Source organism: Coturnix japonica, chromosome 10 (genome assembly GCF_001577835.2).
Source record: "Coturnix japonica isolate 7356 chromosome 10, Coturnix japonica 2.1, whole genome shotgun sequence".
NCBI classification, from domain to species: domain Eukaryota; kingdom Metazoa; phylum Chordata; class Aves; order Galliformes; family Phasianidae; genus Coturnix; species Coturnix japonica.
This window is the reverse complement of record NC_029525.1, coordinates 11,257,300-11,399,141: the sequence shown is the minus strand read 5'-3', so window position 1 is coordinate 11,399,141 and position 141,842 is coordinate 11,257,300. Positions and strand designations below refer to the sequence as shown.

At 44.0% G+C, this 141,842-nt stretch overlaps 4 protein-coding genes and 3 long non-coding RNA genes across 12 annotated transcripts; 4 read left to right on the top strand and 3 right to left on the bottom strand.

The window, feature by feature from the left end:
* Positions 1–31,784: 31,784 nt before the first annotated feature.
* Positions 31,785–34,815, top strand: LOC107318791. Its single transcript, XR_001557496.2, has 3 exons — positions 31,785–31,954; positions 32,044–32,910; positions 33,742–34,815. It is a non-coding gene; the product is annotated as an uncharacterized LOC107318791 (long non-coding RNA).
* Positions 34,816–50,495: 15,680 nt separating this feature from the next.
* On the bottom strand, positions 50,496–71,550 carry LOC107318823 (methenyltetrahydrofolate synthetase). Its single transcript, XM_015873095.2, has 3 exons — positions 71,311–71,550; positions 68,329–68,593; positions 50,496–54,809 (listed from the first exon to the last, which is right to left on the bottom strand). Exons 1-3 carry the CDS (start codon positions 71,452–71,454, stop codon positions 54,586–54,588), a joined length of 633 nt encoding a protein of 210 aa, XP_015728581.1. The 5' UTR covers positions 71,455–71,550; the 3' UTR covers positions 50,496–54,585.
* LOC107318824 lies at positions 64,872–71,171 on the top strand. 4 transcript variants are annotated; one of them, XR_004308478.1, is made up of 3 exons: positions 64,872–64,938; positions 65,137–65,246; positions 65,631–71,171. It is a non-coding gene; the product is annotated as an uncharacterized LOC107318824 (long non-coding RNA). The 4 variants fall into 4 exon arrangements; XR_001557511.2 differs by having other exon boundaries at positions 65,137–65,760; positions 66,006–71,171; XR_001557512.2 differs by having other exon boundaries at positions 65,137–66,829; positions 68,283–71,171.
* Positions 71,551–72,992: 1,442 nt separating the features above from the next.
* On the bottom strand, positions 72,993–76,303 carry BCL2A1 (BCL2 related protein A1). Its single transcript, XM_015873101.2, has 2 exons — positions 74,984–76,303; positions 72,993–73,487 (listed from the first exon to the last, which is right to left on the bottom strand). The coding sequence occupies exons 1-2, from the start codon at positions 75,401–75,403 to the stop codon at positions 73,383–73,385; spliced, it is 525 nt and encodes a 174-aa protein (XP_015728587.1). The 5' UTR covers positions 75,404–76,303; the 3' UTR covers positions 72,993–73,382.
* A 14,461-nt stretch (positions 76,304–90,764) lies between these two features.
* On the bottom strand, positions 90,765–100,793 carry LOC107318815. Of its 2 annotated transcripts, none has more exons than XR_001557509.2 (4): positions 100,268–100,793; positions 97,958–99,787; positions 97,163–97,795; positions 90,765–92,962 (listed from the first exon to the last, which is right to left on the bottom strand). It is a non-coding gene; the product is annotated as an uncharacterized LOC107318815 (long non-coding RNA). The 2 variants fall into 2 exon arrangements; XR_004308479.1 differs by lacking the exon at positions 100,268–100,793 and having other exon boundaries at positions 97,163–97,307; positions 97,661–97,795; positions 97,958–98,146.
* On the top strand, positions 90,812–126,176 carry ZFAND6 (zinc finger AN1-type containing 6). 2 transcript variants are annotated; one of them, XM_015873071.2, is made up of 7 exons: positions 90,812–91,003; positions 98,146–98,240; positions 115,676–115,845; positions 117,043–117,154; positions 119,171–119,271; positions 124,433–124,546; positions 125,152–126,176. In XM_015873071.2, the coding sequence occupies exons 3-7, from the start codon at positions 115,695–115,697 to the stop codon at positions 125,298–125,300; spliced, it is 627 nt and encodes a 208-aa protein (XP_015728557.1). In that variant the 5' UTR covers positions 90,812–91,003; positions 98,146–98,240; positions 115,676–115,694; the 3' UTR covers positions 125,301–126,176. The 2 variants fall into 2 exon arrangements, with proteins under 2 accessions (XP_015728557.1, XP_015728558.1); XM_015873072.1 differs by lacking the exons at positions 90,812–91,003; positions 98,146–98,240 and adding an exon at positions 100,874–100,985.
* Positions 126,177–129,009: 2,833 nt separating this feature from the next.
* Positions 129,010–138,401, top strand: FAH (fumarylacetoacetate hydrolase). The gene is made up of 14 exons (XM_015873069.2): positions 129,010–129,173; positions 130,198–130,308; positions 130,638–130,759; positions 131,252–131,301; positions 131,916–132,006; positions 132,494–132,591; positions 132,827–132,879; positions 133,408–133,507; positions 134,203–134,333; positions 135,002–135,077; positions 135,658–135,704; positions 136,532–136,633; positions 137,291–137,408; positions 138,148–138,401. The coding sequence occupies exons 1-14, from the start codon at positions 129,093–129,095 to the stop codon at positions 138,225–138,227; spliced, it is 1,260 nt and encodes a 419-aa protein (XP_015728555.1). The 5' UTR covers positions 129,010–129,092; the 3' UTR covers positions 138,228–138,401.
* Positions 138,402–141,842: the final 3,441 nt, after the last annotated feature.

Sequence of the window (141,842 nt, the reverse complement as noted above, 5' to 3'; positions counted from 1 at the left end):
CAGATGAGATTCCTCTCCTTGCAGCTGGTCAGCACGTTATTGTGGGTGAAGATGTGATGGGCTCAGCTGGAACCACCTGCTGCCTCTTTGGTTCTTGTTAGCCCTGTGCTGCTCTTGGCATTGGGCTTGACAATGTTTCCTGGGTAAAAGAGAGGACAGAGAGACCTGGCTGCAGTGCGAGAGCATTGCTGTATTCAGGACAGCAGCCAGAGGCATGCTAGCACTGATGGGAGAGCTCAGTGTTGCACCTGTGTGGGTTATGGGCTGGCTGTGCTTTGTGATCTTAGCAAATGGAGTAAAGAGCTTTGGGCATTTGTGCTTTGATGCTGTGGATGAAGTTCCTGTCACCTGGTGATTCAGGCGTTAGGGAGTTTTGCTGCAGCCCTTGTGCTGGGGCAGGAATGACTGTGCCACCCCCGTCCCACAGCTCTGACTCTGGTTTCTGAGGGCTGGTAATGGCTTACAGTCATTTAGCTTGAGAGGGATGAAAGGAGAAGAGGGGAAAATAAAAGCAGAGCTATAATGGCTTGGAAAGATGTTGTACCCACACTTAATTTCTGTTTCTCTCTAGTAAAGGTTTTTTAGAAATAGCCTGACTGGTTCTGACTCAGTTTCAACTCCATTTTCACGCCTGATGCTCAAACAAAGTCTTTGCTTGCCTACATGCATATGCATCTGTTCCGATGGCACAAAGCCTACTTACATGTCAGCAACATGCCTGTTGCACCAGGGGGAAGTGCCACTTTACACTTAATTAATCTCAGTGAGGAAAAATGCCAAAATGGGCAGAAACAGAGCCAGGGTCTCAATTTTTCCCTCTCAGTTTCTGCCTTTCTGTGCTCCTGCTTAAATGGAAGGGCTCGTAAAGATTGCTGCAAAAGAAAAGAGAATCATCTTTTCCTCAGGATGAGGAGATGGCTTAAACTACAGCAAGGTGAAGTCAGATTAAAAGGGAGGTAAACCTTGTAATGGTGAGATTGAAGGATTCCTGGGGAGGCCTCAGGGATTCCACAGCTGGGGGTCTTCAAGAAAAGGCTGGATAAATATATATTAGGAGTATTATAGCCCTGGTTGAGTTGTTACAGAGGAAGGGAGCAGACAAAATAAACTGCCTTTCCACTCTTTTGATTCCATAAAATAGGTAAGCAAATTTAATTTAGAAAAGAATAAAACTCTTCCACTCCTCCTGCTCCTCTAGGGTGCAGAATCAGGAGATGAATTACCTATGCCAGCAAATGGAAGCTGGAGAGAACTGAGTGGGGCGCTTCTCCTCCACCATGCAGCAGCTGCAGCATTTCAAACTGGATCAGTTGCAGCTTTTGAGTTCCTTTACCAAACTTAGCAATAGGGGACTCAGTGGGAGCAGAAATCCAGATCTTTATGTTCGTGCATATCTTCACCTGCTGTTGCTGTAGCTTTCTGGGATAGCTGGTTATTTGGTGATTTGGTTACATTCTGAATTTGCCTTTTGCATCTCTATACATTTTCAGTCTCTTCATTTGGTTGCTATAAGCCCTACGTGCATCCTCATGGACTGCTTGCATCTTATTTCCTGCCACGTTTAGTGGCATGGCCAGCTGCTGTGTTTGAGTGAGTTGAAATGAGGACATTTACACCATGTTTCTGTGCTTTGCCTGGACGAGGAGCCTGAGACTTATGATGGCATTGATGCTACAACTTTCTCATTACTGTGCAGAATTGGTATTGGTTGGCTGGTAGGAGAGGGCAGCCTTTTGGGTATAAACCTGTTACCCACAGCACAGACAGCCCAAAGTCACTCCTTGCTGAGCACTCCTCCCCACAAATGCATCAGATGTTTTATTTTCAGGGAGTCAGGATGAAAGGAGCCTGTGGAAATTCACTTAGCAATCAGTGCTTGTTTTTTGGCCACGGCTGTTACCGCAGCAGATGAGGTTTATATGACCCCAAGACCATCCATCTTCTCAAACAGAGGAGATGCTGTGAGCACAGGGTGAAGTAGCTGTTTTTTTCCATTACTTTCCACAGTCCCAGCTGCTTGCCATTGGCTGTCTCTTCTGTCTCAGTTGCTTTGGTGCCAACTGCTTTGCATCCAGCTCTTGTTTCCCCAGGAGGATAACACTTTCTAGGTAAATCTGTGCTACTGAGGAGAAGAGATGTGCACCCTGAGGTCAGCAAAGCACTGGCAGCTGTAGTGGTTTACAGATTTTCCTTTAAGCTGACAAACCATTCATGCAGGTGTTGTCACTGCTGTAGGTCATGAATGTATCATGTGTCTGGTTAGGTAACAGCCAGCCAGGGCTACTGATCTGGGGATAAATATCCCTGTGGTTTGGGATATTTTTTTCACCAAACACCACCATACTGGATCTGGGCAGCAGCTGACAAGGAGTTGGACCCAAAGATCCTTATGGGTCCCTTCCAACTTGGGATATTCTGAGATTCTATGATAAAAGCAGTACAGATTGTACTGTGTGGACATGGAAACCCATAGCCTAAATCTCAGGGAGGGGAGCCTCCAGGCTGTGCTGTGCTCACATGGTCCCTCCCTGAACTGCTCTGTTGGATGTGTTAATTCCACATGCCTTTATCTGCTGCTTTGCTTTGCTCTCACAAAGCCAGCAAAGAATAAATAGCAGTGTAATGCAACTTGTGACAGTATAAATGCCCTCCAAAGAACGACTGCTGAGACTGTTGACACGAGCATTTGTAAGAGAAACAAAAGGAAATATGCTGATTCTGCTGGTTTGCAGCCTAGTGCATGCTGTGCTTGACTAAATGTTATGTCAGAGCTCTGAGGCTCGCAGTTTTCTGATGCTTTGCTGAGAAATGTGTCATTGTTTAAGCTGTTACTGTTACATCTCAAGTGCAGGGTATGAGGACTCACCTCTCTGCTATCTATCAGCTGCTGGTATAAACACCCTTTTATGAAACGCAGACATTAGATGAGAAATCTGATTTGTTTCTCTTCCTCTAAATAATTACAGAATATTGAGAGTGATACACAGATCACCTCTGCCTGCAGTGCAGAGTAACACCTCCCACCTGCCTGCAGTGCTGCTCAGCATCACCCTGTGGGTGCAAAACCGCTGCTGGAGGCAGATGCTGAGCTGCATTCTTGCCTGATGGGAACTATGCTGGGACCAATGGAGGTTGGTTAGAGACACAGAGAAGGGTTTAATCCATGTCCATACGGAGGGGATTGTACTGATATTAGGTGTGGAGCTCAGGCTTGAGCAGGTCTTGTTACTATAAAGTAAAAATGCTCCCAAGTTTCCTAAAAAACAGGGAGCCAGCAGTATTACAGCCACCTCTACTTGCACACCCTGCTCCAGAAGGTTTATGCATTCATGTAGCATTGCAGAGGAAAATGGTCAGTGCCCTGAGGGGATAAGTCCTAGAGGACCCTTGTTTAAAAGATAGAGCAGCTGTACAGCATGGGCTGTGGTAAGGATAACATTTTAATTCACTTTAGAAATGCTCTCTCATGCTGGCCATGAAACACGTTTTTTCTGGGCTCTGTAAACTCTTCAGATCTGGAATGCTGAAGGTAATGGATAATAATTACAATAAAGCAGAAGAAATTCCCTCACAGTTAATGCCAGGGGATGAATAGATTTGGCTGAAGCAAAGGAGTTCAAGGTGTGTAAAAGGATGGACCATATCTGCAGCTCTGGTGGCTGCCAGCTCCATCTCAGCCATCAATCACACCTGGGGGTCTCCACAAGGGATTGCAGGAGGCAGTTCCACTTTGCTCCTTTCTCCTTGGTGTTTGCTTAGGGCCCACGGTCATTCTTTTCTTTGACATAGTTTTGTCTTCCTAGCTAATTATCTAACATGTGAAGCAAGGCTTAACTCCAGAGATAGTGATAATAATAACTTAGCATTTATCTCGTAATGTCCTGTGGTGAGAAATGCTGTGCTGATCTTTAGTGCTTATTGATATTGTTTTCCCCCATGTATCAGTCTGAGGACTTATCAGGAAGAAAAAGCATTCAGTCAATAATCCCCACTTAAACCTCTGTTGTGGGGTAGCATGTTAATTGGATGCAGGCAACCAGACCAAGGGGCATGGCAGAGCTAAACAAAGGGTTTGGGCTCACAGTCTGTTCCCAAGGCAAAGTATTTATGAGGATGCATTGTCCCATCCCTTGAGGTGCTCAAGGCCAGGCTGAATGGGGCCCTAAGCAACCAGATCTAGTGCTTGATGTCATGGCTGGCTGACCTGCCCACAGCTGAGAGGCTGGAATTAGGGACCACCTTTGGATGGTGGGGGTTCTTGATCAGCCCCAAAGTAGACAGATAACATCTGACCCTGCAACAGGCTTCCAGAGTCTCTGTGGCAGCTGAATTAATTGCACAAAGCTACTGACAACAGCAGCACCTGCACACGTAAAACTGACTGGCAATTCTAGTTAACAGCATCTGGCAATTTCAATAGAAGTGTCAACAGCCCATGCAAAGGTTATTAGAATTAAAGTGAATTACAGAATTGGTTTTAAAAACTTAATAATGTTGTGAACACTGAAGGCTGCTTACTGGCTCTGGTTTTAAAGCTGTTCCCATCCTTCTGGCAAAGGTTATCTTTTATATCTGTGAACCACGACAGAGCCGTGGATATAAGGCTGTTGGCAATCTTTCCTTCCACTGTTTCTTTCCTAAAGCAATGCTGTGCACAAGCTCTGTACATAGAGAAGCAGTGTGAAAAAGGTAGGGATGAATGTGTGATAAGGCCTAACACCGCTGAACTCCTGGAGGCTCTTGCTTATGATACGAGCAGGATTTCAGCTGCTTGACCTCATGCTGGCTCTGAACCAGATTCTGCAAGCTTTCCATCAGCCAAGATGGTCTTAGTCACCAAATTATCCCATTTCATTCAGAAGGACACAAAAATGACTAAGGGCTACTCGGGGATGGAGAAACACTCTGATTCATCCCATGTGCTTCCAAGCCAGGCTTCATCACTCATAGTTCTGTCCATTAAATACTCATCACATCATTGCAATACCTGCAGAGGAAGTGCTGATGATTCTGGGTCAATGAAGACACTGGAGGTTTGCCAGCAGGGTGAATGTAAAATACCTTTTTTCTAACATGATGGTGATGATGTATCCTCATATCTGAGCATCTCACCTCTAAGCCAGCATCCCTGTTTCCTTCTGACTTCTGCAAACAGACTGAAATGCATACGTGATCTTTGTAATCTCAAAGCATGTGCAAACAAGGAACAACTTTGTACTTGAAATCTTCAACACAAAATGCAAATCCTGAAGAATACATTTATGGGTAAATAGGCAAAAATAAGTAAAAATAATTAAAATGAATTGCCATCCTCCATTAGGCCACTTCTCTGGTCCCTCAGGCAGACATGAAATGTGCTGGTGTATAATCTTTGTTGCTTTATGTGCTTGCTTCAGGACATCATCTGCAAGCATTGCCTTTAGTGTTTCCCTTTGTAAGCTGAATTGCTGAAACTTAAATTAGCATTTCTGACAGATGCTGCGTGCAATGAAATGCCAGACTGCCTGGTGAGGGAAGAAATGCCTCTTTCAGCCGGGCAGAAGTGCATTGGGTGTTGGAAGGGAGAGGAACACAGACTGCTGGCTTCTGCCTGTGCTTTGACCCTTGCATGCTGTGTAGCCTCAGTCACAGCACTGAACCTCCACGTGTATTTATTTGCAGGACCTCTCTGCCACATCTGGTGTTGGTAAAGTCAATTCCAGGACACAAAGGAATAGGGTTTTGTCCAAGTCTTTATTCTTTGGCAGTTCTTCTGGTTGCTGTTGCAGTTGGTCACTCTAGAGGGTCAGCAGGTAAAGGGCTCCAGAGGGATGTCTGTAGAGTAAATCGTGCCACCTTAGGAGTAAAAGCTTCAGAATTCAATCCAAAGCACTTTTGTATCACACATCATTTCTAATCATTTCTGCACAAGATTTGGAATAATCCCTGTAAGGATTGCTTGGATTAATAAGGTTTATGGTATAGTAGTAGTTACAGGTTTGTATTTCTCTTAGAGATATGTCTTACCTATTTAAATAAGAACATTTCAAGTGCCTTCCTGGAAATAGGTGGCAAAAATAGTAAGAATACCCCATCTGAACGTGTATTTCTCCCGGTATTGCCAGAAATAGGGCCCCCATGACATTCAGAATGCTGGAAGCAGGGAGATACTTCAAAGAGGTGAGGGTGGTCACTTTGGGTTTACCTCGTACTTCTGAGAGCAAAATTGATTGGCTCAGACACCTGATAACTGTACAGTTGGTAAAGTTTCTCAGTATTAGCAGATCCAGGGGAGGAAGGACAGAATGCTTGGCATGTCTGTGACCTGTGTATTGCTGCTTCCAGAGCAAACTCTTCCAGAAGAAAGTGAATTGCTTACTGGCCTTGGGTAATGTGCCCTTCCTCTCATCAATTGCTCGTAGCAGGCAGTTGATAGGAAGAGCAGTATGCAAAGAGTAAGCTATATCCATCCCTGGCAGCATTTTCAATGACTTTTTGAATGCTTAGAGTTGGAATAATGTCATCACCGTGTAATGTTGCCAGATTCTCTGATCTCCACAAAAATACAAACTGTATCCGTAACACGAGAGAACGTTTCCCATTTGCAAAACATTTGCATTCGTAAGATGTTCCTTAGGAAGGCAGAATGCTGATGTTCAGAGCCAGCTGAAGGCAGCCAGCAGGGCTGCGGGATACAAGCACGCGCTCACAAATGCTGCATCCCTAAAGAACCTAAAAACAAATAAGTAGAGAAAATTATTTCCAGAGCTCTTTTGGGTAAGTTTCAAGGACAATGCAAAACTAACAGATTTAGAGCATCTTTGGGCCACTGGAAGATGTCAGTGCTGGAGCTATGGTCAGCTATGGAGTTCTGCTGCCCAGCAGTGGCATGGGAATCATTAGGCATCATTGCTATCTTCTGCCCAGGAACCTCAGAAATGCTTTGACTCTTCTGTCCTCAGACTAGAGGGAGGAGGAGACTGTTGGGATCTTGGCCAGATGATGAATTAAGTATGTGGGAGCTGCAGGGTTGAAGAATGTCATGGAGTGCTTCTATTGGCTTGGTTCAGTGCATTCATTCCGTGCTCGTGTTTTGAGTCTGCTATGATATTGGGGCACTTATCTAGATTACTGTAGGCTGCTTAGTAAGCCTCCTGGCAAATAATAAGTTTTCAGCTGTGTTGCTGCAAAACATATGTTTGTTTTTCTATGTCAAGGCTAATAAATGCAAAACAGATGGGGAGGTGTCCTTCTAGCTTAGGAGAGGCAATTCTACACTGCTGGTGGGCACAGCAGGAGCAGCTTGGGCAGGAGTGCCAATGTAATCCCACAACTTCTGGACTCGGGGGACAAGAAGGGCAAACGTTATTTACTACATGAATAGAAATTTAGGGAGCAAGAAAATGGAAGGAAATACCTGAGATGAACTTTGGTTGTTTCATTCCCAAGGACAAACCAAACTAGTTTTGCTTTCAGGCTCAGATTGCCTTTTTTCCCCCCTTTTCCAGCACAGACAACATTTTCTTTTAAAGTTTCTTGAAGCAGAAGTTTTAATGAGTTCTCGCCACCTTACCACATCCTTGGATTTGCATCATTTGAACCATCCTTTTGGAGGCAGTTTTTCAAAGCAGCTCTCGGCACTTTATCTGCATGAACGCCTTTGCATGATTCATACTTCTAAACTTTGGATGTATGAAAGGGGTTCGTGTGTTTGAACAAAAAAGCACCGCATTGTTCTTCTGTTTCCTGTGGTTTATTTGGGAAAGGTCAGCATCGGTCCACTGGAAGAAAATTACGCTGCTTTCATCCTCTGGTGGGGCAAGGACCCCTTGAAGCATTCCCATCTTTAAGCTTCCATCTGTGCAGCACAAGGGATGCTCTGGGATGTGCAGGATGCAGGCAGTGCCTGAGGGGTGTGTGGCTTGAATCATAGAATCATTGAAGTTGGAAAAAGCCTCTCAGCTCATCTAGACCAATCATCCAACTAACACCGGTATTGCCCACTGCTGCAAGGTCCTCAGCTCACACCCCGTCCAAAGTGCTGCCTGGGAGGTTTCATTATGTTACAAGTCTACAGCAGTTGGATGGAGAGTATTGGATAGAGATCTGCTTTTCCCTATGCCTCCATGCCCCTTCTGGGCTATGCCCACAAACTTGAGTTTGCTCTGACATCTCCAAACAAAAGAGAAATCGAGGATAGCAGAGGGAGATTTCATTCACAATGTAATCATCTCCTTAAAGAAAATAGCTCTCTTGTCCTGGAAATGGATACATCAAATAACTCTGCAATGTTCTCAGTTCGGTGTTCAGCTGGAGCATTTAACACAACCTTTAACACAACCGGGGAAGCCATCTGATTTTACTGTGTCAGTAACGATGCCGCAGCTTTGAGAAATTAATTTCTCCCCCACTGCATGCTCTGTTTGAGAAATGATTTCGCATTGTGAGAGACTGCACCAAGCTTCACAGATCACATTGCATAACAGGATGCTGGCTAATGATCCAGGATAACAGAAGGCAAAAGCTGAATACAGTTTTAAAAATCACCACTTGCTACGAAATAATGCCACAACTGTGCAAGAGAAGAGATACTCTTCTAAATGTGCTGCCGAGATACTCTGTCGGGGAGAATAAACTAAATCGGAATGATCTATTTCAGTTTTTCAGAGAGGGAATCAATGGGAACACCTCGGGCTGGATGCTCAGCAGGTGTAGATCAGCAGAGCTCCATCGGAGTCAATGGATCATTATTTCCTACTGCTGGAGGAGGAAGCTCCAAACAGACCCCACCAGAAGTTAGTGAGTTCTGGAATCTCAAGTAAGCAGGACTTGCAATACTGGCGTCATTAACATCAAGCAGAAACCTGCCCTCATTGTAGATTAATAGCAATATTCCCATCAAAGCTCCCAGATACTGACTGCAATGACATCCAGCCGGCATCAGTTAGCATTAGTTAAATCAAACCGCCGGGGATGATTAAGAAGGTGAAGCTCTGCAACAAGGACGCTGCGGCTGTGTAAGCACTGACGCACCGCCCTGACCTTGCTTTGAGGCTGGTGTTGCTGGCTGACAACGCTGGCAAAATTCAGTGCAGATCCAAAGTTACATGGGAACCCTGTGACCACCTGCATCCCAGTGTCTGGTGATGATCTGTCTTTCACAGGACCTCATAGAATCATTTGAGTTGGAAGGGACCACTAAAGGCCATCTGATCCACCCCCCCTGCACTGAACAGGGACACCTACAGCTGATCAGGTGCTCAGAGCCCCATCCAGCCTGACCTGCAGTGTCTGCAGGGATGGGACACCCACCACCTTTCTGGGCAACCTGTGCCAGTGCCTCACCAAACTGTAAGTAGAGGACAAAGTGAGGAACTGCACTGCCCAATAATGCAGCCCAGTCTATTTTTTGCCCCCATGCAGTTTGTTATTCTCAGCTCCTTATCTGAATGGTTTTTTCCCCCTCATTCAGAATAAGCTTGTTCAGCTTTCCTCTGGAAAAAAATATCAGAGTCATTAGGAAGCGGAAAGAATACATATGGCCAGACATATAGCAGGCATAATAATCAGGAACAGCAGGGGAAGAAAGTCAGGCTCTGCAATGTGAGACACTCAGGCTTGTTTGGAAACCCTGTGTCCAAACAGCATCTGGTCAATTATAAGAAATGCATTAAATGAAATTCAAACTCATTCGGGAGTGAATTGAGACCGGAGGAAATGGGAAATATTTGCAAAGAATATCATTGCAGCAAATAATTCAGATAACCCTACTCTATATCTTCAAAATGCTGGGCCAATATTTGCTTTGATTTCAAGTGTATGGGGCTGCCATGGTACCCAGCCTCTGTAGCCACCATCTGGCTCAGTGGTAACTTAATCCAGGTGGGAAACATGGCCCAGACTGGGGGTGTCATCGTGTCACCTCGAGGTGTCTGAGCACACTCATGTGTGCAGGAGCTGTTAGGCAGCACACAGATATCAAAGGGGGTAACTGAAGGCAGCAAAAAGCCTGGACAGAGATAGTTCTTAATGAGGTTCTGAGTCAAAAACACAGCTGCTCCTGCCATTCACCTACCCCACCTGCAAAAACCAGAAGCCCATGCTTAAAATTGAACATGCAGCTGAGCACCTCTCTGCACCCATTCTGTTCTTCCTCAGTATGGAATAATGAGACATCCTGCACTGATGAGGAGAGAGAGATGCTCAGCAAATCAGCACTCAGTTATAATATTTCCTCCAGTGCCTCTTTCTCTGTCTCTCTGGGGTCAAGTGCAGAACCATGTCCCCTGCTCTGCCAGCTCATTAGCTTTATTTCATCTCTTCAAGGGGTGGGCATGAATCCTGACATTCTGCAAGGAGGAGCAGAACTCCAGCACCAACCTTGAGATTAATTGTTGACATTTCCCTTCCCTTACCCTTTTGATGTGCATGAAAAAAAAAATTATATATAGTATATATACATATACTTGCATCCATTCAGGGGAGGTGAGCAGAAGAGCAGCTCAGCTGGAGGACAGCCTGGAGATGCAGAGCACCACCCCCAGAGCATTAGGAGCCTGCTGATTGCTCCTAACGAGACTAAAAAGCAAGGTGAGATTCACAAAGCCCTTTGGAGTGCAGGAGACATCAAGAAAGTCCTTCATCTTGCATTTGCCTCTGACATATGATCAGGTCTGTCTCACCGGTGTGCGCATGCATGGAGCCAGCACAAGTAAGCAGCAACACACAGCCTTCTTTATTTCAATTTCTACATTGCCTCCTGCTAATTTGAGTGATGCAAAAGGGACTACTGGGGGTGCTGAGGTTATTTTTGATGTTTGCAGCAGTGTAAATGAGAATCTGCATGGTTTTGTAACAGTAGGCAAGAGCCAATTGCAGCTCAGAGACCTGAGAGCATCTACAATAGTTTCATTTCAGTCACCTGCACCGTACTTAGGCAAATTAATGAGCCAGCATAGCCCGAAAGCCTCACCCTGCTAAAGTCAGGATCAAGGCAGCCCATTTCCAACAGGTTCAGGGTTTCTCTAGCAATAAGGATCACCTGCCTGCTTAATAGCAACTCCAGTTCACAGCCCTGTGCTCAAACCCAGTAAACATTAAGGAGACCAGTGTGCAGCCCACATCAACCAACCCACCCAGACCCAGCAGGACTCTCAGACCTGGCTGTTTCCTGGTAAGCAGCACCTAATGCCTCTTGGCTGTAAGCAGGCTGAGCTCTATAAATCCTTCATCCCCGGGGATGGAGGAAATTCCATCTCCTGGGACATGAGCACATATCTAAGCAATGTTCTGCCAGGAGGACTTGGCAGGGATGCCCAGGGCTAGCTGAGGAGCAAGCCAGGTAGGAGACAGCACTCTGGTTTTTAAAGGGAAGCTTGAAATAGTACAGCATTCCTCCAAGGAGGCAGAAAGAGCAGGACATATTACTTTATGGCAAGTCTGTAATTAACATTTTTTCCTCGCTACGCATCCCGCTGGGTCCCATCTTGCCCACTGTGTCCTCCCAGCACATCCCCAAGCTGCCCATGGATTGTTGCCACGTGGCACTGACAGCTTGAAAGTCAAATGGTGCCTTTGACACAGCATTACTCCCAGGAAAAATTTGCCACGCTCAGTGCAGCAGAGCCAGGTGTGATCTTGCCCCGATAAAGCGTGATTTATAAGGATTTGATGTTCTCTAGAATGGAAAAATTCAAAATGTTGCTAGAGGAACTGAGTACCTAAATCTTATAATGAGCAAAAAATTTATCAGTGCTGCTACTATGGCAGGCAGGAGGACATCGTCAGACAGTAAATCTGTCGTGGTGGTTATTGCCATTTAATATTGAGTCAATATAAGTAATGTCTTGGAGTCTTTACACATAAACTGATAAAGCAGCCAGGACTTGGGCTGCTCTCCAACAGTGAGTAGCTCGAACTTGAGATTTCTGCAATAATTTTTCCTCGCTCAGTGCTGAGGAGGAAAGGGGATGTTTAGGGCTAAGAAATTAGCTGGAGGATTGGGTTGGAGTCTTGGCAATGGCTTTGGCTTCCTGGGTGTCCTTGGGCAAGTCTTTTAATGGAACTGAATTGCTATACAAGGCTTATGGCATTTCTGTCACCCCCAATGAGCTTGTTTTGGTTCTTTAGGGTGGAAATCTCTTACTATGGCTTATATGATTCCAGCCTGGTCTGGGATTGTGTGCATGGATTGGAGCATAAGAGACAATTTGGGCAATTAGACAGTAGGGCAAAATACCATCTTGTGAGAGGATGAGAGGTGATGGTGATGGTCTCAGAGCCCAGTCCAGCCTGATCTGATGGGACATCCACTACATCTCTGGGCAACCTGTTCCACAGAAGACCCTGCTAAAGAGGGTCCCCCTCTTTCTTACAGCCCCTTTAGATGCTGAGAGGCCTCTCTCAGGTCTCCCTGGAGCTTTCTCTCCTCCAGACTGCACAGCCCCATCTCTCAGCCTGTCCTCATAGGAGATTTGTTCCCTTAAAAGTCTTTGCACTTTCCTTTGCTCAAAATGTATTCTGACTCAATACAACAAAGAGCACTAATAGGGTAAACATGGCAAACCACCCAGATAAAACTGTCCCAAAGGGAAATCAGTCTGAATCTGTATGGTTTGAAAAAACCTCAGTCAGAGCTTTTTTGCTGAGATATTAAATTGATGTAGCAGTTTAAAAGTTATTTAATATTTATATATTCATGCCTTGTATTCAAATAGGTCAGGGCCCTATTGTGTAATGGGATACATCCACATGCACAATGTCTCTAGTGTACTCTGAAACCATCCATGTTACCTCTCTAGCTGCAAATGCAGGTGCTCAGGTTGTGTTCATGCACCAGGAGCTACACAGACTCCTGTGTTTGTGCACAGACCTGAATAATGCTGGGCTCTGAATATCTGGATGCTGATATATCTGAACTTCATGAGTTTGGACCTTATTGGCCTTTGGGTATCTGGAGACAGACTCGGCCTAAAGGAAGCTGGAAGCATGCAAAAAAAAAAGTCCTGGATGAGGGGAGAGGGAGGAGAATGAAGAGAAAATGCATCTGGTTGCAGCCCCTCTGCTTGCGGCACAGCAGGGAGTGGAAAGTTATGAGCCAGCAGCTCCATGAGGCATAGCATAAGCCCAGAAACAATGAAAGGAAGAGAGGAGGGAAAGAAAAGGGAATTTAAACATATTGTCGTGTCACTTTTCTATTCCTGCTGCTGCTGCTACCTGCAGCAGTAAATTAGTCACATAATGTCATGTAAAGCAAAGCTGACCGGACTCATCCAAAAATGGCTTTGCCTTGAGGGCACGGGTGAACCAAACCTCAGAGGAGCGATGGGGCTGCAGCAGAGCAGCTCATACAGACAGCAATAAGGCTCGGGTCCATCCCATCAATGCATCTGAGAAGGAGAAAAAAAGAAGTGCTGCAAAGCTAATACAAGGAGATGCGGCTTCCCTAAGGCTTGTTGGCTTTTGCTGGGGTAGGCTGTTGGACTGGTCCCCTTCCCTTACAGAGCTGTGAGTCAGTGGCACCTGTTTCACAGGGGAGCAAATGGACCGTTCTCTTAATTGCAGATTTACAGCCAAGATGGGTACAGAGGAGTCCATATTTCTTCATAGGAGTTGGATGACCGTGGAGAGAAGGCTCCCTGGAGAGACATCTAGGATGTGGATGGACGTTACACATAAATACAGTGAAATAAGTTTCCCATTAGACTGAAACCCAGCAAGGCAGCATGAATCACCTTTAACATGCATAACTCTCCTTATATATCACCACCAGTGAAGCATTAATTAGCCCATAACAACCATCCCCAGCCGCTCAGAGATTTCACTCTTCAGTCTATGCCTGTGTAACGGCTGGAGGAACAAAGTAAAGGTTTCTGGGTCAGACCACAGCCTGTGTGCTTGGCTCTGAGCAAAGCTGCAGTAAGAGTGAGAGTGGGAAACAACCAAGGGTGCTTGGGGCTACATGGCCCAGGTGATGGGATGGCTTAGGAGTTCTATTTGGCTCCTTGTACTATCCATGTGTGCTTTGCCTTGGTGATGCTACATCTGATGACAGAATCTGGTAAGACGAGAAGACCTTCTCAGAGTATGGACATCTTCCTTTTCTATTTACTGGCATTATATAGCTCTACCAAAGGGAAAAAAAGAAAAAGAAAAGAAAAATCACATTAGCTTGCACAGATTGGTTTGAACTGGGCTTGCAATCAGAGAGAGGCAGCAGAAGGAGCCGAGCAAAGCAAATAAAGAAAAGGTACAAAGCAAATAAAAGGGCTGTTTAAGATGGCTGCATCCCCAATTGGAGCTCCTGGTATTTGTGCCTGTGCCAGTAGAAACGGAAGCCAAAAACAGAGAAAGAAAGAGAGCTAAGTGGAGAAGAGATATTAATCCTGAAGTAACTGGGAACAGGTGCTTCATTTGGGCACTTGGATGTGAATGTGCTGCAGTTGGTTGCTCTATTGACTGGGGAATTCAATAACTGAGGCTGGTGCTGTGATGACAGAGCTCAAAGAATGAAAACCCATGTAAATTAACTGCCATCCACCAGCCCACGCTTTATTAAAAAGCACAAGTTGTCAAGGCACTGCCTTGAAGGTCACTGCTCCAGGAGCTTGGGTAGAAGAATTAAAGCCTGAACCTCCTAAATGCCTTATGCAGCTCGAGGGGTCTGAGTTGCAACCCTGCTCTTTCCTTCTGCTGACAGGAGGCTGATGCCTGACCCACTCACTTCTGCGATGGAAATGAGTTTGCTGGGCTGTGGCAAGGGATAGAGGCCATGTCCATTCCGCCTTCTGCATCAGAAGGAACGGCCTTGTCCAGGTGGGTTCTTTCTATTGAGTTGTGGCCTCTGCATGGTGTCCAGAGGGAGATGTGTCATTGTGTGGTTGATGTCTGCTGCTGCACAGCACAGCGCCTTGGCATCCTGACTCCATTTGACGTTTCAGTGAAGAGCTAAGAGCATCATGTCAAATATAATTATGAGACAATAACAGCCTATTAGTTCCAGTGCCTAATTTTAAACCTCAGACAGTCTAAAAACCCTCAGTCTGCTTTTAGAAGGGCTGTCAGCTCCCCAAGGTATATATAAGAAGCACAGAGAATGGATAATCTCTGCCTGTCTTAGGGCCAAACACCATCTTCCAGAAAAGGTAAAATTCCCGTTTCATCATTTACTCATTGAGACTTTTCTTTCTTGTTAAATGTGTGCAGTTCCCTTTGGGATGAGCAGGCTAACAAAAGGGATTTATCTGCTTTGCCTCTGATCCACTGTAGTTCCTTGGAAGAGAAGGCAGCACTGTGGATGTGGAACATCCTCCTAGCAGTGCAATGTACTCCTCAGTTATTCCCAGTCCAACCCGTTCCTCTCTCCTTAGAATCACCCTGTCTCACTGCTTGTTCCCTTCCATTCTCCTACCCTTACCTCAACTCTGGTTATCAGCATTCAGGCTCAGATCAGAGCATTTGTACTGAGACATCCTGGGTGATTTGCAGGTCAAATTATCAGCAGAGGAAAAGCCATCATCTGGCCGCGAGCTGAAACAAAGCTTTTATTGCTTGAAAATCTTTAATGTTATACATATGCAAATAATATCTTGTAATTTTAGGGCACTGTTTGAGTTACAGTTATAAACTGCTACACAAAGCATCCCCCCCCTCCCCACTCTGTGATGTAGTGTTGATTATCTTGTGTATGAATGATGCATCAAAAGTACCTCGTATACTGAGTCAGGGTATCTTCCACTAATGAAGTCCCTAAAGAAATGCAGCATAGACCTGAGCTGCGATATTCTGATGGCTTGGATATATCAGAGATAGCTAAAATAGCATTAGATATAAGATCTTCCTAGCAAAAATTTGCCAAGGAAGCACATAAACATCAAAGAGTCTTAACTCTTAACTCCTATAAAATATTCTTCTATTTTGATTGATAAGAAAGTAGGGTAATGCCCTAGATGCATAGCTATGAGGATGAGTGTGGCTCTAGCACTGTAGTGGCAAAATCATCAGCATTATAAACACTAATAATGCTCAAAGTTTGTGCATTAAATTGGACTGAAAAGCGACTGCTTTTAACTCCCTCAGTATATCCCTGTCTGCTTTCCGTAGTTAAATGTTGGTTTCATTTGCATGAGTGAAACAAGGTAATTCTTTATCAGATCAGACCTTATCTGTTGCAAATAGATACTGTCACAGACCATTCCACGTGACAAAATCATAAACTCTTATCTTCATTTCCCATCATGAAACAGAATATTTCAGTTCTGCACCCTGAGTCATAAACAATGATAAAAAGCCACTAATTCAATTAGAAAATGGATTCTTTTTCTAATGAGATGCTATATATTGTGATATACACGCTTAGTGCTAAGAAGGAAATATTTACTTGCCAGCAGCTCTATTGAGCTCTCTTAAAAATACTGACTGCCTGATGGCTTGATGCCTCGAGTGTTGCTGTTGGACAATGGGATCCTGCTTTTCAGGTGGCCGAAGTATGCAAGTGAAATGTGGGAAATGGGAATTGGGTACATGTGAAAAGATGCTTCAGTAGCAACTTCCTCTTGGATGGCACTTGAAAATGTGGTTATCAGAATAAGCCTTTTAGCTATAAATCGCACGTATTAAAGATCCATGTGATAATTGTCTTATCTGGCTCCTAATGTGCTTATGATGTTGGGAGAGAGCAGATTGGATTACGCCTGAAATGGGCTCTTCTGTTTTCATAAATCACTCAGGAACGTTGTGAGGGCTCAGAAATGCAAAAGCCTTGTTTTCAACTGGCTGTGATTTTATTGAAGGATCTCATGGAAGGGAACAAGCAAACAAACAAACAGAGAAAGGTCTTTTTAAGACAAAAGGGATGGAGAGTTCAAAAATAAAAACAAAACCATGAACCAGTCCTACAGAAAAGCAGCAATGCTACAACAGAGGAGTGTGGAGAATGTTAAGTGACACATCCAACTCCAACCCAGGATGAATGTTGTGATCTTTTCTCTATCAAGCCCCACAGTGTCACACTATTCTTGCTCATGTTTTCTGCATGGTTCTTTGGCAGGGCAGTAGCACTTCCTTTCTCTACTGTCTACAATGGGAAAGCCTCTTTGTGCCCCAGGTACAGCATCACAGAGAGCTAATGGTAAATCTCTTGTACACTGATGTTCACATGCTGGTCTTTGACTGCCTAGGACCTGCAGGGACTATTACTTTCACTCATCCTCTGAAAGACACTGGGAGCCAAAGCCTTCATGGCACAGAGCATACATTATTTTATATGTTTAATTCTAGCTGGTTAGAGACAAATGGGAACCAAAGCATCAGAAGATCTGAATGGTGTTTTAATCTGGGGAAGCTCTTCCAAAATACAGCAAAGTACAACATAGCTGCAATAAACATGAAAGCTTTCTGGGCTCTGGTGTACATTAAATCTTGAGTGTTTGCTTAGTGCTGTCTGTCATATTCCCAACGCAGATGGTTTTTTCATTTCCACATCTTTCTTTCACTCTCACTCCTCTGTTTGGGGGAAGAAAAGCTAAAATATTTATTTCGAAGCAAGTTGTTGAATTCATAAAATATGTTTTAAGATTTCTCTGCTCTCGTCAGCTCTTTGTAAAAACCCCTTGGTAAGTTCTTTGGAGATCCTAAGTGGATTTTCCTGCCATCAGGTTGCTCCCAGTGCTCATTGTTGAAAATTACTGGCATTGAGGGCTATACAGGAAAAGGTAAGAAGGCTCCAGCAGCAGCCAGTCTGGATCTGTAGTTGGAAAAGCAGCTCTGAGAGCTCACAGCAGCTCTGGGGAACTGCAGGTGTGATCCTGGGGCCAGAATTTACAAACCAGGATCAAGAGAAGCTGTTTGCAGTGGTCTTGGGAAGACTATGACTATGGCTGCACATTTCTGAGGAACAAGTATTGCACAAAATACTCTTGTCCAGTATTTACAGGCATCCCTTCCCTGGAGAGCCTTATCAGGTCAGGATGGTACCAAGCCACCAACAGCCAGAAGGTGTGGGGTGAGGCAGGGATGCACTGATGTCTCTTCAGCTCACACTCCTACTTGTGTGAAGGGAAGCCAGGCTAATGTGCAGCACTGAAATTTTACTGTCTTCAAGGCTGATCCTCCTAAAGCCAACTGCCTTCATTTTAGGGCAGTAAATTGCTGGTAGCGCAGAATAAAGAAACTGAACTTTCTTTAAGAGCCTAAATTTTCTTTACGGCTCTGCCAAAGAGCTGTTGTGTTTGTTTTTTTTTTCCATTTGGTTCTGTCTCTCTCAATACAACGTTAGGCAAAACCTCTTTGCCCACATCATTCAGGATTATCAGGATCTTAGCATATGCCCATCTTGTAGCAGTGGTGTCTGCCTTCATTTTGGAGAGAACTTGAGTGACCAATGGCTCCCAACCCAACCCAACTCAACCCAACCCAGTGGGAGAACAAGGCCAAAGGAAAGGGGCCACAGAGCTGCTAAAGGACACAAAACCAGCAACAAGAGGGCACAGCAGTTAAATCTTTGCACGTTTCCTTCATTCATTCCTCCTCAGGCAACATCTTTATTGTGGTCTTTGCTCCTACACAAGCCCACACATCATTATAGTTGTTTACATACCATCACTAGCAATAATAATAATAGCTAAGTAATAATTCTTCATTTGAATGTGATGAACGGCTGCATCTCTCAGTAAAAATAAATATGTGGTAAAGGGAAAATACATCATTGTTACGAGCAAATGAGGCATAGTGTAAGAAATTAAAATATTTGGCTCATGGAAAAGCAGAGGAAAACAACTTTTCAGGGAAGTCTTAAACCAATAGGGGTAAGGATCATTTATCGAATGTAAGAGAAATTAGTAAGGAAAAGGGATAATTGAGAGAGATATAAATGTTTGCTGAAGTTCTGTATAACTGAATACCAGCAGGCATAAAATTAGAGCTCAAATAAGAACATAGATTAGAGCTGCACACTTCAGACAACACAATCAATTTGTACAGTTTATAATTTTATTTTATTTTATGTTGACATTTTAAAGGCTAAAACACATCCAGGCAAGGCAAACCCCATAAGTTACCCCACACTTAAGTGCCTAGCTCAGTAATGGAGTGGATGAAGCTAAATCTCTCTTTCATGAAGCAAGACACCCCACAGCAGCCATCCAACCCTTGCAGCACCCCATCTGCCAGCCAGGCTCCCCCATTCCACACACAGTGCTCTTAGACAACGTGCTGAGCAGGTGTAGCCTGGGAAGTCAGGGATTAGTTCCTTGCTAAGGTTCAAGGGCAGCTCAGGGAAATACTCCCAGGTGAGATCTGATATGGCAAAGCTGTGCCTGCTTAAGCAGGAGGCTTTAAAAGGGAAGGAAAGCCAAGGGAGCAGTGTGAGAAGAGAGGATGTGAAGCTTAAGGTGGGTTATGTTGTGTGGGACTGGCTTTTATGGCGTTGAGCACTTTGATTCTGTGTTTCTAGGTGTGTTGTGACAGAAGTGGCACCTTTCTGCTTAGGCTGTGGGTTTGGGACTCTTCAGTGCTCTCAGTGATGTGGTTAGTGGGTGTGATGGAGGGTGGGTTGATGGTTGGATTGGGGGATCCTTGTGGTCTTTTGCAACCTTAAAGATTCTATGACTCTAGGCATGTAGGAAGTCAAATGCTTTCCTTGGTGGAATGAGGCTCTTGTTTTGTGCCCTTAAAGATTTGGATTTTATTTAGTAATATGCTGGAGTCTGCCTTGCTCTCTGAAGCTGGAACAATTGGATTCATGACTTTGATAGAGCTTTCTGCACCAGCAAGGGGGGGGGAGCAAATAGATTGGAATTATACATTTAATAGCACTTTAAAGCAGCTTGTCTACAGACTGCTGCACATCCTGAGCATGCAGCAGTGAGGGGGCCATAATGTTTCAACCTCTTTTAAAAATGACTTACAAGCTCATGCTGAAAAGCTCTCACGCTTATGCTCTCCAGTATAAAAATGCCAATATTAAAATCGTGTTGTTGTTATACTTCTAAGTGTTTTTCTATATAGAGGCAGCAGAATGACTCTACCAGCATCTGTCTTCAATTGCTGCAATTTAGCATGATGTGAAGCAGAGCCCTAAGACTGGTCTCATCAAGGGCAGCCTGCTGCTCTGCTTTTCTTCCTTTCCTGACCTGTATACAGATGGCTCCTTAGTCTCTGGTCTCTGTCAACATGTTCCAAACACAAAGCCTTCAGTGGTGGCCCAAAGTACTTCTTGCTTTTTGTCTGAAGTCCTTTTGCTGCTCTGCTAGAGATGAGCTGCACTACTTTGTAATGGTAGACTAGGAATGGAACAGGCATAAGAGCAGGTGATCACATTTAGGAGCTTCTGTTTATCTTTGAGATGTAGAGGGCCATGTAGCACTGGGAGTTTTAGAGGCTAATGAGGTGAATTCCATGTAAGCTTTACATGAAGCTCACCTCTACAGACCTACAAAGATGGGGAGTTAACTGCTTCTCCAAAGCCTGCATGATGAATTGCATTACCATTAACAGTTACTACATATTGACATATATCCATGCTGGAAAAAGGCTCAGGTTAGTGTTGTGGCCAAGCAAAGGAATCAGCATCTATATTTAACGGAGTTATGTGATATTCTTACTGCTTTCTTTCTGGGTTATTTTAGCATTAGTTTCCTTTTGTATCAGAAGGTGAGAAGTCTCCAAGTATGCCAGTAATTAATCAAGAGCCCAGAGTGTGTTATTTCAGTTTTGCGGAGATTCAGGCTGCGTGTGTTCATTAAAGCTTGGTTCACCCTTTTATTTCCTAATGATTAATGTTGCTGCTGTCACAGAGGGCTTTACCCCCACAGTGGTGGAAAGGCTGGGAGTCGACTACCATTGTAATTCTGTTCTTGTGGCATCTTCTATCATCATATGCTGATTTCTGACCAAAGCACTTTCATTAGGACAATACAGAAGTTGGCCATTGTGGCTTCCTAAAGGGAAGGCATCAGAGCAGAGAAATGAAGCCTTTTTAATTCCACAATGAGAGAAAATATGAAGCACAAGGAGGTTAAGATGTGCAATAAAAACAATGCAAAAAGTTCAGTAATTTTTTTTATTAAATAAAACAAAATGCAGAGTTTCTCTTTCAGAGACTAGAAAGGACTCATATTATGGGCAAATGGGCCACAAATGTTATAAAAGACAATGGGGACACTTCCAGGTGGGAAAGCAGCATGTTGTCTCCAGTCTCTCACACACTGAGATACCAGCTGTCCCACATAGCACGGGATTTCCTGCAGTACATTCACAAATCCCATGCCCCTCATTAGGTGGCATTACCTGGACTCCAGCAGGAATGATGTACACAGACAGACCCAGTCTGCTACATGCAGTTGACAATGGGCATTGCTACTCTATAGGCCTTGTTTATTGTGGAGCGTGTAGGGCTCTACAATGGGGACATTGTCATCTCTGGCCCTTTATGGCTTCTGTGCTCCTATTTGGGGTCTCTTACCTCCTTCTCATGGCTTCTATTGCATCTTCCTTTGCTCGCTGGATCTGCAAAATGTTGTGTCCTTTTGCTCCTTTTCTCTCCACTCCTACAAGGCAGAAGCTGACAAAGATGTGGAGATTCAGCTTTAAGAAATAAGAAGGTTAGGCCATCTTAATTTTCTCCAAGGGCTCTATAGCCTCAAATTGAAGTGTGGCTTATTAGCAAAGGTCACAGAAGAGAGAAAACCTAGGAGAGAAAAGGGTTTGCAATTAGGAGCAAGTAACTGGAATAATTCTTCAATTTCCATGGATGATGAAATGAATCTGCCCTGGCAGAGTTAGCGTGAAGAGAGGATGTGTTGTTGTATGAGTTTGTGAAATGTTTCTATTATCCACAAGGAGAGAGAAAGCTGTTTGTGTTGCAGCATTCAAAGCAGTGCTTCCATGCTGGATCTGTTCTCTAAAAGTGGCTGGGTATGGCTGTGTTGAGATCCAGATGGGGGATTCACGTCAAGTTTAGACCTCAATGAAGGGAAAACAGCCCAGAATGAACAGAACAAAGGTCCTCGGCTTCAGGAATAGAGTTGAGCTGTCCCATCTTGGAGATGGGTGAGAGCCTTGAGGATATTCCCTCCCTCTTCTGTGCTTAGCCTTGTGATCAGGACAATCATTTTGGAATTTCTCCTTATTCCAATGGATGGCACGGGGCCATTCTCATTTTGCTTTGAATATGAATGTTTTTGAGTTTAACATCTGAAGTATGAACTCTTTCTGCTCACAGAAATCCAAGCCATGCTTGTGTTTATCACTTCTGAAAGCTCATTTGTGCTCTTGTAAGGCGTTGCATCCCATTCCTTTTAGTTGAAATATTATCTCGGGGAACAGTTTACTCTTTTGCCAGTCATAGGCATAGGTTCAGCCATGAGCGAGGCATTGCACTAAACAGGGCATTTCTCCCACTGACCAGCTCCATCCTGTTGGTGTAGCACTAGCAGTTTGGTTAAGGTGCTCAGAGATCAATGGAGACAGAAGGAAAGGAAATGTGGGGCTTGTTGCTGAACCATCCATTTTTGGTGTAAAAAGTATGAGGCCACAGTAGTTAGGGTGACAACCTGGGATTTAGGAAAGCTGTGCTCAATTCCCTGCTGTGTGTGACACTGCACCTCTGTGCCACAGCTCCAAATCTATGTAATGGGACAACTGTATTTTCCTCTTTCATGGGGCTACTGGGAGAATAAATGCCTTTAAAACTATAAAGTGTTCTGTTAACCTGACAATGAGATCTTATGAGCGTATTACGCAGGTATGGCAGAATCCATTGAAGGCTGCTTTAAAATAATATTAACATCTATCATCTTGAGTTCGATTCTCCAAGAAGAGATCATTTTGTGTCTGTGTTTCAGGCTATTAATCATATTGCTGATCCATTGATTGTTCAGTACATTCCCTGGCCCTGAAAACCTAAAAGAGCTTTGACATGAAGTGTGTATCGGAATAAAGATTTCCTCCACTGGACAGAAAGTTGGGATCTGACATTTTCATAAGTGTCGCTTATTTTCTTCTAAACTAGCAGCAGTTAATAAAACACAGTGATAATTCTTACAGGGCATCCTGTAACTCCAAGGAATAGCTTAGAGATTTTAACTTTGCTCAGCTTTCCAGGTCTCTTGCCTGGGCTCTGGAGATAGGCCAGTTCAGTGATTAAGGAGTTCTGTTAGTATCAGCACTGCTCAGAGTTCAGGCTGCTTTATCTCTGTCTTGCTTCCAGTCCCAGCTGAAATCAAGAGGAGGTAGAAAGGCAAATTGAGTGAGAGTGATTATTATTAATTGCAAGACGAAGTTAAAAAGTTCTCCAAACTTTTTAGGTGGTCTCTAAATAAATAAATCAGGTACGTGGCATCTTCAGTTTCTCGTACATGTTGGTGTCCTTTCCATTTTTATCTGAGTCCATTCAAGCATACTACGCATTTGATATGGGCCTCGTGTAGCTTTATCTGAATCAGTTCTCCCAAAGTCTTAAACTATATCATTAAGCTCTTTTTAGTGACTGGAAAACTGCCACTAAATTTGAAATCTGTCATGGTAATTTCAAGGCTAAAGGAATTAAATTTAACAAGAGATATTATTCCTAATTATTACCCTATCTCCAGCCTTTCGTTCTTGCTTAAATTCTCTTAAAGTTTTGACCGTTCCATGGCTACGTGATCACCAGAATTTTAACTGATGTTAATCAGGATGTCTGAGCCATGACTGCCCATAGATTATTCTCTTTGACTTAATAATAGGTGTTCATCTCAAAGCCTCATTTTATTTGCTGCTTGGGGTGACATAGCTTTCATCATTTCCTGTTCTGATACAGTTCTGAAATTGTTTGAATTGAATGAACTGAATTTAATTTGTAATTTCAGAGTAAATTACCGCTCCTGTGTACTATGGCAGTCTTGCAACAGGTTAATCCTTTTTGGAACTGTTTGCTGTTGCCACTTGATACCGCATTTAGATGCAGAATCTGATTTTCTTATCCTGAAATGGTACAGATGAACTGCTTACATTGGCAACATTTTTGTTGGTAATTTAGATTACTTTCTATTCGCTGGATGAAACAGCTGAGAGAGGACTGGAGGCCCAAGGCAAGGACAGCAGCAAGTACTAGTATTTTCCCAACATGTTCTCCCAGCACTCAGTAATCAGAGGACCTGGGACTTTCTGAGCTTTCCCAGGCAATGGAATGGTGTGGTGAGTTTACAGGTTGCTGGGGTTGTTGCAAAAGCCCTTATTTAGCAAAGCAGTGATCCCCACCGAGTTCTGAAGGCAGTATAGGAAACATGAGGCCTTCATGAAGGAGGGCTATGCTTGCACAGGTCAAATGCACGACCCATTGCCAACACAGCAGGTGATTGGAGGCTAAACAAGAAAGCAATTATACCTGATTTCCATTAACAAGCAGGAAAGATACGAGTCCAAAGTTTCCTCTGCTCTCAACTTGTGACCATCAGATAAGATGCGCACACAATAACATTCAGTGATTAACTGTGAAGCACTGCAAGTAAAGCAGTTCCATTTCTTCTCAGATAGGCTTAAATACTTTCGTCCGGGCATTTCTTTTTAAAGAGTGTGTCCTTCTGCTATGAGGTGGATCATTTTTATTCTTTATACAGAGACTTAATTGAAACAGTCTTATTTATAGCGGTGAATATTCATTCTTGTTAAAGGTGGTTCTGAGGGAGGCTAATAAATGTTCTCGTTTTCCTTTGCGTCAGCTAGCGATCTGGAAAACAAATATACTGCCATTCCTAGGGCAACATATCTTGCAGTGCTGGGTTGTACTGGTTAAATGTTGTGTTTTACCTTCAATTTATTTACCCTTCACCTCCCTCCGGTGCTTAAAGCTCCTGCTGCCATGCATCAAGCAGAGCTGGTGGGCAGTGCACATCTCAGAGATGGCCACATAAGGCTGAGATGAGGGACAATAGATGGAGCCAGAGAGACAAAGAAGTAACTGAAGGTCATTAGACCAGATCCGTCATTGTAACTGTCCGTGGTCTGGGCACATTAACACCGTGGCAGTAGCGTTGGAAGGAGTGCACTATGATGTGTATGTGATACAGTGCTGAAATATCGATCCTGGAGAATAAGATCATTTATTCCAAGAATGTGAATTGCAGAGGGAGCTATTTCCAGCTTTCACAGGTTACGTTGAGCTCAGAGAGAAACAGCTTTGGCAGGTCATGAACAGACCAATAGTGAGATGAAATCCCTCTGAACTGCAAAAGCAGCTTCACTCACAACTTCACCAATTCTCATTTTGCAAAGTTAATCCCTCTGTGAGCTTTTGCAGTGTCATCTCACAAGCAATGGACAATAAAAGGAAGAGAAGGCATAAATTAGAAGCATGAATTGTATCCCAGTTTATCCTGTCTCTTCTGCTAATAAAAAGCATAGGCTTCCCGGATACTCCTGTGCAGTCAGGCTAGGGAGGAGGACAGCAGGAGGAACAAGAGGGGAAGATGATGGCTTTTAAAATGGACTGGTTTCTATTTTCCTTTAAATACCAGAATTATCAATTAGAGAATTTTATTGTCTAGGTTTTGTACCAAGAATATAGATAAACTGCTTCTCTATTTTTAAGTGGGAGGAGAGCTTGTCCATGTTGTCTCAGTGTACCCAGTGGCTCTGATGCAGATTGTGATAGAGAAAATGTTATGTAATAAACAGCATTTTACAGATATAAGAGTTCGTGGAATGGGCTGTACATAACCATTGCATCAGCAGGGGAACAGCCTGTAGGCCCTGCTAGTTCCTCCTAGCCCTAAGCTTCACATCTGATGGGCTTGACAAGTGTGTTAGTATTTGTGAGGGTTTCAGACACCATAATGATGCAAGAAGTAAGCAGAACAAAAGATGCCATTAGACATCCATTAAGAATCTAGGACTTGAAACAACAGCAGCTCCAGGCTTCTTTTCTCACAGCTGAGATAATGTGGATTAGGATTAGGTCACAGTGTTCAGTTGATAATAGAAAGCCAACACTTGTGAGAAGGCACAGATGTCTTTTAAGTAAATTACATTAAAAAGAAGTGATGGTATCTTAAGCAGAAATGAAATAACCCAGCTAGGATGTGAGCATGTAGAACATTTAGTTTTTCTAAAATAACTCTTGTGCTGCTACATTACCACTTCTTTTCATGGGAGAAAGAAAAGCGAGGCATAGTGTGTTTGCTGAACTGCTCCATTTGGGATGGTGAGGCACTGGCATGGGTTGCCCAGTGAGGTATTGGGTGCCCTATTCCATTCAGGTCAGTCTGGATGGGGCTCTGAGCAGCTGTAGGTGTCCCTGTAGGGTGTGGAGGACTTGGACCGTATTACTTTCAAGGGTCCTTTCCAGATGAAGCATTTCTATGGCTCTCTTGTGCTGCTGCTAACGTGTTAGCAGAAGAAACTCTCATCTGAGTTTGTGCTAAAAATAAGCTTCTGGAAAAATGCATCACGGTACAACTCATCGCATTACAGAATCCAATGACCCCAAATTCTGTCTGGGATGTTGGTCAGTGGTGTGCAGTGAGCTGGCTGGGGGTACAGCAGGAAGAAAAGCAATGGAAGTAGAATCATTTTCCTCTGTCTTTATCGCAAAGTTAGCTGAAGAGCCAGCAGTGTCCTGCCTGACGGGACTGCAACAAAGCAGCAGCCTTTGCCAGGAATAAGAAATGAAACTTGAGCAAGAGTTCTGAGTTATAAGTAGCAGCGTTTTGTGACAGTGTCTGCACACTTCCCCAAAGGCCAAAGCAGTTCCGCTGTTCCAAGACAGGCAAAAATTGGCAAACCAAGAAAAGTGGCATTTCAAACAATGTAATTTTGCCCTCTAATGCTTCTTCTGAACAGGAGACATACAGAAGTAACAAAGAAGGGACAGCTTCTGGCTAGCAAAAGGGCACCCTGCCCTGGTATTCCCTAGCTGTATAAGCATCAGCTGCAACCTCAGCTGCTGCTGTGAGGAGAGGACATGATGCTGTGGGAGCTGGGGGTTCCTCCAGCAGCTTTTCTTGTCCAGAACTGACCCTGTGTTTTTTGGAAGTGTTTCCTTTGACTCCATCTGCCCTTGGATTCAGCCTCCTGCATCTCCCAGAGCCTCAGGAGAGCAATAACACCAGGAATGAGCCTTTCTCACCACACCACTGGCAGAAGTGGAGTTTAATATCTGTGGGGTGGTAACAAGCAGAGCCATTCAGATTGTGTCCGCAAATCCACAGCTCGGGCCAGCAGCACAAGATAATGAGGGCTGTTATATAAAATACAGCCCTTATTTTAGAAGTTAATACTCATCTTCTTTGTTAAATTCTTTTTGTGAAGACAGTGAATGTTCTGTCCTTCCCAGTGCCATTTCAGGCCTGCTGCACGGAGCATATCATGCACTGGTATTTAAGATTTTGGTCCATTTTATATTCAAATGGCTGAGTCCTCACTTCTAATTTGCTAAAGCCTGACACTGCTGGAGGTGAGATGCCAGCAAAAGCCTTCTGGGCATTTGTGTAACAAAATACTGGCACTGATTGTGCAAGCAGGTTTTTAGGAAAGAGATAGAGAAGTGTCAGAGTAGTTTTGGTAGTACTGCCATGGGGCAGCTGCTCTCTAAAGATTTGTGCTCTTTTCTTTGTTCTCCTTTCAGTTCTTGTCTTGGTCATGGAGGCTCAGTGCATGCTGCTTCCCCTTTGTGCCCCTTACTAGAACAGAGCACTTGACTTTTTGGTGTCTTGGGACTCTGTAATGCTGCACAAGCAGCTCTGCAGACCAGGCAGACCTGGAGTTTGTCCTGCTTTGGGAAATCATGGAATGGCTTAGGTTGGAGGGGGCCTTAAAGAACACCCAGCTCCAACCCCCAGCTGTGGACTGGTTGCCCCCTACCAGATGAGGCTGCCCAGGGACCCATCCAACCTGGCCTAGAGCCCCTTCCAGGGATAGGGAGAACACCTGTGGTCTGCTGATGTGTGAAAAGATTTCCTTTCCTACCTACTTTTACGGGAAAGAAGGGCACAAAACCCAATTGTTTACATCAAAATAAGAAAGGATAAGTTTGTTATAAAATTAAGGGCGAAAAAAATGGCAACAGTGACGGTGCTGGGAATCATGAGCAAATACTGAGAGATGGATGTTCTGTCTGTGCATGCCCTGGGGGCTGTTCATCTGCTGAGAAATATTTTCTCCTGCATGATGGAAGTGGTTTGAAATGCCTTCAGGAAGGCAGCCAGCTCCCACCTCGTATTGTCCCTCTATAGGAAAGATGTGAAGGGAAGGAAAGCTGTTCCTGCTGCATTCCAAGACCCCAGACACAGTGTTAGTGCTGACTCTGGATTCATCAGTGAAACCTCTTGTTCTCTGCATCTGTTGGCAAGATGTTCATATTGCTGTTAGCACTTTTGGAGGAAAATGTGAATGTCTGCATGCTCTACCAGACTGATGAAGCATCTAACACTCAGCAGGTGGGCAGAGAAATAAGACACAAAAGATTGATTTGGATGTCCTCTAAGCCAGAGTTTCTTTGTGGCTGGACTGGCACAGAGACTTGAAATCAGACAGAGATCTTAACCATCTCCCCACTGGGGTGGAGTTGGCCTCATCTCCCAGGGTACAGCAATAGAATAAGAGGGGAATGGCTTCAGGTTGTGCCAGGGAGGTTCAGGCTGGATATTAGAAAAAGCTTGTTCTCCAAAAGAGAGTGGTCATGCAGTGGCATCTCCAGGGCTGCCTGGGGAGGTGGTGGAGTCACCATCCCTGGAGCTGTTCCAGAACTGTGGGGATGTGGCACTGAGGAACGTGGTTATTGGGCACTATTGGCAGTAGGTAGAAGGTTGGACTAGATGATCTTAGAGATCTTTTCCAGCCTTAGTCATTCTATGATCTCATACATTGCTGAGGTGGCAGCTCTGCTTGTGTTTTAAAGGCAATCACACAGTGCAGAGACTAAAAGGTCCAGTGAGTTTCCTTAGCAGGCTTCACAAACCAAAGGCATTTAAAGCAAACCGAGGGTTGCTCTGTTTTGTTCCAAAGGCCTGTGTCAGGATCAGGAAGAGAAGGAAAACATCTCTGGCTGGTCGTTGCCTTCCTACAATACCCATGCTGAACAGCTCTTTACTCTGTTAAATCCAATTTCCTCAGTACTATTTCTGGTATAAAAGTAAAGGGTCATTGAAGTTACCCTGATTACAAAACCAGAGTAAAAGAGAGGAAAATTAAGCCTCCTCATCTCTTAGCCAGCGTGTAATTTTTAGCTGGAGTGAACATATTGCCACAAACTTGTCAGCAAACAAAATGAATGGTGATCAGAACTACCTGGGGAGAATGCGTTTACTGGAGTGTGAAATGCCTCGGCTGTCACTCCAGCAATCCTTACAGCTCCAAGGACAAATGAACGGCATCTGTGCTCAGGCTTTTGTGTTTCGGGACTCTGGCTGTGGGGTGGGCCCTCAGCACTCTTCCCTTTCCATGGCACGTGTGAGAGATCCTCACCTATCTGAAGGTATCAGGATGGGTGTTTTTCTCCCTTTATCCAGCACAGCCTCAGGCCAAGTAAATCTCAAGTTTCAGCTGCTGTAAACCAAGGTTATATGCTTCATGCTGTAATCAGAACCGGCAGCTTCCAGTGAGTGTTTTTTATTACTTAAAAGCAGAATTGATTGTATGGTAGCAAAGCTGAAATCACGAAAGAGCAATTTGTCTTGTAATGACCCATCTGGGGTAGTTAGCTGACCTGATCCGTAAGCTCTGATTTTAAAATGGTAGGTCAGGCATTCAAGCCTGTAACTAAACCTTGAAGGAATTTCTAGGGTCCTCCTGAGCCCCCTCAGGCACAGATTAAAGAGCTCCATCACTCTGAGCTTCTGGATGTGCAATTCTGGCACTCAGAGCTCTGCCTGTTCTGTTAGCAGATGTTATGCGTTGTTTGCAGTCTGCATTCATCTGTCTCTACTTCTTTCTCTCATCTATAATCAAGTTCTTGAGCTACAAATGAGCTACTCAACAACACACAGCCTTATGTTCATAACGTAACCCACTAAGGCTGGCACACTTTGTAGGAAGTTTCTATTTCTAGAAGGGGGGATAGAGGGTTAATATATGTTGCCCAGGCACAGATGTCTTGTGTTAAGGCTGGTAGTAATCACTAAAGGTGTTATGAGTAGCAATCAGCCAGAGTCATGAACAGCATATTGACCTGTCAGACTGTATATCAATCCATAACATTTGATTATCCATTTCTTGAATTAACTATTAATCATTCATTAGTTCTTTATGAAGTATTTATATATTCATCTTTCATCTGAAGTATGACTGTAATAATAAAGTCTAGTATTTCACTGCTGCATTCGAATGACCCAACAATCAGTAAGAAACAAGTTTTGGGAGCATTCCCGTGTCTTTGGCTGAAAGAGCTGCACCTGGTCCCAGATTCAGCTGGATGAGGGCATTCATTTTCCTTGTCTATATACTGCATGTCTTGTTGAAGCTGTTTTCCCTCTCCTATTAAAGGAGAGATCGTGGCACTATTAGAGCAAAATAGATTGAATCCATCCATTTCAGACCTCACAGGTCAGCTGAGGGTATTTAGATGTCCACATGTGGAATGAGTAGCTTAAATGCCAGCATAGGACATTCATCTTTATCATATCAGGAGGCCAAAGGAGGGTTAAAATTTCAGCAGGACATTCGATTCATGGCACAGTCTTTTATCTTTGGCTGTAGCAACTTTTACACTCTTTCTGGCTCTTTAATAATACCAAAGCTAATTGATGCTCATGAAAGTATTTTGTACAGCTTCCAAGGTGGGCACTGCACTCTTTTTAGTGTATTTACACTCCATTTAACTTCCTCCATCATCTCCATGTCCTACATCATCAGGCAGCAATGTGTCACAAGATCACACATTGCAAACTAAACCTCACGACAAACAGTGCTGAGCTGGGAATGTACAAGAAGAGTACTTTGGCAAACTGTATGGGGAGCAGAGAAGAACAGCAGATGTTTTGAATAGGCAAAAGCTTCCAATTTGGCCTTGGTCTGTACTCTGGACCAATCTCTAGATAACATCCTCCATCACTGTGCCAAAGGGAACAATGAAATCATTCTGGTTCATCTTTTGATCCCAGTGTTGTTCCAGTATCTGTGGACTCTGGTAGAGCTGACTCAAATCCCTCCTAACCTCATCCAAAAATACCCAAAGATTTCATTATTCTCTGTCCCTGACACTCCACAGCAATCATCCAACACCTCCATTTGAGCCACTGAGGCAAAGATCCAAAACATTCTCAAGGGGAATGGAGTGGTGAGAAGGTGAGAGATGATCTGCTTTGATATAAGGAGGGCAATTCCCTGTCAGTGTCTGAGCAAACACAGGTAGTAAGTTGGATGTTGGTTAAGCAGATCGATGGGCTTGTAGTTGCTGAGGCACAGCCACCTTCATGATTTGTTCAAAGCAAAAGTTTTCAGTCTGGATTATAGTTCTCTGCTTGTCTGTTCAGTTGGGACCATGCTGATGAGATGGATGTTCACTGAGCATGTACCAAACCAGGCAGAGGTCCCACTGGTTCCTCCTTTACATCCCAAACTGCCAGCCCATCTCCCTGTCCTGCCCATCTGCAGCCTACTGGCTCGTTCCATGCTGGCACCTTGAGCCTGGTGCTCAGGCCAAAGGGCTGCTCTGGTGCCAAGGCCTCTGCTGCTGCTCTCAGCGTGGTACTGCTGCAAGGCTGCAGCTTGGCATATGCAGCAGGGATCCCGTGTCTCCTTTGGGGATGCCTTTGACACAGCCTCCAAGCAGGGAATGGACAGCCCCAGGGATGGGGGAAGAGGGCTGAACTTCTGCCCTTTGCTGGGTGCTATGGGGAGGCTCACGAGAGGCTGGAAGTGCAGCCACAGGGATGGAGAATGCTTTAACTGCTGCCTTTAATTTGTACGCTTCTTTGTTTCATCCAACAGCCTGCCTGTGTGTCGCCTTTCAAGTGATTTCCCTTGCTGTTTTCGCTAACACAACTTTATCCCTGCTGGAGAGGTGAGCTGGGGATATGTTGAATACAGAAAGAGAGAGGCAGGGTAATCAAACACCTGCTCCCACTAAAACAAAGCCTTTCCTCTTCACAGGCTGTTGAGCACTGATGGGGAGAGGTGAAGGCCTGCACCAGCCCTTGCCCAGCAATGGGCCCAGCCGTTGGAGCAGGGCTGTAAAAGCAGATAAATGAGCTTGCTGGGTAAATTGGGGAACATTCTGCAAAGATTTCAAGTCAAATACTACTGGTGCGGTCACTGTTGCCTCACAGTCACCAGGCTGGAGCAGCCATAGGTTGGTCTCAGTGACTCCAGCTGGGCAGCCTCCAGTTTGGACAAGCAAGACTACCAAAAGACTAAAAATTGGCCGTGTGAATATGCTCGTGGCCACTTACAGGAGTGGGGAGCTCTGCCTGACTGCCTCCTGGCTGCAGAAGCATTTGCTCCAAAGCAAATCTGTGCAAGTCTCTAAAGATGACTATAACTTGAATGGTAACTAAAAGGAAATAGGCTGACAAAATGCAACAGGACTCAGAGAAGGTTTGCATATAGTTATTTTATAGGCTTGCCTGCCTAGCAAGCGCTTTGCACTGCATATTGCACTGCTCTTCTATGTGTCCGTGTTTCATTATAGATTTGCCATTTCTAAACATGTAAAAATAGGATGTGCTGGTGTGGTTTAAATGGTGCTAAGAGCACCACAGAGAGGCACAGTGATAGCTGTGTGGGAAATGAGAGAAGAGAGGAATTCTCCTGAGCAAAGAGCAATATCAAGCAAATGCTGAACTGACAACCTCTGCTGCTGAGACTGAAATGCTCTGGCAAGAAGCCACCAGCACGTATATCCATACAGCAATGAACAGCCCCTCAGCGGAGAGCGCATCGGGAATGTATTCAGCACGTAAAGCATCAGCTGTATGAAACACTGCAGACAAGATAATCCTGCTGTTTTATCTATCTGAGGTAAGTTAGGTTTGGATTTGAAGGGCAAATTTCCAGGGCTTTCCAACTTGTAAATTCAAAGGCAAATGGGTGTACACTGGTGCACGCCTCCCTCAGGTCAAGGATGGTTCAAGACAACAGAGAGGGAAGTCTCCAGGGCTGGGTTTCTGAATATGCTGTTTTCTCTCCACTGCAGCGTGGTGAGATGTTCAGTGCTACCCAAGACACCAGCATTACAGCACTGCTGTGCCACATACCTGGTGTGTTCTGGTGTGTTCCATTTGGTCTTGGCATTGATTGTATGGACCTCGTGGTGCTGGTTGTGGGAAAATGAGAATATAACCTCTTTATCAGTTCCCTGATGGAATAAAGATGATGTGTAGCCTGAAGAAAAGAAAGCAAGGAAAGAATGGGTTAGAGGTGACATTGGAGATATGTTTGCCAGGATTTAATACATATTGGATAATTGGCAGCTGGCTTTCCATTGCCACGTTTTCCATCTCAAATCTTTTTATTTCCTTAGGCAACATTTACTTCTGCTTTTTAAACAAAGCACTCTCAGAGCCAGGAAATCACAGTGCAGACTGACTGACTGCTTTCAGACAGCTCTCCAAACCTCCTAAATGCATTAAACCACCCTTTTGAGTAGCTCTCGGTGATTTCAGTAGCAATAAGGACGCTGCTCTACCAGGAAGCATTAGTGAAAACATGATCATTCACAAGAGCTGCTCAGTATTTCTGGGCTGAAATTATCCACAACAGTATTTTTTTAATTCCATTTTTAATCTCTCATAGTGGGAGGAGGAGATGTTGTCCCAGCTCACCATCTAACATGGTAATTTATATTTCCAGTGTTGAGAAACAGTTAATGAAATACAGGAGGCCGAGGATCTCAGCATCACAGAAGGATGTTACTGGTGTGGGACTGGTATATGGTCAAACCAGTGCTGGCTGTAGAGACCCAGAGCCTGTTTTTAATGCTGCCAGAGACCTCAGCAGCAGCACATGTTGGATTTATCAGCCTTTATGAGATATGGCACTGCAGAAATTGGTCTGAGACTGCCGGACTATTTACTACCGCTATACCAGAATAATTCTTATGCTTATTCCCTGTTCTGAATACATCCAAAACTGAACTTCCCAGGTGAAGTTGCACTGATTTAAATCCAGCCATAAATCTGTTGCCCCTTACTGAGCCACTCATTTCTTTTTTACTGTTTTTGAAGGGCAGGGAAAAAAGAATCTATTTGGTGCAGGGAAAATGAAAGCAATTTTCCAAACTCCTCAGCGAGAGAGAAAAATATTTTCACACATTTGTCCATATGCATTAAGCAGATCTCCAGCCATTTTACACTGTGCCATCCCTTCATCTGGCTCTGTTTTCGGTTTGGTTTTATTTCTCAGAGGTTTTTATTTCTCCCCTGTCCTCTCTTTAATTTTCCCCCCAGCCTCTTGCATAAGGATGAGAAGGAGCCTGGTTTACTTGTCCCCTCCTAAGTGGGGAGAGCAAACAAAACAAAGCCAAGTCCCTGTGCATCTCACTTATCAGAATGTTCCATCACTGCACCTGGCTGCACTGCCTGCTTCTCTCTCTATCCTTGAGCTGCAGCAGTGAGAGCTGACATTGTTCTCCTCTGGGAAGTAGGGAGGAGAAATAATTCCCCAGCACGATGATTTTGGAAAGCCTTCCTGAATCATTTTAAGCTTGTTTTTGGCTTCCACTGTTTTCCCATTAAGCAATTTTTTTTGGGTAATTCCCTTCCATGAATAGGAGGTTGTATCATCCAGTGCTTCACTTCTTCACAGCTTCCATTCTCTCAGCCTTTGGACCAGGAAAAAGAATAGGCTTTTGGTAACCAGCGTGTAGAAATCTTTACGTTTGTTTTGCTGGTTTGCAGCAATAAAAAAGAGGTTTTCATACTGTAAGTGAGCTAATATGTTCTGATTAGCTTTGAACAGTGGTAGGAGGAGATAAGATAAGCTCTCAGTGTATTTCAGAAGTAAACAGCAACGTGTTAAATTGGCTTAACAGCTTTTGGATGAGTTTAAATGAGTCGTCTTTTATTTTATTTTTTTCTTAAATGATGTACCAAGAAAAAGAATAGCCCTTTGGTTCTTTTACACATTCACTTATGTCCCTTAATGTTCCGTGCTATTTCATCTACAGGCATTGCTGTGCAAAATGTTGGTGTTGTTGCAATCTATGTTTACTACTTCGTTAGCCATTCTGCTGATTAGCTGAATTTAAGAAGGCAAATTTTCCTCATGTAATTCTCATCTGGACACCACAACACCAAAATCTTTTGTGTAGCTCTAAGTGTGGTGGCCCATGGCTACAAGATTAGTGAATATAACATTGAGATCCCCCAGATCAGAATAGTTCTTCTCCAGGTAGATCAGTCTGGGGATGTTTGGATCTTCAGTCCCTGAACCATTTACTCCAGGGCTTTGGACACTGAAGACAGCAGATGGAATGATTTAGTCTATTTTGTCCACTTCTTCCAGTTATCAGCCTTTCCTTTGATTAATCATCTCATTCCAGAGCTGGGCAAGCAGAGCAGAGCTTGGCTCAGTGGGCCAAAGGGATGAGCTGGGACTTGGGTTTTGCTGTGGGTATTGCAGCCCCGCAGCAGGCTGAACCCTGCATCCAGGCACACACTGCCCACATCCTCTGGTGTCTGTGGTGTATCATGAACAAAACAAACCTCCAAAACACAGACACACTGGGTTAGAGATGCCCCTGTGTGAGGGAACCGTGTGTGGGTTCCGAGATGTCTCCTAGGGAGAGACATAGTCTGAATACTTTCCTCCACTATAGTTTTACCAAGAAAGCCAGAATTTGTAAGGGATATTGAAGTCAGGAGAAAGTAATCTTGTTATTTATTTATTACTTTATTCTCGGGGCATAGGCTGATAAGAAAGCAACTGGATAAAAAACCTTATTTTCTCCTGTTTTCCTTTAAACATCTGTTAGAAGATAGGAGTTTGTTTTTTGTTTCTTTTTTTTCCATGCCTTTTAAGAGTCTATTTCACAGAGATTTTGTCCTGTTTATGAGCTCAGACTTTCGCTCCTGTCATTTCTATCGTGCTTCCCTTAGCATCACATTTTGTTACACGCAAAATCATTCTTTTCTGTCTGCCTGAACATAGTAACCGTAGCTCAAGTCATTACTCAGTGAAGCTATATATACTTAGTTCATCATCTTTCCTCATAAATCAATCTTTTCAACCCCAAAATCATTTTAGCTGCTCTTTGAATTGTCTCCAGCTTGTCTGTTTTTGCCTGGTAATGATGTGGCCCAGGACTGAATGCTGCATTCAGGGTAGGCTGCCACCAAAGTAATGGGAACCAGGATGATTTCCATTATCTGCCATTTGACACAAAACTTACTGCGAATATATTGCAGGAAAAGGTCTGTTCTTACAAATGTAGCAGAGCTGGAAACAAACCAGAAGCTGATTCACCTCAGTTCCCTCCAGCTGTCCTGAGCTGTGCTGATCCCAGCAGGGTGGATGGATGGAGCATCTCCCTATGGCAGTGCACAGATTTTTTCTGCAGGGATAAGGAGGCCAAAAGGTCCCATGCCTGGTGCAGACTCTGGAGTGCAGAGTGCCATGTCCTCCTCCTGGCACTGCTTCCCAGGCAGCTGCAATCCCAGCTTCTGCAACAGCAGCTTTGGTTGAGAGTACTGGGATACAACCGTTCACGTCGTCTGTACTCTCAAATCCAGCTGCTTGGCTGCACTGGGACATCCAGCCCAGGAATGAGCTGCTCCAGCTCAGAAGCCGAGCTCAGATCAGCTTTGCTGCTGAAAAGCTCTATGTGTAAAGCCACACCTTAAGGATGCTCTTTTAGGACTAATGTGTCCTAGAATATGTAGGATGAAGCCATGACTTATTTCCTGCAGCATGTTATCAGTAAGACTAAGAAGTTGCAAAGTACAGATGAAAACCACGGTGACATTTCAAATTCCCTCAGACCCTTTGCAGAAGAAAGAATCATAGAATTTTAGAAGGGCTTGGGTTGGAAGGGATCTCAGAGATCACCCAGCTCCATGGGCTGATTGCCTCCACCAGACCAGGCTGCCCAGGGCCCCATCCAACCTGGTCTTGAACCCTAGTGATGGGGCACCCAAATCTTCTCTAGGCAGCCTGAAAGGCAGAACTGGGTCCTGTTCCTGACACCTTGCAGGTTTCTTCTGCATTAACCAGCAGTCCTCTTCCTCCTTGTCATCCTAGAAATACAACTATCATGTTCTGAAATGCCTCCTCAGCTCCAGCTCAGCTCAGGCCATGGGGCTGAAATCAAACTGAGCTTTCTACTCAAAGCATTTATCGATCCATTTTCTGTGATGCAGCTGTCATCTAAATACAGCACCACCTTTTCCTTATGGCCACGTGGGGACTTGGTAGCCAGTCTAACAGCCCTCTTATTTTGACGTCTAATAGAGCAAAAACAACATCAAAACTTGAGCAAAGCAAGGTTCCCCCCACCACTCGCTGACGGGATTTCTGGAAGCTATTTCCTTCCATCAGGTTGGCTTGCAATATGCTGGCATGGCGCGTCACATCAGTAATGGGACAGCAAAAATCAATAGCAGGGAAGGAGGATCAATGTGAAAAGAAATAGCAAGTTTTGTTTTAAAAGGTTTTGGCAGAGGGGCTTTAAAAAGAAATAAAAATGATGCCATCTGTGGTATTTCTCTACATCAGCAGCACGGGCTGTGGATAACATCAGTCCCACATCAATAACATCCGCAAACACCGCTTTCTGAGAGGTACAATGAATCCTGCCCAGTGTGCCCTGAGGTACAAAAGTGAGCTCACAAACTACGCCTGCCATCTGCAGCTCACCCCCCGCATCTGAAGCCTGGCATCCTCACCCAATGTGCTAATGAGGCCATAGCTCACAGCATGAGGTAACTGACAGAATCACCTCTGCAGTGATGCCAAAATCCATCGGTTGCATTATTTTGCAACTTTTTGGTCTTGAATAAAGTCACCAGGTCCCCATGAACAGCTCTGCATGGCTGTGCCTGGTTGGGATAATGTCGTTGTATGGTTGCATGCCCCATGTGCCCCCATGGGCACTGTCCCCTGGGACTCTAGCAGGTCCTGAGTGCAGGGCTGAGATAGAATCATGGAATCATTAAGGTTGGAAAAGATCTCTAAGATCACCAAGTCCAAACACAGACCCACCCCCACGATGCCCACCAACCACATTCCTCAGTGCCACATCTCAACGGTCCTTGAGCACCTCCCTGGGCAGCTGTGCCACTTCATCACTACTCTTTCTGAAAATAAATGTTTCCTAATATCCAATCTGAATGTTGGCACGTTGGTGTTGGAACTGGCAGCCCTGCAGCCAGCAGCACAAAACACTGAGAGCATCCATGAGTATTAATAAAAAGCAAAGAAAAAGGTGAAAACATACACTTGACACAGAATCTCAATATACAGAGGAACAGCCTTCCCTGCTGGTCTCATTCAACATCCTCTTCTACATAACATTTTTAGCCAGACTGTGAACTTTTAGTGCTTTTCCTCTATACATTGATAAAGCAAATGCTCCCTTCAGAGTTGTTTACCCTCAGCAGTGCAGAGCCAAGTAGTTGTTTTAATTACAAGGTTTTCTGTACAAAAGGGCATTTCCCTAATACTGTTCTTGCTTCAAGACCAAACAGATTGGGAACTTCAGTGCAGAAATGACTGTGAGTCATCAGTGAAAACAAAACCAGCCCAAAATAAATAGAAATGTGTCTGGTACCCGACCCAGATCACAAGTACCCTATCGCTGTTGCTGATCAACAGAGTCATAAATGGAAACCTATCCATCCATCAAGCAAAGGAGCGTTCGCTACCTCACCCAATCACTCTGCATACCTCCAGTTGTAGCATCACATCAGCACTGGCAAATGGAGGTTTGGTAAATTGGATACAAGTCCAAGTTAAAAAGATATGCACGATCTTAACAGTCACGCTACTGCAAAGCACCCTTTGGGCACTTGCAGAACTTTGGGGAAATGGAGGGAAAGGGAAAAGGAAAATGATATGATAAACTCAGCTAGATAAAGTTTCATTTGACAAAGAACTGTTGAGGAAAACGGCTGATGCATTCCAGGCTGTTGTATAGTGTATTACAGAAGCAATCTATTTTTGTTCTGCTATTATGCCATGGAGAATTCATCTCTCTGCAACAGTAGAAGCGATAAAGGAAAAAATTGGCCCTTTTCCTGTAAATCAACTCCAGTGCTTTGGGGGAGGCTGCTCTTGCTTTCTTTGCAGCTGAGTGTGAGCCTGCGCGTTCCCGAAGGAGCTCAGCAGCGGAAACCAAGGTGCTCTTGAAGATCAAGGGCAAAACTCAATGACCTGGGACGAGAGAATGAGTCTCAACAATAATTTGCCTGAGCTGACATCTGAACCACAAAGTAAATCAAGCAGCTGGAGCTCTCAGAAGTTCAAAAGACTATAGGAAGGATCAAATCATTTGCCATTGTGCTTCTTTTGAGTCTTGATTTTGTTTTATTTTATTTTGATGCAAGTCAGTATTTCCAGGAAGCTTTTGCCCTCAGTTTAGTACACTGCAAATTCAGTGTCATTGTTTGGAACAAGAGAGACCAAAATTCTTCATGTGAGAGGAGCAGTGATGCTCTAGATACTGATACGAGGCCTCTGAAGACTGCTCAGGCAAGGGCACCTCAATGATACTGCTGTCTATGCATATGGGTCTTGGCCATGGGCATGGCCCCAGTGCTGAACACAATGAATTGGGGTGGCCAAAAGGCTTTAGCCACCTTCTGTTGGTTGACAGCTTCAAGAATTTCTGTATAAACCTGGGCTTCAGGGAGCCTCAGGGACTGGCTCTTTGGGTGAGTAATGCAAAGACAGAGTAGGACTATGGCAGCTTTGTGGATGCCACTGGTTCTCACTGCTGAGAGAGGGTCCTGGGAGACACAACGGACTCAGGCCTCCCTTTCCTACATGCTGGTAGAGAACAACTCTCCCCCAGGACAACGCAGCCAATAGCAGGTTAGCCTGGACAGACAGTCAGGGGAACTGAGAAAAATAATAAGGTTTGGGTAAAGGTGAAAACAATGATATCAACACCCCAGCTCTCCAACCATCGTAGGCTGTAGGTGTGCAAGGCAGTATCTAAGCTAAGAGCCTGCAGCCTCCAGAAGGTCAGCCAGAAACCACACTTGGTTGGCAGCAGCAAGGAAGTATTTGAGGCCAACCAGGTAGCAAACAGCATCCAAACAGGCTCTTACTAGCTGGGAGGCAGAGAGGAGCACACAAACCCCACCATGGTACTGGTGATGGTGGTGATGATAGGCAAGGCTGGGGTGAAAGTCCCACACCATGAGTCAGAGAGATGGGGAGAACCTGCCTCAAGCAGCTGCAGTCCTGAGACACACGTGGGCTGAGTGTTTCTTGATTACAGATAATTCAATTCATGTGGGGATGAAGGGGGAAAAACAATGAAATGAGGGTTTCAGAAAGGCCTGGGTTTCTATGCTCTGGTCTTGTAGCTGATGGCCTGGGAGATGCTTTGGGTGCTGGAAGCTAAGGCTGCTCCTGGAACCTCTGTAGGTATATGCACATATTTTTCCTGGTTGGTTGGGTTTTAGAATCCCAATTTGCATTGCAAGCACTTGTACTTTGTGGGGTTTTGTTGTTGTTTTCCTTTGCCTCCAAACATCCCAAGGAATGAAAATGGGTGTTTCTGAGCTGCGCTAATTTTAATCTAACGTCAGGCAGGTTGGTAAAGTAAGGTCAGAGTTGTGTCAATGACAGTTCAGATGAAAATAAAGGTGCAGACACCAAAATGCTACTGAACTGGGTGAGGCTTTTTGACTGCTGTCATTACAGTTGATGGTTATATTCAGTCACTTTACATTTTATTGATGTATTTTTTCCCCAAGCACTCTGCCCTAAACTTATTTCTCATTTCGAGCAGTCAATACTATGGATCCTTTGACAAAAGGCACGCAGCATTCTGCCACAGTATGTATTTCATGATGGAAGGAGCTGCACATTTTTCTTCTTCTCAGTTCTTTCATCTTGCAAATAAACCCAAACTTCTCCGTTCTGTACAAAAATACAAATCTGGGGAAATCTTTCTGCCCTTGATTCTCTGTGCTGAATCATCTGTGCTGATTCCTGCTTTCCTCTGGAGAATTGTTTTCCCAGATCACTCCTGCTGGTGATCAGCAGTTATGAATGTGCTTTGAGGTTCACCTAACAAGTGGGATTTGCTTCTTCTGTTTGGTTTTTCCCCTCCCCATTCTGTCTTTCTGGTGCAGGTGGTAAGTTGCATCTTGCTGTCTTGTCTGGGGAATGAAAGCACAGGTTTAGCATGGGCAAAGTCTCTGCTCTGTGTCACTAGTGGGGAAAGATGTGTTCAGGTTGCTCTGCACCAACAAAGTCTACTTTGGGGCCACATGCGAGTGGCTGTAGAACATACTGCCCATGTAGCCCTGCTGTGCCTCTGATGGACACCTTTGCTCTTTCTGTTTGATTGGTGAGGGTCAGGTATCCATCCCCTAAGTTTCAATGCCACCGTACTGTGTTCATTCTTAGTGAATGTGTAATTTTCAAAGCCTCATCTGTGCTTAAATAGGGTCACTATTTTCCCCTGTCAAGAAAGCTCGAGGGAGGAGAAAGAGCAAGGTCAAATCCCTTCTCAACCTGAAGGAGATAAAGATAAGCCTTCTGGGAAGCTGGGGTGCTTGGGAGCACCCTGGCACTATGGATCCTGCAGTCTTTCTGGCTGATAAATAATTTAGGTTTGGGTATTATGAATCCCTGTTTTTGTTTTGTTTTTTTTTTTATGAGTAGAGAAATTTATTACGAGTACAGCAAGTCTCACCTTTATGAATAATTAAGCTTGGTTACACACAATGACTGTAGTGAATGATCTGGAGCTGAAGTCAAAGAATGGAGCCATTTGTCCCTCTTTTTAGAAAGCAGAAAGAAGGGAGACAAGGGATCAATAACAGTGTGAGTGTGTACAGGAGGGTGAGTGGACTACATCATTCCTCTACATATCTCCCTGACCCAATGGATTTGTGACTACAGGTCCATAATTATGAGGTGAATGAATTCAGCTCAGGAGCAGGAGGGGAGGAGTGAAGGCTGCAGACCCCATCTATATGGATGCAACAGGTGCAAAAAGACTATTCGCATCTGTATCTCATTACAAGCACCACTAAAACAGGATGTCATTAGCAGCGGTGGCACAACAGAGAATGGGAGGGCAGATAAAGAAAGGGGAGGAAAAAAAAAAAAAGATTAGGATTGATGTTCTCTTCCTGTATTTGTTATCTTACAGAAAAACAATGGCAGAATACAAATCAATCCACCCCACGCACAGACGGCTGGGATCCTTTGAGGCTCTTGTTTTATGGATGGAATAAATTCAGCTGATGGGGAATGGAAGACACTGTAAGTGTTTAAAAAAAAAAAAAAAAAGCAAACAAAAACACCAAACAAACAGGAAAAAACCCTTTTGAATATATTTTTTTTTTCTCCAGTCAAGAGCTCAAACAACAGAGTCATGTGAAGGGAGATGCTAACAGGCCCAGTGGTGGTCATAGCTTTCCTGTTATCAGAATAAATGTACAGATAGGTTCCGTCCAAGGCAAGGCCTTCCTGTAGAGGTCAGTAAAATGACACATAAGGAACTGTAACTCATTTAAGGGGGAGATGAACTGGCTAAGGAAAAGTATGTGAGCAAAAGTCATGTTTTGCATGTTTCAGCAGAGAAAACAACAGTGACTGCTGGTCCTCTGCTTTCCAGCCTGCATTTCACCTCTAGAAGACAGGTTTTGTATGTGCTGCAGGCAAAACTGGCACCTACTCCTCTCCTGAAGGATTTGGTGTCTCCATGAGAATGTAAAAACACAGGGTGTGCACAGAATAAACTGGGCTGCAAGGTGCTGTCAAGAAACTGGCCACTATAATGATATCACTCACCAGCTTCCAGCCCTTGTATTTCCACCCTGACAATATCCCAGGGCAGTAGTGATTCTTCAGGCTTCTAAAACATGTTGTGTCCGGAGGGTGATTCTCCATGTAGCTGAGCCCCAGTGCAAACCAAAGGGCACTTTTCAGACTGGTGATGAAATTCTTAATTACGCAGCATCAGATGCAGCAGTTCGAGGGAGAAGCAAATTCACTTACAAATTATGCACATACATCAAAACCACCCTCTGCTTCAGAGACAAATGCCCAATCAATCCAATCTATTTTGCCATCTACAGCAGACGCTACATCAGGCTGTTTTATCAGTTTTAATTTGTCTTTCCTCACTACGCTCAGTCGACTTGTGGTTATCCAGACCACGGGGAGGGAGCAGAACTATCCCAAATGAAGTGGAGCGCAGTTAAACAAAACCAGTGTTCAATCAGAAGGTTCAAATAGTTATTTTTCTGCATTAGTCTTAGTAGAAACTGGAGCTACGATGTAGAAAAAGGTCAAAGACAGGCATGAAAACATTTTATTTATGGTGCAGCACAGTTCATTTGCATCTGGATAATCTGCCTACACGTAATGAAATGCAGATGGTGTCTGTACTGTGAGCTAGGCGAGAGTTTTGGGGGGTAAAGCAAAACTGATTTTGGCTCAGTGTTCGTGAGGACTTTCCTGCATTTGCATGTGATGGATTCAGAGGGAGCTGTAATTTACAGCCCTGTATGCTGGGCGGTGCTTCAGGTGGAAGGAGAACAAGCATCAGGCCTGGGCTTGTGGCATAACATGATTCCTAAACACAATGGGCAGAGCCATAGAGGGGGCTCTCAGTGGAACCAGCTGTGAGAGGAGGATCAGTTACAAAGCTTAAGGCAAAATCAGGGCCATCTGAGTTCAGATGGTGCCCAGCTTGTGGGACACAGCAAAGGCAGCACTTCTGTCACAGCACTGGGGATCCTCTAGTGCTTCATGCACACAGAGAACAGACAAATAATGGCTGGAAGAAAGTCTGTCTTCAATAATCTTTAAGGAGATCTGATTCTTTATTACATTGCTCTGAGTTATGTGATGCACAGAAGAGAGATTGGGCTCCCACACTCTTCTATGCCTCCAAACCCAGTTGAAATGCTAGAAAACAATAAAGCTCCTATATATATATTTCCCCCTCTTCTTTGCTTAATGGAAAAGGTGCTTCAAAAGTAGTTTCAAGATTTGGAAGGAAATAAGTGTTTAAAAAAGAAACGTATCCCTCTTGGGTCACTACAAAAAGCTGTTTCATTATTGCCTAAAACCAATGGAAATGGAGCCAGCATGTCCTCAAACTCTTAATGCAGCATCAGATCTAATTGAATCTTTTGCATCTATTTTTAATGAGCAGCTCGTTTGTTTAATGTGATGGCTACATGATTATGAGTTTGTTCCCTACGTGGGACATGTTGCTTCTAATGCGCTGATATTTAATCACTATCTCTCAAGGAATTATAAGAAACAAGCTGTCAAGGTTGAAAAAACAGTGATTTATTCCTCGTTGAACAGACTGCATAGCGGCACAGGCCCCGTCTACCTGGGTGATGATCCCATTGCTGCAGTGTGAAGCCCGCAGGAGCGCACTGATTGCTGCAGCACTGCATCCTGCCTGTTCCTTTCCTGGGCTGTGGCAGTGCACAAGCAGAGTGATTGAGGAACAGCATCATGCTGTTGATGTGAATTACTGGAGAATTACCATTACTTCCAGCACTCTGTGTAGGTGAAAGCGCAAATGGGTAAGAAGCCTTTAGCCAGTGAAATTCCAGGGGACGTGCATGGCTTCAGCTCTCCTATGGACAGAGTGGGGCAGGGATCCTGAGGGACATCCAGAGCTCCTGTACAGGTGAGCAGAGATCACACCAAGCTAATTGGATTGTCTGTGTAACTGTCTATTGGGAAATAGGAACAACAAAAGCCACTTCTATCATTCTCATGATTTGTTCCAGTGTAGAATGACACTGAGAGGGAGTTATCTGGTTTTCAAGGTGTGTTTTCTGTCCTTCCACCTCCCAGTAAGGCTCAGTACAGGGCAGCTCAGCCCAAAACTCAGGCTTGGACTGGATGTAAAACATCACACTCTGTTGTTTGAATAACCCACAGTGAAGATTAGAGAAATGAACGATCAAACTGTTCCAGCCTGTCCTCAATGGATAGGAAATTAATGAAAATACCGTGAAAGATAAATGGTAAAGTTAGTTTAAAACTGATTTAGTGGAAGTAAAAGAGGATGAGTGTTCGCTGCACGCTGCTGATTTATATTTTCTATATTTCAGCCTTCATAACCAAATTCTGTCTCTTTAGCTATTAGAAGTTTAATGCAGGGTTGTGCATTCTGTCACAATCCAAGCAGCTTTCAATACTTTGAAGGAGCACAATGCTGCGTTTTGAAAGATTAGCAAGGGCGTCCTTGGCTGGATTCTTGCATATTAAAACGTGATCTTCAAACCCGAGTTTTTCTTGTGGGATGAGGGGATGGGGAATAATTCAAACCATCTCTCCCTTTTTTTTCCCTCTTTCATTGAACTTGGCTTGATGTAAAACTATACCCAACTTGGAACAAAAGGAATAGCAGTTTACAAAGGATGAGCTGTGGAATGAGAGGATGTGAAGGTTGTGAAGATGAAACTCTCCAAAATTAGCTGAGGTTGTTGGGTTTTTTGTTTGTTAATTTTATATGCTTTGTCTTTCAGCTGCTTGCAGATCCTAGGAAGAATGAGCTAATTTTTCCCACTTCTTCCTCTCATTGTTTTCCGCAGCATAAATAATACATAGCAATAGCAATATTGGTTTTTATTTGGAAAGAAGAAAAAGAAATGGAATCTGCCTTGGAGATGGAGGCAGCTACAATGAGGATGAGGGTGATGCACTGGAGCAAAGCCCTCATGTTATGTAGTGTGGACCACAAAGCGGCCACACCATCCTCAGCTACATGTGCTGGAGGAACACCAGTAAATGAATGCATGTGGATGCACCACCTTTTAGATGAGCAAAAATAAACTAAAGTCCTTTGTAAAACAGGAGGCATGATACAAACACAGCCCCGAGCTGCCCACAGTGCCTTTGCAGTGACTCAGTGTCTTTCGGACCAGATAGCTCAGTCTCCTGTGACTCATCCCCAAAACAACAGTGAGGCTGCCAAGATGCAGTGGGGCATTGCAATAAAGGTTCTAGGCAGCAGTGAGACCAATCCACGCTCTCTGTAGAAAGAAAGGCAGCAATTTTAGGTCACTGAAACTAATGTGGGCTGCATACACACCTGGAAAAGAGAGTGTCTTTGTTCCTGTGGGGCTGCTGCAATGGTCAACCAGGGCTAAATGCAGCTAGCTAGAAATTTAGAGCACTAAGAGCACCTGAATACGGTGATAGTGTATGGATTCAGAGCCCTGGAGGTTGATAGCAATGTTCTCAATCTCTTTAGCTGCATAAATAAGTATGCAGACAATGTTTTCCTACAGAAATGGATGGGCATTTTCAACACATGGTCAAGGAACAGACCCCCTCTCAAGGTTACTTCAGGACTAGTAACACAGGATCTTGCTTCTCATGTCTGCATCTTCTCTTCCACCTCTGTTGCCATAAAGCAGCTGTGAGCACTAAGTGATGTTCTGCACCACTGGTCTTCTCATGAGCAATGTGGATTTTTCTGTCCTTAGCAACATAGAGATGTGGGGTCTGATTTCAGTCAATTGGTTTTTGATGAGGATCGCTGCCACTTAGCCTGGCTGGAATTGGATGCACTGGGAGTGTCTCGATCCATGAATGAACAATTGGACTAACAGTAAGGACACAAAGGCAGCAGATTTCGGGTTGTTGCAGATAGCAGTACCAGTCAATCACCTGCATGAAGGGTTTGTGTTACAGTAAATCTTCCTGTGCTGTGGAGTGAAACCATCCTGCTCCCAGCCCCAGCAGTAACTTGTTTCTTGATGAAACCCCACTGGCCTCTGGTTTCCCATGGGAAACCATTGCACTGTAACTCTGTAATCTGTGATCAGAATGAAGGAATGCAGCCTTGGCAAAGGGAGTGTCTTGGGATGTAAACTGCAAGAGTGCTGTTCTGCACTCTTAGTCTGATGAATGAGCAATTCAATAACTCAGACTGTTTTTGCTGGTCAGTAGCAGTTCAAAGTCATAGAATCACAGGATTGTAGAATGGCTTAGATTGGAAGGGATCTTAAAGATCATCTAGTTCCAACACCCCTCAGAGGCTTCTCTAGGTTTCTATGGGTGGAATCCTTTCCCTTGGCATGTTGACCACAACACACAGCCTGGTGTTATCCATAAACTTGCTGAGAGTGTGCTCAACACGGGCACTTTTCAGGCTATGATGAGTAGGGCTCATCCTCCCCAGAGAATAATCTCCCAGAAATCGACACATGACATGAAAAGACAAATGAGAATGAAAAGGCCTCTCAAATTTAATAGCCTCCATGAATTACGCTGCCTTTTGTCTACATGAGCTGTCACTCTTTCCATTAAAGAGTCACTGTAATCAGTAATCCATTTTAAGATTTATAGATGTGGAGATTTATAGACTTACTGTTCTTATCTGCTTTTTTTTTTACTTATTTTTTTTTTCCCTGTGCATCTCCATGAACTCCCAAAGGATGAGATCCTGTCCTAAACCACCACTCTGCATCTGGAAGAATAAAATGGTGCTGGGATGGCAGGCCTCTGAACTGGAGGCCAATAAAAGCAATAATGCTGATAAGGACAGCAGGAATGATAATAATATGGAGTTGGAGAAGAACAAGAAAGAAAGGATCAAAGATGAGCAGGAGAAAATTAGAGAAGCAGAATCGAGGTTTCCATTTCTTTATCACAGATTCTCACTGTGTAAGTTCCACAAGTCCTTGAAAGAAAGGAAATAATTAGGTTATTTTACCCATTTGGCCATTTTTATAATGAAACAAAAACCCTGCATCCTTGAAGTGAACATGCTCAGATCTAGTTTTCACATACAAGAAGGCCACTTTACTCTGCTCACAATAAAGAAGGTACTCAGGTGGGAGTATGCTGACATTACAAAGTCTCTTCAAACAGCCGAAGGAATTTCAGTACAAATGAGCCTCAAGCCACCTGCTTTGCATATTTTCATCTGATTCTGGGGCAGCTGAATGGTTTGCTCTGATAGTAATTGAATATCCATATGTAGATTAATACCTCCAGCACAGAAGAACTTAAATCTGTGCTGCTTGAAACTAGTCTGCATTGAGCAACCTGATTCTGGGTACAACTGCAAGTACTTACGTGACTTAGAAGTCAGAGTACTGTTCAAAAGCTTTTAACTCGTTCTGAGTCTGGTTTTGGGAAGTCTATGTGAGAAACAGATTGACTTACCTTCTAGATATTACACTGACAGGGTCTGGCTGTGTAGTGCATTCTAATTAGCCATTACCACAGGCTCACATCGTATTGGAAACTGTGTCTGTGCCAACCCTTCACAACAGGCACACGTGACGGCTGTCAAAATAATTATCAGCACAAACTTGTATTTCCCAGTTTGAGACAGAGAGAACTTCAGGGGTAGATTAATCTTTCTGTGCTCTTGGGAAAAGCAGAAGAGCACCGAGACTCATTTTAAACTGATCCTATTCAAGCTGTTCAGTAGATAGGGTTATGACCCATGAATTACAGGGCTGCCTTCCTGTGCTCTCATGTATTACGCAGGAAGGAAACCATGAATTCAAATCTGTTCATCTCCTCCTTGAATAGTCTCCTAACTAAGTGTGATGCTTGTGTTGTTTCGTGGCCTAAGGACTAATAGGAAAGCAGCGTAGGGTTTGTACATAGGTCCAGTGCCCTGTTGTGTGAGAAGGAAGGTGGTATGTTGTGGCTGAATGGCTCTGCAGTGGGATTGACAGGTCAGCATCTGAAGCAATGGCTGAGCATCAGCTATGGCTAAACCAGGGAGCTCAGGTGCAAGCAATGCAATTGATATGAGTGGAGCTTATATCCACCCCTCCTCTCACTCATTTAAGGACTAGAAGCTGAGGGAGCTGCATCTCTTTGTGGCTGTGCTTCTTTTGAGCATGTTGCTGGTCATTGGAAGAAGGTGAGTCAGTTTTTTTTCTTGTGGTCTTGTACTATAGCGCTTGCATCCCAGGACAAGGCTCTGTTATTGTCTTTGTTTGCCCCAAAGGCTAAGGCTTCAACTCAGGTCCATAGCAGATGAGGCTGAATCTTAGCAAGTGATCTCTCCCCTTTCCTATTTGTCTTAGAATTGTTAGAGTTGGAAGGGACTCTGGAAAGTCATCTAGTTATCTTGCTTTGGATGCCCAAAGTCTGTGAGCAGCCCCAGTTGTGTTGGAGGCCTGCATGAGAGCAATGACCAGGTATTAAATACATCTGCAATTAAAGCAGATCTTAGAAAATGCTGTTTCACAGCCTTCTGGCAGCAGTCACTGCACTGAGAGGGACCAGCATGGTATCAGGCAGCAGCAGAGCCCCAGATTCATCTATTACACACACACACTTACACACACATATACACACACACACACTTATTTTAGGCAGTGATCTAGAGATCAGAGGTAGGAGTTGTCAGTTTAATATTTAAACCATTTGTTTCATGTTTAGACCGTCATGTTAATGATACATGTGTCACCACAATAATCAAGTGGGGTGGAAACTCACTTGCAATTAGCCGTGCCTCCTGTCACAGCCCACACAACACTGATGGTGCCATGGGTGCTAATTTTAGCTAAATGCTTTCTTTAAAATGTAATTTGCATTTGGTTCTACCCCCCAAGGAGCCCACAAGTCCTCATGTTTTCCAGGGCTCTGCCTATAGGTCTCCCTCCTCATAGCTCACAGGGGATATTCAGGGTCAGGCCCAGCTGCACAGCTTGGCCCTTTCCTGTTCTGCTAGCATTGCGCTTTGCAGCTCCTTGTTCCTCATCCTTGATGCCCAGATGGATGCATTCCTCTATCACATTTAAGCTTTTTACACTCAAATACCCTCCTCTTGCCTCTTTATTATTATTCTCCTTCAATAATCTGCATTGTTCTGGTATTAATCCCAGCCAGAGGCCTGTTGTGCTGGAGGCTGAGCACAAAGTCAAGGCTGGTGCCCTGAAGAGCTTAAAACCCCACTTTGGGGTTTGGGTATTTTGGGGGTGAATTATGCAAAACAAAGCATTGACAGCATTGTTCAACAAGCTGGAGAATTTCTTAAGAAATTTGTGTTATGTCAAAAAATTGAGCTGGACTCTTAAATAAAAGCACAAACAATAACCTCGCTGCTAACAGCAGCGTTTACCAAGAGCAACTAGGATCGTTTGACAATAGTGGAGAGCATTTGATTGATAGCCTTGCTGTGTACCAAAGCCCAGCTCTGCTGTGGTGGAGACCCGAGGAGTGATATCCACAGCAATGTGCTGCTGTGCCTCTGGAACATCTTTATTAATGGCGTACAGCTGAGCCCCTGCCGCTCCTGGCTCTTACCTCCAAATTTATGGCTCGCTTCCACGGCCTTTCCCACTACTCTTAATATATTATAACAGCACTGTTCATACATGAGCTTTTCCTGTTAGGCCGACAGCAGCACGTTGGTAGAACTGCTGTAGAGCAGATGAAGTCCCAGGGGAAGGCATGGGTGGCAGGCACAGTTTATCTGTAATCAGTTTATTCCGGCTGTATCCAGAATGAAAAAGTCATACATATTTTAATATCATCTGATAACAATCATTTCATGAATCTACGCTATTTAATAGCAAGTGATCCTTTCCAGTATATACTTTTTAGCCACTCTGATGGAATTTCTTTATTAGTCAGTTTTTATTAAATCCGACGAGGTGATAACAAAAGGCTACAGGAAAGTACTATGTTTTATTGTAGTCCATAGTTCTCTTCCATAAAGGTTAATGTGGACTCACCATTCCTACTAATTAAATTGCAATGCTTCTGCTGTGAATAGCCAGACCTCACAGTTCTGCCCTTTCAAGAATAATCCTTCATTTTACGTTTACATTCCACTTTTCGTCTGTGGTTTTCCTTACACTTGCAGAAATGTAGCTGTCTGGTTTTTCCTACCCAGTAGTACTTGGAGACAATATAGTAAAATACAAACTAAAATCGACTGATCGGGACAATTCTAAAGCTGTCAACATATTTTGTTCCCTAACTGTACATCCAAATCATCTCCAAGGTATTGCAGTCGTCTCTTGGAGTTGATAAGCCATTTAATGTATTATTCCGGTGACAGAAAAGATGGCATTTGCTACAAGCGTTTTTATGATTCAGTAGTTTTCATGGAAACTAGAAAACTAAGCAGCAGATTTACACTATAACAAAATAAAAGCTGAGATCTCATCTGTCTGATGAATGACTAAAGCAGATTTCATCCACACATTTTCAGCTGGTTCGCCTGAAGGTGGAGAACTTATTGTTCAGGACATTATAGCAGTACCTTGAGGCTATAATCAAATGGCATGTATTGAAGACTGTGTGCATGCAGGGGGTAGAGATGCTGCTAATTGTGGGGCAGTTTCTATCTAAGCCAGGTGTGTGAAGCTCATTAAATTTGAAACAGGAGGCACAAGGTAAAGAGAAGTTCTATATGCTTGAGCACGGACTGATGCAGCAGAGATGCTGCTCTGCTCAGCCTGTTGGCTGCCTGCTCACGGTGTCACAGCAGAGGCTTTTTTCATTTTCAAAAGGAAGTAAATGCAAGGACAAAAGCAGTTCAGAAGGGCTATTACATACAAGAGATTTGGCATCAACAGGCAGGCAGATAGAGTATTACTGGCTGCCTTACTCCTTAGCAGACATATTATCTAATGGCCTTCTCTGCCAAGCAGTGAGTCAGTGGTTGCAATGAGAGGAGGGCTCCAGCCTCTTGACTTCCCTTCTCCACATCTGATGCGGGATTGCTCCAGCTGCCTTCCAGCAAGGGTCAGCTCCAGAGGCCAACTTCAGTAGCAATTGCTTAAAGCATATTTGACGTGGGAGGGCAAGCAAGTCAGGCTTCACCCTGGCTTTTGAAAATGAGAGAAGTGTCTATGGTACCTTCTGCCAAGGGTTAACCGGGCTGTTTGGAGCCCACAAATGTCAGCTCCTCAGATAGCTGTGAGGATGTGAAGCACTATTAGATCTGAGCCTGTGGAGTACACAAAAGTCCTCTGAGGCCAGTGGAAATCCTGGACAATCCCAGTGACCGCATTTCTATGCGTGGACATTTTGGTGCTTTCCCATATGACTTTTAAGCCACACACAATGCCAGCTTCCAAAGATCTGCCCTATATTTGAACTTTACTCGCAGCCTTTCACTTGCTTCGCTGCAAACACGATTGTAACAAATCCATTTCAACAGCTCGGTTAATTTGTTTCTGAAGCCTTTCTCTTCCAGAGTGTGTAATTAAACTAAAAGAACCTGGAAAAGCCCCTTGCAGTAAATAATTTACAACTTCCTCCCTGGGGACGTTCTTTAATTGTGACTCCTCTGGTCAGATCTTACTGAATGCTCTGAGATAGAATTCCCTGCTGAGAACCTGAAATATAATTAACTTCTTCCTTTGCTCACGGTACTTTTCCTTAAACCATCCATATCTTATGCAGGGCAGGCAGATTTGTTTATAAACAAAGCAGGGCTTGATAGACGCTTTGTCATGAGAATAGCAATAATGACATTCGCTGCAGCAGACAGGGGCACGTCCATTCGGGGACAGATGATACTGTTTGGAAGCAATTTTGATAAATCCTACCCTGCCAATCCAGCCCTGATACAAGAGAGCAACCGGGCAGCCCAGACTCCTCTCCTTCTTGGCAGCTTGCCTTGCTCCCCGAGTGCCATTTTATACAGAGCAAACGTAAATAATTCTGACGCACCTACCAACCCCCTAACCTTTGTGCTTCAGAAACGCTGTTATATACCATCAAACTGACAGTGATTTCATGTTATGTGGCAAAAAGAAAAACTCAGAGCGACAGCAGCAAGCTTCGAGTGCCAAATGAAAGCTGTCACATTTATTTAGCTCTATGATTCTCAGGACAATATACATAAATATTGTTTTACTGTCCCCACCAGCCAAATGTTAAGGGCTATCTGCATCAGCCAGGGTCTTGTGGCCAATGATGCTGTGATGATCTCCTTCTGATTTGGGAGTGGCTGGAAAGAAACATCGTGCCAGCATCTCTTGCTCCCAACGGCACAGTATATTAAATAGCTCCCTATTTATTTCTCATTGCATTCTAATAAAACACAGTTATATATATATTCAGTTTCAGAACCGAGCATTGCAGCTTATGGAATCACAAAACCATGGGATTGTTTGAGTTGGAAGGGACCCTTCAAGGCCACCTGGTCCAACTGCCCTGTAATGAACAGGGACACCTACAGCTGATCAGGTGCTCTGAGCCCTGACATGCAGTGTCTGCAGGGATGGGGCACCCACCACCTCTCTGGGCAACCTGTGCCACTGCCTCACCACCTCAATTGTAAAGTCTTCTTTCTTATACTGAGTCTAAACCTCCCCCCTTTTAGTCTGAAACCTTTTCCCTTTGATTCAAGCTTCTCCTCAGCTTGAATGTAACAGCAAGAGGTCATTAGCACCTGGTTATGTTTTGTTTTGCTGGCATGGTCTCCTGATTTGTGCCAGAAGTGGTGTAGCATTCATGCAGTCATGCTACCAAAACCATGGAACCATGTATCAAAATCTCTGCTAAGCCTCCAGGGTTAGACCTTGAGGGAAGATAACAGTAAAAGCACACTGATTTTGGTGGGCTAAAAGGATGTAGTTACTTGAATAGGACTGGACTTAATATGTGTATTTAAAACATTTATCAGAATTGGGATCCAGGTTTCTGCTGTGAGAAATGCTGGCATCAGCATAGCTTCGTTGATGTCCAAGGCAGGAACTGCCATATGGCACAGGGCTCATCCTAATGTGATCAGTGAACCCTGCAGACAGACCAGTTATGCACAAAGCCTGCCCCATCTTCTCTCTGTTGCTCTCCATATGCCAAGAGAAGTTCAGAAATGAAGAAGGGATTAAAGCATTGCCAGGACTGAAACTGACACTACTGTTGCAGTAGGCAAGATGCTCTGGGGTATCCTGAATGGATTGTGCAAAATTACATAGGTTGGAGTAACGTTGAATATTATTTTACCAAAATAACTGAGAATGCACTAATCACAGCTGGGACAATCTTACATGGAGACAAAAGAAACGAATATATGCAGAAGTCATATACACCTAACTTTTAGTTATTAGCAGATATTGCTTTTATTGTGAGACCACTTCAAAGAGCCAAACAAACAACCAGAATACTTTAAAATCAGCTTAGGCTTTTTTGGAATCACCTTTTTCAGCCCAGCATGCTGTAGGTCTTCTCCATAGCACTAGGCATCTCAGTTGGAAACTGAAATAACAGAACTGTGCAGTATCATGTAGCTTGTTCCACAAGTATGATGAGAAGAAATGATTCTTACTTAATAAAGAGTCGCATACTCTTATTTCTACTGGTTCTAGAATAAGAATTCACTACATATAGTTGTTAATTAGAAACAAATCAATGCAATTTGCATTACTATTACCGCACTTACACTGTTACGCGTTGTTGTTGTTGTTGCTGCTGCTTAAATACAAATCATGTATTTTACTTCTCCCAGCAGCATATATGACTATGAACAAAGTTACATCAGATGGACATGAAGTCTTTGGTTGGTTGCTCTGAAGGCAGGATGGTATCAAGGCACTTCTAGCAGTCTTCATAAAGGATTTCATCTACTTGGACATCATCTTCTGTCACAGGTATGGATTCACAAATCTGTTCCCTAAATGCCAAGGCAATTGTGTAAGGCTTTCCACTGGGATGTTTCATACATCTTCCGAGATAGGTATCGTAATATCCTTTCCCTCTTCCCAATCTGTTGCCTTTTTTGTCAAACCCAAGGCCTGGCATGAAGATAAGGTCAAGACCCCCTGTAGAAAAAATAAAATACACGTTAATGGATGCAATGTGGATTTCCTGATGGCTGGACTATATCCGGATAACTTTATGCATAGCAAAAATGCCAGCTTTGTGTTCTGCAGAATGCTTCCCTTTCTTTGATCAAATGAAAAATACCTTGAATGCTCAGCCTGTGAATTTACATTTTCATCTTATCAATTGGATACCAGCTCAGCTGTAAAATAATCAGACCTTGAAAAGCTAGAAAGAAAAAAATCTACCTTATAGCAAATTTATTTCATCACTTTAACCTCGCACTTGCAAATATGAATGATTATGACTATAAATCTAGACAGAGATTGAACTCAGAGAAATTAAATTCAGGAAGAATCAGAAAATCAAATGAACTTCAACATCTGCCACAAACAGAAAAAGAATAAAGAAGAGAGAAGAAAGACCCGTAAGTGAGAGAGAGCACCTTCTGGACATAGCTGTTTAGATGTCATGAATCTCTGAACACTCAACTTCCCAAAACCAAAGAGGCCTGAAGACAATATATTCTGAAAGTTCTTCTTTGCCAGGTTGGTAAAGGGAATGGGTTGACATGCTGAGCATCCACCAGGTACAGAGGCAGCCACTCTGAGGCTTCCTATCCCTTACGCAAAGCTTGATCTTTGGGTGTTAGAAGTCTTGTAAGGACATTATTTGAACAAACGAGTCTGGTTGGCTTGGTACTGACTGTTGAACCCAGAACACATCACTTACTAGTTTCACAGTGCAAATAAAGTCTTGCATTACTTGCTGCTGGAAGGGGTAAGCTAGCATGGATGAAAACACAGCTAATATGAGCCTGGAAAGAAAGCAAATGCTGCATCTCCTTCCTCTGCTTTTTCCTTTATAGGAACAGTAATACATTAAGAGCATGTTGCTAATTCCCTTCTGCTTTGTTACCAGAGCTAGGATGCATTAGGTGTTTTTCTGCTTTTCCTACATTCAAACCAAGTTTCTACTGCTATTTTGGACTGCACAGCTCTCCTCACATTTAGCTGAGGAACACAAATCAGTGTTCAAGGAGATACATGGGAGCATGGACTGAAAGAGCCAGAACTTAAGAAGAGCTTTTAGTCTCCAAGGAACCCCAAGTGAGACCCAAGAGCAACTCTGAACTCAACTTGAAAGAGTAGACTGAAAGTGCACAGAAGACCAACTCATTTGCACACATTGCTCAGGCTCCTGAATATTGTCTTCCACTCCTCATCTTTCAGGGAGGAGTCGCTGATCTGAACACCTATCCATCACAATCTGCCTAAATTAGAACTTGGATATAAAATATGCAAGGCAATGGGGTAGGAGACCCTCAGAGAAGATTAATCTTGTAAAGCTGGCATGATAAAGTTAGCAAGAACGTAGTTTTTTATAAAAGGTCAAGGAAATACAAAGAGGGAAATAGCCAAAGTAGAGGCTACATAACAATACTGGCTGATATAAAAGGGAGCCTGTGTGATTCACTGCTCTGCTGTCAACTTTTGTTTCATAAGAAAGACAAACTTTGAATAACAAACAAAGAAGAATAGAGGCAACAGAGAGAAAATACAGTCTCCCCTGAAGACGGATGCCAGTTTTATGGTATTACCATGTAGACCATGATGTACCATGGCAAATCTCAGTTTGTAAGCATAAAACATTTGCCAGTTGTCAGGTCTATGGACTAAAATGTAGGAACCAGTTGGTCTTTCCTGATTGGCATGATTAGTAATGGAGATTGTGCATGTCAAGCCCTCCTGCAATTAATACTATGTTTATTCCTTGTTCTATCCATGACTTGCCTCACACTGGCAATCCAGAGGCATTCAGGTGGCCCAAGAACCAGGAGCTACCAACCATCAACCATACTTAGAAATGCATTCTGGCAAATAATTGTTTTGGGCTTTTTCCACTCTGTGTGTCTCTGATGGCAAAAAGAAGAAAACATTTGCAGTTGCTACTGCTAGTAGGTAGGACTGTACACAAGGGGCAAATTTGCTAGGCAAAAAGGTGCAATTTCTCTTTACATCTATATTACAGACAGAAGAAAAGCAAGCCAAGGGAAGCACTAAGGGAAGGAGGAATTGGCAGGAACAGTTCTGGGAAGAAATATATTTTCTGTGTCGTTTAACTGATAGCACAGGGCACACTTGAGTGAATGTAGATGCATTAAAGCACTGTATTCTTCTAAGTTCTCTGGAGAAATGGAGCCTGTTTTAATGAGTCAGCTTCCTCTATAATCATGGAATTTTTATGCCAAATAACTCAAACGAGCTTGTGCAAATCTCAGTATGAAAAACAATGCTGTAAATACTGTAACAGTTACCCTCATTTATATATATATATATATATATATATATATATATATTGCATTGGAGCACTGTGATACTGAATGCCTTTACTCTGACTCACTACACACTGATTGATATCCACACAATTCACACTGCACAAGATTTAAGTAAAATACCAAGCAAGACTTTCAGTAGAAAAATGACACAGCTACCCTGCGTGGAGCCTGAAGGCACTTCAAGATGAATTTGCCCCCAAATCCAACTCTGGGAGCTAGACTGAATGGCAGAAAGCTGCATGGAGAAAACACTTCCCCTCCGCAAAACCTGGGGAGCAACAAAACCTCTTGTGGTGCCTGCGGCTGCACGGGGGAAGAGCTGTCACAGGATGAGAGGTGACACACAGATGAGACCAAGATTGCAGACGTGTAAGATGACTATCAGTGGCAAGCAGACATCAACAGGATGGCAAGGGAAGGTAAGGGCATCTTAATCCTAAAGGCATGTGCCCTCCTCATGCTAACCAGCCCTTCCAGCCCTGCAGGATCACAGGCTTGTTCCTTTCCCATATCCTACTTCTCTCACTTTCACTCTGTGAGATGGCATCACTGTCCCTGACACCCTATCAATTTTTATAGCCACTGGGAATGAGGCATCATGCTCTTCACCTACTTCTGCCCCTCTCCTTGTAATGTTTCTCTCCCCTATGTGCCTTCTGTCCCTAACTAAAGGCTTATGGATCCCTGTGATGGTAACCAGGAGCCCAGGAGAGAAAACCAATGCTCACAGTACACTCACTGTTGAGAGGTCTTTTGCTGCAGGTAATCTGCACTTCTGCAATACTTACAGAATGTCTGCAGAATGCTAAGGGCTGAGAACAGTCTCAGGCAGCAATACACTGCACTAGCCCAGGTCTCCTATGAAGAGAATACTAATGCTTCTTATAAACTTTAATTAAGCTACAGGGTATCCAAGTAAGGTTGGCAATTACAATGACTATCACCTAATACAGTATCTGTGGCATGAGCTCTTGTGGCCACAGCTCTTTCTACTGTATAGCACTGTGTGTGAAATAATATACGCTGAGTTATCAATGTGGGCATGCAGCCATGCTGACACGGACACGCAGCTTTCATTTATACAGCTAAATAAAGCAGGGCCAGAAAGCAAATTCATTTACAGGATCACAGCTCGTCCATGCTGTTCAAGTACCAGCACACTGCCTGGCACTAGGAGTGACCAAAAAAGATGAGAGAGACCAAGTTCTCTGTAGTGAGCACAGGACTGCTCTGTGCTACTTGGTCCTGCTTTATTTAGCAGTATGCAGTCACAGCTTTCAGAACCTGCCACGTGGGTGTATAAGATGTGCACACATCTATGTAGACAAACCTTATGTCATAGAGAAGTGAAATGAGTGGCCCAAGGACTACATGCAAAAGGCAGGTGTGCACACTGCGTGCCCCCACTTAAGCAGCAGACCAAAACATTAGTATCTTCTCTCTGCTATTTTAAATAGGAACACGAAGTTTTGCTTCCTTTAGGCAGCTGGTGAATTTTCTCCCTTCAGCAATGCATTTCTCATTACCCTTTATGATGATATCAGGTTTGATTTGTTCCCCAGGGAAAGATTTTCTCCTTGCATCTCATTACTTCTCTTCTCCTTACTCTGATGTTCCTATTTCAAATGCCAAGAGGCATTTTTCAGAAGCATTCTTGACAATGGTTAATTACAGAAGGTCCAACAGAGTGCACAGGAATGGGTCGTGGAAGGGCTGCTGGGGCCTTGTCCCAGGCAGTGCAGCCAGCATGGCCTCCTGGATAGGAGTAGGCCTCACCTGCCCACTGCCACCCCATGGTGTGGGTCACGAATATCCCCCTGCACAGCCAGACAGTCCTAACAGAGATGGAACAGCAGTACTGCCACTGCTGAGATTGCCAACCTCCCAATCCTTCCTTCCAATCCATGCACAACTGTGATGCACCCACCAGTATCTTTTGTACACATACACGCACCCTATCTCCTCTGCCATCCATGTGCCACAGGTAATTGGCCTACTAGCACGACATGGGGCAGCTTTTGTTATAACTTCGGTAAAATATTTTGTAGAAAATAGAGCCATCAGCAGAATCTACAAACAAGCACTGAGCAACTCAGCACTTATCTGTCTACTCATCCATGTCTGTGTTTTGTGTCAGCATGAAACATTGGTCTCACAGTTCACACTTGCCCTCCTGAACTACAGCGTGATAACGTATTTATACTTCTCCCTGAGAAGCTACATGCCAGACATCACTCATAGAGGTTTAAGACAATGGAGCAGCAGTTACTCTCTTGTTATTAAACCTGCAAAACCACACTAGTAATTCCTTTTGATCAGCTTCTGTGCTATGAAGCTGCAGTAAAGTAAACACCCTCCTTCTATTCTGAACTCATTTAAAACAATATTTAGTGCCAGTGTATTTGAGAGGTTAAGGGCACTGCACAGCACCAGTTGTGGTATGTCAGCACTGCACAAACAACCCCGCTCTGCTCTGAAGTATCTCTTCATGTGTCATCAGTAAGGCAAGTGTATAAGGCTAAGACCTGCAAATTCTAGCTGGGCTCCCAATGTGGGAAGGCTACGCGAAGCTGTAACTATCACACTCATTTCCCCTGAGGTTTAAGTTGCAGTCAGATGAGGTCTATGTCTCATTTTCAACATTTGCCAAATGTCTACCCAAAAGAAAATCCGAACAAGTACTTTTCTATTTCACTATTATTCATCAAGCTGGCGTAAGCACAGTAAATTAACCATAATCACCCAATGCCTCCTACAAAAATGCCTGGTTTTGCTAATTCAGACTAAAGGAAATCATTGCCTAGAAATGTTTGAGTTACCAGCCTGTGAACAATTACTTACCTATTCCTGACATTCTTGAGCATTCAAACTCGAGCAGAGTTTGAATGACTGGGAAAGCATGGGAAACAAAAGATTTCTGGTCCTAAGGGCTGGTTGTAGCTGGGTTCTCCTTTGTTTGTAAACCATCACAATGCTCTGAAAATGTACAAAGGAACAACTCCAAAGAGAAGACAAACAGCCTTGCAGCTTCTTTAGAGTACAACAGCACATCTTGTTATATCAGTAAATGCCAACTGCAGTGCTACTCCTTCAGAGCAACTCACAAGGCATCGGTGCATGAGCTGTTTGTGCTGGGATTGTTGGAACTCTGCTAAAACATGAGAATCTTTGTGTATCTCAATGTGTACTTATGTGAGATTCTTTAAGATTTTATCAGCTACTTTTAACATAATGTTTATCTAAGGACCTATTTAAATGTTTTAAGCGCTTCCACTTGACACATGTACAAATGTGCTTCATTTCTTCTTGTTCTTCTTTTGCTTTCTGCTGTCTGGCTATTTTTAAATCCAAATATGTCACAAGTGAATCATTTGGGGATTTTTTTTTTTCAACACATCATGTATCACTATCAATATTTCCAACCTCTTTGACTCAGTCAGCAGATAGTCTATCAAAACATACTCCAAATTGCTTGTTAAATGCGAACATTTGAGACATCAGCTGTGTAGAAACCTGCAAGGAGCTCCACGACTTGACAGAAACATTAGACGTGCTTACTGGCAGGGTTTGCTGAACATGTAGAGTCAGCTGGTTTGTAGGTAATGGCACCTTCTCTGTTAGTGTCAAACATGTTAACATCACAGCAGCTGAGAAATCCGGCTTCTTTCATCACAAGATTTTGGGGTTTTTAAGCTTGCACAGCTTAAAAGATACCACAAACATCTGGAATTCTCCACCTGGGATTCTCCACCTCCCTCACTCCGGTTGCCTTAATTATCTAGAGATGCTGGTTTGGAGCACTTGCTCTCTCCTACGTGTGTGACAATGCAGTGATGAGACTTCAACAATAGGAAAACAGCCCACATGTCATCAGTGCTCCACAGTAAATCTATGGAATACTGACACCTGCCGGCAAAGGGCTTCACATCACTCCTGGACAGCAGTTTGCCCTCCATCTACACCCAAAAGCTGATTCCCATCCCGTAAGCACAGAAGGAATCACAAGTAGGAAATGAGTGCAGTTATGAAGCCAAAATGAGGACCAAGAGTTATACTGTGAAACTGCAGAGGGGAACTCCTGCCCCCTGGAAACCAGCGGCTCCCTGCCAGGTCCAAGGCCATTGCACTGCGAATTGACAGTGCATTTTGAATCTCAGCAAAGAGAGCCAGGGAGACAAATTCTTTTGTACACTTTAGAGTCACTTGCAGTGAGTTTAAAGCCTGTACCTATGTTGACTTTAGTTCTGTCTCAACTTCAATTGATTACCGGAGTAAGCGAGCATCACTGCAGGGGAGAGCGGTCCAGTGCTGGAGATGGCATTGCACATCTTGCAGCTGAAGGCTGAGATGCAGAGAAACCTTGGGGGGGAACAGCTGATGCTACAGCTGGGTCCAAACCCTGAAGTATTTCTTATTCCAAGCAAGTCTTTTCCTAGTGTTTCTTGTTAGGGAATAAACTATGTAGAATAATTTAAGATTATCTCTGGTCTATTTTACAGAGCTGGAGTAACGTTACAAGCATTTGTGTCACAAGCTGTAGTTGTGGGTTACCTATATGGAAACAACCAAGAGAGACCTACCCAGAGAGCTGATTTGAAAGCAGTGATATGTTACGTACAGAAAGAATTAACTTATATGCTGTCATTAAACATATTTCACAATATTTATTCACAGGCATAAAATGGTATCTCGGGCATCTTTTCTCCAAAATAACATAGAGAAATTGCAAAGGTTGACAGACCAATGGGCAGAACTGCTACAGATGTAGGAAAGCTTTCACATGAGAATAAGAAAATAGAAAATATTTGGCAAAGAAGAAAATGCTATTGCTATAATACAGGCTTAACTAAGCAATGAATAATAAAAAGAAAGTAAATCAAACATCCTTATTTACTTCTCATCACAGAGAAATGAGGTATCACTTGAAGTGAAAGCAGCAAATTTAAATTGAATACAAGGAATGTAGTATTTCACATAACACGGGAACATAATAGAATATTAATGTAACAGGGAACATAATGTTTCATATTATGACTGAGTACAACTTGCTGCTGTCGGGAGGCTGCAGAGCCAAGGGCTTAATACAAATAACATTAGATGCTTATAGGCATGACCAGAGTGCATACAGGTAAAGCAAAAAAGAGAACTTGTTTGTAAGGGAATAAGCCAGGACCTGCATGTGTAGAGGTAGGGTTAGGGTTAGTGTTAGGGTTAGGGTTATTCCAGATACATTTCCATCTGCATATATCACTTAAGTATGTCACAGTTACCGCTGAGTATTATTTACTACATGCCTTTTTTCAGAATGATTAACAGCATTTTGCACGCTCTCATTACACCTCCACGTACAACACCACCACCTCTAATGGATCTGAAGTAGCTTATTAGACCTCTGTGCTTCAAGGCTATATTGTCACTAATTCAGATACACTTCTAAAGAACTCTGCTAAAATTTGGAATGATTAAGAATACCGACAGCATCACAAGGCAGTCCTGGCAACCATCACCATCAGACCTGGTAAAACATGCAGCTCTGTGAACATATGACTCAACAGTAGCATTTAGTGTCAAGTGAAACCGAGCTTTTGGGGGCTAACACATTTCTGCAGGGCAGATCCCAATGGAAAAGTTTAAAATAGAGTTAATCAGCGTTCTGGAATCATTTCAAACCACGTGGGGTTGCTTGGAATGGCAATCTAGAGGAAGCCAGTGTTTCCCTGAGAGGGTAAATAGCTCTCGTACACCACACACAATCCATGCAGGTAAGCCATCCCTACTACCAGCACATTGGTGGCATTTATGTTACAGCAGGGCTCAAAGTATTCTGCAACTTGTAAGGCCAGAAAGATGTAGTAACCTCAGAAACTACCATACAAGGCTTATGTGAAAACAAAGCAGCTGTAAATCATTGCTAGACATATGTCAGCATTTCCTCACTTCGTTTGAACTTTGGATTTTTCCTTATTACTCATAAATAACACACTTTCCAAATCGTGGGTTATCTAGTTAGCATCTCACTAATTATTCTGAAGGTACAACACAAACACTGCGATCAGGAGCTCATTAAATTTCCAATACTGAAAAAGTCTCTATAGTAAATTACAAGTCTAGTTCTTTATACGTTCATTTCTGGGAGCAAAAATACTTATGTTTCAGGAGAGTAGCTGCAGCTTATTCAGCATGGCCCATTATCACAAGATGCTATATTTTCAAATGACATTTTCCAGCCTGGGTATTACTGCCAAACTGAGGTTGTTTTGTTCTTTTGGAGGTTTTTTTTGTTTTGTTTTGTATAATTTCAGACAAAATGGTTCATTGGTTTCTGAGAACAAAGCTAGCAAAAAATGTCCAGGAAAGCTCTGCAGCTTCATGTTTTGAGGCTAGAAATCTTGATCAGAGCAGCCTTTGTGTCAAGGATGTGGCTGTAGCCCTTTCAAATACATCTGTGTCAGTCTTATAAAATGCTGTTAAAACCTGCTGTTTGCATGGACTTAGGAAAGATCTGTCAGGATCAATGCTGGGCCTCTCTGCTTGTCAACTCCAAACCGCTGCTGGAGCTGCAAGCAGGTGGACAGCCCCACAACTTTCCAGGAACCGCTGCCAGTTTACACAGGACATTCCCTCCATTCAACCTACCCTATGGCCACATGGCACACTCAATCCAGCCACTAATGTGGGTTAAAAAATCCCAACCCAAACAGGCAGAGAGGAGGCAAATCCAGTTTATGATGGGGAGGCTGGGGTAGGAGCATGCTGCAATCACAGGGAAGGAACGTTCCTAGAGCCAGCAGAGAGAGCTGGAGCTGCAAGCTCAGGCCTTCCAACCTGCAGCACTCCAAGGCATGGGCAGCCAGGAGGGCCCCCATCACAGAGCCTGTAAAACTGGGGCAAGACTGGGAACTGAAACAGGGAAGGAAATGAGTGAAATTTCACCAGCATTTCTTCCAGTGAGCCACCAGTTTACACAACCCCTCACCACCAGCTCCCTACCAAGCTTGTAGCTGCAGCAGTCGAAATGGCACATGGCCCTGTCTGAGAGGAGAGCCTTTTACTGGTGGTGGGCTGGTTCCAATGTAGACAAGGCTCCCAGTACAGATATCTGTATTGCTCCACAGAGGAGAGATGGGGACAATGAGAAGGAAAGCAAGGAGAGGGCGGCAGCTTATTTATCAACAAAAGCAATCACCAAACTATGCTTGAGAAGCAATTCTGCAGTTTAGCAGAAGTAAATGAAAATTTAACAGAAAATGAACTCTTCCAAGCCAGTGAAGAAGCCAGCCCAGTGGGGAAGGAAATGAGTAAACTGGGACAAGGAATCTTGTATGTCTGGACTCAGAAAGTGAAAGAAGAGAAAGCACATGATGTCCTCTCTTCTGGTGGAAGGAAGCTATTTATGTTGGCCCAGCTGCTCATGAAATGACAGCCTATGGCTGCGAGGAAGAGGAAACAGGGAGTAGGGTCAGAAAGGATGCTTAGAGATGGAGAATCGAACTTTTGGGCAAAGAGCTGGCGGGCTGGAGGCAGGTATTATGTTCACAAAAAAATTATAGGTTTGAAAAGGGGCTGAATGGAACTTGTTAAGTCACAGCATGAACCAATGATTGAACACCTGGTGAAAGGACACAGCCAGCCCAAGGAGCACAGGTGAAAGCAGTTCACCTGTGTAACTGGAATCAGGCTCCACCTCTCCCTGAGCCTCATTTAAGGGCTGGCTGCCACAAGGGAAGGATCTCTACCTGGAGTTCCTTCCTTTTGGAGTATTTGGCAAGCCCTGATTCTGGGGGGAGTGGGTAAGTAACTCTTTCTTTCTCAGGATTGTAGCCATCAACTTTTCTTGAGGGTAATTTAGAATGGGTTATCTGCCATTGCCTTTTCTTATAGGGGTGTTTTATCACATGCACATGTTGAATCCATTCATTTTTTTTCAAGTCCCAAGAAGAATAATGTATTCTTGTAAGGAGTAACTTTAGCTTTTCTTTTCCTAATAGCTCTCAAAGCAGATTAAAATAATAATAAATGAAAATGCAAGTGAGGAAACCAATGTCCAGCCTGCTGAACCACACCGCCTCCTTAAACCACAGTGAGATGAGAGCTGCTGGTGAAGTACCCTTTAAATCTATGTAGGAATCATAACAGAAAACAAACAGGGGGCATGCTTTTATCTGATTGACTCCTTCTGAAGTTGTGCAAGGTGTCTATACTCCCACAGTTATTGTGGTGTGCAAGATCTTTCATTAAATGTTCTGTTTTGGCAATGAACTGTACTAGCACATGTTTGTACTTTAGATGGGCGAGGATATAAACAAGTGGATGGGGATGCACTGAGAAAATGTACCACTGGCTTGTTCCAGAGGTTGTTGAGACTTTTTTCAGCATATATATAGCTAGGAATCAACAGAGTAACGCACACATATTCATCCCTACCTCAAACAAAATGCCTGGCCCTATTCCATATTTGTTATTTGTTACTGTGTCCATTTAGCCTGTAGGAAAGATCTCTTCGTATGAAGATTAGTTATGCTGAAGACAACAGACCATCTACTACAAAACTGCAGCAGTTTTTTTGCTATGCCAACAGTGTGTAACACCATGGGCTGCCAAGATGAAAACAGGTAAATCCTGATCCAACAAAAAGGGACAAGGCAGGGTTGGTGCCTGGTATTCACAGCCTATGAGGACTATTGAAGACTAGGAAACCTGATGTGAAAGTTACACTTAACCTTATATTTATTCTATTCTTCACAAGAACCATGCCAAAAAAAAAGGGAAGAAGTTTGAAGGACTATTTCAATTCAAGCTTTTTGTCATGCAAAATGAATACACTCAGTAGTAACATGACTTATTTATGTACCTGCAGGGTATTCCTTGGAAATTACATAGCAACTTATGAAAGCAATGGGAACATTACTAATATAACACCATGTCATCTCCTGATATCAATGTAAATGCCTCGGATCATCACAGTGTTTGATAACATCACAAAGATAAATGTTTCATCCATGCATAATTCCAACAATGGAGGATGAATGTAGCAGCAAGATGATTTGCATTCCTGCAAGTGTACCAAAGCTGAGAAGATATAACTGACATAAAAATGTGGCACAAGTATTTTAAAGAAGCACTGAAAGACAACATCTGTTTCTGTGGGGTAAGACTGAAGTAAGTGTGTCCAACCATGCCAAAGAGAAAAAGCCAGACTTGCTCTATAGTTTTCAAAACCTACTGGGGGGGAAGAAGGATTAGGGTCTGATTTCTAATCAGCAATGAATTAATTACTACTTTGTTACTGAGTACAAGTAAAGCTTTAGGCAGAGCAAATCTGATATGGCCGTGCACAGGTGGTCTGCTGGTCATAAAGACTGAGTATCATTATAAAAGTTAAATCAAAATGGATGTGTATGAGAAATTTTGAGCAAGTACACTCTCACCCTTCTATGTTCCTCAATACATCAGATCTATATGAACTGTCTCTTATAACTCTCTTGACCTTTCACTGCTATCAATGGCCTTGTTCACAGGACTTTTATGGCTTTTTTTGGTATCTTTCTGTGCCCATTGCCACATCCAGGTGCAGAAGGTGAAGCAGCTCCAGATTCACCACAGCTTGTTCCTGCATTCTCCATCTTCGTAGCTCCATACTGGTTATCACTAAGAAGTCCATCCCCATGCACTCTACACCAGGTAATTCTTGCTCTCATTACAGTTTAAATTGTGTGTTTACTCTGCGACCTCTGCAAGAGACTTGTTAAATTCAACTAACAGCAGCTCTTTGGCAGTTCAAAAGCTTGTTTCAGGTATCTACACCAAGCCCAGTTAACAGAACCCTGGGCTTTTTATGGGTTGCCTTCAAAAGCCCTGAGATACCACTAATGATACCGGCAAATTTATGATGAAAAACCAATAGGAAAACAAGTAGCAGTGCTAAACATTAAATATGAGAAACATAGGTGTATGAAGCAGTTAAATCCCTTGCTACCTGTACTGCAGACACAGATGGGACTCTGGATTAAGGAAGAGGTAATGATAAACTAAAAGAAAGGGAATCAAACAGTGAAAATGCTGATAAATGAAGGCTATGTACTAGAGCTAATGCTTTCAGCAATGTTTGTCTACAGCACGGCGTTCAGGGAAAGCGCATTAGCATCCCAAGCCAAATGCGAAGCCCAGTTCAACCAAACAGCTTGATATAAATTTTATGTTTCTGTATTGAACGTTCAGAAGCTGGTAAGTCTGTGAGGTGTGGAAGCTGTCTGCATGCTAAATTTCCGTCTAGAGAAAATTTCCCCAGACTGAGGTTTCAAGCACAAATTCAACATGAGTTTTCCGTTAATACCGCTAAAAAATTCTGCAGATGTTTCAGGATGATGTTATTGTTTATGAAAAAGGAGTGAAAATAATTAATGTAGATGCAGAAAAAGTAACTTTGTTTACAATTCTTTAGAAACTGGGGGATTTTATGGTAAAAAGGGGGTTATTTTGGGATCAAGGCATGAATTTTTCAACCCCGTGAAGAATCAGTGTCTGAGACACCACCACAAGACCACAATAAAAGATGTGAGGGAACAATGATTGAAAAGAGTTTGCAATATTTACCCAATCCTACATGAAAGTCATTTTATTTTCAGTCGAAGGCCTCAGTCCAGAGAACTGTTCTGCATGGGCAGCGCTGTGCTTCACCCATGCAATACAATTTTCAGGATCAAAGGTTTCAGAGAATTCTCATGTCAGCCCGTAGGCGTCACCTGAAAAGTTTTGTACCTTTCAGGCAGTGGAAATTAAAGTTCTCAGAGTGTATCTGAAAACTGTGAATCCCCATGACTTTCAATGGCAGCTCAAGAGACTCCTGGCAAGCTCCCTGCCTCCTTTGTGTGCCTCTATGCTATGCATGCCAAGATTGCATTGGGCCTGTCCCTGGAATAGGACCAAAGAGATGATTTATCTGGAGGGATGAACTTATTTCAGTTGGATCAACTGTCCAGTCTGGCTCTTGCCAGCTCTGCTGACAGTGGTGGCGGCACAGAGTAGGAAGAGCAAACAGCACCTGCTAACATTGATTTCAGCATCTCTACCACATAATGTAAGACCAATGCAAAGCACTTAATTTCATTCTTGTGATCAGGTTATTTCCTACCAGGCTACTCCTGCTCAACAACCCTATGGTGTATGATGAATATACTCACCGCCAGCAAGAGCTTCCTCTCTTGTGCTGTCATCATCACTAGGCTGAAGAATATTCCAGGATGTCAAAGTAAGTGAAGAAATGTCTTCAGCTGATGACAACTTCAGCATGTCCATGTGATTGCTGTGAGGTTTGTAACGTGGGATGAAACACTCTTTGCCTTGCTTAAAAATGTCCTTAATGATTTCTTCTGTCTGGATTTCATCTGGCATGTTTAGAAAGATCGCAATTCTTTTGGATTCTTGGTACTTGGAATGCCCAATCACCTATAAAGGAAACTGCCATCATCAGTTCAGGAGAAGTTCACAAAAAGACTGACTTGAAAGTAAAAACACCATTGGAGGGAAATACCCATTGGAAAAAGTAAGAATACAAATTAACATAAAGAGAATAAAATGACCGTTTCTTGTTCCAACATTTCTACCATCAGTAAAATCAAAATAGGTGAGTTTTTGTACCCAGATAAAAGTAAAATGGGTTGAGACCATCAAAAAATGATTTTGGAGCCAGTCCAGATCCTTTAAATTCTTATGCCATACAACACCAGTATCCTCAAATACCCAGCATCACTGGGTACTGACACAGCAGGTCAGAACTCCCAGCTTATTCAGTATGTGAGGTTTCTGCTTTCCTTTTATTCCATCTTTTTTGCATGCTGTGCTTCACAACTGGACCTGGGCACGATGAGAAGCTCATTGATTGCAGTAACCCAAAAGAAAATGTGCATCAGAGCAGCTGACTGCAGAGCTCAAAGCCTTACAAGGTTGGGCCCTTCTCTTGTTAATCTGGAATGCCTTTCTAAAAGCAAATTTAAATATACAGCTACAAACATCACCTGCTTGTGATGAGTGATCTTATTACTGCATGTTTTTCAGAGGTTGAAGGAAAGATGGCCTTGCTGGCTTTTTGATTTTCAGGTGGTTGTCTGTGCTGGGTTTAGGAAAGATTGAATGTAGGAAGGAAAATAAAAAGCAATGAATACAGGGGAAGTGTTAACAGATTCACACCTCACTGCATTTCTGCCCAACTCCAGATTAAATCCCATATCAAAATCTGTGAGATATTTTTAAGGCTTGTCTTCTTCTTTTCCAGTATCTTACAAAACAAACGCAAACGGGTTCCTTGAGTTAAATGTGAATTCTACATGCTTCCAAAAATCCATCAAGAATATCTGGTAGTTGAGAAACAGCGCTTATCTGCAATACAGGGAACAGCAAATCCTCTGTGTTTGCCTAACTGCAGGGTAACTGCCCTTCTGAACTTTAGCCCTTGCCCTTTTTTGAGAGAGAGACTCTAATATCCGAGTTCAAAATTGGTTTTCAGTCCTTATTCTTTCTTTCTAGCACCCCCATCTATACCCAGATGAAGAATCAAAAGACTGATATATTTTTGTAAGGTAAGATATGAGATACTCCAGTCCAAATTATGGTTATGCTCTGCTTGGCAATGGAAGCACCTAGCAATTCAAAAGTGTATTGTATTTCTCTTTGTCACTTACCCAACCTTACCCATGGATTTTTTCCTACTAAGTGATTAAGCTCTTAAAACAACAGAATTTCCATGGTAGCCTTTGTATGAAAGAACAGAGTACTGAGCCAAATTGCAGGCTCCAAACAGTGATGTTACTCGTGTTACTGAGGGGCTACTGCACCTTCTCTTTGGTTCAGAAAACAGAGGAAAACCACACAGCACTCCTCTTTCAAAGTGGTGCTGTGGGCACCATACAGGCCAAATATGTTCTGACATGTCCAACAACGCACTGATTCTACAGTACAGAAAGAAACGAGGTTGGAGATGTAAAACCACAAGCTACCAGGAAGGCAAAATTTCTCATGTTTTCAGAAATGTGAAGATGAAGCTGCTCTGAGCCATTTCTGAGAAGAGTGAAAAAAATTTCCACGCTTGAAAATATTATGTGCCCTTTGCTCACCTGCTGATGGCTATTACTGCAGAATCAGAGCATGCAAACAGCAGGACTTCAATCATGAATGTGCACATTAAAAAAGAATAGTCATCCAGAAGCTAATTAAACACCGGTGGCTAGGCCAGCTAGCGTAGCAATTTCAGTTTGAACTTAAAGATCATTCTGAGATGAGATTTTTGCTTTGAAAAATATTGTTCAGGTGCTATAAAATAACGTGCTCGCTTTTATTAGCTGCCATTTCTGATATATATTATAAGGCTGCGCTTTCAGCCTCACACTGTTCCAAGTGTTTTCTCAGCACTTTCAGAAACTTAGTGTCTATATGGGAAACTTAGTGTCTATATGGCATTGCTTTCCCATGAGGAAGTTGACTGCTTTCTGTCATTGCAAGTTGCTATCCTGTCTGAAGCTCAAGACTTTCAACTTGTGGCATATTAACAAAATGCCAAGGTAGCATGAAATTGTCATGTTTTCCCCAGCCTTCATTTAATTAAAGCAAAAGCTTTACTTTTTGGCATGCTCTCACTGCCAGGAGTAAGCGTGGTGTTGCTGTGTGTACCAGCTGCAGTCAGATCAAGGCTGAGGGCTCCAAATGTTCTGTACTACCTGGGCTGCTGTGCCAGGACATGGGTGAGGTGAGCCCTGCCTGGTAGCTTTAACGTAGTAAAATTATATTAGAAATAAAACAGCATGGAAGAAACACACTGAAAGGCACGAACGGGAAACGGCAGCCAAAAGGCCACGATGAGTCAGTCGCAAAGTTTTTAGATGTGTTTTGCTGGCTGCATAGTGAAAGCGATGTGACAAATGAGAGATGAACACCCACCGCACCACCCCGCTGCTCCGGGCTCACCACCCGATTAAAGGCCCCCTTCAATGCCGTCCCACAGCCGCCAGGCCGGAGGGAGGGAGGAGCTCGTTCCTCGCAGCGCTGCAGGGTGGATCCGGGCTCACCGCTCCGGCCCTTGCCATACCAGCTGCGGGGATCCCCGCGGAGAGCCGGGGCTCCACAGCCCTCCCCCCCCGCCTCTGTGCTCCGCTCTTCCTGGCAGCACCCACCTTGCGGCTCAGCAGCCGGGATTGCCGCTGTTTCTCCGCCGCTCCCATTGCCCGCAGCCTGTGCCGCAGCTCCGCTCGCAGCGCCCGCTTGGCGGCCCACAACGCCGCCGCCATTTCGCTGCCGCCCTCCCTCGGCGGCTCCATGCGAGCGCGGCCTCACCCCTCACCGAGCTCCCGGGCTGGGAACCCCAGCGGTTTTCATTTCGATGGGGAGGGGACTGCGAGGCCATGGGCCGGTGGCCTTTGAGGGGAGTTCATCCTCTGCCCTTGCTCGGTCAGTCACCTCCGCTCAGCACTGCCTGTGCCCGTGGGTTAGCCCCAGGGATGGGTCTGGTGGGCTCTGGGCATGGTCTGTGTTTCATTCCGGCCACCATAAGCTGTGAAGGAGCAGAATCACAAAACCTCCTTGCTGGCAGTTGCAGAGAGCAATAAAGTTTCCCCTGCACCTCCTCCAGACTCAACCATTAAGCTCCCTCAGCTCCTGCCTTTAAGACTTCCAGGCCCTTCACAGCTTCATTATCCTTCTCTGGACACACAGAAGGGTGAGCCCAGTGCCATGCCAAAGCATCTACAAGGCCCGTCATTTCTTTCTTCAGTCTAGCATCGTTTGCAAAGAATTTCCTCTTTCTGAATTTTGTTGTAGAAAGGGAAATTACACTTCAGCAGGATATTTGACCGCTGCCTGCCAGATGGTTTCACATCCCTACAGGCCCTGGTGGTGGCTGGAGGACCTGGAATGAGGATGAGATTTTGTGTGCTGCGAGGAACAGAAAGCGCTGCACCCACAGCAGCTTTATTCTCCATGTGTGCAGGCCTGGGTGATGGGCTCAGAAGGGAGATACTGCCCTTGTCCTTTGGTTTCCTCATTGTTAGGGAAGTGGGAGCAGGCACTGTCATGCATCTGCTCTGTGTGTTAATGGAATCATTGGAAGGGACCCTTAAAGGCCATCTGGTCCATATTCCCTGCACTGAACAGGCACACCTACAGCTATAGGTGCTCAGAGCCCCATCCAGCCTTGGGTGTCTCTAGGGACGGGGCATCCTCTCTGGGCAACCCATGCTAGTGCCTCACCATCCTTATTGTAAGAAGATATCTTTACTTATACCCAATCTAAATCTCCCTTCTTTTAGTCTGAAACCATTTCCTCTTGTCCAATCTCATTAGACCCTGCTAAAGAGTCAGTCTGCTTTCTTACAGGCCCTCTTTAGATATAGAAAAGGAGGCCAGCTAAAGTCCAACTATACATGCTAAATCATTTCTCTTGCTTTCATAGAAGTAGAAGCAATGCAGTTAGGTAGATCTTTCCCCCCCCCCTTTCCCATCCTACAGTTTATTTTCTTAAAGAGATGATGAGGCCCACTATAAGATTCAAAAATACATCTTTTAATTTCTTTTTCCCAAAAATATTAGTGTAACTACACTGCAAAAAAAGAAAAAAAAAGAGAATCATTTGTACTTCTCTGCTTAAAAAAATCATGTTTTAAAAAGTCCAGCCAGGTGACTGCATTGCAATATTTCTAAAGAACAGTCAGTGTAGATAGGAGCAATTAAAAATAGAACAAAGAAACACAAACCATTGCATTAACAGTAAGTGAGTGCACATCTTTGAATTGCTGGCTTCCACAAGTTGTTCTTCCCATTAAGACTGCTTAGACTGGATCAGTAACTTGTAAATCTCTCCCCCCCCCCCCTTTGCTTATACAAATGCTGCAATAAAAATGCATTACAGTAGTATTTCATTTACAAAACAAATGAGATTAAAACTTGTTTCCTAACCCATTGGATTGTATTTCAGTAAGACAATGTCCTTTCATTGGCGGTGCAACAGAGATTCCAAGAACCATCTGGCTGCAGAGCTGGCTTGCATTGCTGCACATTGCAGTGCTGATTCCTCTTTAGAAGCATCCTTTCTTTAGGTCTGACAGTTAGGAGAGGGTGTTAGACATCGCATTAGTCAAAATAAATAGAAATAAATTAAAAACAAATTATACAGGGCAGTTATTTTCTAGTCGATACTGCTTGGAGGAAAACTTAGCAATGAAGCTTGTGGCAGCAAGCAGGTCCATTTATTTCAGTAGTACTCTCTGAACAAGGAAAAAACAGCTGCAAATATGTCTGTAATTGTAGAGAAAGACAGTGGTGATCTTCTTTCAAACTTTGTTAGGAAACCGTTTTCCTGTAGGAAAGAACACGCACAGTTAGGGCAGGCTTTGGATGTGTAGGAGAAATGCATCACTTTGTGCTGGTATCAGAGTGACACTGCTACACCTTTGTGCATAGAGAGGCAGCTCTTCACAGCTTTCCCTCCAACAGATGTATAGGGCTTCAAAATGAGGAGCGGAAAATTGCTGCGCCTTGCTGGATGTTTGTTTTATCTCCAAGGAAAGATTGTGCCCTCTATATGTAAACAGAAAATGAGGGTGAACTGCATCATCTGAGCCCACACCTTAGAGGAAGATACAGGTACTGCATTGCTGATGTAATAATATGCTCATAAATATCTTCCTTTAACATCCCTATTCTGTTGCGATAAGCCACTTGTTATGACAGAATGCTGCCTGAAGTTAATACTTTTCCTAAGTAAAAACAACTCTATTTGCAAGGGATGCAGAGAGGAGCATTACAACAGATCTGATGCATCAAGGGTCATGACTCACTAGCACCATTTTTAATGTTACCAGACAGAGAAGGATGAAAACAAGCGGAATAAAGATAAACACTAGAAAACAAGTGAAGGAAAAAAAAAAAGAAATGGCAAAGAGGAAATATAAGAGAATCAAGTCTGGAAAGGAGTGGAAAGAGAAAGTAGCATTTACATATAGGTAAAAGGAGAAAAGTACCAGGGAAATAACTGCCTCTGATGTCAGTGATACTCAGCTTCCCCCAGAGTGCAGTAGTGAAAGGTGCTGTCAGGATGAAACTATGCAAAGCAAAAGGGACCTCCCCTCTACGAGCAGGAGGGAATTTCAGCAGCTTGATGAAACTAATCCGCACACTGACAAATGCTTTTCTCTGCTTTGACCATTGATGTATGCGAGTTCTAGGAGTATCTCAGTCCTAACAAATAGAAAAGATTGGACCCCGTTGTGCTTATCTGTACATTTGTTTAAGTAAACTGATTTGGAGGATTAAACAACAGCTTCATGAGATCCACAGCAAAAGTACTGACTTGTCTTTGAGAATGAAACTTGTGTATTCTTTCCTTGCCCTGAACATCAGTGGTTTTGGACCATCTTGCTTCTATGGAAGCATAATTGCTGCTCTAACCATAGGACACATTCACTTTTAAATTCAGTAATAGGAAGTGTGATGGAATGCCTTATTTAATGTGCTTTGAGCACAAGGTTGGACTAGATGGTTTCCTAACATCTCTCTCAGCCCGTATTATTGTACGAGCGTATGAGTCAAGTCTTACTCTGGGGTTTTGGCTGTTAACAGAAAGTGCCTTTCACAAAAGAAAGATGTCTTTTAACATTGTTCTATTTAAAGCAGAAGCAAAGTTTTCTCTGCAAGTCTCAAGCAGACATTGCAGACATCATATATTAAGTCACCAAATAAAACCCTGGATGAAATGTTTTTGAAAGAGTCTGTAACAAAAATTTCCCTTAATTAAGACAAATCTTTGAATCTACACTGTGGTGGAAAATGAGAAGACACTGAATTGAAACTTACCCAGCCACCGTTTGCATCTATCCACGCGGCTTTGTTGTTTATGATGTACTCTGTGATGAAATAAGAAATCTGCTCCTTCTCCTCTCCGGTGAGCTGAACTCCGTGCTCTTGAAGCTTCTTGGTGAGAAGACCTCCAAAAGTAAATATGGTCGTAATTCGTCCCCAGTTCGTATTTCCATCAGCAAATTTTTCTTCCATGACTCCATTGAAAATTCTCTTGGCAACATCAACGGAGGTGATATCGATCCTGTCCAAAAAGGGTCTGAGAGCCTCCTCTGTCTGATCTTGGAGTGAAGATGCAATGTTTCGCAAGACATGAGCAACCCTGGTTTGGGCTGGTCCAAGACGTGATTCCTGAAGCACATATTGCAGATAATCTTGAGCTAAATAATAAACGTAATAGAACTCAGCGGTTTCCATTTAGCACGAGGCTCAGAGAGCAGTGTGCTGTTCTTAATCAGGGTCAGTAATGAGCAGCCGCGGGACATGCACACACAGCTTTGTATCTTCTGGTTTTGATGGAATTTTTTTGGTTTTACCACAAAGTTCCTGTTCAAATGTATGACTTAATGTTCGTGTGGGCTGTGGAATATGTCATAGCGGAAATGAAAGACAAATGTCTCCGAGGAGAAAACAAGACTTCTTGAGTGATTTATTATTGTTCTAGACAGTGTGACTCTACAACTGAACTCTGCCACCTTTTACCACGTTCTTCAGCAGTGTAAGTTTGTATTTCCTAAGGTCTTTTGCTATGTAACGCTAGTAGAGATTCAGCTTAAAAACACGTCTTGAAAGGTGCATGCTATAGGAACATGCAGTTTGCTCTGAACCCCCAACATCCCGCACCCCACATATTTTCATTGCCAGTGGTTAAAGCTGCAGTCCACATTGCAGGCATGTGGGTTAGTTCTATGTCACACATTTTGGAAGGGTCTGGTAGAAGTTTGCAACATGGAGAAATTGATAAAGCTTTTCCAACACTCAGGGAGCTTTCTGCAATGACCGGCAGTGGTAAAAGTATGGAAAGCAAAAGGGGGAAACCAGCTTTATAGCATGATCTCCTTCTCCAAACTTTCCCACTCTGTGAGTGCTCTTCAAGGTCCTGCTTTGAAGATTTGAATGGATGGCTTCAAAGATTTCTCTCCCCCACAGGGAATTTGGTGTGAAAAACAATTTGAGTATAAAAGACAATGCTAATGCAGTCAGTGTGTCAGAATGGAGGTAGAAAATACAGGGAGAAGCTGGTGGTGTGTGATACCATCTGATTCTTTCTTGACAGATAACAGAATTAGCATGATACCTACAGTGGCAACTCTTCAGCTCTAAGTTCTGATCAAGCAGTTATTTGGGGGGGTGGGGGGGAAGAGGCAGAGGTGTCAAACCTGCTCTTTCTTGACAAAGCCAGTTCTGATTTTGCTAAGGGGTGACACTGTGGCAGGAGAGTTTCACCCCTCTGCAAAGACTTCAGAGCAGCTGATCACACTAGAGCAAAGCCTAACCAGAGCTGTGATGCAAATGTGCTGTATTTATAGCTCTGGTTCGTCCCCCCCAAGACTGTGTTTTCTGCTGCTCTGACATCAGTTTTGCAGAAAACCATTGATTAGAAAAGCATACTTTCCACTTCCTTCTAAGGGCTTTTCTTCTGTATGTGGTGAACCTGGCTCAGAGTGACACAGTAATTTTCCATGTGCAGCGAGGTTTGAAACCTCAGGCCATCACCATCGTAGCACAGACATCAATGACTCTGGTTACAAGGAAAATATTTGCCTTACTTTCTATTGGAAGCAGAGCTGGCTGCTGCCCTGTTCACAGTGCTCAGAATGGGTTTGGGAGGGAGGAGAGCTGGAAAAACTCACGTGTTAGATGCTACCCTATGGCCCCTTGATCTGTTGCAGGGCTGAAGGGTGAAGCACTCTTGCTGCTTCCTTCTTTTCCTCTTGTCCAAATGAAAGTCCAAATCAGGACTCTCGTGTGTGTTTGTGGTATTGAATTTCAATGCAAAAGAACTGCTCAGCTCACTTTTAACTTTCCAGCTGTCCTGCACAGCCCTTATGTAACACTGGGAGGGTTTACTCACTTCTGTTCGACTCCATTTTCCTACAGATCGGGATATACAATCTGACTTTCCTTCCAGCTGCAGTGGTTGGCTCCCGCTGAGGTCCCGGCTCGGTTTGCCCAGTGGAGTGCTGCCACCTAGTCGCAGCTGCCTTGGCTGCAGGCTCAGCTCCTCGTCCTGTTTGGTTGCTGGGACTTTGTGCAGCAAAGAGCCACAGCACTGCAGCTCCTAGATCTCAAATTCTCTGGCAACTGAAACAGCCAGCTTACGCACTGTGTATCATCGTCAGGAGATGCTGACAGAGCGCACAAGATGAGCTCCAGGAAGGAAAGGAGGGTGCAGATATATTTGCATCTGTTTGGCCAACTGAGATATTCCAGGCCAGTTGGAAAGCTGGAGCAGTCCCCAGCATACACTAACCAAGGAGCCTTCTGCTGAGCTGTAGGGCAGTGCAGAATAGCCCTTGAGTGCTGAGCAATACAGCACAAGATATCTCCCATTCCCCAAATGCCACACAGCAAGTTGGCTGTGTTATTCAGTGCCCAACCACTGCCCTGTCACTTCCTCTGGTAAATGGGCTCAGAACTTGGCTTCTTCTGGATCCAAGCCTCTCTCATTATCATGAGTCAAGGGACTCTGCTGCACCGTTCGTGTGCCACGTGTCATCATGCACATGTGCACGGACACATGTTTTGCTCGAAGTTCTCACAAGTCTTTCCAAATGTTTATCCGGGATTAGGATCATTTGAACAAGGAGTCATAGATTGTTGGCAGCGAGCCACGGGAAAGTAAGGCTGCCTTGACTTCAAACAAGCAAGGCTTACTTACCTTCACCTGGTCTTGGTTGAAGCTTAGCAAGGCCTTGTGGATCCCATTGGAACACTTCAGGCTGAATCCAGCTTCATTGCTGAAAATTCATGTTCCTCGGAGTGGAAGAATATTGTAAATATTCCTGAATTAAGTCAAAGGCTCAACACAATAACCAAAATCCTGTGTGCTCCCCGCTGCCATAAACTCTTGACTTTTGTCTCATCCCAGTCTAATGTCAGCATGTTCAAGGTCCATTTGTATTTTGATGTGCAGTTTTGATTTTGATCTTTGGATGTAATGATATCAGGAGAGACAGGCGTCCAACATCGGCTGCATCAGTGCTTTAAAGACACTCTAAATTGTGGTGACATTTACAATGTGGTGGCCCACATTGAGACAGCTGTGGCCTCCTCAGCCCTCCATTCTTGCTTCCATACTTCACCCTCATTTAAATCAAGCCTGTGTCTGCTCCCGATAATACCAGAAACCTTTGCACTGGCTGAAGGGTTGGTGACTCATAGATTAAATACGTTGCCTTTAGAAGAGAATGTATCTTTTAAATAAATCATTTTAGTCCCCCTTTTATGATATCCCCTCTGTTCATTACTGTATAAAAGAGAGTTGTAGCAGCACCAGTATTTCTACCATAAGTCACTCTTCGGGGAGGTTCATAACTCACCATTAGTTTGTTTTACATGCAGGGTCCGCTCTGAGAATGCAGATATTTTTATTCCCTTTTCAAGTTGTCTTGAATTATTTTAAATTATACTTAAAATAATAATAATAATCAATGGCTGCAGATAGTTTTGTCTCTTATAATCAATCTAGATCTGCTCTGAATAGGGATTCTGTTTAGGATATGAGCGTGCAATGTGAATTTAGCAAGTTTCTTGAGCTCAAAATAAATATCTATGTGAAAACACAGTTCTGAACCCTAATTCAGTAATTCTGCCGCATCTTTACCTCCTTAACTGTATTTGCATGAAGCCGTTGTGTTCAGAGCCTGGGCTCTGACTTTTTGAAGTCCTTCACCTAATGTAGCAGGAAGACTCAGACTACAGTGTGTTTTGGTAAGACTTTCAAAGAGCCTAAAATTTGATATTAAATTAATTCCGTCCACTTACAGCTTAAGATATAGGACTGGTTATTGTAGAATAACATGTCCTGCATGAACCCAGTGCCGGGAAGAACTCAGAAACCTAACGTCCCATTGTGTCAGTGTACAGAGCCCTTGGCTCATGCAGGGAATGTAGCACAGGAGCTGGAGGTGTGTTAGTAATGGTGCTGATACTGCTGTCTGCTCACACCCCCAAAGCTCTGTCTTTCAGAAAGTTGAGCTCTTCCGCACACTTTCAGTTAATCTCTATGCAAAGTATTGAGTATTTGCTGTTTGTGTTAACTGGTCTTGACAGTAAAGCAATATCTGAGTGCTCCAGCTGGAAGCATGGATTGCCTTGTGCTGGCTGTTTGACCCTTGAAATCCAGGAGGAGTCTCCCACCTCAGCTCATGAGTGTGGGGAGAAGTGCTGAACCTACTCAAAGCACCAGGCTGGCTTCTAAAGGAACGGACACAAGATTGTGGTCATCCTTCCTTGCAATCACATTTAATCAGCGAGGTATTTTAATGGCTATCAGTAGCACGAGCAACTAAACTCTGCACCAGCAGTTCAGCATACGTCATTTGGAGTTTTCACAATAAAACCCCCAGAACACCCGTTTGTCCTTAGCAGACTTGCCTTTGTGTCAATTTGGGACTAGATTCTTGGCATGCCAGGGAGTTACGCATCATAATGACTTAATCAAGGGCTTTCATAGTTTATTCTAGAGCAGAGAAACCTTTTAAAACCCAAATGCAGATGGAAGCTTGGACCCAACAGCGAGTGCTTTGCTCATGAAATCAGAGGAGCGCTGCACAGACTGAACCCCTTGTGCCTCAGCAAAGCTCTATTGATTTCAGTAACTTCATCTGTGCAGAGACGTGAATCTACCTACAGAAAGCTAAAAATGAAGCCTAAAGTTATTGATTTTTCAAGGGAAAGGGACTTTACTTAAAAGATCTTTTCCTTTTTTTTTGTTTAGTTATTCCTGATTTTGAAATACAACATCACAGCAGACTAATAAAAACAGGCAGTTTCATATGGTTTACTGCAGCAAGGCCAGAGAGAATGGAATCGACTGTGTTAGACAAGGTTGTTAATTGTTCTTTGTGCTGGATAACTGTTGATCTCTCAGTGAGCAATGCACATCCAGTAGCCAGTGCTCAAGCAATATAAATGGTAGCAGCATCCTTGCTTATCCTTTGCCCTTAATCTCCTTCTGGAGGCTTGACAATGAACAGCCAGTCCCAATCTATTTTGCAGCTTCGAACTCAGATCCAAAAAGCCCCCATCAAAAGTAATTAGTTTGCTTTACATTCATCCTTTATACTCTCGAGCTAATAAATGGCTCCCACAACTCAAAGGGGAGTTCATTTTTCTGGCTGCCTATGAGGGACTGAGAAACTGTTGTCTCTGGTCAGGACAGCTCAGTTGTTAGCTGAATGCCTTGGCAGGGACCAGCAATCTCCACAAAAGGTAATGAGACACAAAGCGTAGGGCCTTTATACTCTGTGGAAAAGCTGGTGTTTGCATGGTCTGGCAGAGCCCTTCTGCTCTGCTACAGAGGACAAAAAACAGGGGAGTTTCTGTTTCCCCATCTGCGAGATGGGCTTCTCCAAAAGATTTGTTGATTCAGCAAACATTTTCAACTTCTGCCACAGCTTTGACCTTGAGAGAGCCATTAGCATCTGTGTGACTCACTTCCCCACTTCTAACATAGAGGAAATTAGAGAATTGCAGTCAGGTGGCTGCCTTTTGCCTGTATTTAGCAGCCTTTCCAGGAAGGTGGGTTGGGTTTGGTTGGCTGTGAGTTTGTAGGCATGTATCCAGCTGAGCTGAAGCAGGTAAGGGCTGACTCAGAGCTGTATCATTCTAGCTCTATGCTTGCTGCGTGTGAATCAGGGTGCTAATATTTTTCTTCTGTTCTTTGTCTGAAGTCACTGATGCTGTTCAGTTGCCTCTCACTGAGATCTTTATCTCTGCTAAGCTTGTGCTATTTTTAATGGCATTGCCTAATGTTGTGTGCTGTAGGGTGAGGTATTGGCCTGTTTGTCTGTATGGTTGTTTGTTTATTGGATCCCATTTTTCTCCTGTGTTTGCAGGTAGCAAATGAATCTTCCCTAAAGATGCCAGAGCTGCAGAACTCATAATTCTCCAGGTGTGTTTTAGAGAAGTTACCAAAGTCTGAGAGCTGGCTGTGCAATCCAAAGGATGGTTTGGTGCCCTCTATCTCTTCCCATGACTTTGCTTTTGCAGTAAGCTTTGTTAGCTGTGAGATTGTTCTTGTGAAGCTGTTACTGGTGTCTGTGTCAGTTTGTTTTCCTATGTGTTTATCTGTGATATGAGGTCCTTGCTCCTGAGAACGCTCTTCCTTTTTAACTGTTGTATAGAAGCTACTCTTATATAACTGGGAAATTGGTGTAGAACAACTTATTTTTCAGTCTGTCCTCTGTTATTTGCTAATCACTTCTTCCAGAGAATCACTTTGAGTGGGTTTCTATTCAGTCATGGGAAGATTCTTTACAGTGCTTAGTGTACTAAATTGACTTGTGTGGTTCTCCAAAGTAGTTTAAAATGGTAGATCTCATAAAAGGGTAAAATCCCATTTTTTTAAGTGAAGAAATAGTTCTGTCAGTATGTAATGTTTTGCAAATGGAAAATTGGAAGTAATTGCAATAACGATAAACCGCATTCATAGTTAATTAACTTGTAATCTAATAGAAGCTAATCTCTCTTAGATGGTAAAAGCACAACATGATTGCATGATGTAGCCCAGTTTTGTGTTACTGGCATCCAGCTGGATGCTCCACAAAGAAAATACTGAGGTTTATTGTATTGCCTTGCCAAGCAAGGCTGTCTGCATTAACTGTGGCCTCTGGTGAAATCAGTGGGAGTTCTAGGTACGCTGGGGGTCTCTGGCTGTTATGTCTCTTTGAGAAACTGATGTTTTCATCCTAAAACATCCACTCAGATGTTTTTCTTACGTTCTGCAGATTCAAGGCCTGGCCTTGCAGCTTCTCGCACACATGTTTTCCTGTCAGTATGTCCTCCTGTGAGGAGGGAGGCAGGACCTGTAAAGGTGCTCTCTCCACCCTAAAAAAAGCTGTGAATACTTCCATTATCGTTTCTGAGAAAACAGCAGGGCAACAAAGCCTGGAACAGTGCTCAGGTTCAGCAGACCTCTTCCCTGACTTTTGGTAATGCTAACGAGATAGGAGTGCTGAGGCAAATGTTTACAGCCCCAATAATACACTGCAAATGGTGTTCTGCTGTGACAAGTGACTCAGTAAAAATGTCACTTCTAAGCTGCAGGATTATTGGCTCTCAGTGAGGCCAGACCAAATGCACAACGTTTACAAGCAAAAATACAAGATTTATATATTAGCCACCAGCCGTAAAAAGGGGTTGTACTCCCACTCTGCTGCCCTGAACCATGTGTTGTCGTCTCCCTCAAGCAGCGCTGCAGTTATGGCTTGGTCTTATTTTGCTTCTGCTTTGCATTTACATCAACCGTGTTGCAACTGGGTGTGAATAAAGTCCAGATAGATTCCTTCTGATTAGTATTTATTTTTAAGAAGTGCGTACTTGAAACAGGCTGTCTGCTCTGCCCTATTTGCTAATACAAACCACAGAATTTCAATTAGTGCTTCCTTATGTATAGCTCATAATTTCCAGCTAAGGCAGCTCTGCTAGCCTGATGAATCCCCCACAGCTTTACAATTTTGTTGCTTTTAATGGTTTTGCAGAGCTCTAACAATGCAGAATGGGGGCTCTGATTCATGCATGCTGATGACTTGCAAGAACTGCTGTGGTTCCTATTCTCTCCCTCCTTCCATCCTGTCCCTACTGTGGAGTCAGCTCAGCTTCTTGTGAAGCAGAATTTTAACTGCTCCAGCTTGATAGATCAAGGTGGACAACATCAGTTTGATATCCTGGGTACAGGTGGTACTTGCATGTGCTTCTTTTTTCTTCTTGGAGCTGTCTGAATGCTGGTGCAGTGGGATTCAAGGCAGGAATGTTGTAATCCATCTTCCCACCTTGAGATACCTGTTGAGTGCTCCTTGAAAGCTTGTCTTCTGCTGCCAATGCCAGGGTATGCTTTGCAGCAGGTTCAGCTGTTACACACCAAGATGGAGCTCAGCACCTGCAGTGGTGTTGTTTGTCTATGTCTCTGCACTGTGTGTGTGTTAGAATGTGGTGCCAAGGTGTCTGTAACATTTTACACAGACTAATGCTGAGGTCTCTCCCATCCCCACCCCTTACTGGAGTTTGGGGTTTTAGTGCCTTTTGATGTATTCAAACTAGGAAGGATGCTGAGTCAGTGCAAATGGACTTGTTATCGTGCATCAATTATTGCATCAGTCACTGTTGACTCTTAAGGAATTTGTACAAACATATTTTGAGGAGAACAGTTGGGTTATCAGCTTACAAAGGGCTGATCAATACCAGTCAGTTCCTGTTATTATGCTGCTTTTAATTTGACACATTTGCTTTCTGTCATACAGCATCACAGGGTTTCTTCTGGTTAGAGGAACCTGAAGGAAGGGAGTATTGACTCTTGACTGATTAAAATCTGTAAAGCTTTACCTTCACTTTGTCTACAACATCTCTGTATAGACAAAACAAACTACTGAGAAAACTATTAAGGCAATACCGTGTAGGGAGATCGTAGCACAGAGATTTAGCTGTGCATGTCTGGCCACATTAATGGGAATCCCACTGCTAAAATCCCTGCACACCCTGCTAAATAATTTGCCTAATGATTTTGGTTAAGCACAGATAACAAGCACCGTCTGAAATAGCATCTGACACAATGGAAACCAGAGAGAAGATTCAGTGATGTGGATGCCTTGTTCCCAGGGCTGTGCACAAGGGGAGGAGGCTGGAGTGAAGATAGAGATGATTTGGGATGTGAATGCTCTCTGTGATGGATACTTGTTTAAAAGGATGGTCTGGTCAGTGATCTTTCCTTGCTCTACTGTTCATTCATACAGTGGTGGGTTATATAGGTGACATGATGTGGTCAGTCTGTCAAGAACTATCTGCTCGTAACTGAATATAGAAACACTGTGAATGTGAAAAATAACAAAATAGAGGAGTTCTCTCACATCTCCCTGTTTCTCTCTGATCTTCCCATCTTTTGACTATGTGTCACAGCTGTTTCTGGAGCAGAAGATAGAGCAGGCTGTGGGAATGCACTGATGATGCATCTCTAAGTCCAGTAGATAGCTATAGATCCTCCTACCACATTTAGCAAGGATTCATTGTGCGTTAAGTAGTCTGCTATATCTGCATTACAACTCAGACATCACAAAGTGCCTACGCCTCTCTGGCTGAAGGCTGCCTGTCATGCACCTTCCCACATGTTATTGCTTGTGTGGACTGCAGTGAGTAAAGCTGTTATGCTCAAGTCCTCCTAAGCCAAAGGGAGTTGGGCTTCACAAGTCACCAGGCTGCTCAGGGAGCTTTCTGCAGGAAGTTCTGTGCTGTTAGAAGTGAAGTTTTCACTCCCTGAGTCACAATCTTGTCCCTGGGTTCAGCTGGAAATGATGTGATGGTGGGGAACCTGCTGTTGGTGGAATGGCCGTCACTCTCAAGTGATGAAACTTGGCCCACAAACTCCAACTCTTGCAATTAGCTTGTGATATTGTTCTTTGCTTCATTACCTTCTGCACTCATGTAATGCTGAAGGATGGTCACCTTTCCTCCAGCTTAGCAGTAGTTACCTTTTATCAAAGAGCTTCCGCAGCACCGTGCTTCTCTTCAGGATGAACGATGTAATGTAAACGTAGAGGATTATTTAAAAACCCATTGTGAACATTTCTGGCATATTAGCCATAGTAATGGTCCGAGTGTTTTATTTGGCAGTAACCCAGTTCCTTTGTCAAGATACAATACCTGGTGCACGTCCTTGCAGCCTCATAAAATAGCAGGATGGTGAAATTATCAGGAGAAACAACGATGTGTTTTTATGTTGCTGTAAGTTATGGATGTGTAATAGAAGGGGGAGGTGAAGTTCTTGAGCTGGTGAGCATAAAGGTGAGGGTTTTATTGCAGCTGTAAGTTCTGAAGCATTTAATACACAATGATGTTTAGCTGCCCAGGCTGATTTTGTGTGTATGTGTGTACTGAAATAATGACAGTAAGTGTAAATCAGGTAATTTAGTAGCTGGGAAATCTAGCAAAGCACTGTTTTCTTTGGGATCACAGAGAAAAGGAAAACAATTTAAGTAGTTGCTAATTAGAAATGAAAAAGAAGGGCCTTCATTAGAGTACTAATGAAACATTGGCCTGAATTCATTCTTCGTATAGTTTATTAGAAATCTGAGGGGGTATCAGCAGCTCTCCTCTTGTATTTGATCAACATAGTTACAATCCAACAATTATAACAAACCTTAGTTTGTATGAAACTTACTTTCTAAATCTAGAGCCTGTCAATTAATCTGCAACCATTTGGATGCAGTGTCTTGGACCTGAGGGTGAGGACTTTCAGGACCATCTATGGAAAGATACTGTGAACTCCTCACCTTATCTACCAATGCTTCAGGTATGGAAGAGGTGCTCCATGGTTCTCAGTCACCTCACCCCAGCTATGCTGGATGAGGAGTCAGTGGGCTCTTAAACTGATCAAATCTGAGCTCCAAACCTGTTTCTGTTCATTTGCTCTCAGTAGAAACTGATCCCTTTATCCACAAGTGGCTCAGCTAATTAAGAAATGCATTAGGCATAGACCTAATTAGAGAAGCCTCAGAGTAACTTTGTGCTGAGGATGCATCATATCTGCTTGTTTCTGCAGCAGTGCTCATTCACGTTCTATGATCTTTGGACTTCTTTACTTCGTAAATAGTGTCACCAGGGAAGAAAGTGTTATTCAACATGAGTAAATGTGACAGCATCTGTGTCTATAGTTAAGTCAAACCCACTCTGAAGTGAGAAGTGAAGAAGCCTAACCCTGCTCTGTGAGTCACTGGCAGAATCAGGACAAAAACAAGAATCTCTTGTTACCAGCTCTGCAATATAAACTCCCTGTTGTCCCAACCTTTCGTTAATGTAGTGATAATGCTTAGAAATTCAGCCTGTTTTTCTCAGGATAAACTTTCACCTATTTTTGTGTTAGACAGGAATTCCTTTCCTCTCCTTGCTCTTCATTAACTTTCTCTGCTCTCATAAACACCAGGAGTGCTGGGCTCCAACTGCCTGGTGTGGGCATGAAACTGCAAACGCTGGCAAATGCCAAATGTTTGTTGCCTACTGGGCTGCCCCCGGCCTCTCACCTGGGAAGGCATCCTCCCCCTACAGCTCTTCCAGTTGTTTTCATGTTTTGTGGGATGCTGCAACCCAATATGAGCATATTAGAATGCTGTGAGTCAGGCCTCCTTGAAAAGTCATGCATGACTTAAAATCACAAGGATGATCAAAAACAATAAAATGCGTGTTTTCTATTTGCCTTTGGGCTTTCTAATGTTAAGGCACACCCACGAAGGCTGGAAACTCAGGGCACCCATATTTCATGAGCTATACACAATGCAGTTTCTTCCTTTCTTTTCTACTTTTTGACTGAAGTGCTTGCAGTAAAGTGACCAGAATGGCCAACACTGATGCTGTTGCTGAAAATACTTAATGAAACTAAATGAGTGATTTATCTTTTTCATCCGAAATGTAGGATTTGATTTTCACAACAACAAAATAACTCCGTGTTTGGACGTACAGATCTACTTTAGGAAAACATAGTTTTTGCTAAGACTTTTGTTTTTTAGGTTGTGTCAGTGGGTTGGTGTTGGATGGAAGTTAAAATAGGGCTGCTTGTCCCCCTGGGACTGTACCTTCAGCATGTGGCTGACTGTGCTGTGGGTTTGACTTGGCACGTTCATCTCTTTTTGCCTTCCCTTGACTTGGTGCAGTTAGGTTGGTCACGTTTTAAGAATCAAAGAATGGTCTGGTTTGGAAGAGACCTTTAAGATCATCTATTTCCCAGTCCTCTGCTATGGGCAGGGACACCACTAGATCAGGTTCCTAATGTTCTCCTTCCAAGCTTTCTCTAATTTTTCTTCTCTTAATGAATTCTGAACCTTATGGCAAGATGCTAGAAAGGCTGAGCTTGGCATAACTCACCATTCAGACTAATCAACTGGCTGGCAGCCGTGCTCTTGGATAAATGAGATGCTACAAAATGAGTGTGCAGCTCAGCCAGGTGGATGAAAGACTTCATCCAAGTCCCCAATAGTAAGCAATGCATTCCCTTGGGAACTTGCTGCTGTCCCTAACATCATCACTCTGTGCTTCCTGTGCCAGATGCAGTTCCTAGAGTTTAGAGCTTTTCCTATCCAAAAATGTGATGGTATCTGCCAAGACATTCAGTCCTCCCCCTGGAAAAAAAACAAATAAATAAAAAATAAGGGATGAGAAAACAAACTACATATGATGGATGTTAGTCATGTTGCTTATAGCGTTTTTGGCACACTCTCCACATGGGACTCCTCTACTTACATCCAGGATTTAGGATGAGTCAGACATCCTGTGTGTGTGTGTATGTTCTGTGGCTCATACATACATAGTGGGGACGTCTTGATGTCTCAGCCTGCTTTTACTTCCCTCTGTGCTGCAAGATGCCTGTAAATCTTAGGCAAAGAGTCCTTTTTCTCTGGCACGAGGTTGGCGGATGGAAAAACAGAGTGTGCCTACAGGGAACTTCATGTATGGAAACATCACTTCATTTGCAAATGGTGCCAAATTGCGGAGTTTTGCTGCAGGCCATGTATCTTGGTGGTGATTTTCTATATCTGTGCTCTGGAGTTGTGTTATCACCCATGAATTTCAACCAAACAAATTTTCCAGCTTCCACATTTATAAAATAAAGCTGGTTTTGTATCATTTCCTGGAGTATCAAAATGTGTGATAAATAAGAACATACTGAATCTCTATTTTGGAAACCAATTGTGTGCCTTTGAACAGTTTGTGGTGGTAACCTCATAATTTTCCCTTAACAGCTATGGCAGTGCTTGTGCAGTTTGGCTTGCAACACCTTCCATAACAACGAAATCAATGCCCTTAAACTTTGTTCTATTTTTCCTTCTAGGCCTTGAGTCACTAACATGAGAGAGAACATGATATGTAAAGCAATTCAGGCATTGTAAGACCAAAAGATGGAATATATTTCCCTGGGAAGTAACATTTTGAGGTTCTTTCCACATGTTTAAAAGGAATGGAAGCTTAAAGTCTGTTCTGATTTCTTGCTTCTAGCAAAGTAATTCTTTCTTTCTTGAAAGCAGGAGGGTTGTTAGATACATGGATTCAGAAGACGAAAAAGCCTCTGAGCTCAAGTAATGTGTTGATGGGGAAAATGTTTGCCTGCCTTTAGCTGTAGTGCCTTGCTTCCTTGAGGCTGTTTTACTGCAGGCAAAACACAACAACATTGCAATGAATAAAATATTAAATACTGCTGAGGCTTTTATAAGGACGTTTTTATAGTTCTACCAGGTGCAGTGGCATCCTTTTAATTACCCTGACATGACAAAGAGCGCTGCAAAGCTGAAGTGTTGATTCTCTAGTGTACACAAGGCCATAAAAGTAGCAGCCAGGGAAGGGATCAGCTGCAGCTGGAAGGTTTGTGTCCGTGCACAGAACTGGTCAGTGTTATTCGTTCAGATCTGTCCTTAGTCATCATCCTGCCAGTGGGAGGAAATCATTCTAATGCAAATAAAACCCATCCATAAAAAGACAGCACTCGACTCAACCAGCAAAGGAATTCAAAGCACTGATGTCTTCTTAAATTCCATCACTCTCCAGTGCTTCCTATTGGGCCTTGTTTTTTTTAACATGCATGATGCAGTAAGGAGTAATGTGCCCAATGCTCCCTGTCATTGTCCATCTTTGTAGCTCTGTATTAGACTGCACATCAAACCCCCATCCTTCCACACCCCCCTGTGTGTCTGATAACTGTTCTGTTTTGTTAAGTGAGTAAAGCTCACGCACAGTTACTCCTTGTTGTCAAGTCTTTGACAGGACCTGACCCCTTAGAAGTTTTACTCAAATATTTCCCCAGACATGAGCAGGATCCCATTCCTCAGGAGCAGAATCAACCCTGATCCCACTGAAATACTTCTTACATGTGGTGCCAATGCAAATGATCAATTTTCCCACAGTGAAAATGCTTGCCCTTGTATTAACTCTGCTCCAAGTGTGCTAGGAAAAGCTCACTATATACTGTAGCAAGATTATGCCTCTTTTGTCCCGTGAGATCTATTAATCACATGCTGTAAAGGGAGAGGTAACTTATGTTGTTAGATATGGGCTGATACACAAGTCTTCAAGGTTTATGGCTTTCTCTGTTTTGCTTATTGCTTTGCTTTCTCTGATTTACCTGTGACTTAATATTGATTCTGAACTTCACTGGAACGCTTTGTTATCAAATAAGCTTTTTGTTTTATGGCTAGTAATTCTCCCAGTTCCTCTCTTCTAAGAGCAAGGGCTCCAGCCCATCAGCTCCAGCACGTTTCACAGTGGTGCTTTCAATGATCAGTGCTTCCCCCTGTATTTTTTGCTGGACGTTACCGATACCAGCATAAAAGTAGCATAAGAGGTTGTGTGTCTCATGCTACGGTACATGGCCCAGCATCTCAGCCCCAGCCAGTGTTGTAAGTGGGGCCATCTTGATTTTGAGCTGGATGACCATCCCTTCCTCCCAGCTGCTTACTGGTATTATTCTGGTTTCATAACCCAGGGCTTGGCACAGGCTGGGGACACAGATATTTATGGGGTAATTCTGACTGGTTTTACAGTCCACGCAGCTCATGGTGGCTAAGCTGGTAGCAGTGCCTGAGCTTCATTTAAAGGCAGCTTGAGTGCTTCTGTGTTGTTTAACAGCCACATCAATGGCTGTCAGGTAGATATAACTTAATGCTTGATGTTTTCAGCCGTATAATTAGGTATGTCAGCGAATTAACAGCAGTATATTAGGCATAATCCATAGCGAGTGCTGGTGAACTTGATGTGGTGTATTTTTCTGTACTAGTAAGGACAAAAACAAGAAGTAAGGTGAATATTGTCAGGTTGATTCCCAAAAGTGCAATATAAGAGAGCAAAGCACAATGTAAAGTAGGTTTTATAAAGCAATATTTCTGAAAAATATGAAGTATTCACACACTAAAACTTCCCCATGACTTCGGGATCTGCGCTGTGCTGCCTTACCCTCTTTCTGCAGGATTTGTTTGTTGTGGCAGCTCTGATAATTAGCTGTTTCCCAAAGGAAGGAAAATTTTGCAAGCCTGTGAAATGTCAGAACGTTGTCAATTGGCCATTACTGCGAAAATAAGACTGTAGCAGGAAGTCATTATGAAGACTGAGGCACTGAGGAGGAACACGTGGCAAAACTATATCACAAACTTTAGAGATGGTTAGAAAGGGGATCAAATCTCCCCCATTTCTAAAGAGAAAGCTATTAAACGCATACTAGCAAACAGGAAAGTTGTTATGTCTGTGAACGATCGGCACAAGAAGCACTGTGTCACCAAATTCAGTGCATACAAAACTTGTGCCAACACACAGTGTGACATACGTTTTGACCAGCGTGTCCATAGGAGGCAAAGGGGAAAATGTAAATGGGGCAGCAGTGATGCTATAGGATAGGCTGAGAAGATGTGTGTTTCTAATGGTCTGATTTTCCCCTTTATTTTCTGAGGGGAAAAGCAGAACTGGCTGGAAGGATGTGACGCAGTGCTCTGATGTCATAATCCCCCAGATTATCGGTAGGTCATAATCCCACTACCCAGCAGTAAACACTTTTCAGGGCAGCAGGGAAGGGGGAAGTTAGCAGCAGAGAGGGAGAAAGATGGGGGTAGAAAAAATAGTGGGAAAGAAAGTAGGAATCACAAATGGCTGAAGCTTCCCTTTGACTGCTGTACGTTAAGAAGCATTAGCTGAGCTGTCTGTAGGTAGTGTGAGTGTTCTTGGGAGTGTGATATTAAGACAAAGCTTCTTCTCATCTTTTGACTCATTCGTGATCCAAATCTTCAACCTTCTGCTCTGGACAAGCATCCAGCTGCTTTCTGTGTAACACTGGTAAGTTGCTGGTATGTGTTTTAATTTGTTCTGTACGGTGCACAAGATGTTAAAAGGTAATAAAGGGAATCGGGCGCCAGAATTTCTTCAGATCCAAGTAAGTTAAACATTACGTGAGCTGAACTAGATCTAGTTTTACAGAATGTAGCAGGGATAGGATAGGAATGAGGTGGGAAGGTCTCTAGTGTTCCCTGACTCTATGGTTGTGTCCTCACATGGGTTACAGCTGCAATATTTCAAGTCCACAGGCTTCTTTCCACCAGCACAGCAGCCATCCCCTTCACATTTGGTATCCCCTGCCAAAGTCTGAGGCAGCTCCAAGCTGATCATGACAAAATAGCTGGCTGTTACAGGACAAACTGCCTGTTCCAGGTGTCTTAAGGCTCCATATTTTCTCAGGAAAAAGATGCAAATATCAAATGCATTCAAAACGTCTGTGAATGGAAATGTCCTGTTTTATTGCTTTCTCCAATAAAACATGTTGTTGTTCTTAAATCCAGCAAAATCTGACGACATTTTGACAGCAAAGATTAATTATTGCACTTAGGAGGCACTGATCAGCTCTGCTTTGCTGTAAAACTTTTTATTGGTTGCAAATTTCAAGTCATTCCAGCTATCCAATGCTGCTTTAGAATAAGACTTGAGGCATTATAATTTTACAAGAAGTGAGTAACAGCTCGGAGATCTTTGCAAAACAAATGGCTTCATTCTGAGCAATCAAAGCGCAGGTTTAGTTTCTCTAATGAGGTATTTCCATCAAGAAGCTGGAGAATACTGACACCAGATATTCCCTCTGTTGTTGTGGCAGATTTCTCTGGCACTGACAAATAGCCTGTCTGAAACAGCAAGGTCAGATGGACAGGAACAGAACAAACAAGACTGTCAGACCTGCCATAGGCTGGTGCTGTTGGCATTCCTGAGCAGGCAGGTAGATGGATGGACAGACATCTTTGTCATTGCTATCATCTCCATCCTTGATGGCCATGTCAAATGTGCTGTTTGCTTTCCAGATGCCCCACTGTGGCCAAGCACCAAGGAAGGCTATTTGCACAGAGCAGGCCAGCCACTTCTTTGTTTATAAATCCAGAAGTCTAGTGACATGATTTACTAAGAGCTCCTCTATGTGTAGTGAAGGCAAACAAAAACTGCAAAAGCAAAAGTTGGCCCAGCACAGCCCCGGGGATGCATTAGAAAATGCTGTTAGAACAGCAGGGTGAAAGTCAAGCCTATGGCAGAGGCCTTTGGGTTGAGAGGCTGCTGATTAGGGGAGGATTGAGGAGCACAGAGGCTCTCAATGAAGGTGGTGTTTGCTGTGCTAAGGACTAGACAAGTCCCTCCCTCAGAGGGCACTGCACAGAGAAAGCAAATGCAGGAGGGGAAAAAGCACAGAGGTACCAAATAGTTTGTGTAGTCGTTTGAGTAGTTACTTGTCAGCCAAGAATGGCCCACTGTTCTCTCGAATACCAGGACACACTAAGTGATCTCTTTAACGTGGATATTAAAAGCTTAACTAGGGAGTTGCTACGTCTTTAAAAGGCCCCAGCCTGGATTTCCAAACAAGACTATCTGGAAAGGAGGCTCCCAGATTTGTAATGATGTGGCAAAACGATCTGCCTCATTTTGGACAATGCAGAGCAGGCAGGGCTTCGTGCAGCATCTCCATCCTACAGTGTGTCCCATTCAAGTAAGACACTCAGCAGTCAGTTTGCTACAAGATCCTCTATGCAGCTCCAAGTGCCAGTAGGTGAGGTGGTGCTGTGATGGCAGACATGCTGCCCTTGATGCCTGGCAGTCAGGTGGGCTTTGATGGGCATCCCACCTACCTGCTCAGTCCTACTCAATCGAGTAGGTTTGACCCTACAGGTTTGATCCATTCATGCTCAGTCTCTACCTTTGTTTGCTCCTGTTGTTCTTTGTGACCATTCAGCTTTCCCCACTGCGTGTTTTCTGCTCCCACACCTTGACAGAAACAAAAAGATAAAGCATTTTTTTCAGGGAGAGAATCTGATTGGGAAACCAGTGCACCGAGAATAAAAGCACAGCATTTAACTTCTTTTACATTATTAGGTGGATTTTCTTATGACCACTGAATCACAGGTTGGATGAGTTAAGACTCCAGAATGCCATACAGAAATGATAAGGAATGGGATTTTCATTTCTGCATTTTTCTGGTGAGAAATAATCTCTGGGTTGTTTTGGAAAATGCACACAGAAAGATGGAAATCCTAATGTTGGCTTTATTTCTCTAATTTCTATCTGTGCATCTTTCTTGCAAACTATATCGCATCAGCACAGCAAATACCCTTTATGTAATATAAAAGTGAAATGCAGCATGAAGTATGCTGGTTTTGACGATAACATCATATAAACAGAAGCATGAGGGAATCTGAAAATCTTGGGCCAGTTTTGGCTCTTGGCTAAGCTACTGCAACCCCCTTGAAGTCAACAGCATTCTGGGCTTGCAAATACAAGCAGGATTTGGGCTCTTATTCTACAAAGCTCTGAATGTGTGCATTCAAAGAGAGAGCTGGCATTGCTGCTGATTCGAGGGCACTGCCAAAGGACTGTTGGGCCAAATTTTCAGTAGGCTTGGATAACAAACTCCAACTCATCCCATTAGTGAATGGAGTAGAACAGAGGTCAGAGTGACTATAGAGAGATATCCATCAAGATTAAGAAGGAAATCAAATCTCATTCAAGACTCAGCTGTTCACGAAAGTTTAGGGGTTATTTATTTTGGATTTATATAGGCTGTCTCTCAGGAGGCAGAGGCTGATTCCTCTCTCATTAACACCATGTGAAATTCTCAGCAGTCTCAGGGGCTGCACGCTGGGACCCAAACAACTATTTTATAAGAACTGAAATGACGTTAAGGCTGAACACCTGATCCAAAGCCCACTGAACTGAAGAAGAGACTTTCTGTTTACCATCTCTGAATCTACCTCAAAATGAATACACGACTAAGATTCCAAAGTTTTAGCAACAGAAGAAATAACAAGCTGCTATAGCAGAAGGATACGTAACAAGAACCAAAGGAAAAGGTCCTATGTGCTGGTGGATAGATTAAATGTAAAGGGAAGAAGGGAGTAAAAATTAGCTGATTTCTGATCCCTTCCAAGTCCAGAAGGTCCTTCTCTGCTTTTGATCACTTCCCTCTTACTTTGTTGGCCTATCAGTCTTGAGGTCAGTCTTCCCATGAGAAAATTGAGCTCTACTTCTTTAGTATATCTTCTACTTGCGGTTGCTCAAGACGTACATTTACTTATTAACCTGCATCCATTACTCCATCCCAATTATCTCAGTTATCTCAGCCACCTTTTTCATTACTTTCTCTCTCAGCAATAGTTTGGCGACAGGCGCTTCTGCAGATGTGACTCTACATTCCCTATTTTCCGCTTGTTTGCCTCTCTTGAGTTGTGGCTTCTGACCACACCAAATACACCTATTTTGATTGTTTCAAGAAATCCACTTGCATTACTGTGACTAAACCTTCTCATTCTGGCACATCAGAAAACGGACGAGCTTCATCCACAATTGAGCAAGATCACATCTGAACATTCTGCTACCCCCCCCTCCTTCCACCCTTGACATTTGATGCCCTAACTTAACATTTGTTCCACCATGTGTTGCTGGTCAATAACTCCTGGCAGGAGGTATCCATCTCATTCACTGTCTGCATTTCCCTTTTTATTCTATGCCAGCTGTTGCGTTGGTTGCTCACAACTGCAGCAGAGTCAGCTGGCCTTTCCCTAAACAGTGCATGCTCTATCCTTCTAGTAAGCCTCTATCTCTAACAGCGAGACAAAACCTGGCACAAATGAAGTAGTTTGAGATGAACCCAAGGGGTTTCATGTTTTCTCAAACTCTATAAAAGAGGTGACCACGGAGAGGCTTGGAGGAATGCGATCATCGCTCCCCACAGCTCCTTGTGATTCCTGCCAAGGCCATGAAAGCACTCCAAATAATGCTGTGGGGAATGCTGCGATACCCACATGCAATGCAGGTCATCTTCTGCTCGTGCAACCTGGCACTTGGAAGACGTATTGCATCAGCAAAGACAGCCAAGTGTGAATAATCTCTACCAAAATAGCTATAAAACTATGTTAGCATTTCCATGCTGGTCGCAGAAGCATTTTATTTTTTCTGCTGTTGATCCAAACTCAGATATTAAAAAGAAAAACCAATATGATAGCAGTGAAGGGTCTTCTTGCCATTCAGTGCTTTGGCCAGGTTAATGGGTCTCACACAGTGAGCTCATACTGATGGAGAATCTCTTCTGGGACCATCTTTGTGCTGACACCCTGTGTCCTCCTGCAGGGCCTATCTCAGGATTCCTCTGCTCTAAAGCACTGTTAAACAACCTGATAAGCAATAGCAATGTTTTGCCCATCTCCTGCCTTGCCCCGCTCCCTGGAGCTTCACAATAACCATATTTCTCCTCCCAGACTGTTCTCACCTGCTGCTCTGACCTCCCTCACAGCTCCCCCGCTCTCTGCCCACTGATAAAATTCCTCTTTTATTTCTTCTGCTTCTTCCCCCTGGAATCCTCCCCTCCTCCTACTAACAGCGAGCAGCTCATCGCCCTTCAATGTCACCCCACGCCCCCCCTGGCAGGTGTATAGCTCTGTGAGGCTGTAATGCAGGTGCAATACACGGAAAGCACTATCGTGTGACGTATCGCATGTCGTGACACAACCATTCCGCTCACAAGGGCACAACGCACGGGACGGGCCGCGGTCCCTTTAAACATCATCCTACATCTAAACACCTAAACATCATCATCACGTCGCCGCCGTCTCCTCGCTCTAATTAGCGCCGCCCCTTTCCTTCCAGCCCTTCATTCGGCGGCTCCGCCAATCACTGCCCGACCGCGTCACTCTCGGGGCGAGGAAACGAGGAGAAAGGAGAGAAAAAGTTTGGGGAAGAGCGAGCGGGCGGCGGTGAGACAGCGGCAGTAGGTGAGAACCGGGCTGCTTTGAGGTGTTGCCATGTTGCCCTGCTGTCCTGGGGGCTGTTTTTCTCCCATTTTGGTTGTTCCTTCCTCCCCCGGGGCAGAGCTGTTTGTACGCGTGTCCTTGAGCGGCGGCCCGGAGCTCATAAGGGAGCTGCCCCCAGGCGGGTCGTGCTGCGCTGAGTCCGTTCCCTGCGTGGCTGTCCGGGCTTGTCCCGCACGTTGCACAAGAGTTACGGGGAGTTAAGAGCTCCTGTGGTTCTTATGAGGCTCTGTGCTATTCGCTGTGTGCTCTGTGTGTGCTATGGGGAAGGGTGCAGTGCTGTGAGCTGCCCTATGAACTTTGCGGTGGGGGTGGATGGAGGAAAGCAGCTGCTCTTTTCCTCCTTCTCCTTCCAAGCAAGCGATTTGGCCTGATGTCATCTGCAATGATTCTTTTTGCAGAAGGCTGAGCCTCCCCTGAGCTGACAATAGCAGGACACGGGGAAATGGTTTAAAGTTGAAAGAGGGAAGATTTAGGTTGGATGTTAGGGGGACGTTCTTCACTAGGAGAGTGGTTAGGTCCTGGAACAGGCTGCCCAGGGAGGTTGTGGATGCCCCGTCCTTGGAGGTGTTCAAGGCCAGGTTGGACGGGGCCCTGGGCAACCTGATCTAGTAAATGTGTATGTTTGGTGGCCCTGCCAGGCAGGGGGTTGGAACTACATGATCCTTGAGGTCCCTTCCAACCCGGGTCACTCTGTGATTCTGTGTGATTCTGAGCTGTTGATGGTGGTAATTCAGCGACTGGGGGAAGCAAATATGTCGATTCCTTCCTTGCTCTCTTTCCCGTGTCTGCTTTAACTCCTGTCTGTTTGCTCTTTGAGTTCTGCCCGGTTTGTTTATCTGCTGTTGCAGTACTTACACCTGTTCTTCCTATTAATTACTGCCCAGCCTCCAACAAGGGGCCTGGCTCTGGTCTCATCCCTAATATATTTGTTCTGGCCTAAATAACAGCGTGTTCCTGCTTGGTCTTTTGTTCCCTACGATACTGAGTATCAAAGTTGACACATCAGTGGCAGCACTCCTTGATTTTACTGCTTTCCTGTTAGCTCTTCAGCAGGGAAGGATTTCCTCTATCCCGTGTGTGCTTCTGAGGGTACCTCTTAAAATAGCTTTTGCCTTACAAAACAAGGAATCATTAAAATAATGACAGATTAAAATCAACTTACCTAATCACGCGTTGTTGACACGGATGACGAACTCTGTGTTTCATAATGCACCGCGGAGAGAGTGATCTAAGAACGTAAGTTTACATTTCAGCTTCTTGTTGTTTCACTGTCTCGGATGGTACATACAAAACCTTGTACAAATAGCCTGAAAGAGATAGTGGTAAGTTATCGGGAGAGCAGCACTGACATAAACTAGTGAAAAGTTGCTATGGTTACAGATAAAGGTAATCCCTGTTTCTGTGAGAGTGTGTCCTTCTGTAACAGCTGTATTAATCACTTTGATTTCAGAGGGGATTAGAAGTACCCAAACTCCTGGCTCCGTTTTCTTGCTGGCTAATGGTTGTGCAGCTACCTTTTAATTAAGTACTGAATAGACTTGGACTTGTGCTTAACATTTAAGCTGCAGAGAGTATTATGGCTTATATACAGATGCAGGTGGAGCATGCTGAATTAAGCAGAAACTGGCTTTATTATTTGTTTTATCCACCCAAGAGTTACCTGTTGACAAGGAAAAATATCTTTCCAAACCCTTTTTGGATCCTTTCTCAGGTGCTCTTTGAAGAGAGATCTGTGGCATCTCATGCTGGAGCCCTCAGCTGTGTGTCTGCACAAGATGTAATTCCTTGTTCTGATCTTTAAAAAATACATATATTAAAGAAACTTAATAATAACAGCCTGGCAGCTGCTGGGTGATAGGGAACAGTTATGGTTGCACAGCTTGTACGTGAGGAGATAAGAGAGGAGCAAAAAGGAGAGAGAGGGAGAAACTTAAATAAATCAAAGCTGTTCACTTACCAGCTTATTCCCCACACAGAAGGAAGCAGTTGGAGTGGAGAGACTTCAATCAGTTCTCATGGTAGCTCACCTGTGGGTGATCTGAGACGGCTACTTGAACTGCAGGGCCCATGGCTGTACAGGCAACTACTGAGCCTGCTCTAGTGGAGGCCTGATATTTACCATATGCGCCTCTCTGTTCTTTCCAGGTTCGGTTATTGCCGTGCAGTGGTACATCGAGGATCAAAAGCAGCAACAGAAATCTCAGGAAGTTCTTGAAGATTACAGCAATCTCATCAGTCTGGTATGTTGTGCTCCCTGGGCTCCTGGGGTAGCAAGTTGCATTCTTTGTATGCACCGGCCTCCTTAGTTACTGCTTGGGATAGTGAAGTTTATAGGCCTTTGGCTTGCTACCAACAACATTATTCTCAGGAAGCAGTATGCTACCCAGAGCTATGGAACTTTGTATTGCTGGGGTAGTGCAGAAGATCACTTTCAGTGGTTGTTATTCATACCAGGGCAATGAACCTGCGCTCCAGAACCTTCCGTCAACATACACTCTGAACCTGTTTTCATGTTTCTGTCCTGCCTTGTGTTTCCAGGCACTTTTGCAAACTCTTTAAACTAAAACTGGGTTGGAAAGAAGCTGCCCCTGATTGACTCTATGCACAGCTATGGAGGTTTTACAATATCAACACATACTGTAACTGACACAATTGACAACAGGAGGGTGAAGTCCACTTTTACAATTCAAGCTCAGTGTGTCAAAGCAGCACTTCTGCTTTGCTACTTATTAACCTGTACAAAATCCAGAAGTCCTGGATATTGGTGACCTGTGGAAAACAGGTGTAAATTGTGAAGAGAGCTCCTGTGATTCAGTGATATGGGAACTGGATGGCAAGTAACTCTGTATGTAATCCCTCCGCAGCCATCACATGCAGCTTTTGATTACTACTATTCTGGTCTCTGAACTGGTGACTTAAATGAAAGGCTCTGGTCTTGATCTCTTGAACTGTCAAGTCCTCCAAACTTACTGTCTTCTGTATATTTAAGACTACAGAACAAATGGGCTTTTAGCCTCTCCATGATTACAATAGTCAAATGAGAGTCAGGTGCTCTCTTGTTGTCCTCAGAGCAAAGTTCAGTGGCAGCAAACTGAACCTCTTTACACTGCTGTCAAAGCTTCCCTGTTCAGTGTCCTTGCAGCTGCAATCTGCTGGTTTATTTTTTCTTCATTGCTGCAGATACTGTAAGAGTAGCAAAGGTGGAACTTCAGCCTAGACCTTAAAACATGTCTCTGCACTTCCTGTGTAGCATGTCTGTGTTTGGAGAGAAAATAGATTACTTGTGCTCAGAAACAGAGCTTATAAATCAGGCTTTTTAGTGATGAGTTTCACTAGATTTCAGCATGGGGTATAACTGGAGTAGTGGGCAGTGCTGTTGGTAAGATGTGCAACTTCTGCTGTTGTTATTGTGGGCCTAAAGTTAATGTGCTCTAAATTGGAGCTTTCCAGGGTTGGTCACTGAGGTCATTGGAAGATGCTTTGCTGGTATGCTTTATTTGCATGAACTACACACTTGGTTTTCATTGCTTCGATAGCAGTAGTCAGAAGAGCTGTGTAAGTATGGCCTGCTGGTTGCCCTCAGGGTAACCTGAAGTCATATGTAGACTGGATTCAAGCATAAGTGTTGACAGCTGACGCTTCCAGCTCAAATTTTAGCTTCTGTAGGGAAAGTTTTATGAATCTTATTGAAAGTAACTCCATTCTTGTCATGCTTTGCGCTCATTAACTGAACAACTGCTCAAACGGTTGCTTTCCAGGTCAGTTTGTTGCGGTGCGACAGATCAGCCTATAATATAAGGTAGCACGGAGCATATGTGACTGTTGGAAGGGGAATGAGATGTGTGCTCAGAAGGTGCTTGTGAAACAGCAACGTGCTGAGCTGTGCTGGACTTGGTTGCTGTATTTGGGGGGGATTTAAGGTGGGTATCTGTGCTGGGGGTGGGGGGAGGCATTGCCTGGGGGAGAGGTGGGAAGAAGCAGAAACAAGGATCAGCTTTTCCCCTGTACAACATCCCAACCCCAATGTGTTTCTGCAGGCAAGCTCGGTAACTTCATCTAGCATCAAGTTGATAGTTACCTAGAAATAAGCACTTGAAACAGCTTTGTATAAAGGCAACTTTAGTGAGGTAGGTATTGTGTAACTGCTGGTACTCGGTGGGCCCACCCCGTGCTTGCCGTGGAGCAAGGCTTGTTCTCCAATGGGATCTATCAGCGCTTGTGAAATGTTTGTTACGCTTCGTTTCGTTTTGACTCTTCCTGTACGTACCTTTGACGGGTCGGGATGACAGCGGCGCCGGGTTTTTGCTGAGCACGAAGCGGCTGTGCCGTATGGACACGCGTTGTGCAGTGAGAGCTGGAGCCGGGGGGAGGCTGAATAAGCACGAAAAGTTTTGGCAGCGCAGCACCTCGGGATGCAGCCGCTTCCTGCTGCGCCGTGCTGACTCACGCCTCGAACCGGGAGCGGTGTGTGGATCTGCTCTGTACGCGTATTTTTAGCCGTGTTACTAATCCGGGCGGCGTGCCGGCATCCCGGGGCAACTGCCGGGCCCCGAACCCACGGAGCCTGTCGTGTCGCACGGTGCCACGCGTGACCGTGGGGTCGGGCTGGCTGCAGCAGCGACTCTCCGCGCTCCGGTACCGCTCGGCACCGTCACGTTGTTCGGAGGGGCGGCCCCGCGCCTCGCGTGGGGGCTCCGTTAGAACACGCGTGGGGCCGAGCCTCGAGGGGCGCTGCCCCTTTAAGAAGCCCAGGGTGCTCGGAGCGGGCCAGCCTAACCTGCTGGCAAGGAAAAGTTCTTTCTATAATGGATACGAGGTTCAGCCAATCTACGAGTGTATCCCTGCCGGGGGAGGCGGTACCTTGTCTCTTCCTTCAATAGCAATGATGTAGGCGGGGCGCCGCGGCCAGGCTGGGTTGCTCCGCAGCACAGCTCCAAGTGAAGTTAATCTGGGGTGAAGCGAGCAGCAATTGGTGCCGATCCTTGGTAGGCATTTTCCTTCTAATCGCGTCGCGTGGCCGCGCTTCGTCCCCCGTCCCCTCCCCCCCCCCTCGGGGGCGTCGGAGTGCACGAGCGTGGGGCTCCTGTCCATTGTTTTGCTTCATAATGATGGCAGAACGCGAACATTTCTGCAGGGAAGCAGAACAAAAGGGCTCTTTAGGCAGGAAATAGGTGCCGGGCTCAAACTTGCCCGAGTTTCTTTTGTCGCCGGGCGCTTCGAAGGTCGAGCCGGGCCCCTCCGCAGGGAGGCGGTGAATGGGGAGAGAGATGGGGGGCGATGCGCCGTGCCGGAGTTACACAATGTTCCGGCCGGGGAGCAGCTCGGGGTTTGGCCCCAAGTTGGCTGTTTGTGATGAGGTCGGAGCTAACGAGCCGTGACAGCTGCCATCGGATTATTCAACCATCGCGTTTTGCTCCGAGTCGTTTGTCTCCCGATTGTCCATTGTTCCGGCACGCACCGCCCGGCTGTGCTGCTGCTGCTGCTCTCGGCGAGAGGCATCACGTCGTGCAGCCCATAGAACAAAGATCGTACGGCTCCAATCGAAGCACGGCGGGGTTTACATCTGCTTTACCCAACAGCCGGGGCTGTCCGAGCCCTGATGGCACACACGGGCTCTTGCCCTTCCAGCCGCCTTCCCTTCGGGGCCGGAGCCCTGTGTCACCCGGTGTCAGCGGGTGTTTGCTTAGACGGGGATTATTTTTAGCCCCTTGTCCCAGACGTAGCGTTTTAAGGCCTTCCCGACGTTATTTTTAGCGATACTTTGTGCATCGGAGGGATGTGAAGGAGCAGGATGAGCCCAGCTTGCCAGGGTGGCATGGGACAGGGGAGGGAGGGGAGCAGGAAGTGGCAGCCAGGAAGTCGGGGCTCCTATGAGACGTAAATCGCCATCCTTATGGGCTCTAAGTGCGTTGGATGAGGGCACATACAGAACAATGCTTCCAAAGGGGTGAGCTTATTTTCTTGCTTCCCTAAATATTTGTCTTTTTTTATTTCTTCTTCCTGTTTTCCTTTAACAAACCCGCTTGTCTGGACACAGCTCCTCCTGGGAGCTGGAAAGCAACACGCGTGGCCCTAATACCTGTTGAGCCTCAGTAAGGAGTTTGGTGGGATTTATCCGCCTAATCGAGATAAGAGAATGGCTGTGGAAAGCCGTAGTTGAACCCTGGACTGCGTGTAAACCCAAGTGTGGTTATTAAAGCGTCCCTCACGCTTTCGGTTTCACACTGAGCCCTTTTGCTTTCTCCCAAAGCAATGGGTACGGTTTGCCTTTGTGAAACTACATCAAAGCATCCTGACGTGGTTTCTACCTTGGAAATACTCCTATAGAACTGAATAGTAACTATATGTGCTTTAGGGCTGAGCCAGTTCTCTGGTCTAAAAGGAGGTAGTTTATAAAGGGTTATGTATGTTTGATGAGAATCATAAGGTATCCCAACTCGGAAGGGACCATTTGTGTGCTGTTAAATACTGTGTTTGGCCAAAGGCTGGTTTTGCTAAGAGTCAGAACAAGGCTGTGTCCATGTGGCAGTCTTTTGGTTTGTGGTGCTTGGTGTCTGAGGACCCATCCTTCTCTGGTCCCCTCCACCTCTCAGCTTAGTTGGGAAAGACACGTTATCTGGGATCAGTTTGCTGGTTTCATTCAGTGTAGAATTGAAGTGCTTGTCTCTCACTGAACGTGTACAGTTCTAATACAGGCTGTTTGTAGAAGGCAGATCTGCCCTGAAGGATCAGTGTGCTGCTTTTCTGGCACAGCTGTACAGCTTCTGTATTTGGGCTGCAGCATTCAGAGCTGGGGCTGGACCTGTGCTGTCCCCATGTTGATTGGTTGCTCCAGTGCTCCTTGTTCATAAAACCATAAAACCTTCCCTTGCACATGCTCTATCTGCACATCTTAAACCTTGTGAATGTGCTGTGGGATTTGTCCGTTGCTTGTGCATCCCGTTCTGGCACATCTCTGATGTAAGAAGAGATACAATGATTGTAAACCTGTGTACAAACTGCAGGACCAAATGTTATCCTGTTGGCCATTGGGAGAAGGTCTGTTCTCACCAGTTCCCAGTGCTGTGGGGTGGGTGGCTCTCTGCAGGGTCACCCCGTGCTCTGCTTCTGGCTAACGTGACTTAGTGAAGGTCATGACCTCCCATGGGATGATCTTTGTAAACCAAACCCTGCAGCTTTAAGGAGGGCAGTGGGGCTGTCCTGCAAACAGCAGCTGGGCTCAGGCTCCCTGCTGGGCTCAGGCTCCCTGCTGCTCCCCAGCACAGTGGTCCTGTGGGTGCTGCTGGCAGAACCAGCTACGCTCACATTGTTTTAAATGAGCGGCCTGAGCCAAGCAGGCCGGCTGTGCTTCCCTCTTCTTCTTCCTCCTATTCCCAGAGTGGTTTAGTGATCATTTCTGTTAATTGCTTTGTGCCCAAGGCAGAAGGGGGTAGGAGGGGAGGGGGAAATAATGTCATCTTAGAACATTTCAGCCCTACCAAAAAAAAACAAACAAAAAACCAACCCAAGTAACATCTGTCCGTGGTTTCGGGCATGGGGCTGTGCCTGCTCACTGTCTGGCTGTTTCTAGGAAGGACATGGTGACAGCGAGAGCTGATACTTGTAGCTGGGTTGGAGCTGGAGGTAAGGCCCCGGACAGGTACAGGGCTCCTCAGGACATGGTTGGCCTCATAGGTGGGGCAGCTGATGGGGCTGGCCATGTTTACACTGTAATAACGTTTGGTGAAAATAAGCAGTTAATTACACATGACCTACAAAGGAATAAAAATAACCGAGGTCTGTTCTTGCTTTAAAATCCATTTAACAGAAGCATGAAAGGTTTGGGCTTTTTTAAACCTGCTTCCTCCCCCCAATCCCCACCTATTAGAAATATCAGGAACATTCAGTTTTTTCTTCCTTGTTCTTGTTGGATGTCTCAGATGTGTCATAAGCTTCTCAGCCCTTAATTGAAGGGGTGGGGTGATATATTTTTAACAGATCCCTACTTCCAACTGTGTTTATAGGGCTTTTGAGCTAAATCGATTAGCAAAAACAAAGCTGTGACAGCATGGAAAACAATTTCTCCTCAATGAAGTTGTATCTGCTTGTTCTTTAGTTGCTGACAGAAGCTCAGGTAATTGGTTTTTTCATCTAAAAAGTAACTTTTTTGGCTACTAAGTTATGTGTTGAGATTGAGTTAAATGCTATGTTGGTTCATCTTTTCTTCCATTTGGATCGACTTTAGACCATCATTTGAGTATTATGTACACGAAATGCAGAAGTTCACTTGTATATTTCATAAAAGTAGTTCCTTTTTGAAGCAACAGTTTCATTATATGCGTGGCTCTTCCTTTAAGTTAATGGTTCAGCAGCCTTAACAGAAGCCAGCACTGCCTCTGAGCTGCAGACCACCCCTGCTCAGCCACTCTGCCCTGTCAGGATCCATTTGCGTCACAGTGCTCTAACCTTCAGGACGTGGTATTTGTCAGCCTGAAATGTAATAATCCTGTATCTGTAGCCCTGAAGTATAAACAGCACGGCTGCCTTGGCAAGCCCTGGCAACCACCTGAATGCTTCGACTGGCCCAGGGTTGAAGAGGACGCTTTGCTGGCATGTCCTATGATTCACAGTGCTGATGCATTCTCAGCCATGTGAGGGATTAGGGAAGAAAACAAACTTTGTTATCAAATTAGCATGGCAGCCTCATAACAGTGTTTTTGAGGGCAGAAGTGAGGTGCTCTCAGCTTGTTTAAATGTTTTGCGTCGAGCGTCTTTGTTTGTTTTTTAAACAATGATTTAACTTTTGGCCATTAGCTTAAACAAGGCAGGAGAGCAGACAGTGTGTGCCATCCAACTATAAACACAGAATTGGACTGATGAAAGATAAATATTGCGTGAGAAAACAGATATTTTACTAGTGAAGACTTGAAAGTTTTGGAAATAGGAGACAAGAATCTACAGGCTTATAAGAGACTGCAAAGAAGTGGAATTTGTCTCTATGTAAACTTAAGATGCTTTCTTGAAATGCTCATGGAATCAGAACCTTTAGTGCAATTAAATGTATCACGAAATGGAATATTTTCTCTGCGACAGAACCTCGATCAAGGTAGGAGCAAAGGAGCTCACTGTGTTCTGAGAGTGCTTAAAAAAGGGTGGGAAGAATAACCTCCCAATGTTTCCAAGTTCAAGTTTTCTAAGGGAACATCAGCAGACTCCTTATGTTGGGACCCAACCATCCAAATATGATAACATTGTGATGCTCTGTTGGGTACTGGTGTTAAGTCATTGAGTGAACTGATTTTATAGGGGCGAGTTAGAACCAGTTATCAACCTAGTGTTTTCATCTTGGTGGAAAGTAGTTGTTTTAGGGCTTTTTGATATCGCAGTGGTTTCACTTTGCAGCTGCAAAAAGCAAGTATTGATATGGAAGGACTTACCTAGATGATGTTGTAGGTAAGAGGTTGAAGAATTGCTCAACTGGGTTGTTTGGGTATCAGTGTGTTTTCGTGGGGGTTGTGTGAGGTATCATGGAAGAGCAGGAAGGAGATATTAGTAACGATGGGTCATGGTGGGTGTGTTATTAGTTATGTAGCCAGCACTATCGGCTGAGTGTGACTGTCAGAGCAGGGCCTGGGGCCAACCCCCAGATCAAGGAGCATCTGCATTGCATGCGCTGGCCTCACAGCCCTGTGTGGATGTTTTGCCTTCCTAAAAAGTCTCATCAAACTTAGTTCAGTGCTTTGATTCCACCTGAAAACTCCCGAGTGCAGCAACAGAATAACTGACTCACTTTTATGTTTGTTTTTCTTCTTTGGAGGTGGAGGGGAAGGGAGGGTGAACAACCGCCATCACCCCTCCCAAGTAACAGAAGTACTGAACAACTCTAATTTCACACTGCAGTCACTCAGTGGGTTGTTGGGTTCCTGCACTTGCTTTCTCTAACTTAGTGTCTGTGAAACTTCTGGCTGTTTTGATCTTACTTATTTTGATCTGTCTCTACTGCAACAATTAGCTTGTTCTTCAAAGTCATGGTGTGACCCGCTGTCTGAGTTTTATACGTGGCTATTTGGTATGTAAATAAATCCCTGATGAGTTGTTACATATCCTTCTGCCTCGGGTTCCCCACCACACAATGCTGGTGCACTGGACTTGTGTTTTTCAAGCTGCAGCAAGCAGGTGGTACTCATGGAATTAGCCTAATGTAAGGCAGCAGCTGAGGCCATGGTGCATGTGAATGTGTGTGTAGGTCAAGTTAAAGGGCCTTGGTCTTGCTGATCGCTGGGTATTTGTGAGCTTATGCTATAATAAATGGGAATATATTGTCCTCTTTATCCATTGTTTCCTGGTAAAAGTCCCATTGGCTGGTGCTTGTCAGTGAAAGGGAATGAGTGTCATGATAAAGCCACGCAGCTGTCCAAAATGAGGTTTGATATCTTGTGAGCAGGCTTTGAATCATACTTTGGAATGGATGAAGAGGGAACAGGCCTTAGTGTGCCAAGCAAACTAATTGAAGTGAGGTCTGTTTTGTTTTCCTTGCTTTCCTATTTCTTTATAAGATGAATTTTCCTCTCTCTAAAAGGTGTCACTCTGTCATGTGTCGATGTATTCCACCAGAGTACACAATCATGGTGGTAAGAGGAGAAATCAGATGTACTGCAGAAAGAAGTATAGTTTAAAGTGTTTTTAAAGATGTAATTTCCTTATATGCTTGGAGAAAAAAGGGGGAATCCCAAAGCACTGCTTGACAGCTCAGGCCCTTTGGATACAAGTCCCTCCCTTAGTGCCATTTATGGCTGTATTTTTCTATGTAGAATTGTAGAAAGAACTCTGTACAAAGGTACCATCACAACAAATGGGAGACAGTGGCATCCAGCCATGCTATTTTTAGGCTATTGTGCTCCTAACTTGCTGATCTAAGTGTTCTGGACAGTAAGCAGGAGAGACATTGTACTAGAAATGCACGCTCACGTGGTAAAGTCTTGTCTGAAAATGGAGTGAATAGCAAAGTTGCTTGTCAGAAAAGCAGTTTAGTGTTGTACCTGAAGTATTAGTCAGTAAAAAGGAGGTGCCCTGGTACTTGCAGTGTAAAGTCTTGCTTGAAAGCTGGCAGTCAGCTCTGGCTCCCATCCTGTTCAGGTTGAGGAACTGAAATGCACACGGTCCCTTCTGTGTGGTCTTGGAAGTATTAATAAAAATAAAGATTGTCTGTTCTGTGACAGCAGTGAGGGGAAAATGCCAGGTGTCATCAGTTAAGTTTCTTCCAAGAATTCTTAAGCTTTTCCTAAACACTGGCAATCTTTCCATCTGAGCAAACAGTGTAGTTCTAGAAACCTTCAGAAGGGAGAATGCCTTACGCCCTGCAGATTGCCAATTGTTCCTTAACTCCTTCTGTGTTAATGTGACACTGCCTTGGTCACTTAAGGCTGACACAAGGCAACACTTGTACTTCGTGGTCCCTCTGCCCTCTCTATGCCACGTGCAGCTTGTGTTACTCCTTACGCTGTGGCTGGGCAGTGGTGTAGAGTTTGGTTCTCATACTGATTTGATAGTTCTACCTTCTTGCCATAGAGCACTGCCCCAGCACAGAACTGTGGAACTGCACCAGGAACCAGGTGCAGGAATAGGCCCAGGCTTTTTAAGAACAAAGTCTTCAAGGCAAATCAGTGCCTGGCACAGCAGGATTGTGTCAGAAGCATCTGAAGCTGTATAAAGCCCCAAATACACATATCGTTGCATTGGTCATGGGGAGATGTATGTGGATATACCTGTGCTGGTTGCACTTGGCTGTTCGAGTGCTGCAATACTTCAAACAGTGTAAGTGACAGCTGAAAGAAAGGTAAGGAAAGACACAGAACTTAATGGTTAGCGTGAGTAGTTAGTTGATGTATTCATCCATTTGTCAGTAAATACGAAGCAACAGATAAATACCAGTTGCCCAGCATGGTGCTTGCTGATCAGCTGTATTTTCCAATGTTTTCTGCTGGGTGATTGGTTTTGATATTTATGTGTTCAGTAGCTTGTTTGGAGATATAAGCTGTCTCCTCTTGTGCTTTTTTCCCCCCCTTAATTATTATTTCAATCACAACAACAACAGAAAGCCTAGAATCACATTGGGGTTAAAGCAAAGTAGCACCTTGGAGTCTCTGGCTAAATTTAACTGCGTTCCAAAAGACCAGGAATGCAGCTTTGCCTCAGGGAATATTATACCTCTTTTGGCGAAAAGTTGTCCCTAAATACCCTCTTTGTTTGGTCGGGCTTTAGCTTTAGGTTAAATTCCCCATCGAACCACAGTAAGAGTATTGTATAATTTTGAACACTTAAATTAGACATAGCGCATAATTCTAAATGGAACAACACGTCGTGCATGGTAATCACAATGTTCTTGGAAGTTGAGCTGAATTCAAGCTGCTCTAGCCAGAAGTGATGATGATCCTTTTATTTATTGACATCCAGGAACCCTCATATTAAAGCAGGACCTCCCTTAGCATTAGGCCCACGTAGAGCCGTAGCATTATAAGCTAATTAAAATTCTACATAGTGCTGTTTACAAAAACAAATTATAATGTGTTTTGTGCTTGCTGCCAGTTCTGAGCAACAGGTGTTTTGTTAGCAAGAAGCCGTCTATTTTGGGAAGTTGTGTTAAGGCAGCTTTTATCTCTTCTGAGTTTGATATGCTTAAAATAAGTGAAACATGGTGTATTGAGAAAAGATTACTTCTCACTGAACCTCAAAGGAAGCGATTACTGAATCCGTGCCTGTTCTTTTGATAATTGTATGGGTAATCTTGTAAATGCTTGAATCTTCCTTAAGTGTTTTTTATGTTTGTAAACCCAATCCTGTTCTGAAATGGCATCAAAGATAGTTTATGGAGTTGCCTTCCTTGTTCATGCCTTGAACTTCCATCCGGTGCCCAAAGGGAGTGTTGGGAATTCTAGAATCCTCTTATTTTACACATCCACTGACCTCTGAAATGGCTGCATTGCATGATATAGCATGGCAGGATGCATGTAGCTTGTGCTGCCTGCTTCAGAGCAGCTTTCTCATCTCTTTCAGGGCATCTTAAAAGAGGGCATTTCAAATAAACTCTGTGATTGGAAATACAGGGAGTAGCTCAAGGACTTGTGCTGTCTTTGGCCTCAGGTTCCTCAATGCTAAAGCTCAGCTGTGAGATAGCCCTGCCTGCAGTTTGTGCTGGGGCAGGGAAGAGCCCATCAGCAGTGCCTGATGTGGTGCGGCTGTGACTGGTGTGAGCTGGGAAGTGAGAAGCTGAGATGGTTTGCTTTTCTCATGTGTGTAACTCCTGAATCTTTATTGCTTTTGAGCAGATGCCTGAGCTGCACTACCTAAAACTAATGCACTTTTCCTAACGGTGTGTTCTATCATCAGTGTAACTTCACAGGAGGTTTCTGTGGCACTCTTGTTCCCAAGGGGGAAGGCAGACCTTCACCTCCTGCTTTTAATCATGGAAGGGCTGAGCTGAGCAGTGCAGCCTCATGCCTTGATTGAGAAAGGGGCTTTGCTCTCCTTTGACCTGTGTGCTGGTGGTGCTGGGGAGCACAGTGCAAGCATTCCTCGGGCTGCTTCTTGTGCTTCTCTCAGCTCGCCAAGATATATCAATACAGAAGCATAACATGCTGACATACTCTGTTTTGGTTCTCTCTTCCTGGTCTGTAGTTCACTTGGAGGTTGTCTTTCTTTGTGCAAAACAACTGTGTTACTGTGTTGCTCTTGGTGATTTTAATGTTTAACCAGTTCCCTTCATTGAAGGTCCCTGTTGTGTCTTGCTGTAAACAAGTGCGTGTCCTGCTCTGAGAGCTATCTGCTCTTTTTTTTTCCTCTTCAGCCCTGAAGTGATTTTTGTGGTATGTGGGTTTTTGGTTTTGTTTGTTACTTGCATGCAGTTTGACCTCTCCAGAAAGGGCAGCCTTTCTGATAAGCATCACAGAAGAGCCCAGAACAGAACATGTGGTGGTGCTGTTCCTGAAAGCCTGTGGATGCTTCTCTGGGCTGGGGTTTCTTGGGATTGCCTCCAGGTGCATTGAGCTGTTGGGAATAATGTGAAGGAACTGATTTTCAGCTGGAGAAAAGCTTCCTTTGAATCTCACCAGGTCTGGGTAATGTTATACACAAGGGCCTGATGCTGGTAATGCTGCACTGTGAGTCTTGGTGTAATAAATAATAAAAGAAAGAAGTACTAAACATAATAAACCTTGGCGTGCTTTAGCATCGTGACTTGGGATGGTTGTTTTTCTTCTCTAGGATGAAGATTCTTGAAGGTTTTACACAGTGCTGCACCGGGCCCTTTTGGTGCTGCAGCACTTACCAGATGTTACCCCAGCATCACACAGCCAAAGCCAACACCCTGCATGGCAATTTTCTGGAATTCTGACACTTTCATGAAGCTCCTTTTGTCTGTGCTTTGCCTCTTTGAAATCCCATGTAAACACATTGTGATTCCTCATGGTAGCCAATGAAACGTACCTGTTACTGGGCTTGTTATTTTTAAGCTGCAGCAGTGAACATTACGGAGTTACCCCTTTACTTGGTATGGTGAAGGTACTGAAATCAGGAACATTTGCTTTGGCTTCTGCTGCTGTGACTGCAAGTAACTCGATGCTTTTGTTTGAGGTGAATGAGAGTTTCAAAGGTGCCTTGCTGTACAGAAGCTCTTCTTTGGTTCTTGTAATCCCTACTTTACGAAGGTGGAATGTGGCCACAAGTAAGTAAATTAGCATCTATTAATAGTGTATGCAGACAAGCGTGAGAAGCTGAATCCTCATTATCAGTGATCTTCTTGATACCAGTATAGTATCTGCATCTTTATTTTTGCCTAGTAAGAGCAAGAGGATTGTGGTGGAATACTTGTCTTGTTCCTGGGGTAACCTTGAGTACAAGAGCAGACAGCTGGAGTTGACAGTATAAACTCTTTAACACCGAGGGCTTTGTCCTTACCAAGTGTTCCTGGCTCCTGCAATGAGGTGACACTGGTATGTTTTCTGGCTCACATCAGCTGAGAAAGTTACTGCTACTTCTTCCCTTCTGAAGACCTGTGCTGTGTTTTCTGTCCGCCTTCCATTTCTGAGGCTGCGTTTTATGTGTTGCTGTGGCTCCTTCCTCCCAGTGTGTGGTTCTGAGCCATGCAGGTTCTTGGTCTGTTTCCCATCTTAAATCTGGTATGTACAGTGTGTGTGTTTTTTGGGGGGGGGGGGGTGTTGCTTTCTTGAGGGTCCAAACTTCTTAAGGATCTGACCTCGCTGCCTACTTAGATGTAGAAGTGGAGGGAAGAGTTCCTGTAACTCCTTAATTCTTTGTTTTGTAAAGCTCCTGTTAGGAGCGTGTAATAGAAGCACTTGTTTTTTAGCCTAAAATAAATCTATGCATGAAACAAAAATAAAAAAGCTGTTCAACAAGAATAGACCGGAGCGTAAGTAGATATTAGATGACTTGTCAAATGAGTTGCGAGAACACGTTATGCAAGTCTTTGGTCACTAGTTTGAATATTATGTTTTCAATATGAGGTCATTACGTAAATTCTGCTTCAGTAGCTCAAATCGCAGCTTAAAGCCACGTTCAGCTGGGAGCAGGAAGAGAAGGTTTGATGGATTCAGCGGAAAGCTTTACGTGCCTGGGATCTCTTGCTGCTTCAGGAGGACTCCTATGTGCAGAAACATGCAGCAGCTGTGTGTTCTGCTGCTACACAAAGAGGTCACTGCCCTTTTAGATTTGCTTGCATAGTTGGTCCTTAACCATACTCACTTTTTTTTTCCTTAACCCAGAGGATTCTGATGAAACTGGGTCAGAGTGTAACTACACATGCAGCTATGCTGGCAAATCCGAACCAGCTGTAGTGTTGTAGGCAGGGTGAGCTGTGGCTGGAATGCCATGTCTGCTTGGCTGTAAGGGCTGAGGCCCCTGCTCAGCTCTGCCAGCTCTCTTTGGCTCTGCAGCAAGTTGCTGGGACGGAGCAATGCTTTAAAGCTCCAAGCGACTGCTCGGTGAATATGAATTGGAACCTTGTGGGAGAGAGCAGTAGGGTAAAAGACAACAGGGCTATTTTGTAGCTTGCTATTAATCTCTGCTCCTGGGGCTCTGTACCCTGAGCTGAGCCATGCTTTCATTGGGGCACCTGAGCAGCTGCTCCCTGTTTCTGTGGCTTCTGCTGTAAAGTGGTGTCCTGTAACAGTCAGTGCTTGGGAAACTTCTGCAGCAGGACTCAGCAGAGCTCTTTTCTTAGGCCTTTATTTTCCAGTTGTTTGGATAGATTACGTTGAAATCTGTCAGTGCATTGTTCAATCATCCTTAACAGTGAAGAGCACCTTAACCTCAGCTCTCTGCTTTCTCTTGGAGAAGCACTTCCAAAGCTGGCATTGTGTGGTCTGAACTGCATTTTGTTTGGCTATGTACCTGCTGAAAGATGTCTCAGTATTGACAGCATTGAGTAAGACGATGTAAATTGCAGTAGGAGGAACTTTAGGATGGGGTGTAAGTAAATGGTGTTGAAGTGGATGTGTCAGAATTGGAAGGAGGTGAGAGGACAACTTGGATTCAGGAGATCTTAAGGAGAACAGATGAAGGGAAGGCTGACTGCAGCCTGGCATTGTTTGGGTTCCTAAACCTTGTGTGTTTAATCCGACTAAACGCTGCTCTCTGATCTTACTGATTAACATTTCAAGCCTATAAAGCTTAGAGCCTCAGTTCTTTGAAATGAGTAGCACAGAAACATTTTAATTAAAAGAAAAATAGGGGAAAAAAAAAAAACCAAACCCAACAGTCGCAGTATTGCGGTGCCTGCTCCGTGGGGAAGGGATGGTCATAAATATTTTGTTACTTTCTTTGTGAATTCATGGGAGAGCTCTCTCTCCTCCCAGAGAACCCGATGTTCAGGAGAATGTAACCAGCTTTCACGTTTCCACTGCCTCAGCTCAGTATGTTTTATCATCACTGGTGTCCTTTATGTGGTTCTTTGTTGTTTGTTGGGCAAAATAATTTCCCCTCTGAGGATGTGCAGTAGTGAGAGGGGAGCAGTTGGACCTATACTAGTGGTTGAGAAAGGGTAGGAAGGAGAGGATTTAGCATGGCGGCCCACAGCTCTGCAGGCTTCTTATGACAACAAGGAGCACTTCTGAATTGAGCACTAATATGAAGTCAGTGGAGGTAATCTTTAAGTCCAGTGATGGTTAGCTAATACAAAGAGGCTATTTCTTCAGTAATCTTCATCAAAGTGGGTGTGCCAGGTCTCGTTAGCTGTCTGTCACACCAGCGAGCTCCCCAGTTCACCTGCATGTATCTTGCTGGTTTTCCATCACACAAGCAAGCTGCTCTGACTCACTATGGGGCTGCCAAGAAAGGAAGGGGTGGGAGCACAGCAGGGGCTGTGGGTGCAGGCGTGCTCCATTCACAGTACTTCTCAGGGTGCAATTTCCATGACAGCCCACCATTACGTGTGATGGTTGGGCTCAGTGACTGTGAATCTTCCTGCATGAGGAATAATGGACAGTCCTGAAACGATCTTCTGAGGCTGAACCAGAAGCTGGAGTGGGAAGTTCTTCCCTCCCCTAAGCAGCTGTTCCACCGCCTCTTGCTGTTAGTGCCTGCTAAGATGGGAGCAGCCCTGACTGCTGTGCTCGCTGCTGTTTGGCTCCAGTGGTGTATGAGGGGTGAGGAAGTGCCACTGAAGCATGTGCTGGGGCCTCTGGTCCCTTGTGTTCCCAGCTCTTGGCCAGTGGTTCTGCTGATGCTTGAAGCCAGCTCCTCTGCTCAAAGGAGTTGTTCAAAGCATCTTCAGCTCCTGTGTCTCCCACTCTGACCCCTCTCTCTTCCCCAAGAAGCACATTTGACAAACAGTTTGGGTAGTGTCGTTGGATTTCTAGAGCTGACTGCTTCTTTGATCCCTTTTAGTGCCTGTGAGCGCTGCAAGGGAGGGGAACAGCATGGGAGAGGGAGTGAGAAGCTTGGCAGCAAGAGCTCATTATGGTGGTTTGGCATTGTGTGGCTTTAGGGTTCAGATGGTTCAGGTCAGCCATCTCATCCTGCAGCTTGCAGGCTGCTAATGAAGTGAGGTGGTGGATGCAGTTGCCCCTTTGGAATGCAACAAGCTGTTGTGCTGTTTCAGCTCCTTTCTCACTGAGTTTTGTACTGTTACATCAGTTCAATACTATCTCTTCTTCATTTTATTCTCAAAATATTCACAACCAATATAGGAACTTCCACTTCCTGTGGTTTTTATTGAAACTCCGGAGGCATCTGTGGCACTTCCCTTGTTGATCAGCACGTTCTGGAGCCTCATGCCATTGGCTCGCATATACCTGGTGGCTGGATCCTCTGGTTGAAGAAATCAGGAGCTGGCTTTTCTAGTTTTTCTTCTGGTCATCCTTGTGCGCCTTTCACAATTTGCTTATTGAAATGGGGCAGACTTGAAGTCCATTATAAAAGATAGCTACTGTGCAACTGCTTTAGCACCTGCTCTGTTCAGCAGCTGTTCTTTGGGCAGTCAGAAAAAAATAACAACCTAGTAATGTGCTGTTATTGAGTTCCTAATAACTGCTTGAAGCTTGCTGCTGAATGGAGAGACAGTCATAGTCAAACTTGAGATTTAGTCTGTAGGTTTTTAATCTGAAATTAAGTGTTCTTGCCTAGCAAATGAGACTTTATTAGCTGTTGAAATACTCTGTCCAATGGGGTTCTTAATTAGTTTTTCAATCTCAAATACCGTATGCCAGCGGTGACTTGTGTAAGGTTTCATCTTTAAAGTGGTTGGAGCTACCAAAACACAGACAACTCGTGTTAATTTACACTTCACTCACACAGCGCAGCTGAAGATTGGACCCAGCATAAGAACTGAATTCCTGCATAGCTTACTTGAAGCTCCTTCCACAGGGTTGTCTGGAGAAAAGGCAGGCAGGAAAGTGCTTTTTCACTTACAGGTCCAGTACTTCAGCAACATCAAATCTAGCTGCCATTTGAGGTCAGAGGGGGCTTTGTGCATTAAAAGCAAGTGCTTCTGTATTGGTGTGGGTCAAGCAGGTGAAAGAAGCTTAATTGTAGGTTGAAGCTTAATAAGTTACTGAGATTTTTTTGTCTTCCTGCCTGTACGTCTTTATTATTGTACATCTTGAGTCCTTTGTTGTCTACAAAGTAGAGCACTTCACTGCTGTGAACAGGAGATTTGGCTGGTGTTCGTGTTGCTCTGAGCTTTGCAACCCAGAGATTTACTTCTAAGTATCAGTTCCATTTGCTTTTGGAAAATGAATGCAAAGTGCAGTGGATGTGTGATTTCAGATACGTCCTGTGTAAAAGGAAGCCTTTCTACCCAGGTGTATTTCTGACCGTAGGCTCATCTAGTTTTATAGCAAGACAATTGGTGAAGTAGTCAAGTATCTTGGATCCTCCTGCCCTCTGGGTTTTCTTTTCTATGCTTTTGATACATGTGCTGACATTACTTGCAGCATTGATTTTTCAGTGATGCTGCTCATCTGTCTTCATTTTGTCTTACAAGAATTGTCTGTGCTTCATCCTAATTTCTGTTGAGGATGTATATAATGGTAGACCTCAGCAGATCTTGAATAAAATAGCTGATACCTTAAGGTACTTAACTCATTAATGAGGAACTTTTCTTTGGTAACTGGTACAAAATTGGGCAAGTGTGTGTCTATCTATATCTATGTGTATATATATTCTCTATATATATCAATTTCAGGTGTGTAGAAGAAGAGAAAATGGCTCAAGAAACCAACCGTAGCCAAGTGCCTATGCTTTGTTCCACTGGTTGCGGATTTTATGGGAACCCTCGAACAAATGGCATGTGTTCAGTATGCTACAAAGAACATCTTCAAAGGCAGAACAGTAATGGTAGAATTAGCCCTCCTGGTAAGTAATGATGTTGTGCTGCTGTTTGGAAACTTGAAATGATAAGCTGGGCTGTACTTTGGCCGTGGCACAGTGCTAAATACTCAGAAGCATTAGTGCAAACCAATGACTGTATTCGTGTATGTATTTTACCTGATGGATTGAACTCGGATGAAATGCTCACGGTGTTATTGTGCTGTAATTAATCTGTTTAAAGTTGCTAATATATATTATACTCATATGACTGTTTACAGTTCCAAGATAAAAAATGCAGGGAAATGCTAACACACATTTCCCAGGGCTACTGGTAGTGGAGGAAACGTCTGTCTTAGGGAATGCTTGTGGAAAGCATCTCAAGTTCAGGTTTGCAGCCTGATGCTGAAGGATTAACTCCCAGGTGCTTTTTCTTTTCTATTTTAAGAAAGGCTTTTCCTCCTTTTTTTTTTTATTTTTATTTTCTGGCCCAGTGCCCAATGTATTTGTTCTGTTGTACAGCACTGATTTCCCCAACCCACTGCAATCAATGCTTTCTTCCTACATTCCCTCTCTAGGAGAAAGCTGGGAGGGCTCTTCCCCCCTCAAAGTTAATGGTGATTGCCTCAAGAAAAGGAACCCTTTCTCTGTTCTATTTCACACTTTCAGACTTCAGCATGTCTTGCTGTGGAAAGGAGTGCAAGGAAGTGCACCCCTCTAGATCTAAAATGCCTATTCTGGCTTGGCTGGATATCGACACCAAGCTTCTCATGTTGGACTCTTTTGTGAGCTTTTTCCTTTTATTATAAATGTAATTTTTACTTGGAAGCTTCAGCTTTCACTACTGGAAACCTAGAGGTCGAGGTTCTACAACTTCCTAGTGTAGCCTAAGGAGATGCTGAGATGTTACAGTGCTCTATCTCAGATCCACCCTGGTTTGTTGGAACTTGGAGTTTATACAGAGGAGGCTGTTTATAGATGCTCTCAGTAACAACAAATAGTATTTTACAGCTCTAGTTTTGCAGTCTTGTGCTGTGAAACTTGCAGGGGCCTGGGGCTCAAATGTGTTCGAAATATGGCCAAACATAATTACTTCTTTGTAAAACTATTTTTCATTATGATGTAGGCTGGGATTCAATTACTTTCCTGGCTTGTGTCGTGGGGGTCAAAGAATAGTTGTGTTGTGTAGTTTATATAACCCTTGGAAGCAATGTAACACATTTTACATCCGTGTCTTCCTTACAGGAGCTTCTGTCAGTAGTATAACTGAGTCCCTACCAGTTCAGTGCACAGAAGGCAGTGCCCAGGAAACTCAGTCAACTTTAGATTCTTCATCTACTCAATCTATGCAGCCAAGGTAAGCTGTTTCTGTTGTTCTGACTTTTTTGCATGGAAATGTTTTACCTCCATGTATTCACCTCCATGATTAAATGCTAGGACCTGGCTTAGGAGAGCATCTAAGATCTAACTTAGAAATTTAAAGCACGGGATGTCACAATAAATAGTAGAGGATCTGTTAGCTACATCTCACATTCAAATGCAGATTTCTCTTTAGAATTTAGCCTCAAACAGGAGCATTGCCAGCTTCATGGCTGTTCCACAGAGATTTATTTGGCTAGTCTTCCAGCTCCACGATTTGCAGTTAGTTGTATCTTTACCAAAGGAGAGGTTTTTCCATCCCAGGCACTTGAGGATTTTGTAAAAATGGCAGAAAGTTGTTGATGAGTGCTCTCATAAACGTATGATAATGTGTTAACAAACTGGTTGCTTTGCAAAATGTGCAGCATGCAGGGGAAGGATGCCGAAATCCTAGTACAAGTTGTACTGCTGAATTGATGTCTTATTAAACAAGTCATTTCCAACTGGATTATTCAGGGAGACGTAATGTCCTCTTGTAAATCACTCAGACTTACTAAGTGCTCTCCATTTGGGAAAGCTAAATATTTATTTGCTTGGTGGCCGTATTTCAGTTACGGATTGGTACAACCAACAGCAACTTTAGAAGTGCTCTGGAAATGTTTTTGGAGTGAGGAATGTTAGCTGCATGATAGAAGTGAAATGAAAATCTGAGTAAATACTGCTGGTTAAAAAAAGAAATGCAATAAAGTGCAGACCGAGGGTAAGCAGGATTTGGTTTCTTTAGTTATCGCTGACTGATTCTGTTCAGGCTCTTTTCTACCCCATAGCTTTTTATAGGAGGTGCTATCTCTTGCTTGCATCCTGCATATGAACTGAGTTCTGGGTGCTGTGTTTGATGAGGTGCACCAGTTGAAGTGCCTTGGGTTTGTTTTCCCACCCAGTCTTTATTGAAAGGAACTATATATGATCACTAGCTTGCTTGTTGGCTACAGAAGAAAAGAACAGCTGGTTGTCCTGAGCCTTGTGTGTCAGAAAATCAACATTTTCTTTCCTCCAATATAAAACTGGGGGTTCAACATCAGTCTCCAGTAATTCCTCACTGAGCCTTTCAAGGAAACAGCAGCAAAACAAAACATGCATTTTTGTAAGTGTTCAAGCCTGCAGGTCAAGATCTGCATGGAACTCTTGGCAATGAAATTGACCTCCCAAATGTCCTGGTTGTGTCATGTCCTTCTGGGGGGGCTTTGTTGAAGTGTGGGCTGCTGGGTAACATGATCTTTCTTAATCAGATCGAATCCCTGAGAAGAAGGGCAGAAAGAAGTTGGGCAAGTGGGCAGTGTTACCCCTCATCTGACACTTGTGGCACAGAAGAGCTGCTGCTAATCAGCTTGACTGTGCCTGACTGCTAGAATTAAGTCTCTCCCATAACTGTCCAGAGTATTTCACTGTGGCTTTTCAGCTGCCCTCTGGTTTTAACAGTGTGGCTGACAGTGTTGGCAGAGTTGGCCATCGCTGTTTTATACTTCACGAATGTAAGTTCCGTGTAGAACTGTGGATGCTTTACTGCTGGAAGCATTGACATGCTGCAATTTTCTTGTTCATATCACTGGAACACCAGAGGTAGCTCCCCTACAATTATCTTGCTGGCTAAGGTTTCAAAAATCCCTGTGTGTTGAATGTTGCATTGTTGCTTCTCCTCTATGGAAGGATAACATACTGAACTATGATAAATGGCTTGGGGAGGGGGGAGGAGATAACACATTTTTTTGTTAGTTGAACTGGTTTATTGCAGACTATGAATGCAAAAATGTTTAATTTTTCATCAATTCAGATTGCTTAGTAGTCTTAATAGTACTTCTTGTTCATGGTTATGGAAGCAACATTGAAGTAAAAAAGCATTGGCACTCTGTCTTGTCAAGACTTACTCTAATGTATTTATTTCAGGGATGTTCCATAGGACGTAGACATGCTTCGTGTTAAAAAACAAAGTATAATTTTTTTCATTGCCTTTCAGCCCTGTATCAAGTCAGTCACTTTTAACAGAATCTGTAGCATCATCCCAACCCGATAGCACGGCTGTGGACAAAACAGTACCTGAGACGGAAGAGTTGCAAGGTTGGTGCTTTGGCTTTTGGGGATGGATCTTGTGAATGTCTTTAAAACCTCGACTGTTTGTTATATGCTCCTGTTCAAGAGATGGTCTGTTCTCAGAACTAAATGTTCTGTGAAATCAGATGTAAAAATAATGATAAACTTCATGTAAGAGTCTTGAACTGGAGATTACTGGCTTTAATTGCAAATTTCACTAACAAGTGTGTTAATTGTTGGAAATGCACATCATAAATGAATGTTTTGTTAAGTCTCTATGCCTTAGCTACTACGTGAGGATAGATTTGGGAGAATGCTTTACTTCTCAGGTTGGTAACTTGCAGGTTAGGCAAGTACCATGGAAGTTTGATTTTTGTTGTTGTTTTGGGTTATTTTTCTTGGTTGATTTTTCTCTCTATGCTTGTGGAACTTAAAACTAAAGTGTTTAATAGCGCTTCTTAGGAAAGTGCAAAAATCAGGTAGTGTACCAAATTTGTTCGGGCCTGTAATCCACTGACTTTATAAAAGTTACTTAAAGGTAAGTCAGGAAATATTCTGTCTTCTGCTGATGCAGCTAAGGCTTCTGTGCCTAGAGCTCTGTTTCTAGTAGTAGTTTGGATTTTCCCACAGATAGAGTGTGCCATTTCACTTAATTGCTAAATACAGGTTCTTGTAAAACTTCTGTTATTGAACTTCGGTGTTTCAGGTATTTTACCAAATCAGTTACCATCCCTTTTTGTAGGGGAGGATAAAACAGTCCATCTTTTTACTTAGCGCAGGTAACAGCCACAGTCTTTTGTCATCACTCACAGTTCGTGTGACCAGGGAGGTGGGAAGGTTTTCATGCTTTTAGGCTGTTTTGTTCTGCTCTTTGTATTTCTGGAAACCTGTTTACGTCCAGAATTCATCTTTAGGATTATGCATTAACATACATTGCTTCATTTTCTGGAACAGAATACCTCAACTTTGACAGTGTGCACAAGGCATTCTCTTAACATGTAGATCAGTCACATCTGACCTTCTCTAGCCTGAGAGAAGGCAGGGGCTACAAGGGCTTCTAGGTCTCAATTTGTGGGTATTTGCACAGTGGAGGTGGATTTTTCAAGGTATATCTTGAGTTGTTGTACCTCTGAGTAATACATGCATGGCTTTACTTTCGTCTCAGTTCTGTAGTATGGAGAAACTGGGGTGCGTTGCATGAACCCAGCTCCTGTACAGGTATGTCCCTTGCAGGTGACCTCATATTTAGATCAGTCAGACACAGATATCTTGTACCATGTGTGGCATCCATGTCAGAATAAACCTTTATCAGGCAATATAATGTCAGTTTTTTAGGCTCATCAGCTTCTACTACCACGTTTTTTCTTCCTCACTACTTCAAAAGCTTCCAGAACCTGTTAGTCTCATGATTCTTTTTCTTCCACCCAGAGCCTGGATTAGTGTCTCTGTCTACATCCATATCTTGCTTGGCTGCATATGTAAGATTGCTTGGCTTAACTGTAAGCTGAAACTCTGGGTTTATAGCATGTACTGCTCATTCACTTGGAGGTAGGGTAATAGTATTGTAATTCTTTACCCTGCAAGCTTTCAGAAGGAAGTTTCATCTCACTTCTAGAGAATTAGAGGGAACATATATTTATCCATCTCTAAAGCTAATTATCCCTGTGAAAAGATAGGAACTAGAAACTTTGATTTCCAGGGTATGTTCCTATATTCCCATTTTACAGAACGCGTTTCAAGGGTCAACCTGCGCCAGGTGTTTGGAGTGTTTCAGTGTCCTTTTCTTTGTACCTGAGTAGTTTCTAAACTAAGAACATCAGCACGTAATTGCAGTTCTAAATTACAGTCCCTATTTATAACTCACTGTGGCAGGGTCAGCCCCATTTTTCTGGATATTACTTCTGTGTTATCCCTTAACTGAAAATCATATATAATGCAGCCTTTCCAGTCGTAATCTTCTGCTTTGAAAAGTGCAAGTTTGAAAAGAAAGCAACTTGTATTGAATGCTAAGTGGGCTTTATTGCCTTGTCATAGTTTCGCATCCCAAACAATGTCTTCCACATCAGTCAGAATTTGAGTTTTAGGCTTTTGACAAGGGATGTGTGAGGCAGTTAGGTAGCATTGCCTAGATGTGTAGCATTTAAGGAGTCTCAGTATGCTGGGAGTCCCAATCTAAGACCTTACAGTTCTTGTGCTGTCTGTGGATGGGGGTGTGTGGAGTGGATTTTCCTATTTGATCACTTGCTCAGCATTTATTATCGTGAAAAAAAAAACCAGCCCTGTTTATAGAGCAAAAAGCCCAGACACTAGATAGTGGCTAATAGGTACCTATCCTTTAATTTTTTTTGTTCTTATGAACGTATCATTAAAGGTGACCTAAAATGAAATGCACTGAAGTAGGTACAATCCAGCTCTTGTAGCAGCTTTCTTCTATTTTGAGCATCTCTCCAACTCCTTTTAGATTACCTTGTGGACTGCTGTACCTTTCACTCAACATTACAGCTGTGTTACAATTAGCCAGTCAGGATTCCTTGTTTGTTAGGCACTGGGTTAATTGGGCTGCCTCCTGGCAAGCCTGCAAGCGAGTGAAAAAGGTGTTTCACTGCTCTCGGCTTAATGAGTTTAAAATAGGCATGTTAGGATTCATGCTTCAGGTTTCAAGGAGGCTTTTTAAAAGGAAATCAGACTTAACCAACTTGAGTAACCAGCTGAGAAGCGCGTGCATGTTTGTTCTCATTTAAGGCAGCCGGTTTTGTGCTTGCTTGGTTTTGGTTGTGGGGTTGTTTTCTTTGTGAGGTATCACCGACTGAATAGAAAGCTTTATTAAGAGTAGCTGCTGTGAAATTTAACAGGGAGGTAACCTGGACAAAGTGCAAATGATAAGGTTGTTTTCTGCTTTTGTTGCATCTTTAATTTTAAGGTTGAAACAATCCTTCTCTTTTGGGGTTAAAATGCAAACAGGACTGGAACGCAGCAATATCCTCCTGTTGTTTCTTTGTAGGTGCAATATGTGTCAAGCTGGTCTCTTCAGCTTGTTGAGTTAGTAGTGATCTTCTGGTTAGGATTAACCTCATGTATTTCATTTCTTTCAGAGTTGGGTATTCTTCTTAGGTTTGGTCAGATGTGCTTGAAAGGTAAATAAAGCTGTTAGTTTTCTCCTCATGGGAACGACCTTTTTCTTTCAGAAGCTCTGCCTGGTAGTAGAGGTGACAAACATCAAACATCCAGAGCTGGCGGAGAGGAGAGAACAGATGAGGTGTCAGCAGCTTTGCAACAAATGTGTGCAGTTCTGTGTTGAGCCTGCAGGGATACAAGAACTCAAGTGTGCTTTATCTCCAAGGTGTTGTTTTCATGGTCAGAGTATGCTGAAGTTCAAGCAGGCTTGGCACAAGCAAAGCAGTAGCAAAAGCTGCTGCCTCTAGGAGGAAATCCAGGCTCTGGTTGTTTTGATCGGCTTGGAACACACTCTGTAAAGCAAGGAACTTCTAGGGGGCAGGACAACTTGTCACCTCCTGAGAGATGAGCGTTTCTTTGTGCTTTATTCCTTGTTGGTAGTTGGCAGCTTGTCCTGGTACTGCTGGTGCTTCTGTTCCCCAGCAAAAGGCAGGGCTGGGACTGGGGGAAGGGAGGGAACCAGTTCCAGCAGCATCCTGGAATCCAGACAAAATACAGCAGCTGGGAGTGGTTGCAGCATATTTCCTGTGAGCTCCAAGCTGGGTGGCATTGCATTTTTACCTGGCTTTTTATCTATTGTGTGTCATGCTTGTCTTATAGATAGAGCCCTGACGCCCTGTTATCTGAAGGTGACTTACCAGTTGGGGCATTCACGATTATCAGAGAGGATCTTCAGTCTAATCTGTCTCCTGTGCAAAAGCAAACTGAGAGGCAGAATGTTTAGTTAGTACAGTAGGTACAAAATGACTTGTGGCAGCAGTAAAATCTTCCCACTCAGTTCAACAGTAAGCAGCAGCCCTTAGATATTATTAAGACTCTCACAATAGGAAAAAAGAAGGTTTATGCACAAAGAAAATAAGTGTATGTGTAGATTGGAGAGCCTTGTTATGTGAGGAACAGTGCCAGTTTTCCTTAAGTTTGCCTTACAGTTACAGAGGCTTTCTGTAAAAACTTATATTGAAGTAACTGGATTTTGCTACAAGAAAGAAAATGCAAACCTGAGTCGTTTGCTATGAAATGGTAGTTTATGGCATAAAGCTTTCTTAATGAGGTCTGCTCTTTGTAACACTACTAGAATTCACTTAGGTAACTCTTAGCACTTCTGATAGATCCTGTGTGTCTTTCAGTCCTTACTGCTTTCATGCTTACGTTGCAAACCTCTCAATTCCTTCTTGAGATCGAGTTTGCTCTGTTGTCTATTTTTGTTTTGGAAATGAGGAGTGTGCAGATATTGAGGGAAAACAACCAGTTTCTGGTTTGACCTGAGTAAGGCAAATAGTGCCATTACTTTTTGGTCTTCCACACAAGCTGTGAGCTCTGCTCTGTATGTGAGAGAGCAATGAAGTAGATTGAAAGTTGTCTTGGGTTTCAGAGTAGTGGAGTTCCTGTAGTTCTGAGATTCCTGTGCAAAGGAGTGACTTCCTTGCTGTAGATGTAGGTGAGCAGCAGCATCACAGTAGTAGAGATTGCTCTGAAACACTGCACTTTGTATGGCCTCATTATTGCAGCCTTCAGCAAAAATAATGGTGTTCCAACATTTGGAAAGGAATATTTCTCTCAGCATGTCCTCATAATATACAGTGCTGTTAATGCTGCTTAAAAGCTTCTTTCTATATTTCCTGTTTTAGGAAACAGACCAGTAACACTGATGGGGAAACACTTGGTGTTGGATGTTCATTCTCTCCTCAGATCTGGCAGCTCAGACTCCTAATTTTTAAGCCTATTTTTACTCACTCTGATATATAAAGGGATGGAGATCAAACCTCTTAATTTATGGTATCTTAATACTGTGAATTCTGTAACGGCATTCAGTGAATTCTCTCCTTGAATTGGATTGAAGGTTTGAAGGGAGGGAGTGCTGTGAGTTCATGACACTTCACGTACTGAAGTTGCAGCAAAATCGTAAACCCCACAGCCTGAGTTGACAGTGTGGGCTTTAGCTTATAGTATCATTTAAACAGAGGAAGAGGAGAGAGATGTTTATCCAGTGTTCTCATCAACTTTTTAATGTTAGCTTCAGTGTCAGAGAATGCAGAGCCTACACCTGAAGAACAAGACAAGTCACTTGACAAACCAAAACAGAAAAAGAATCGCTGTTTCATGTGCAGGAAGAAGGTTGGACTTACTGGTAAGCAATACTCATTCTGCTTTTCCTTATAAAGAAACTTAGGCTTTGGACCTTTGCAAACATCTGCTCTTAGAGCATAAATGGGGCACGGCCACTTCTTGATGCTGTTGATTGGGAGAGCCTTTGCCCAAGTTTTGTTTCTATCTGAACTGTACTAAGTCCTTCATGTATTTGTTTTGTTTTTCAGCTTCCTTTCTCTAAGCAAAACATAGAATTCTAAATACTGCTCTCTTGAAGTCTGCTTAGCTGGGGGTTGGCTGATAGCTGGCTGCCATTATTCACTGACCATCATTGCAGTGGGTCAGTGGAAAGGCCTGAGGAAGCTTGGTAATGGTTCAGAAACAAAGAAAATGATCCAGAAGTCTTCAGGACTGAGTTTTGTACTGATACGTAATGCAACGGGAAGGATCTGTCGAGTCAAATCTTGCTTTTTATTGCTTAAATGTATTATTTGTGATTCTTATGCTTTCTGCAGCAGAGCTTCTCTTTGGCTGATTGACACTGGTGACAGATTTATTGATAGTGAGTGAACACATTCAGGATTTAAAACAAACGGGTTTGCTTAAGGAATACCAAAGTACCTAAACTGCTGTTTCTGTCCGCAGGGTTTGAGTGTCGGTGTGGGAACGTTTACTGCGGCATGCACCGCTATTCAGATGTACACAGTTGCTCTTACAACTACAAAGCTGATGCTGCTGAGAAAATCAGAAAAGAGAATCCTGTAGTTGTGGGGGAAAAAATCCAGAAGATCTGAACTGCTGCTCCTGCTGGAATACAAAATCCTTTGACCATCTGCAGATTAAATTGACTTGAGCTTTTTATTTTTTCCTTAGTCATCGGGAATGTAGAGCAGTGTACCTTGCCTAGACCTTTTAATCATGCATGTCATCAGATGAATAGATTTTGTTCTTTTTTGTTTTGTTTTTGGCGAAAATGACCGAACATTTATTTTTCATTGCAGTTTTCTGTGGCTGAAGACTTAAGTAAAAAAAAAACTGAGTATTATCCTTTAAGATCATCTTAATTTTAGTTGAGTGCAGAGGGCTTTTATAACAAATGTGGAGAACAATATTGGAGGGCTGTGCTTTTCCAGGATAAAACATGCATGTGTTAACTTTGCAGTTTATTTTCTTGTTGTATATAGCATTTCTCTGCAGCACAATTTCCTTTTATTTTTTTGGGTTTTTTTTTTTTTGATAATGCCTTGTACGGCACAACTAGTTATCAGTAACTGAATGTATTTTAATCATTATGGCTGCTTCTGTTTGTTTGTTTTATTTTTTTTCCCCATTAACGAGAGGTTATACATGTTCGCATATTAGCTTGTTTGCACCCTCTACCTATTTATGTATGAATCATTTGTAATGAGAGTGTGTGCTGAGGTTGTCTGTGTGGTTTGTTTTATTTTTTTTTTTCCAATTGGTTCCTGTGTGTATGGGGGGGGAAGGCTGTATGCACTTCACTGACTGCAGGTTTCATTGGTAATTACATCCATCGGTCTGTCTGTACACAATATGAAGAATGATCTGAAGTACCTGTGCTGTATTTATGTTTATCCATGTCTTAACTTTGATTAAATAAAATTTAAAAAAAAAATAAAAATTGGAGCCCCCTGTGGCTGTCACTGGCATCAGTAGCCCAGATCTCTCCTGCTTTGTTTGCATGGGGACCTTCCATTGACAGTTCCTTTACTTATAGTGCATTTATCCACAGGCTGTATGTATCCCAGTGCTGGCTACAGTCTGATCTTATATTTTGTGGGGTGTCATTGCTGTGTGCTGCAGTGGGGTTATCTGTGACTATGTGCTTAAGTCGGGATGAGCCTATGATAGGTAAAAGCAGCATCTCCAGCTTTATTGGTGAGCCCTGGAGCCATGCGTGTGTGACTGTGGCACTAGAAAATATTGCTCTGGGTTTTATGATTCACTGTGACAGAGCACTGCACAACCTTCCCTGAAGTTAGATGATAGAACATGCCTGGAGAGAGTATTTCCAGTGGGATTGTGTTCTCAGGTTTGAGATCCACGTGCTCCGACATGGAAAGCTGCCGCAACCACCCTCCATTGTGCATCAGTAGATCTCCAGGTTTGTAAGTAATCATCATCTGGGGGTATAAAAGTTGAGTAGTTTGAGTGGCAGCATGGTAAATTCAGGTGCTGTTGTTTATCACAGGACTTAATGGTACACCAAAGTGGACTGATTTCTCTCCACGTGGTACCAATCCCTGGCTGAAGTTCCACGTGGTGACTTGCTGCTGCCTTTGGGCACTTGTGAAATCAATGGGATTGTGTGGTTTTATTTAAAGTGTTAAATTTTTAATCAAAGCTGGCTGCCTTCTTTACAATTCTGAATGCTCTTTAAAAGCTATGGATGGTGATTAGTAGATAAAACACTACATTTAGCACATAAACACTACGCAACAGAAGGAGCTTTCTCTATCAGCTGTGGAGAGTAATTTACAAGACCCAGTAATAAATGAAATATCTTGTGCTTGCGTAAGTGGCTTACACGCAATTGATGAAGCAAAGGGTTTTTGTAGTAAAGGAGGGGAGAAATGGTTCTAAGTTTCAGTAGCAGTTTACACCTATGGGTCAGAGATCTTCTGTTTCCTCAGAGCAATTGCTAAACTTCCTCTTAGGTAGCGCAGGGAACAGAAGAGCAGCAGTGTCTTTTTTCATGGCTGTCCTTCACTTGGCTGCTGCTCTACTCTTCTCTAAATCTTCCCTTCTCAGTTTAACAACTTCCTCTTCACTGTTTTTGGTTTCCCTTTTCTAGAAGTATCATTTTCTCTATGTTTCCTCTGGCAGTGATGCTCCTGGGCTAAGCAGAGAGATGCCGTAGATTTTGCAATGTGGGGAATAACAGTTGTTTTGTAAGTTCTGGTATCTGAGAGACTGGACAAAGGAAGGGCAGAGAAGCAGCTGCCTTTGGAATTCACGTAATCCCTTCACTGCTGCCTGTTATGAAGCAATAACTGCTGGCCCTTGATTATACAGTAGGAAATGTGACTGTGCCAAGAGGAAACTGGACGTGCAGTGCAATGGCTGTACTGACTGGCAGGGGTAGTGTTGGGTAATTCTGTTTCTACACATATCCTTCTCAAGACAACCTAATAAATTTGTTTATGGCCTGGCTCGTTCAGATTGCTCCGAGTAAAGGATATTGAAAGATAATATGGTCCTGATATATGAACTTGGACTGGAAATCCACCTTTCCCTGACAGCGAGTTGGTGTTTGCTTTGGCGTTGGCTTCATGTTATCGTGGTGGTTGATCTGCTTCTCAATCTGGATAACCAGCCGTGCTCTTCATATTCTGTCATCAGCATTAGGTTAGCAGATGAACATTTTAATTAATACCAGCACGTTCACAGCACTGCAGCAGCCTTGCATGAATCTTGTTTCTCAAGATGCACGCTGTGTATTGGACGCACGCTTTCAAGCTGTTGTTTTCTCCTTGCAGTACGCAGCTTACACACAGTTCCTGTAACCTCACATGGAGCCTCTTCGCGGCGTTTTTCAGCCATCATTGGCACAGAGTCGTAACTTGAGATGCACTGGATTTGCTTACAGGGAATTCTGCAGGAGTTGGTGCGAGGCGTCGTATTGTTTGAAAGAAGAACCTGCTCCAGATGGCGCCACATGAGCTGTCACAGATGGGCTCTCGTCGCTGGTGTTGTGTCATCTCGCACTGAATCTCTGCCTCTCCAGCTTGCTCTGTTTCTTCTAAAGAGTCTTCTCTGCCAGAAAAGAAAAGTTGAGCAGGAAATAAGTTCTAAGTTCTTTGCTTGGCAGTCACGAGCTGTCTAACTGCGCTTATTGGAAAGGTGTGACCTTTGCTATTTGGTTTCAGTTTCACAAGTCATTCCCTCATTGGTTTCTGTGCACGGTGTGACAGCTGGGTTGGGGATCAGAAGATGCCACAGGTTCCTCTGCCCTTGTTCTGTTGTTTGCACACACCTGTTTTTAAGCTATTGGAACTGGTGAAAATGTAACTCGGATACAGCATTACAAAGCTAAAAAGGAGGTGAAGTGCAGCTGGAGGTGTCAGCTGAGCACTTTCTCCGTGTTGCTGAGCTGCTGGCAGAAGAACTGCTCCACTGAGGTGAGATGGGGACATCATTTTCCCACCTTGCTGTCAAGTAAATCACCCCCGTGGCAGGTAAATGGGTGGCATCTCTGCTCTCACCGCCCCACATGGAGCTGCCTGCATGGATTCCCCACCCACAAGGACCGAGCTGGTGAAAAATGGCCTTGGTTTCATGTAAGGGTTTATCGAGCAGGAAGAGCCTGTCAGTGTGCTGGCCCCAACCTCGGCAGGAACAGTTACCAGCTGCTGACTCATGCAAACCTCTGGCACTAATTAACCACAGCTGCTGCCAGCGGGATGAGGGGTGGGATGCGGGCAGGGCTGCGATTGGTTTGGGGCTGCGGATGGAGGGTGGGATTTGGTGCTGCTGTGCTCCCTGTTACAACATCCAAAGGGGCTCTTCCTTTGAGGTAGGAGCGCAGTGGCCCAGCAGGTCGGGGCTCTTTGTGAGCATTCAGCATGTCTTTCATCCACGTGGACAAGGACTCAGATTTCCCTCTGCAAAATCTCCCCTATGGGGTTTTCTCCACAAGGGAGGAGGTGAGTAAAAGCACAGGTTGTCCTCGGGCTGTTGTAATTGTGTGGAGCCTGTGGAATGGAGGAACTCCAGCAACATGGGATAAGGAAATCTGAGTTGTCTTTTTGCTTCACATAAGGCTTCTGGTAACAGCCTCCTTTAAACTATAGTAAAGAATGGGAAGTGTTAGTAGTTCTGAGGAGCACTTTGGCTGCTGCATCCTATGGTTTTTGTGTGGTTTTGACTATTGTCAAATGAATTGTCTCCTGCAATAGCTGTATTTGTATGTACCGTGTTCTGGCCTTTAGCAGCCTGCTCTCACCAGCTGGTTGGTTGCAAGAGTACTAAAGCAGAGCACTGCATGCACGTGTCACTTCTATCTCTGCTGCTGCCCCATTATGGTTTGTTGGGCACGGCGCTGCAGCAAAGTGTTAAATGTGCCCAAAGGTTCAAGCCAGTGCTGTTCTGTCAGAGTCATAGAATGGCCTGGGTTGAAAAGGACCACAATGATCATCCAGTTTTAGACCCCTGCTATGTGCAGGGTCACCAACAACCAGGCCAGGCTGCCCAGAGCCACATCCAGCCTGGCCTTGAATGCCTTTAGAGATGGGGCATCCACAGCCTCATTGGACAACCTGTTCCAGTGCGTCACATTTTGGCCAAGATCTAATTAGAAGTCAGGTGAGGGTTTATGGAAATCCTTTGGGGTAATAACGTTTTAAAACTGGCACCATGTCCCCATGATTTCCAGCTATGGCAGTTGGTGTCGTTACAAATTAACCCGGCGCTCTGCAGGGATGTTTGCTGAATGAATCCTTATCACAGCGGGAATCGTGCTTAGAAATTAAAGATTAAGGAATATCTTGTTTGGAAATTTGAGGTTAAAAAATAGGTTAAATTGCGTGAGTTTTTCCATTTTGTTAAGTTTGTTTTCCTAATGAGTGTTAGACCCTGTCCTCATGGGTTCATCTCTCTGTGATCGCTGGAGGGTTTGGGGGTACAAACATAAACTCTTCTTCTCTTCCCTCCACTCTCACCGCTTTGCAGCCTCGGCACAGGATTGGGGTAGCGATTGGAGACCAAATCTTGGATCTCAGTGTCATCAAGCATCTGTTTAATGGACCGGCTCTTGCCAAACACCAGCATGTCTTTGACCAGGTATTTATCTCAGGCCATAGTTTGGATTTCTGTGTGCTCTTAGACATGTGAGAGTTCCCCACAGCTCTTGAACACCTCCAGGGATGGTGACTCCATCACTGTCCTGGGCAGCTGTGCCACTGCAGCACTGCTCTTTCTGATAAGAGATTTTTCCTAATATCCAACTGATTTCTGTGACAGGGCACAAATTTGGGGCATCTCATCAGGAGTGTGGGCCAGCACCATTGGCTGTGCTCTGCTTAGAGGCAGCCTATAGCTGTGGGGATGCAGTGGGGGCATCTGGGTGCTCTTGTGAAGCAAAACTCAGTCTGTCATCTATTGCCCATCAGCCCACCCTCAGTGCCTTCATGGGGCTGGGCCCCACTGCCTGGAGGGAAGCCCGTGTCCTGCTGCAGTCACTGCTGTCAGCTGCCGAGCCAACGCTGCGGGACAACACGGGCCTGCGGAAACGGTGAGCCAACATGGGCCTGAGGCAACTGCCCGCCATCTGAACGGGATCCCACTGCTGCTTAGGCCTAATGACACCTTCCCACCCCTTGCTGTGTCTCTGGTTAATCACTTCATTGCCTGCAAATACAATCATAGAACCATTTGAGTTGGAAGGGACCCTTCAAAGCCATCTGGTCCAATTTCCCAGCACTGAACAGGGGCACCTACAGCTGATCAGGTGCTTGGAGCCCATGGGGACACCTGGAGCTCCATGCAAAACAACAACTGCCTCCATGGGGGAAGTGGCTGTGGGGCCTCCAGCCTGTGCCTCCCCCTATCCCAACAGTGCCCTTGTTTTTATTACAACTAGAAAGGAATTGCTGCAAGGCTTTGCAAAGCAAAATAAGGATGGAGCTGCTTCAAGAGATGCTCAGCCCCTTTTGTGCTTGAAAACCACTTCAGGGTGAAAGCCTCAAACTATTCTGAGAGCTGAAGTCTTTGTCTTTTATTTCAGGGCATTTGTACCTCAGGCTTCTGCTACCATGCACCTGCCAGCACACATTGGTAAGCCTTGTGGGTTGCCGGCTACTCAGCACTGCCCTTTGCTCCTGCCTGAAGGGTCTGCTTTGTTTCCAGGTTGCTCAGACTTAGCGTAGCTGTGATGGGGAGTGGGCTTTGTAGGAGCCAGAAGTAGCTCGTTGTATGCAGTGAATGGTAGGTGCTGTCGGCAGTGCAAGATGAAAAGCCGGGGGAAGCTCATTATCAGCCAGAAAACTCCTGGATGTGGTTTAACTCCGGGTTGTCCTGTGCCATGAAATGTCAGATTCACAACACCAAAGGCCTTTGTGGCTGTGATCCTCACACACCTTGCTCTCTAGACCCTTCACCATCTTCGTTTTCCTCTGCATGCCCTGATGGTTTTATTTCCTTCTTATGTTACGGCACCCAAAGCTATGTACAGCTTTAAGTGTTAGGTTGGCTGCAGCGAGGCTTCCAACACAGTATCACCCAGCAGAGGGCAGCAGCAGCCCGCCCACTCCGGCAACGATTCCAAATGCTGCTGAGTGTCTCTGCATCCCTCCCTGTGTTCCTCCCCACTCTTTCCATCAGCTTTAGTCCCAGCACACGAGGGACTCTCCCACCTTTGCTCCATGTCCTGTGCGTTTCTATCCATGCAGGAGATTACACCGACTTCTATTCATCACGACAACACGCTACCAATGTTGGCATCATGTTCCGGGGGAAGGAGAATGCTCTGATGCCCAACTGGTGGGTTATGGGGGTGGCTGTGTTGTGTGCTCACCCATAGGTGTATATATATGTGTGTTTTTAAAGGTTGAGACAGCCCTTCAGTAATACATATTTCAGTTCATGCTGGAGGAATGACAAACTGTGCTGCCAAGAGCTTCAGAAAAGCCCCATTTCTCCAACCTGTGCTGGTGCATCTGTACCAACCACAGTGAACCTCTGGTTCAAAGGCATATTCACCTAAGAAACTCTGTTCTGCTAATTGTGTTTTGGGTTTAAGCTCGGAGCAATTAAGCAGAGCAGTGACACCAGAGTGCATTTAGCACAGCTACGTGGTTGCAGCATTTTGTATGTCTGTATCTCAGAGCAAGGATGGTGCAGCTGTTTTTGCCCATCTGTGCAGAACTTGCTCCTCAAACCTTGCTCTGTATAAGCCTCTGCCCCATGGAGCTGCTCTGGGTGCTCTGCTCCCTGATCTAACCCACACTCTGTGATGCTCTTTCCCAAGGCTACACCTGCCTGTTGGGTATCACGGCCGGGCATCTTCTGTTGTGGTATCCGGGACACCCATCCGGAGACCTGTGGGGCAAATGAAACCTGACAATGGTGAGTCCATGGCAGACTTTACATGTGGCTCCTTAGTCCTTTTTTAACTATTGTTTTTCCTGTACATTGCAATGTAGGGTCTGTGATGCTCCAGTTGGGGTCAGAGCAGAGAGCAAGGGGAAGCCCAGAGCTAAAACTGCCTCATGTTTGTATGCCAGGCAGCACTGGATGCTTTGTTCTTTCATTGCTCTGTCTGCCTTTCTCCCACAAAATACTCTTTCTTTTACACCTGCAGATAAACCTCCAGTGTTCGGTGCTTGCAAGCGCCTGGATATCGAGTTAGAAATGGTAAGATGGGCTTTTTTTCCCCTGCTACTTTAATAGAGAAGCATTAATAAGAGGGAAGAAAAGGTAGGATCAGCTTCTAAAATGAATATTACATGATCCACTTATTCCTTTCCTCTGATAAATCCGTATAGCAGGCAATGAAGATTTCTGTGGTGGAAATCTTCCCTTCTGAGGACAGCAGGGTATTTTACATCATCCGCTGTGCTGTTAATACAGCTTTCAAGCTGGAAACAACTTTGGGTTTGGAAACAACAGAGTTTTGTAACTAAATACCCTTGGACAGTGCATCTTCTTGTGGCTTAGCGTGGTCCTAAAGGATAGAGCTTTCCAGGGTTCCCTGTTTTATATGATCTATGTTGTTTTATATGGGAGTAAGAGAGATGCTAGGTCATGGTAGACATCCACGGGGGACATTTCCCCACTACCTCCTCTCACTGTAGTCTTCCACTGAGCAAATCAATGACTTTAATCCTCTTTTATCTTTTCTACCTTCAGAAACTTAACCAACATTCTGATTTTCAACTCCAGGCATTCTTTGTAGGACCTGGCAACAAGCACGGGGAGCCGATCCCAGTCAGCAGAGCTCATGAGCACATCTTTGGGATGGTCCTTATGAACGACTGGAGCGGTAACCAGCACCATGGGTGGGGTCAGAGCATTATGGGGTGCCCTAAAGATGGAAAAACAATGAAAATGTGTTTTTAAAACACATTGATGGGCACTGAAACCACTGGGTATGGTTGAAAGGGATCAGATACCTGCATTTCTTAAGCTCTTTCTAAACCCATCTTTGATCAATCAGTAGAACCTGTGAATGCTGCCTAATGAAGATTGATTTACTTATGAAAGAGCTAATATCCATCTAACAGGGATCGAGCAGCGCTAAGGATGGGGATCTCAACAGAGGATTGATTTCAGTGTCAAGATTAGGGAAAGAATTTGGCAATCACAAATCCCTCTGTCTGTCCAGAGGTTTAAGCAGACCAAAACATTGTTACTGAGGTGAAATGAACCCTCCAACTGGTGCAGCTCCCTGGCTGGGTGTCACAGTTTAATTGAACTGAGGAGGAAAATGGTTGTCTGAGGATGACCTGGCTTGCTTTAATTATCCCTGACTACTTAATCCAGCCAGTCTGAGAACTTTGGTTTGAGAAAGGGATGGAATTAAACCAGAATTTGGGCACAATGGCTGTAAATTGGTAGTGAGAATGTTTCCAAGTCCACACAGCTGGTGCTGTAGCTGTGCAGAGATCTTCCTCTGGTACAAAGGCTGTACAACGCCAAGTATGTTTAATGGCATTACTTTCATTTTTCCCTTTCTAGCTCGTGACATCCAGAAATGGGAATATGTTCCTCTGGGCCCATTCCTGAGCAAGAGTTTTGGTACAACCATCTCCCCTTGGGTTGTCACCATGGAAGCTTTGATGCCATTCGTGCTGCCAAACCCTGTCCAGGTCAGCAAGAGAAAAAGGCTTGAATCTTTGAACATTTTTAAGTGATCCTGCTTCAAAGACATAAAGAAAGCTCGAGCCCTTTGAATCCAAATGCTGGCTGGTGTGGCACAACCAGGTGGTGTCTGCCATCCTGCCTACTTGAGCGGGGCAGAAATATCATCTCCTCCAAAGTGTCTCAGAAATGAACTGATCACTGAGCTGCTAGGTCGTGTTTGTTAGTGCTTAGCATCTAGAAAGCAGGAGGGAGAGAGGGGATTCATGCCAGAGCACTTTGTTCAAGCATCTGTGTTATGTAGAATTGTAGTTAAAATGGAAAAAGGTAATGGAGTTCTTACAGAGAATTTACCACCGTCTCTGAACGTGCACAGAGCAGAGGTGTGCTAGCATTGTATTAGTTTTGGATTAACATCCATGCCAAAGAGATGGAGAGGGCTTTTGGAGCCCAAGTGCAAAAGAGGAAATCTGAATCTGCAGGATATCGCATCTGCTCAGAAAGATCTTTAAAAGCATGTGCATGAGAGCAAGAAAAGCAATAATCTGAACAGTAATAATGGTAAAGTAAATGGGGTGTGCAGCACAGCCTGCATAAACAAGAGCTCACTGGGATGGCACATGGAATTTCTCCTTTTTGCTTGTGTAAACTGTCATGTCTTTTTTCTGCATTTTAGGACCCCAAGCCACTGCCCTACCTTCGGGATGAAGAGCCCTACACTTTTGACATCAATCTCTTTGTGGCAATAAAAGGTGTGGCAATAAAATGTATGGCAATACGGAGCGGGTTGTAAAGCTGAAATCACCAATTAAGGACTGCAGAACCCCCCATGTACATGAGACAATTTGCTCTTAGCTTCGCATTCCTCTTTTCTTGCAAAGCTCTTCATGCTCCCTGTTGGCAGTGATGCACCCAGGAGGGAATGCAGCCCACCTGAGGATTGCAGATAATCAACTTACAATGAGGAGTCCCTATGGGGGCTGCCTGCATGGGTAGGTAAAAGCTGGGCAAGAAGGGAGCAGAAGTCCATGATGTCAGCCCAGCGCAGGGCCCAGCTAATGGCCTTGCTGAGCAGAAGGTCCAGTTGTTGCTCGTATTGTTGCTCACACAGTAAGGGAAATGATCTGAATCAGGTAGCTTGATGTTACGCTGGTGCCATCCACACACTTGTTTTCTGGCCTTCTTAAGGGAATGGAAAATGTTATTGCTGCTCTGCTGCAAGGGATTGTAATGATAAAAGGAGTCATCCATCTATAAAATGAAAAGACTCCAACATCATTCATCCAACACAAATGAGTTGTTTACCCATTTCTTGCTTTTTATTTTCTGCAGGAGAAGGAATGAGCACGCCAACTACTATATGCAGATCCAATTTCAAGGTAAGACTTTGGCCTCTTTCATTTGCTTGAAATCTTACTGATGCCATCAGCTCAGCTCTTAGGTATTGTCAAACACTGATTTTTGCATTAGTCAAAGATCAGGTCAGGTTTGGGTAAGGTTCACAGAATCATAGAATAACCTGAGTTGAAGGAACCCATAAGGGTTATTGAATCCAGCTCCTGGCACCTCACCGGACCTTCTGAAAATCAGACCATAAGCAAATAGAGGGAGATGAGCGGATGGTGGTGACATCTCTCCATTGGGATGGAAACTCATGAGCATTGAGCAAGAGAGCAGCACTTTGTGCTGCTTTGAATTCAGGCAAAGGGGCTCTTGCTGTGTCACCATGTAAGTGGTGCTAGTAGTGCTGGCCTTGAAGAGGAAGAAGAGGATAAATGGCATCTAACTGAAAAAGAAGGATTTTTAAGGGGCACAGTTACATGTTATAGTCTGTTTATGTGCATGCAGCAGCCCCTTGGTCATCACAGGCAACCCGGTCTAGTACCAGATGTGGAGGTTGGTGGCTCTGCCTGCAGCACGCTGGTTGGAACTTGGTGATCCTTGGGGTACCTTCCAACCCAATCCATTCTATGGTTCATTCTATGATTCTATGATCATATAGAAAGCTATCAGCCAGGTCACAGCAACTACTAGAAATGCAGCTGTGGGCATTACTTTTGGGCTGCTGAAGGTTCCTGATTAAATAAGGAAATATCTTTAGGGATTGCCTGAGCAGCATCATCCAGAACATGCAGTACCTTCTGCATAGGCATGTGAGAAAGGTTCGTCTTTTGTTGCTTTAGCCTCTTCCTCCTCCTTTGTGCAGCACATGTACTGGACCATGAAGCAGCAGCTGGCGCATCACTCCATCAATGGGTGCAACCTCCGACCTGGAGACCTCCTGGCATCAGGAACCATCAGTGGGCCCGTGAGTGTTCAAGTCCTCATAGCATCAGTAACAGCTCAGCAGATAGAAAATACTACATCTACAGACCTAACTTTGCAAGCTGTTACTCCTGTACAGACAGTGGTTGCAATGTCTGAGTAAGGCACTGGCACTTGCTGAAACATCAAATATAATCACTCTTCATGCTGTCTCTTAGACAGCTTCAGGGTAAGTGGTTTCCAAACAGGGATACCTATCCTTCCATTCTGAGCACCTCTGAAGTGCTTTCTGCTTCCCCTAACACACTGCACTGCAGATTGACATTGGTGATTTACAAACCTTTGCCAGCTTTGCTTCTGAAGAACAAAACATAAATAAAACTGTGCTGTGTGGTTACATGAAAGCACAGGTCCTCAGGAGTGTCCTAGGCTTATTTCTATGCCCTCTGTAGCTGCCTCAAGCAGCTTGTAAAGAATTTAGGGCTGTTTTAAACATACAAGATGAAGCCATGACTGCTTACAGCAAGCAAGGTGTTGTAATGCAAAGGCAAAGCAGTAAACCAGTGTTTTACCAATGAAGCAAATTAACAGTAAAACTCAGTTCTGTGTGCTCATCTATTTGTGAATCTACTTCCAGCAGTAAGTAGCTTAGCAGTAGGACTGCTAAGAGACATTCATTTGTTGATAATTTTTGCTGCAGGAGCCTGAGAGCTTCGGCTCCATGTTGGAGCTTTCTTGGAATGGGACAAAAGAAATTCCTCTTGGCCATGGACAGTCTCGTAAGTTCCTGCAAGATGGAGATGAAATCATTATAACAGGTAATGGCTGAGAAATGCTCTTTTGCTGTACCAAGGAGGTGTTTGCAGGGGTTGGTGGCAGCCTGCTGAGGACACGGCTGTGCTGTGTGTGCACATATTGCACATCTCAGTTGTTCTTTGATCACATTCACTGAACTTGCATTTATATTGATTGGTCAGATTTTAAGACTATTGTACTCAACCCACTTTACGCACAGTCTTAAGTGTAGCAGCACCTGAATCAGAAGCTGTCCCACATCACAGCTCCATGATGAGGGACAGTGCTGAAGGAAGGTCAGACCCAGGTTCTCCTTGTACTGGAGTAAGGGTCGGCCTCTGCTCCCAAGGAACAGCAATAAGATGAGAGGGAATGGCCTCAAGCTGCATCAGGGGAGGTTCAGGTTGGGTATTAAGAAACATTTCTTCTCTGAAATAGTGGTGCTGCAGTGGCACAGCTGCCTGGGGATGCAGGTGGTGGAGTCACCATCTCTTGAGGTGCTCAAGAACCATGGGGATGTGACACTGAGGGACGTGGTCAGTGGGCATGGTGGGGGTGGGTTGATGGTTGGTTAATCTCAATGCTCTTCTCCAGCCTTTGTGATTCTATGGCTTTTCCTGACAAGAGGGGCCAAAACATAAAGCCTCACTGTGTGTGCCAGGCCTGGGCACATCCATCTCAAATATCCACATGATACTGTTCATTCATGATGGAACCCCACTGTCCTCGCAGTACAACCCATCTCCTGTTTTCTGCCCCCAGGTTACTGCCAAGGCAGTGGCTACCGTGTGGGGTTTGGCCAATGCTCAGGCAAAATCCTCCCAGCTGTGTCGGGTCTGTGATGTTTGTGGGAAGGGAACATCCAGGAGGAGGAGTGAAAGAAGGAGGAAGATAAGGAGAAGGAGGACCTCTCCCCCACCTCTCATAGCTGCGCTTCTGAATTCAGATGTCATGTTTTTATATGAGTGATTGGAATCTTACTAGTTTTAATTATCAATAAATATCTTCAAGATGAATGTGTCTCTCTGGAGTGATAAGAAAAGTTTTTCTACCCGAGCTTAAAGTTCTTGAGATGAGAATAGGATGATTTAAATAGAAAGTGAGATTTTTATCTCCTCTATATTAATATTTTTATCACAGCTATAAAAAGGTGTCTGAGTAAACTGAAATATTCACTGGGTTGGTGATACCAGCAGAGCTTGAATCCTGGCTTCTTTTTTTTGCAGTGTTCATCTTCTGGGGGTAAAACCCCAAAGGTGAATCCTAAAACCTGTGGACCATTTGGTTGCTCCAGGAGCACCCCCTAAATCTACATACAACAACACAGTTTGTGTGAACGTGATGGTCAGTGCAACTGACAGCAAAACAGGGTGCTAAAGGAGCAGCCTTTTCAGAAGGGTGAAAAGAGAAATAAGGCTGTACCAAAGGGAGGGTGGCAGCCCCAGCATAGTGGCTGCTACTTTGCCCCCTGTCAGGGAATAACAGGGGTCCGGGTGCTCACAGCTCCTTGCAGCAGGCAGTGAACAAAGCGCATGGCACAGTGTAAAGGGCATCTGCCACTGTCCCATGGCCTACAAATCAATTTAATGCCATGGCCTGCTGCCAAATCACATTAATTAGAGGATATCACTGACTGAAGGAGCTTGGGAGAGCAGATAATGAACTCTGGTATGGTGCAAGGGAATCTTGCCAAGTATCTGCTCGGTCCTCCAATTGAAAGGGCTGATGGGGCGGTGGGTTTTGTGCAAGAACAGCAGTCCCAGGGCTGCAGCTCCATTCCCAGAGCCAGGAGACCCTCATGCAGGGGTTGGGGGCAGCAGGAGGGCAGGCTATGAGGTCTGCTTGACTCCTGACTTGTGGAGCTGCCTGTAGGAGAGAGTCTGGATGCACCCACCTTCAAACCCGGGTGTCAGGACATGCTGATATTTAATATCACCCTGGGGGAGAGCGCTGTGTGACCCCTTGGCCAGGCAGGAGAGAAGAGTGAATTTGGAATGAAGATTAATGAACAAATGTGACGGTGCATAAATCACTGCTAACAGGGCAGGCTCGCTGAAATGGGATCTCTCCCATGCAGCCTCAGCGTGCAATAATAATAGTCCCTTTCAAGAATGATGCTGGGAGGATCATCCTCAAATCAATTTAAATGTTTAGCTGAAGAAATTCCACTGTTGGCAGAAGGGATGACCTGGGCAGGAAAACAGTGTCGCCTCATTCATATTAAAAATAAAAACCACCATTTTTTTTTCTTCAGGCTCTGGTAGATGTTCCGAATTGATCTAATAGACAGATATTTATTTTAATGCACACTGACTCAGATGGCAAATGACTTTGACGGACAACCACAAGCTGACACGTTCCCTCTTAGATTTGGAAATAACTCATGTGATCCTTGATGCTAAAGCTGTGGCAGCCCTACATTTCATCTTGCCACGATGCCACCATCCCATAGAAGCACTGAGGGGTTTTGTATGCTGGGAGGAAGGCTGCCTTTATGAAAAATCTCTACTGACAAGAGCTGATGGAGGTGTCAGGGCAGTACATTGCTATTCATGGGGTTTGACCTTGATGCAAGACATTTTGCAGCCAGGAAGGACTGCAGCATCAGTGCTTTTTGGGTACAGGAATACTTGTTGGAAACCATTAAAGCCGTTGTGCAAAGCCAGTGTGGCTACATCTTCCATCCTAGGGATACAAATCCCAGTTCCTGGCTAAATAGCTTTATAGCATAGTGGGGGCAGGCAGGAGGTGACAGGCTGTTCCCATCTCCCCACAGGTGCTTTCCAACTTGATTAAATCTGAGAAATCCCAAGTTTCCAGAAATGGATGTTTTCCTGCCCAGAGCTCACACAGCTCTCTGAGCAGATTCGGGATGTGGGCTGGAGGAAATCCAAAGCTTTGCTAAGGACAGAGCTCAGAGGCATCGACCGCCTGCTGCATGGCCAGGGGCCAGAAGTCCAGCAGATGCTAAAAAAGGGAGAGGAATGGTTTTTATGGCCAAGGTGACTTTTTGTTCACCTCCAGGGTAAAGATGTGGGATCATGGTGTTGGAGGTATCTCCACTTTTGGGGGAGGGCACCTGTAAGGGGGAAATGGGTGGGTGGAGCAGGAGGGTGTTTCAGCCTGGGGCCATTGGTTCAGTGCCTACACCTGGGGCTCTTGGATCAACATCTGCACCTGGTGCTGGGAGGAGTTTGTTTCTAAAGGGCCATTTCAAGTGGTTTGACCCTCTCTACAAAAAGCTTCCTCTTCAAATCTGGAAGCTTCTGTTGCAATTGGGTTTGAGTGCGGATCTCTTTGCTTCTGGAGTTTATTATTTTTAATTCAAGTCTGCTTTTATTAGGTTTATTGTATAGTAGTTTCCAACAACAATTAATTATGAAGCTTTAAACCCAGAGCTCCTCTGCTTTGTCACAGCTCTGAGACTGTCACCTGGATGGAGTAGAAGAAATTCCTGAGTGGATCTTCAAAGACCCGGAGGAAAGGTAAACCCATCACAGGGGGGTTTGGGTCTATGTGGTGTGGAAAGGGAGAGGCACCTTCCCTGGGCAGTGGAAATGCTCATTCAGAAGCTGTTCAGAGTCAAGGCAGTGACTTTATGAGAAGGGATGCTGTTGGTAGGTGGTATTTGCATTCACTTTCTCTGTAAGAGGTCATTTCTCAGGCTCAGAATTGTCACCTCTGCTCAAGGTGTCCATGCTGTCATTGCTAAGTGAGAAAGAGAGATAATTTCTGGGCTCTAAAGTTGATTGAAAGCTCTGGATGTGTTTGGCAGTACGTGAGGGACATGATGAAGCTGTGGCACTGTGCTGCCCTATACAAATTAGGATTGGTCTGCAGATGGTTGTTGCTTGAGAAGCTCATTTGGTTCTAAATGTGTTTTAACACCCTTCCCTTTCCTTATGGACTCAGCACACTTAATGCAGTTTAAATACTTTTTGTTTGATTTCTGATTTTTTCCTGGCTAACTTGCAATACGAAATAGGGAGCTTTGTAATTAAATGCATCACTCAATGCTTCGTGATGCTGTTGTGAACGGAGATGAACCCTGAAAGTAAATGTGACTCAAGTCTTAAACTGTGCATGGCCTTTAAAATGTGTGTCTGATCAGTGTTTTCCTCCTGGGTTGCAAAAAGGAGCAGTGGCCAGGGGATATCGACTGCCTTTAATGAATGGAGTTTAAAAAGAAAAAGTGAACATGCAAAATAATATAGATTGTAATAAAGTATTCCCATGGCCATGTTAAGGAGTGGTTAAAATTGGGGGTTTGGTATCCTTTATTTAGATCAGTTTACCTGGGCTGTGCAGAACCAGAAGACAGCCATAGCAAGCAGTGCAATGACCAGCAAGACTGGGCTGGTGGTGCTGGGAGGATGGCAGGAAGGGGTGGCTGGGGTTTGGATTCCTGCCAATGCATGGAGCTCTTATCCATCCAGGAGCTGCTCTGAGAGCACTGT

What these genes read in the sequence shown, in the direction of transcription:
- FAH (XM_015873069.2), top strand. Translation starts at nt 129,093, where the DNA reads ATGTCTTTCATCCACGTGGACAAGGACTCAGATTTCCCTCTGCAAAAT. An exon ending in TGGATATCGAGTTAGAAATG is followed by an intron (nt 132,880 to 133,407) that starts GTAAGATGGGCT and finishes TTTCAACTCCAG; the next exon opens with GCATTCTTTGTAGGACCTGG. An exon ending in TATGCAGATCCAATTTCAAG is followed by an intron (nt 135,705 to 136,531) that starts GTAAGACTTTGG and finishes TCCTTTGTGCAG; the next exon opens with CACATGTACTGGACCATGAA.
- ZFAND6 (XM_015873071.2), top strand. Translation starts at nt 115,695, where the DNA reads ATGGCTCAAGAAACCAACCGTAGCCAAGTGCCTATGCTTTGTTCCACT. An exon ending in TGGTAGAATTAGCCCTCCTG is followed by an intron (nt 115,846 to 117,042) that starts GTAAGTAATGAT and finishes TCTTCCTTACAG; the next exon opens with GAGCTTCTGTCAGTAGTATA. An exon ending in GAAGAAGGTTGGACTTACTG is followed by an intron (nt 124,547 to 125,151) that starts GTAAGCAATACT and finishes TTCTGTCCGCAG; the next exon opens with GGTTTGAGTGTCGGTGTGGG.
- LOC107318823 (XM_015873095.2), bottom strand. Translation starts at nt 71,454, where the DNA reads ATGGAGCCGCCGAGGGAGGGCGGCAGCGAAATGGCGGCGGCGTTGTGG. An exon ending in CCCGGCTGCTGAGCCGCAAG is followed by an intron (nt 68,594 to 71,310) that starts GTGGGTGCTGCC and finishes TTTCCTTTATAG; the next exon opens with GTGATTGGGCATTCCAAGTA. An exon ending in AGAGGAAGCTCTTGCTGGCG is followed by an intron (nt 54,810 to 68,328) that starts GTGAGTATATTC and finishes TTTTTTCTACAG; the next exon opens with GGGGTCTTGACCTTATCTTC.
- BCL2A1 (XM_015873101.2), bottom strand. Translation starts at nt 75,403, where the DNA reads ATGGAAACCGCTGAGTTCTATTACGTTTATTATTTAGCTCAAGATTAT. An exon ending in TAGATGCAAACGGTGGCTGG is followed by an intron (nt 73,488 to 74,983) that starts GTAAGTTTCAAT and finishes TCTTTCCTACAG; the next exon opens with GAAAACGGTTTCCTAACAAA.